Source organism: Lepus europaeus, chromosome X, assembly GCF_033115175.1.
Source record: "Lepus europaeus isolate LE1 chromosome X, mLepTim1.pri, whole genome shotgun sequence".
NCBI classification, from domain to species: domain Eukaryota; kingdom Metazoa; phylum Chordata; class Mammalia; order Lagomorpha; family Leporidae; genus Lepus; species Lepus europaeus.
The window spans coordinates 87,438,111-87,580,390 of record NC_084850.1 but is presented as its reverse complement, the minus strand read 5'-3'; the positions used below and the strand labels follow the sequence as shown (position 1 = coordinate 87,580,390).

The 142,280-nt window shown below is 50.1% G+C and overlaps 1 protein-coding gene and 1 pseudogene across 5 annotated transcripts; both read left to right on the top strand.

Moving 5' to 3' along the window:
• Window positions 1-23,886: 23,886 nt before the first annotated feature.
• Window positions 23,887-24,192, top strand: LOC133752734 (centrosomal protein 20-like; annotated as a pseudogene).
• Window positions 24,193-43,982: 19,790 nt separating this feature from the next.
• On the top strand, window positions 43,983-121,918 carry STARD8 (StAR related lipid transfer domain containing 8). Of its 5 annotated transcripts, XM_062183665.1 has the most exons (15): window positions 43,983-44,123; window positions 59,114-59,147; window positions 108,937-109,008; window positions 111,224-111,305; window positions 112,296-112,359; window positions 113,768-115,173; window positions 115,782-115,955; window positions 116,647-116,806; window positions 117,251-117,449; window positions 117,759-117,969; window positions 118,261-118,375; window positions 118,584-118,808; window positions 119,814-120,031; window positions 120,132-120,308; window positions 120,479-121,918. In XM_062183665.1, the coding sequence occupies exons 1-15, from the start codon at window positions 44,079-44,081 to the stop codon at window positions 120,594-120,596; spliced, it is 3,300 nt and encodes a 1,099-aa protein (XP_062039649.1). In that variant the 5' UTR covers window positions 43,983-44,078; the 3' UTR covers window positions 120,597-121,918. The 5 variants fall into 5 exon arrangements, with proteins under 5 accessions (XP_062039649.1, XP_062039651.1, XP_062039652.1 ...); XM_062183668.1 differs by lacking the exons at window positions 43,983-44,123; window positions 59,114-59,147 and adding an exon at window positions 81,644-81,676; XM_062183670.1 differs by lacking the exons at window positions 43,983-44,123; window positions 59,114-59,147 and adding an exon at window positions 88,220-88,236.
• The last annotated feature ends 20,362 nt before the right edge of the window (window positions 121,919-142,280 follow it).

The window sequence follows — 142,280 nt, the reverse complement described above, 5'->3', positions numbered from 1 at the left end:
TCTCATGTTCATTGCGGCACTATTCACAGTAGCCAAAATACTGAATCAACCTGGCTGCTCATAAGTGGATGAATGGATAGCAACAATGTAGCATACACACCCACCAAAGCGCTATTCAATCAGACAAAAGAAAGAAGTCCTGAAATTTGCAGCAAATGGTTGGAGCTGGAGATCTTTGTGTTAAGTGAAATAAGCCAGACTTAGAAATACCACAAGTCTCCATCCTATACGGGAGTTTTTTTTGTTTTGTTTTGTTTTCTTTTTTTTTCTTTTTTTAACTTTTATTTAATGAATATAAATTTCCAGTGTACAGCTTATGGATTACAATGGCTTCCCCCTCCCATAACTTCCCTCCAACCCACAACCCTCCCCTCTCCCGCTCCCTCTCCCCTTCCATTTGCATCAAGATTCATTTTCAATTCTCTTTATATACAGAAGATCAATTTAGTATAAAGATTTCAACAGTTTGCACCCATATAGAAACACAAAGTGAAACATACTGTTTGAGTACTAGTTATAGCATTAAATCAAAATGTACAGCACATTAAGGATAGAGATCCCACATGAGGAGCAAGTGCACAGTGGCTCCTGTTGTTGACCCAACAAATTGACACTCTAGTTTATGGCGCCAGTAACCACCCTAGGCTGTCGTCATGAGTTGCCAAGGCTATGGAAGCCTTCCAAGTTTGCCAACTCTGATCATATTTAGACAAGGTCATAAAAGACAGGGTGAGGATAGTAACCAATGATCCTAAGAGTGGCATTAACCAGGCTTGAACAATTATACAGCATTAAGTGGGGAAGAGGACCATCAGTACACACAGGTTGGGAGTAGAGCCATTGGTGGTAGAGTAGAGGTTATGATTACAAAGGAATGAGGCCCAAGTGCACTAGATAGGGCCTAGAACAAAGGACAGAGTCATTCTTAGAGGAGCTAAGAAAGGTGCTGTCTAAGCTACAATTAAGTTTTCTGATTGAGAGGCAAATAGAACCTGATAGAAGGGGCTTGATAATAATCTGGTGGGCTTTAGGCCTTGTAAGTTAAGAGGCCCAGACCTATCTATCTCTTCACATGGGGTACATCCTAAGGGAGGTGTGAACCTCCTAGGGGAAGGCACTCTGTTGACTTTCATTACTTGGCTGGCCTGGAAGGAGAGCTGGCCAGGTAAAGGCAGGTGGCATCTCTAACAAGAAATTTACAGTTCTGCCTGCAATGTTGCTGACCCTACTTGGCTGTCCCCTCAGCTGCAGTGGTCACTTTGGAAGTTGGGCTGAGTGAAGGGCTTTTCAGCTTAGAGCCACTAAGATCTGTGGCTCTGACCTGGGCATCCTTCGACTCCAGGGCAGGTCCATTTCCAGTGATCCGACTCTTGGCAGAGCTGCCAGGGCTCTTCATAAGCTGACTTCTGCTGAAGCCCAGGCTTACCACATTGAAAGCCACTGCAGTGGACTGGCCTGTTGGGTCTCCTTGAGGGCAGATCACTGTACAGATCAGCCATTAATAGGCCTGCCACCCATTGCTTCTGATGCCTAGCTTTCTTTTCCTCCTGGTTTGTGTTAAAGCAGACCAGAGGATGCAACTCAAGGGAGTGCCCAATTAAAAACTAGTCAGTCTGAACTTAAGAACAGTGATTGTTATAGCCTGTGGAGTGTAGGGGAGGGAGGATGGAGGGAGATTGGACAACAGGTACCCACCCAAACACAGGCAGATAGAAGTAACAAGTTCTGGGGCTGGCGCTGTAGTGTAGTGAGTAAAGCCACCGCCTGCAGTGCCGGCATCCCATATGGGTGCTGATTCAGGTCCCAGCTGCTCCACTTCTAATTCAGCTCTCTGCTATGGCCTGGGAAAGCAGTAGAAGATGGCTCAAGTCCTTGAGCCCCTGCACCTGCGTGGGAGACAGGAAAGAGGCTCCTGGCTCCTGGCTTCAGATGAGCGCAGCTCAGGCTGTTGCGGTCATTTGGGGAGTGAACCAGCAAACGGAAGACCTTTCTCTCTCTCTGTCTCTGTCTCTATCTCTCTGTAACTCTGCCATTCAAATAAATAAATATTTTTTTAAAAAGTAACAAGTTCTAGTATTTCACAGCACAGTTGGGTGACTATAGTTCACAGCAATCTATGATCTACTGCAAAAAGAACTGCAAAAGAGGAGCAGGTAGGCTTTGTACTAAAGAAAAAGTAGGAAATGGAAAAGCTAGTTGCCTGGTTTAATCCATTTACTATGTGTATATGTGTTGAAATATCACACCGTATCCCATAAAAATGTATAAGAATCACATGTTAATAAAAATTTTTACAAATGAAAAGGGGATCTACTTTTTTTAGATTTATTTATTTATTCAGAAGGCTGAGTTTCAGAGACGGGGAAGAGAGAGAGAGAGAGAGAGAGAGAGAGAGAGAGAGAAAATCGGTTTTCCATCCTGGTTCACTCCCCAGATGGCCACAACAGCCAGAGCTGTGCTGATCTGAAGCCAGGAGCCAGGAGCTTCTGAAGCCAGGTCTCCCACATGGGACCATCTTCTATTGCTTTCTGAGGCCACGGCAGAGAGCTGGGTGGGAAGTGGAGCAGCCGGACTCGAACCAGCGCCTGTATGGGATACAGGCACTGCGGGCAGCAGCCTTACCTGCTAAGCCACAGCGCCACCCCCAGGGGGATCTACTTTCTCATGTCTCATTTTTCCCTCAACCCTTTCTTCTCAAGGTGTTTTTTTTGTTTGTTTGTTTTGTTTTTTGTTTTTTTTTTTTAGATTTATATATTTATTTGAAAGGCAGACTTAAACAGAGAAAAGCAGAGGCAAAGAGAGAGAGTGAGAGAGAGAGAGAGTGAGAGAGAGAGAGAGGTCTTCCATCTGCTGGTTCACTCCCCAGTTGATCATAATGGCTGGAGCTGGGCTGATCTGAAGTCAGGAGCCAGGAGCTTCCTCCAGGTTTCCCACACAAGTGCAGGGGCCCAAGGACCTGGGCCATCTTCTAGTGCTTTCCCAGGCCATAGCAGAGAGTGGGATTGGAAGTGGAGCAGCCGGGACTAGAACCGGCGCCCTTATGGGATGCCAGCACTGCAGGTGGTGGCTGTACCCAATACACCACCGCGCCAGCCCCCAACATTTTGTTAAGATCCTCAAGACCACCATCTTGCTAAAGCCAACAGATTAATGAACATTTGACACACTTCATTTTATCCTGTCCCCATTGAACATTTTGCTCGCTTTTTGTTTTTGTTGTTGTTTTGGCTTGGCTTGGCTCCCCTCCCTCCCTACTTCCCATCTGTTCTCCATCTCCTTTTATTGCTCCAACTTCTCTTTGTGATCTCAAAACGTTCTAAGTGACCCGAGGTTAGTCCTGAGACCTCTGCTCTCTAGATTTATTTTCTCCCTGTGTAGTCCCCTCCGATCTCTAAACAACATCTGATCCTGATGACTCCACATTCATATTTGCACTCTTTATTTCCCCCCACTCAGTTTCAGACTTGCATATCTTTTTTTAAAAAAGATTTTATTTTATTTTATTTGAGAGGTAGAGTTACAGACAGTGAGAGGGAGAGACAGAGAGAGAGGTCTTCGATCCGCTGGTTCACTCCCCAATTGGCCACAACGGCAGGAGCTGCGCTGATCTGAAGCCAGGAGCTTCTTCCTGGTCTCCCATGTGGGTGCAGGGGCCCAAGCACTTGGGCCATCTTCTACTGCTTTCCCAGGCCACAGCAGAGAGCTGGATCGGAAGAGGAGCAGCCGGGACTAGAACTGGAGCCCATATGGAATGCTGGCACTTAAGGCCAGGGCTTTAACCCACTGCGCCACAGCGCCGGCCCCCAGACTTGCATAGATAAATGCAAACTTGGATATTTCTCTCTGGATATCTTGTAGGCACCTCAAACTATGTTAAAAGTAGCCCCTATTTCACCTTCCTCAAAACTACGCCCATGCCTACCCCAGTGATCAATGGTGCCACTATCCGTACAGTTCGTCATATCAGACAATCTGTGAATTGTCTTCTTCACAACTCCAAATCTGCTTCGCAGCACATCCAGAATCTGACCTCTTGTCACGGTCTCCACCGCTCTGCCCTGCCAAATGCTACCTTCATCTCTCAGCGAGATGGCTGCAGTTGCTTCTTCATTGGGATTTCTGATTTCACTCTTGGCCCTTGTAATAATTTTTCATGCAGCAGCCAGAATTGTCGTTAAATATTATGAGGCTTACTAATGCCACTCTTCTAGTTAAAACCCTTGGTATGGTGGCTTCTTCAAATTGCATTTAAAATAGAAGCCAAGTTCTCCCATGACACACGAGGCTCTATGTGATGAGGACTCTGCTTACTTCTTTAGCCCTTTCTCTGCTCTCTCACCTTCGATTATTTTTTTTTCCCCTGGCTTTCCTTGGAGACACCAAGCTTATTCCTGCCCCAGGGCCTTTGCACTTGCTGTTTCCTCTGACTGGAACGTTCCAAGATGTCCACATGGCTTCATTTAAATTAAGTCTCTGATCAAATACCACCTCGATAACCTTGCCATGTTTTATTTTTATTGAAAGAATGCAACATATATAACTTTTTATATTTGTCTATTTGTGTATTATCCCTGCTTTCTCAATACCATATAAGCTCCTGAGGGCAGAGACGCCACCTGTCTTGCTAAATCACTCTATCCCTAACACCTGGAATAGTGCTTGGCACACAGATGGTACTCGGTATTTGCTGAATGGCTTTATAAAGCCATCGGTTTCTGCCTTCAACACATCCATCTACACACACCCTTAGGAACTGAAAACCAAAGTATATGGTTATAGGGGACTCTGGACTGTCAGTCCCATATGGTAGACACCAGCAGGAGGTGTATGGGCCAGAGGGATGCTCATAACAGCCCGAGGCCCTCCTCTTAATTTGCTTTGCAAATTTCCAGGGGACCAAAGCAGCTCCAGCCCCAGCTCCAGCCCCAGCCTGCCCAGCAAAAGCCTGAGGGTGGAGCAATTGAGAGGATACAAGGCGGCCTCCGCTTTTCTCTAGACTCCATCTCATTCCGGAAGGGATTTGAGCTGGTGGGCTCACTTAAAGGCTCATTCATAGAACGTACTATACAGCATATCAAAGGAGGAGGTGGGGCGGCGCAGTGGCGCAGCGGATTAATGCCCTGGCCTAAAGTGCTGGCATCCTATATGGGAGCCTGTTCGAGACCCAGCTGCTCCACTTCCGATCCAGCTCTCTGCTATGGCTTGGGAAAGTAGAAGATGGCCCCCAAGTTCTTGGGCCCCTGCACCCACATGGGTGATCCGAAGGAAGCTCCTGGCTTCTGGCTTCTGATCGGCGCAGCTCCGGCCTTTGCGGCCAATCGGGGAGTGAACCAGCAGATGGAAGACCTCTCTCTCTCTCCCTCTCTCTGTAACTCTGACTTTCAAATAAATAAATCTTTTTTAAAAATCTGTAGCTATGTAGGGAAGAGTCTTTTTAAAAAATTTTATTTATTTGAAAGTCAGAGTTACTGGGAGAGAGGGAGAGACAGAGAGAGAGAGAGAGAGAGCTTCCATTCAACCCTGTTCTGGCAGTTATAAGTGAACACCACTCTGGTTCACTCCCATATGACCATGATAGCCAGGAGTGTGCCAGGATGAAGCCAGGAGCCAGGAGCTTCATCCGGGTCTCCTGTGTGGGTGGCAGGGACCCATGTACGTGAGCCATCTTCCGCTGCTTTCCCAGGCCACAAGCCAAGAGCTGGGTGGGAAGTGGAGCAGCCGGGATTCAAACTGGTGCCGCTGTGCCAAGCGCCGGCCCTGGAAAGAGAGTCCTGATGTATGTATGAAGCCATTCTATTTTTGGCTGCAGAAGAGGAGCAAAACAGATCACAGTCACTTGGGGGTGTTCACTTACAGCTGCCTGAATATGGTTGGATGGGAGCAGGCAGGAGAGTCGGCTCCGATTGCTAGATTAGGACTTTGAAGCCACAGGCTGTGAGAGTCCCAGCCAGAATGCTACTTCATGATGCGTGCTGGCACTCGGTGGCCCCCAAACTCTACTTGTCGGGAGCGTGGAATCCAATCTGATGATCCTCTTCTTCTCCCTCTGGGTCGTCTTTGCTTCAGTGGTGACTGCTCTCTGATTTTGCTATTTGCTCTTACATAGCTATGGGAAATTGCGAATTTGAGTTTGCCGCTTTGCAAGACCGGAATGCTGATCTCTGCTTCTGAGAGTCTGAGGAGTAAATGAGCTAATGCACACAAAGGACTGTGAAACGATAGCTCAGTAAATTATCTCCCATCTCTTCTTGTTGAACTTCGGGCACGCTTTCGATCTCTCTGTTTCAGTCTTTTTCCATGGCTGCCTGAGGCTTCCGGTAAAGCCCAACAGAAGCTTGGTAGTCTCACGTCCCTTGGCAATAAACAACAGGGACAGACGTTGATGACAGTGACTCATATTAGTTTTTGTCCCTTCTCATTGAAAAAAAAAAAAAGCAGCTCCTCAGCGTACACCGTCATGCTTTTGAGGTGCTGATGGCTTGTGAGTTATGTTCACAGGGGAGAGCCAAGGCAGGGGTGAGGGACAAAGGGAGAGAGATAGAGTGAGAGGTGAGGAATGGATCACCTGGGCCCGCTGATGGCACAGGGAACAGGCTAGACCAATCAGAACGCGGGAGCCCACTGACATCACACCTGGAAGAGAGGAGAGCACACACAGGTGCGGCAGAAGCGGCACGAGTAAGGGCATAAAAATATGCTTAAATACACAAGACCACATAATGACAAGAGTCATAGTTGGAACGTACCAATGAGGGCCGGCGCTGTGGCATAGTAGGTAAAGCTGCTGCCTGCAGTGCCGGCATCCCACATGTGGGCCGGTTTGAGTCCCGGCTGCTCCACTTCTGATCTAGCTCTCTGCTATGGCCTGGGAAAGCAGTAGAAGATGGCCCAAGTGCTTGGGCCCCTGCACCTGCGTGGGAGACCCGGAGGAGGCTCCTGGTTCCTGGCTTCGGATTGGCGCAGCTCCGGCCATTGCAGCCATCTGGGGAGTGAACTAGCAGATGGAAGACCTCTCTCTCTCTCTCTCTCTCTCTCTCTCTCTCTCTGCCTCTCTGTAACTCTGCCTTTCAAATAAATAAACAAATTTTTAAAAAATCATAACAATGAAACCAACTTATCCTTTTGAAACCTAGAAACTAGAGGGAAAATTTAGACATTTGTCCTGCTTTTCCCAATATGGAAAGGGTGACCAAAGAGTAAATGTGGGGAAGTTTGTTCTTATTCCATCTAAGAATTGGAAAAGCCATTAGAATATAACCACCCTAATATAAATGAGTGGATTTAGACATTGTCACAAATGGATAGAATCACAAAACAAGACAGTAGGCTTCCTGTGCTCTAGTTGAAGAGACCAACATTCCCAATGAGGTAGTTCCAACAACAACAAAAATCAAGCTAGAATCTAATGGAGCTTTTAGATCACCTACCAATTTCCAAGAAATTGCATCTGAGAAATCTTCCTAAAGTTATATTTATGAAATGCATGAAGTTTGTCTTCCTTAAATTAAAGGTTTCTGGAGAAAGAAAGAGAAATATCTTTACATTTTAATTTATTTTTCCCTTCTTTGAAAGGCGGAAAGAGAGACACACAGAGATGGAGAAAGAGAGAGAGAGAGAGGGACAGAGAGAGAGAGAGAGAGAGAGTCTGCTGCTTCACTCCCCAACAGGCTGAAATGGCTGGAACTGCGGCAATCTGAAGCCAGGAGCCAGGAGTTTCTTCTGGATCTCCCACATGGGTGCAGGGGCCAAAGGACCCAAGCCATCCTCCACTGCTTTCCTAGGCCATAGCAGAGAGAGCTGGATAGGAAGTGGAGCAGCCAGAACTCGAACCAGCGCCCATGTGGGATGTAGGCGCTGCAGGCGGCAGCTTTACCCGCTACACCACAGTGCTGGTCCCACCAGTATCCTTTCGATTTCTGAGTTCACCTGGTTTTCAGACCCCGCCTGTGAAGGAAATCATGGGATACTTCTCTTTTGGTGCTTGGCTTCTATCACTTAACATCAGGCCTTCTAGTTCACCCAGGTTGTTGTGAATGATATAATACCCTGTCCATCTTATGTCTGAGGGGTATTCCAGTGTGCATGCACATTTTCTGTCCCCATTCATCAATGGGTGAACCCTTAGGCTGCTTACGTTTCTCAGCTATTGTGAATGATGGGGCAATAAACAAAGGAGTGCGGATGTCTCTTCAACCCACTGACTTCGCTTCCCTTGGGTATATACCCAGGAGTGGGGTTGTTGGATCATATGGGAGTTCTAGTTTTAATTTTTTGAGGAACCTTCATTCTTTTCCACAGTGGGTACCCTAATTTACATTCCAACCAACAGTGTGCATGTCCTCACCAACATGTATTTTTTTTGTCTTTTTGATAATAACCAATCCAGCGTGACGTTTTAGTTTCTTTTTTGTTATTTATTTTTAATATTTTATTAGCAATAATTGTACATACTTATGGATTATAGTGTAGCATTTCAATACATGTGTACAATGTGTGCTGACCAAATCAGGACAATCAACGTTTCCCCTTCCTGGACATTACTTTATTATTATTTATTATTAAAGATTTAGTTTATTTATTTGAAAGGCAGAGTTACAAAGAGAGAGGGCGAGAGAGAGAGAAAGAAAGAGAGAGAGAGAGAGAGAGAGGCCTTCCACCCACTGGTTCACTTCCCAAATGGCTGCAACTGCTGGGGCAAGGCCAGGTTGAAGCCAGGAGCTTCTTCCAGGTCTCCCACATGGGTGCAGGGGCCCACGCCCCAACTCCGTTATTTTCAATGCTATTAATTTCAGTGGCCCTGCTTGCAACTCTTACCGTTATGCTAAGGAAAAGGTCGAAAATCATTTACTTTACCTCAACGACCACAGCAATACTCATATATAATCCCCTATCTCCCCTACTGTCTCTCTCTTCCCTTTGCACTCTCTACTCAAGGAATGCTGAAATTTTTTTCTTTTCTTTTTTAAAAATATTTTTATTATTTATTTTCAAGGCAGAGTGATAGAGAGTGAGGGCAAGAGTGTGCATGCGTGTGAGAGAGACAGACACACACACACACACACAGAGAGAGAGAGAGAGAGAGAGAGAGAGAGAGATTTCATTTTGCTGGTTCACTCTCCAAATGGTCGCAATGGCTGAGGCTGGGCCATGTCAAAGGCGGGATCCAGGAACTCCATCCTGGTCTCCCCTGCAGGTGCAGGGGCCAAGCACTTGGGCCATCTTCCACTGCTTTCCCAGGCACATTAGCAGGGAGCTGGATCAGAAGTGGAGCAGCTGGGATTTGAACTGGCACTCTGATATGAGATACCAGCAGCACAGGTAGCGGCTTAACCCACTGTGCCACAATGCTGGCTCCTGAAATTCTTTCAACTTCTTCAAAGTGTTATATTCTTTCTTACTTTTGTGCTTTTGTACACTGAATTCCTCCCAATGGGAATGCCCTCTTCTTACTCCCATTTTTCCCTGATTAACTCCAGATGGCTCAATATGTCCTTTCCCCCTAAACTAGGTTATGTCCTCCCCCTCTGCATTCCCTTAGCACTTAACATATGCTGTGAGTATTTTGAGCACTATTTGCTTTCCTATTAGACTGTCAGCTCTGTGAGGGTGTCCCTATTGTTCACGGTTCTAATTACTTAGTAGATGCTCAATAAATATTTGTGAATCAAATGAATACTATTCTAACTATGTAGTTGAAGACACAAAAGCCCAGGAAATAGAAGTAACTTGCCCAATGCCATTCATGTCATAAGTAGCAGAGGTACATTTTAAAAAACTCTTTGATTTATTTTTTTTATTTGAAAAATAAAGTTACCGGGGCATGGGGGTAGAGATCTTCCATCTGCAAACTCACTCCCCAAATGGCCTGGCTGGACGAGGACAAAGCCAGGAGCCAGGAGCTTCTTCCACATCTCCCATGTGAGTGCAGGGGCCCAAGGACTTGGGTCCTCTTCTACTGCTTTCCCAGGCCATAGCAGAGAGCTGGATGGGAACAGGAGCAGTAGGGACTCAAACCAGTTCCCATATGGGAAGCCGGCACTGCAGGCAGTGGCTTTACCCAATATGCCACAGGGTCGGTCCCCAGAGGGACATTTTGAATGTGTCATCGCATCTAATTTCAGAGCCAGAGATCTTTCCTTTCTGCCATACTACTGCTACAAAGCCTCTGGCAGGGGTGTGGGCCATTTGGGGAGTGAACCAGCTGATGAAAGATCTCTCTCTCTCTTTCTCCCGCTCACTGCCTTTCAAGTCAATGAATCTTAAAAGTAATAAAAATAAATAAAATTACTTCGGGGTTAAGCATTCAGCCTAGTGTTTAAGACCCTTGCATCCCACGTTGGAGGGTCTCAGTTTGATACCTGGCCCCAGCCCTGACTCCAGCTTCCTGTTCCCATTTCTCAACTGGACTGGTTGTTCTTTTGTTGTTGAGTTTTCTAAATTGCTGAAATATTTGGATATTAATCCTTTGTCAGATAGGTGGTTTGCAAATGTTTTTCCCATTCTTCACTCTGTTGATTGCTTTGTTTGCTGTGCAAAAGCTTCCGAGTTTGATATAGCCCCATTTGTTTAGTTTTGCTTTTGTTGCCTGTGCTTTGGGGGTCTTGTCCAAGAAGTCATCCCCTACTCCAGTGTCTTGGGTTGTTTTCCCTAAATATTCTTGTAGGAACTTCATAATCTCAGGTGTTAAATTTAGTTAGATCTTTGATCCGTCTTGAGTTGATTTTTGTATATGGTGAGAGGTATGGGTCTAGTTTCATTCTTCTACGTGTGTGTGTGTGTGTGTGTGTCCAGTATCCAGTTTTGCCAGCATCATTTGTTGAAGAGATTATCCTTACTCCACTGTACAGCCTGAGCACTTTTGTCAAAACCAGTTGGCTGTATGAATGTGGATTAATTTCTGCCCTCTCTCTTCTGTTCCGTTGATCCATGTATCAGTTTTTATGTCTGCACAGTGCTGTTTTCATGACTATAGTTTTGTATTGTTCTTTAAAGGCAGGTACTGTGATGCCTCCAGCTTGATTTTTCTTGTTCAGGGTTGATTTAGCTATTCTGGGTCTTTTGTGATTCCCCATGAATTTTAGGATTGCTTTTTCTAATTCTGTGAAGAATGTCATTGGTATTTTGATGGGGATTGCATTGAATCTGTAGATTGCTTTAGGTAGTACTGCTATTTTAATGATATTGATTCTTCTGACCAATGAGCAAGGGATATCTTCCCATTTTTGTTTCCTTGATGATTTCTTTCATCAGTGTTTGATAATTTTCATTGTAGAGATCTTTCACTTCTTTGGTTAGATCTATTCCTAAATATTTGATTTTTTTGTGGCTATTGTGAATGGGATTTCTTTCTTTCTTTCTTTGGCAGGCAGAGTGGACAGTGAGAGAGAGAGAGACAGAGAAAAAGGTCTTCCTTTTCCATTGGTTCACCCCCCAATGGCCACTGCGGCTGGCGTGCTGCGGCCGGAGCACCGCACTGATCTGAAGCCAGGAGCCAGGTGCTTCTCCTGGTCTCCCATGTGGGTGCAGGGCCCAAGGACTTGGGCCATCCTCCACTGCATTCCCGGGCCACAGCAGAGAGCTGGACAGGAAGAGGAGCAACCGGGACAGAATCTGGCACCCCGACCAGGACTAGAACCCAGTGTACTGGCGCTGCAGGCAGAGGATTAGCCTATTGAGCTGCAGCGCCAGCCGGGATTTCTTTCTTGATTTCTCTTTTTGTGACTTCATCATTAGCATACAGAGCAGCTACTTTTTTGTATGTTTATTTCGTAACCTGCAACTTTACTGAATTGGTTTATCAATTCTAACAGCTTTTTGGTGCAGTGTTTAGGTTTTTCCATGTACAACATCATGTCAGTTGCAAATGTGGATAATTTGACTTCCTCTTTTCCAATTTTGATGTCCTTTATTCCTTTTGCCTCCCTAATTGCTCTTGCTAAAACTTCCAGCACTATATTGAATAAGAGTGGTGAAAGTAGGCATCCTTGTCTTGTTCCAGATCTGAGAACAAATGCTTTCAGCTTTTCCCCATTCAGTATGATGCTGGCTGTTGGTTTGTGATACAGAGCCTTTATAATTCTGAGGAATGTTCCTTCTATTCCTAATTTGTGGAGGATTATCATGAAAGAGTGTTGAATCTTATCAAATGCTTGCTCTGTGTCTATTGCGATGACCACATGGTTTTTGTTCTTCATTCTACTGCTGTGATTTATGACGTTTATTGATTTGCGAATGTTGAACCACCCTGGCATCTCTGGGATAAATCTCACTTGATTGTATGTATGATCTTTTTGATGTGGTTTTGACGTGGTTGTTTAATGGTATCCCACATATTGTGTAGGCTTTCTTCTCTCTCTCTTTTTTTTATTCTTTTCTCTTGTTTTTGTCTGATTGGGTTATTTCAAAATTCTTGTCCTCAAGGTCAGAAATTATTTCTTCCACTTTGTCTATTCTGCTGATAAAGCTCTCAATCATAATTTTTATTTCACTGATTGACGATTTCATCTCCAAAATTTATATTTGGTTCTTCTTAATGAGTACTATCTTCTTAGTCATATTTTCATTCATGTCACTCGTTGATTTCCTCATTTCTTTAATCTATCTGTATTCCCTTGCCTCCTAATGAGTTTTGAATTCTATATCCGTCATTTCATAGATTTCCTTCAGTTCAGGATCTAACTTGGAGAAGTATTCTGTTCTTTTGGAGGTGTCATGCTACCTTGCTTCTTCAAATCTCCTGTGCCTCTAAGTTGACATCTGCCTGCCTGTCTGGTGTACTCGTCCCTTCTTATTTATGGGGTAGGTTTTATAGTAAAAGAGTTTATGATTTAGCTGGAATGCAGGGTATCTCTTGGCTTGTTGACTTGGCTTTGGTTCTAGGTGAGCCCAGGAGTGTAGTGATTTTCTTTTGTCTTAATCAATGTCAGCTATGTCTATGACACAGTGTTATCGTCCACTGCAGTTCTTAGGGACGGAAGTGTGGCTTTGAGATGAACAAGGGTTTACTTGGGTGTGTATCTTTGGTCCACAGAATTCAGTGTCAAGTCTCCCTGGGGAATGTGATAGCCAGGGCCTTGTTCTTGGTGCTGAGGGGGACAGGGGTGGCTACCCCTTGCCCTACTTTTTATCCTGAGTGACGTTGGGGCTTGTGGCACCAATTGCAGTGGCTCGAGAATTGGCTGCTCTGCTTCTGATCCACCAATGGAAGCAGATGAACACGGCCCAAGTGCTTGGGTCCCTGCTACCTATATGGGAACCCTGAATGGAGTTGCAGGCTTCTGGATTTGGCCTGGCCCAACCCCAGCCATTGTGGCCATTTGGAGAGTGAACCAGTGGATAGACCTCTTTCTTCCTCCTTCTTTTGCCTTCTCTCATTCTACCTTTCAAATAAATAAAAGTAATTCTTAAAAAAATTTACTTGGGGCCGGCGCCATGGCTCACTAGGTTAATCTTCTCCCTGTGGCTCCAGCACCCCGGGTTCTAGTCCCGGTTAGGGCACTGGTTCTGTCCCAGTTGCTCCTCTTCCAGTCCAGCTCTCTGCTGTGGCCCGGGAAGGCAGTGGAGGATGGCCCAAGTCCTTGGGCCCTGTACCCGCATGGGAGACCAGGAGGAAGGACCTGGCTCCTGGCTTTGGATCAGTGCAGCTCTGGCCGCAGAGGCCATGTGGGGGGTGAACCAACGGAAGGAAGACCTTTCCGTCTGTCTCTCTCTCTCTCACTGTCTAACTCTGCCTGTCAAAAAAAATTTACTTGGGCTAGTTCTTTATTTCCTTCTTCAACGAACTTGTATTATTCATTTGAAATATAGGTAGGTTTTTTTGTGTTTGTTTTTATTGAATTTTTGGTAGTTCCCCATCCCCGTTGGCTTTGGTTTTTTAAAATGGCTTTCTAGTGGCGCATAATGAAATATGAATAGCAGGGTGGGCATTTGGTGCAGTGGTTCCGATGTTGTCGTTGAGACATCCATCCACATGCCCTGTTGGAGTGCCCAAGTTTGAGTCCCAGCTCCACTGCAACCCAGTTTCTGCTAATATGAATCCTTGGAGGCAGCAGATGATGGCTCCAGTGCCTGGGTCTCAGCCCCCATAAGGGAAATCCTGATGGAGTTCTGGGCTCTCGGCTTCAGCCTGGCCCAGTCTCTGCTGCTTAGGCAATTGGGGCATGAAGTAGCAGATGAAAGACCTTTCTCTGACTGTCTGCCTTTCGAATAAATTTTAAAAAATTAAAATCCTGTTGGCATGTAGTAGCAGTAAACAACACATTGAATTTCCCCCCATATATTATTTATTTTTATTTTTTATTTTTTACAATGACACCCTTTTTTGCTTGCGCCTGGGGCAGGCCACTCTCACTGCTCTGCCCTTGGTAGGTAATGCTAGAAGCAGAGTCTCTGACAAGGAGTTGCATGCATGAGATTTTCTGGGAGCAGAGGAATGGAGGAAAGGGGAGAGGGCAGGTGAAGGAGAGTGAAAAAGCAGAAGTTTCAGCGCACACCTCTCAGCTGCTCCCATTCACCCGAGGGTGCTTCCCTAAAGAAAGGCAGCTGTGCTAGCGGCCAGCAGTCACAGCACCTGAGGCTAGGAAGGGCCTCAAAGGCTGAGGGGAAATTAGAGGCGGGGCAAGGAGCAGGCAAATGCAATCATCACCACTGGCAGCAGGAGTAAACCGATGCCATTTAAAATGGATAATAATATAAACAGCAATGGGTAGAAGAACCAGCTGAAAGACATGCAAAGTGTATACAATTGGGAAGCAAGACTAGGGGTTGGGAGAGGCAGGCCAGAACACTTTTTTTCATTATAAGCCTCTTTGAACTATTTGATTTCAAAATTGTGTACATGAACAGGGATAAATGAAGAAAACATGTTAAAGACAAATAAAAATAGAGGCCACCGTTTAGACAGACCCAATGCCAAGCTCTCATAGCCATGTAACCAAAACTAGCCATCCTAATTTCCCCCAAATGTTAGCTCAAATTATAATCAAAGTGAAAAGTTTAATATCCTTGTAAGCATGATTCAGTGAAATGAAACCAATAAGCCACAGACAAATTAGTTTAAAAAAAACTCTATTTACCCAAAAAGAATGTTAATGTAGAACAGTCAATTGGGAAAAAGGTAAAAATACTTCTTCCTTTATGCTTTATATATTGTGCTGGAACTGCTATGAGCAGGGCTTCTTGCCAATTTGGGTTCAAAGTCACCTGGTTCGCTTGTAAACTGTCCTTTTGTATGCACAATAAAGTACAATGTTTAAATCTAATCTTATTTTCAATAATCATAATGTGAAAAAGAAAGCTGTAGAAGTATATGTACAGGGTCTCACATTGTACGTGCAGCATGTGATGTCAGCCTGTGGTGCCAGCATCCTATAAGGGTGCCGGTTCGAATCCCAGCTTTTCCACTTCTGATCCAGCTCTCTGCTGTGGCCTGGGAAAGCAGTAGAAGATGGCCCAAGTCCTTGGGCCCCTGCACCCGTGTGGGAGACTCGGATGAAGCTCCTGGCTCCTGGCTTCGGATCAGCACAGCTCCAGCCATTGCAGCCATTTGGGGAGTGAACCAGCAGATGGAAGATCTCTCTCTCTCTCTCTCTCTAACTCTGCCTTTCAAATAAATAATTAAAAAAATTATATACACAGTCTGGTAACATTTATGCCAACATCTAGAACACAATAAAAAACACAACATTTTCTTGAGGGATACAGGTATTATGTAGCATATTTATAGTCAATCATTCAAGAAAGTGATATGTAGTACACCAACTTCAAGTTTGCCATCACCTTGGGGCAGGAGGAGAGAAAAAATGAAGGATGCCAAGGTAGCTTAAGTCAATACAACAAATCATTTTTTGATGTGTGTGGGGTACCTGGGTATTATATTAGTCTCTTTTTGTATGTTGAAAATATTTCCTCAACACAGCTTTTGCTCATATGGCTGTGAGTAAACGAGCACGCGTGTGGCTTCTGGATGCTGACAATCACTGAGCAACAGCACAGAGTTTGGCTTGCGCCTCCATTGGCAGGGAGGGAAACAGGCTTAGGAAGCAGTAGCTAGGTCGAAGGTCAACACATCATAGGGCGGAGGCTCCCCCAGGCTCTAGGCCTCTCAGGTGACCAGAATGGGGGAGGATCCAAGAGGTGTTATTTGCATTCCTTAGAGACAGGCCTTGGGAAGGAGGAGCGTTCACCAAGGACTGCCCATTATTGTCTTCCAGAAAACAACTAAGCACACATATGCATAGAGAAGGAGGGCAAAGGTTTGCTCGCTGGGGTCTTGGGGTCCCCTTCCCAACCTCAGGAGAGCGAGCTGTTAACCACACCACAGTTCATTAAAAACAAACAAAAAACAAAAACAAAAACAAAAAACAGATTCCCAAGTTGCCATGGCCATAGCAATGGGATTTGCACTAGGAGGCTGCAGGCCCAGCAGGGGGAGCTGTGGAGCTGTAGAGAGGGAGCTGCAAAGGGAGGGCCTGCACAGAAGAGGGGACACAGGCACCTCATTGTGCATTGGCAAGTGGGGGTGGGGGACAGGGCTCTATCCGGATAGGACACACAGATTGCCCCCAGCCCAGGCCAACAGCCCCCCGGGCAGCCCATGCCCGCCCAGAGAACACCTGAATGGGGGAAGCTGGAGCCCTGGCCCAGCTGGGTCCAGGCCAGGGGCTGTCAGGGTTCTCCTCACCTCCCGGGGCTGCCCTCCAGCCCTCTGCCAGCACTGGGCAGCTCCCGGCTCCTGCAGGCTCTGGGTCTGGGCTGCTGGAGGCAGACACCCCAGGCCTGGTTCGCTCCCACACCCAAGAGCCTACAGTCGGCCCCTCCAAACCCCAACAAACGGCAGGCAGGGGTGAGCCTGAGCAGAGAGCAGCCCCCCTACCCCCGACAGGTGTGCAGCAGAGCCCACGGCCACGACGCTGCGTGGGGCCCCGTGCCACACTCAGGAGGGGCCCCTGCCTGGCTCTCTGCGGGCACTCAAAGGGCCAGAGGCCCCCACCAGCGCCTCCAGGCCAATCCGTGGGGTCGCCCAGCACGGCCCCCAGAGCAGGATGTGCACCGCGCCGCCCCGCCCTGTCCTGTCCTTTACAGGAAGGTCACACTGTGTGGAGGGCAGATGAGCAAGGGCAAGCCCGCGGCTAACCCCGCCCCCAGCCTTGCCCTGCACCCCTCACCCCCAACTCCTAAAGCCGCGGAGGCCGGGCCCTCCCTGCAGCCCCCTGCCCTCCCCGCTGCCTGGTCCTGCCTCAGCCTTCCACCGCCCCTCCCTGGCAGGGCCACTTTCCTATGTGGGACAGCAAGGGCTGGCCCTGGGTCCAGGGGCCCCTTCTTTCCAGAACATTCTCTGCCTCTGAGGGCTTCTCCATGTCTGCCCCTGGGGCTGGGGCTCCCGACGCCCCCTATCCCTGGGGCTGGTGCAGAGGACTGGGCTGGAGGTGGCAGAAGGGTCCTCTTGGGGCCTGCGCGGGAAGAGCCGAGGACCAAGGGGGAAGGAAGGGTGAGCGGCTGCGGGGAGAGGCAGGCAGGAGGAAGGGGCTGAGGCCGAGCCGGCCCAGAGGCTGCAGTCCTGGTCTCTGTCCCCAGTGGTGCGCGGCCCCCGAGCCCCTATAAGGACCTCAGCAGCCTGCCCCCTTGCCTGAGGCCCTTCCCGGGTCCCAGCGGGACTGCGGCTCCGGGACAAAGCCCTGGAGCCCAGGAGGAGCCCGAGGAGGGCAGAGGACAGCTCTGTGTTCCCGCAGGCACGCAGGCTGCGCCTTCTGCCACCAGCGCGTCACCAGGGCCCAAACAGACCTGGTGCCCTCAGCGGGGACGCTGCTGGGGGAGGGGAGGAGCTGTCCGGGGCCCTCTCCCGGGCTGGTGCAGCCCTGCCCTGCGACCATGGGCGTCCACAGCTGAGCTGTCTCCAGTCAGGCCGCCCCGGCCTCATTCCTGGCCGACACCCTCCCTCCGCAGGCCCTGGACGGCAGCCCTCAGAGGACTCAGGAGGCCACCCCAGGGGTGCGCGGAGTGTGCTGGGGTCCGGGCCCCTCTGCACAGGGATCTGGGCTCCACTGCTCGGCCCTGAGACCCCTGCTCCTCCCAGCGGGTCCTCCCCCATGCAGTCTCCCTCCCGTGCCCTCCACACGTGTGCACATCGGACATTTGCCCCAAGTACCAGTCTGACGCCACCCTCGGCCAGGCCTGGGGCTTCCCTGCACACAGAGAACCTGGGCACACAGCCCTTGTCCGTGCCAGGCCCTGGCAAGGCGTAGGGGTGGAGGCTGGGGCACACTGGCCCAGCAGCTGCGGTCCCTGTCTTCCTGGGGCTCCCAGGCTGGGGGTGAGGAGGGATGGCAACCCCAGACTGAGAATGCCCATTCCCAGGCCGGCAGGCCGGCATGGCAGTTCCTGCGGGACAGGGACGAGGGCCAGCAAGGCTCCCAGGGTGGGCAGGACTTGATGCCCCCTTGCCCAAAGTGGCTCCTGGGGCAGAGGCTGGAGCACGGCTACTCTGACTTCTACCCTGAGGAGCTGTGTGACCTGGGGGAGAGTCTTGCCCTCTCTGGACTGCAGTGTTCCTACCGGAATCAGAGAGTCTGACCAGAGGGTCTTGGAGTCCCTTCTCATTCCAAGTCCCACGACAAATCTGTGCTGAGAAAACCAAGCCGGGCTGTTCTTTCCTTCCTGCCTCCCTTGGCGAAATGGCAGCAGTGGTTGGCAAGTCCTAGAATAAGAAACCTGCAGAGAGGACTGAACAAGTGCAGGCCCTGTCCACTTCTCTGCGCCTGTTTCCCTTCTTTCGGAGGGTCCCAGGATTCCTGCCCAAACTCTCCCTCCCCTCTTTCATCACTGCAAATACAAATGTACTCCCTGGAGAGCTGATTCGGAGGACTGGGAGAGGGCCCTTTGAGACAACAGCAGTGCCCACTAAGTTGGAGCTTCAGGGGATTGTTCACTTTTGTATGTTCAGCCAGGAACAGGGCTACAAGATTCACTGGGCTGTGCCCCAGTTTCCTCCTTCCCTCCCTGCCAGCAGGCACACATGTACACCAGGAGATGGAGCACATGTCACAGAGGTGGGACTTCATGCTCTTTTGCACATGCACTACTTCTCATCTACGAAGGTACTGCAAAAATGTCACAGGAAATGAAATGAAAAGGCAAATTTTTTAAAGGAGGTGTGTTGCCATTGTGACAGCAAGTTTCAAAATGCTGCTTGCGACACAGGTGTTCCATATCAGAGTACAGGTTCGAATCCCGGCTGTTATAATTCTAATCCAGCTCTCTGCTAAAGTGCCTGGGAAGGCAGTGATAACAGCCCAATTCCTTGGGCCCCTGTCACCCATGCGTGATACCCTGATGGAGATGTGGGCTTGTGGCTTCAGCCTGGCCCAGCTCCAGCTGTTGTAGCCATTTGGGGAGTAAACCAGCAGATGGAAGATGTTTCTCCCGCTCTCTTCCCCCCCCCCTCTTTGTGTCTCTGCCTTTCAAACAAATAAATAAACTCCTTTTTTAAAAATGTAAGCTCGGAAGTTTGGTGCAAAAAACATTGAGACCCATGAATATGGCAGATCTTGAAAAAGCTGACGGAAAATGTGCATTCTTAAAAAAAAATGCGTGAGGGGCTAGCGCTGTGGCATAGCAGGTAAAGCTGCAATCTGCAGTGCCAGCATCCCATATGGGCACCAGTTCGAGTCCCGGCTGCTCCACTTCTGATCCAGCTGTCTGCTATGGCCTGGGAAAGCAGTAGAAGATGGCCCAAGTCCTTGGGCCCCTGCACCTGCATGGGAGACCCAGAGGAAGTTCCTAGCTCCTGGCTTCGGATCAGTCCAGCTCCAGCCATTGTGGCCATTCAGGGAGCAAAGCAGCAGATAGAAGACCTCTCTCTCTCTCCCTGCCTCTGCCTCTCTTAAACTCTGCCTTTAAATAAATAAATCTTAAAAAAAAACCGCATGGATTTCAAATTGGTTTTTTGCATTGAAATAAACGTCCCTTTTAATCTAAGTTTTCTATGAACTATTTCCATGTCTCAACACGCCAGCTGCATGGGTATTTTTACCCTCGTAGCTCCAAGGCCTACATGGCAGTGGGAGCATGGGCAGAGGACTCCCAAGGCAGCAGCCTAGGTTCTGGGTCAGAGGAAGATGGGCACCGTGTGGTTTCTGGAGCTGCCCATGGACCCCTGTTGCTACCTCTGTATCAGATTCAATCATGTCCTGAGACAGACTGGAGGGAGGGCTTGGGTCTGTGGCGATGACTCCAGGCTGCGGCTGAGGGTCTGTCCTCCCCCTCCTCCATGCCTGTCTTGCTCCTTTGATCAGCCCTCGCTGTGCCTCGCGCAGTCCGGATGAGAGCAGGATAGAAAAGGTGGCATGGGAAACAAATCACGGCAGAAAGCTGCAAGCGGTCCAGAAGTCAGCATTCCTCCATGAGTAAGCAAAATGGAATGGTCTGATGGCTACTCAAGATGGCCCGTAGCGTAGAATAATTTACCACCATGCGAAATGCCCTTTTGAAAAATTCCAGATGAGGAATAAAAACGAGCCGGGCTCACATCGATGCAAAATTCCAAAGGGTTCAAAAGTGGGAGGCTCTGTGAACTGTTTCTCTCTTGCTTCCAGAACTTCCCCGCGAACCCTGTGCCAATTAACGGTGAACCATGCCAAAGAATAATTTGAAAGGTGCTTCTTATAGCGCATAGAGGGTCTTCTGTTTGTTTTGAAAAAGTAATATCTGGGAGATCAGAATGGAATAAAATGATGCCACAAGCCGTGTCTTAAATCCACAAAGAGGCGTGGATCTGAGCCATTAACCTGTTCAGTCAGCCAGGTCAGCTGCTGCTGTGCCACCCCTATCTTATCTATCAAATGGGAGTGATGGGGGGTATTAAATTAAACTATCATTAAAGTTCTTCCTGGTTCTGCAGGCAATGCTCAGCCTGTCTGTTCCCTCCAAAGAATAGTTTCCTAGTTACAAAATGGAATCATTGGGGCCGGTGCTGTGGCGTAGTGGGTAAAGCCACCGCCTGCAGTGCCAGCATCGCACATGGGCTCCGGTTTGAGTCCCGGCTGCTCCACTTCTGATCCAGCTCTCTGCTATGGTCTGGGATAGCAGTGGAAGATGGCCCAAGTGCTTGGGCCTCTGCACCTGCTTGGGAGACCTGGAGGAAGCTCCTTGCTCCTGGCTTCGGATCGGTGCAGCTCTGGCCATTGCAGCCAATTGGGGAGTGAACCAGCAGATGGAAGACCTCTCTCTCTCTCTCTCTCTCTCTCTCTCTGCCTCTCCTTCTCTCTCTGTGTAACTCTGACTTTCAAGTAAATAAATCTTTAAAAAATAACAACAACAACAACAGCAACAACAACAACAACAAAACCAAAATGGAATCATTGGGCTACCTTTCCTTGAAGGTCACTTCCAGTTCTTCCAGTTGGGATTTGAGATGAGGAGACATTCCTGGCCCCCTGTCTCCCCACGTTTGGCATCACTCAGGACACCCAGTCCTTGAGGCTCAGGGAATAGCCTAGAAGAGCAGATGTGGAAATGTCCCTGCCAGGAAGGGAGGAGCCATTATGGGATAGTGGAGGAACTGTAGAATAGAGAGGCAGATAGATGAGTTCAAATTCTAGCTCCTCCGCCTCCCAGCCGCTGTGATTTTAAGCAAGTCACATCACCTCTCTGACCCTTACTTTACTTGGAATCAAAACATGCCTTATGGGATGCTATAAAGATCAAGTGAGAGTGAAAAGGCTTAGGGAGCTGGTCACTGCTCTACAAGTAGCCGGCAGATACCCTACAAATATCAAGCAGGCACACACTGAGATGGAGCTCATTCTGATGGGCCACAGCTTGAGCCACAGAGTTGGGAAATGCGAGAAGACTTCAAAAAGTTCCTGAAAAATGAAATTACAGAAAAAGTTTATTTTGGTGCCAAAAAAATTGAAATCCATGCATGATTCGTTCATAATACATACCTTGTATGAGAATTTTGAAGACCCTCCGTGCATGAATTTCCATTTTTTGGCACCAAAATAAACTTTTGCTTTTAATTTCCTTTTTCACAAAGGTTTTGTTTTTTTAAGATTTTATTTATTTATTTGAGAGGTAGAGTTACAGACAGTGAGAGGGAGAGACAGAGACAAAGGTCTTCCTTCTGTTGGTTCACTCCCCAAAGGGCTGCAACAGCTGGAGCTGCGCCGATGTGAAGCCAGGAGCCAGGAGCTTCCTCCAGGTCTCCCACGTGGGTACAGGGGCCCAAGGACTTGGGCCATCTTCTAGTGCTTTCCCAGGCCATAGCAGAGAGCTGGATTGGAAGTGGGGCAGCCAGGACTCGAACAGGTGCCCATATGGGATGCCGGTGCTGCAGGCCGAGGATTAACCTACTACACGATGGTGCCGGCTCCTTTCACAAAGGTTTTGGAGTACCCTCGTATTTTGACTATCATTCCTGGGTGATTATTAGGATTGTCCTTACCCAGGGTTTCTAGAAGGCCAGTACTGTAAGACCCTCTCCCAAGTCTTGAGTGTCAAGCCTCAGTCACTCCTCCCTCCCTTCCAACGTGGTTTGTTTCAGAAACAAGGACAGAGCAATTGCTGAGTATGTGTGCTCTTTCAGGCTCCGTGGTGACCAGGAGTCCCTAACAGAGGCAGGCTCGCTCAGTCCGTTCAGTCATTTTCTCAGTCTTTTCCAATCCATTTAAACTGTCCATCCCTTCAGCCAGCATTTGCTGAGCCTCTATTCTGTTCCAAACCTTGTAATGAGTGCCTTCATTCAAGAATAAATGACATACGGGGGCCACTATTGTGGCGAAGCAGGTGAGGCTGCGGCCTGCAGTGCCGGCATCCCGTATGGGCGCCAGTTCAAGTCCTGGCTGCTCCTCTTCCAGTCCAGCTCTCTGCTCTGGCCTGGGAAAGCAGAAGATGGCCCAAGTGCTTGGGTCCCTGCATCTGTGTGGGAAACCCAGAAGAAGCTCCTGGCTCCTGGCTTTGGATCTGCGCAGCTCCAACCATTGCGGCCAACTAGGGAGTGAGCCAGCTGAAGGAAGACCTCTCTCTCTCTCTCTCTCTCTCTCTCTCTCTCTCTCTCTCTCTGCCTCTCTGTAACTTTGCCTTTCGAATAGATAAATAAATCTTTACAAAAAAAAAAAAAAGAACAAATGACATACAGTCTCATCCCTCAAGGGGCTCACAGTCTAATGAAAGAGATAACATCACTTTGCAATTCAGTTATTGTAAACTATGAACAAGATTAATTCATTCATGGAGCAGGGATAGTCACTACTGTGGGCATAGGAGGATGATTAGAAAGGCTTCTGGGGAAGAAAGTGATACTTGAGATGGGACGTGTCATGTGGATAAAGTGCAGAACTGCATTCCCAGCACAGGCAGCTGCACACAGAAAGACACGGACTAGTGCGCTAGGCAACAACAGACAGTGTAACACAGTGTGGATTAGTTAGGATGCTTTCCATTGCGAATAAGTAGATGTCCATCGAGAAGGATCAGGAGCCTGTGTGCTATCTCACGTGGCAAGAAGTCCAAAGGAAGGTGGTTTCCAGGCAGTGTCAGTGGCACAATGACATCCTCAAGAACCTGGAGACTTTTTGTCCCTATGCTCTTTTATTCTTGGTTTGTCAACAAGCCCCCTCTTCTTGATTGCGAGTGCCATCCGCAGGCACGATACACACAGGACAGAGCAACAGGCCCACTTGATTCCATGTGAGGCCTTGGAGTAGGTGGCAAAATCATCTTTTCCCACAGCTCTCCATCAGACGTCCCTTTGAATCTCCTTTCTTGTGCCCTAAATGCAGAGGAGCCTGGGGAGATGGGTTTATGACATTTTTAGCCTTTATAGTGGGAGGCTCTGCCACAAGGAAAGGGTGGCAGGAAAAAGGCCTGAAGCAGTTATGTCCTGCAAAAATGGTGACTGTCACTGAGCGGAAGGCTGCGTTAAAGGACATTTTGGGGGAAAATAACGGGAAGGGGGAGTATTGGGGCATTTAAATCAAAAATCTGAGCCAAAATGCTCAACGCCCTGGATGGCGGTGATCGTGAGCCCTGGCCACCACTGTCTCATGAAAACCTTCTCGTTATGAGCTAATTCAGGAGTATTTGGAACTCAACAAATGTCAGTACACAGCATCTGTCCTCATGGCAATTGATCGCCTAAGAAAGAAGAGAGGGAGAAGTACTGATGCGGAAAATCCTCATGTTTGCCAGCAGTGAAGAAATGATGCAGCCACTCGGGGTATCTTTTGTCTGAAAATTATTCTAGTCAATAACTTATTTACTAGTCCAGTGTTGCCAGTGGACACCACTACTATTTGTGTTTTGTAGAAATCCACGTTTCTGCAAAGCACTCTGCCCCTCACGTTTTCCTGGCTTTGTGGATAAAAGCTCACTCTGTCATCCAGCTTACTGGATTTGACTTGAAAGAAAATATGTTGCTTTTAGGGAGTGTTTTAAAGGCCTTTAGGTTGATGAGACATGAAAGAGCTTTTTATTTTTTAAAATTTTTTAAAGATTTTATTTATTGGAGAGGTAGAGTTACAGACAGTGAGAGGGAGAGACAGAGGCAAAGGTCTTCCTTCTGTTGGTTCACTCCCCAAATGGCTTCAACAGCTGGAGCTGAGCCGATTCGAAGCCAGGAGCCAGGTGCGTCTTCCTGGTCTCCCACGTGGGTACAGGGGCCCAAGGACTTGGGCCATCTTCTACTGCTTTCCCATGCCACAGCAGGGAGCTGGATTAGAAGAGGAGCAGCCTGGATTAGAACTGGCACCCATATGGGATAACGGCACCGCAAGCAGAGGATTGACCTATTGTGCCACAGCACCAGCCCCAAAAGAGCCTTTTAGTACCATGTATATTCTTCTTAAAAATATGCAGATCTGTTTAGCCATACGAGTAGGTTCTGCTGTTTGACATGGCACATTAATTAAATTTCTGTCGGCTGCAATTATGTGGATTTGTAAGAAAATTCATTCATAACATGAAAATCAGAAACAAAAAAACTCTGTAAACAAACAAACAAACAAAAAAGAAAAGGTCCTGAAGGCCTTTGCATTGCCTGGGTAAGAATTTCGCATTTTCTCCTGCAGGCTATTGGAGAGAAACTGGATCAGAGGAGTAATGCAATCGGATCCGCATCTTGGAAAGATCACACTGCTATGCACACACACACACACACGTATGAAAATATATAGCTGTCCACTGATAACTGATAATGATATCTCTGAGCAGGAGAGTGGGACTGGCAGAGCTCAGAGGGATGAATTTTTTTTTTTTTTTACACTTTAGCAGTGGTTCTCAATAAAGAGAGATTTTTTTTTGTCCTCCAGGGGACATTTGCCAATGTCTTCAAATGTTTTTTTGTTGTCACAACTTGGAGAATGCTACTGGTCCCTAGTGGATAGAGGTCATGAACGTTGTTTCACATCCTTACAAGATGCGGAACAGCTCTCACAACAAAGAATTTTCTTGTCCAAAATGTCAATAACGTTGAGGCCAAAAAACTGGTCTATAGGATTTCTGATGGCTTGAATTCTTTACTGCACAAGCCAATTATGTAGTCGTCATGTTTTTAAAAAGTATTTAAACCCACAATTGCATAACCCAAAATTCATAAGCAACATTGGAAAGCAGCTTAGAGGGGTGGAGACTGGGAATGGGAAGAACAGTTAGGAGGATGTTGCAATATTTAATTCAATGTTTTTCAGTGTTCTTTCTTTTCCTTCTTTCCCTGTCTACTTCTTGCCCTCCCTCCTTCCCTTTCTCCCTTCCTTCTTTCCATCCCTTCTTCTCTCTTTTCTTCCTTCTTATTCCTCCTCTTTGCCTTCCCCCTCCTCATTTTTCTCCTTCTCCTGTCTCCCTTTCTCTTGGCAGTAGAAACCTTTTTTTTCTACTACAGTTTTACATGGATCCCAGCATGTCAATCAATCAATCAATCCTTCTGTGGCCAAAGCAAAAGAAGAGAGTGGGAGCCCTAGGTTTTCACATTCTCCATCTCCATCGCAAGAACCTGATGTACTTCCAGAACAGTAACGTTCTTCAGGATGGCTTGAACGTCCCCAGGTAGAAGCTGAGGTCTGGCTCAGGGCAAGAATGGTAGGGATGGAGAGTCTGAGAAGATTCAGGAATTAAATGTGTGTCATATGTTTCCTAGGTCAGACATAGCAATAACTCAAATAGGTAATTACAAACCATTTTTCTCAACTCTGTCAGTAAGAAAGGGGCACTCTTTGAACATTTCTAATTTCCAATTTGCTACAAATATTTCCCTTACCATTAACACTGAGTAAATTTTAAAAAAATACACCAAGAGACATATTCAGCAGGTGGATCTGTTGGAAGTTGGGGGTTTGGATAGTGGAATAAGGGAGGATTCCTAGGTTTCTGGCTGAAGTTACTGAGTGCATGGGGGATGCTATTGATGAAGATGAAGAATACAGGCAAGGGCAAGTGGGTGAGTTCAATGTTGGATGTGTCACCTTTGAGACATTCATGCAGAGATGATGGGTAGACAACTGGATGTATGGGTCTGGGGCTCAAGGAGAGGTCTGAGCTGAAGTCTTGGAAATGCAGGAGGTCATCAAAGGCAGGGTGGATCAGCCTAGGCTAGAAGTTCAGAGAAAAGCAGTAGTTAAGGACTAGGTAGAGAAAGAGATCTCCTTGAAGGAGCTGGAGGAAGGATGAACCAGAGTCAGAAGAGGAGGATAAGGAGAGTGAGGAGTTATTAAAGTGAGAGAAGAGGGGCTGGCGCTGTGGCGCAGCGGGTTAAAGCCCTGGCCTGAAGCGCTGGCATCCAATATGGGTGCCAGTTCTAGTCCCGGCTGCTCCTCTTCTGATCCAGCTCTCTGCTATAGCCTGGGAAAGCAGTAGAAGATGGCCCAAGTCCTTGGACCCCTGCACCAGCGTGGGAGACCTGGAAGAAGCTCCTGGCTCCTGGCTTCAAATCAGCACAGCTCTGGCCATTGTAGCCATCTGGGGAGTGAACCAGCAGATAGAAGACCTCTCTCTCTGTCTCTACCTCTCTCTGTAACTCTATCTTTCAAATAAATAAATCTTTAAAGTGAGAGAAGTATTTCCAGGAAGAAAAAGTAATCCACAGTCAGATTCAACAGAGATGTCAAACAAGAAAATGAATAAGATGTGAGATGCAATGGGTTCTCTCCTAGGGCACTTTGACAGTTCTGATCATAAAGTATTTGAGGGGGGAAAGTCAAGGATAGAAAGTTTTAGGGACTCTTTTTTTTTTTTTGGTGGAAATGGACAAAAACAAAACTGGCTTGGGCAACGAAAGTTCCTTCAGGGTTGGACAGGCAAAGAACTCCAGGAGAGGCACAGCTACAAGTGGGCCTCAGGAACGACTCTGCATGCCAGCTTCACTAGCTCTCTGCACACTGCTCCTCTTCCCATGAGGACATAGTCTGTGTGCCTCATCCTTCCCCCAAGCTCCAGTTAGAAAGAGCAAAGCATAAAGACGCAACGATCCAGACTTAGGTCAGCCATCCAGTCCTAGACGGATGTAAACAGACAGTATATTCCAGGGAGGGGGGTGGGGTTAGTACTGGGTCTAAGAATATGACAGGCTCATTAAAAAAATGGAGCAAAGGGCATTTCTCAGAAAGTAGGGTGTGTGTGTGCTGTTATCTAAAGTGGAGGAAAGTTGCTGAGTAAAACATTGAATGTGATGATCCATGCTGAATCCTGTCTCCTACCACTTCTCCTCCATCCTTTTCCCACTGGAGTCAAATCTGCATACAGACCTAGGCACAGGGAGCCAACCGTGTCTTTAAGGTTCTGTCCTCAGCTCTGTTCACCTTTATCCCCATACTCCAAATACTGAGGAGCGGGAGGGGAGGAGGACTGAATGGCTTATTTTCTTTACGCTGCCAGACCAAGTCCGTCTGCTCCTGAAAGTCTCTTTGGGGAATGCAGGGAGTCTCTCTCCTCGCTAGTTGCTGAACCTAGTACAACTTGGCCTCCTCTGTGAACCACAGGTGCACCCAAGGAACCCATCCCAGACCAATGCTGTGGCAAGACAAGCTCACCTTTGATGCCAAATGACTTGACCCTCTAGACTCCTAGGCCCTGTTGGGTTCCATGTAACAGAGTCTACATTTGATGGTAATAACACATTTCCACAGTGGTTTGCAATTTTGCACAAAACCATTTCCTATGCATTATCTTGTATAATCCCCATGTCTAGAAGAGCAGCGAAGATGTACTTAAGTGTACGTAGGTGCCTAATTTTTATTTTTAAAACATGTGTGGGTTTGCATTTAATTTCAATGTTTAACCTAGGTGGAAGTCGAAAAGCACAATACTCTTCGCGTCTTAGCCTCTCCCACATCCGGCTTATCAGTTCAGACTGTGATAAATACCCACTTGCATCTGCGCGACTCTCTAGAGGGCGCTGCGTACCTTCACATCCTTCCTAACATGTAATCTTAGAAATAACCCTAGGTGTAGGCAGGGCCGAGACTTTCACCGCGATTTTTCAGAAGGGGAAACTGAGGCATGGAGTGATGTGGAGTTTTGCCCAGGATTCCCCGGCTTTAAGAGGCTGAGCTAGGACTAGAAAGCCCACCAGTTGCCTTTCAGCCTGGGGCTCCTTCCTTTCCAATACGAATGTTCTGTCTCGGAGACTAGATTGCAAGTTTCTTGAGGGCAGGACTGTGTTTTGCTCATCTCAGGCAAACTCGCATTGGCTGCTTACTCAACAAGTTCACTCACTGCCGAACTTTCTGAATGGGGCCCAATGCAGCTCACCCCCAGTGAGTTCCGGGAACTTGGAAAACCAGCCTGTGTGCCAATTTCTTGGCTTTGCCAGCAGATGTCAGCAAAAGAAGACAGATGACAACTTGAGGCTTGTGTGACTAACAGCTAGCCAGGGGACTCCCTCGACCTACGGTAGGACCCATCCCACCATCCCACCAGAAGCACTGAGCCCTGGGCTTGCTAGGATGTGCCAGAATGCAGCGTTTTTGGTGAACCTGTGCTAAAGCATGGGCTGCAAGGTGTGGAGACAGACTGGGACAGTGGCAGGAAGCCTGCACTGGTATGGGGAGACCTGGGCTCTGCGCCAGTCCTGGTGCTTGGATCTGCCTTGGACTTGGGATAGACACATTTTACTCTCTGGTCTCCACTTGGCCTGTGTGTCAGCGGTTCACAAGCAGAACAACTTATCAACATCCCATGAAGGGTGTCTTTCAAAGCACACTAGCCTAGCCCCAAGGGTTTCCCTCCCCTCCCAAACCTGCAGACAGAGAATCCCCCAGAAGGTAGTAGGATCTGCACTGTGTCTTTGCGGGCTGCTCCCTGGGTGATGCTGCTGCTTGCCCTTGGTTTAGGAGATGCTGGGCTGGGTTCTTGCCAGTGAACTTGCCCCTTGTCTTCCCAGCAGTACAGGTAAGAGGACACACTAGCACCTGGTGGCTGCCTCCCAGTTGCCCTCTGCTTCCCCTCCCAGGACTGGCACTGGATATCTACAGAGGCTCCTCCCTTTCCCCCTACCTGTCACTACTCTCTGGGCTTATCTCCCCCACCCCCAGATCTCCAGCCTTCCTGGGTGGAAGCAACAGGGCTCCGGAAGTGCCACTTCCCCTGCCCATGGGCAGCACACCCCAGGCCCCAGGCATCCGCCCCACCTTCTTCCTGGGGAAGTGTCCTTTGTATAAAAGAGGACTTCTGAGGCATCTGGGAAGGAACCGTCACAAGACTGGCAGGGACAGGAAAAGATCTGTGAGGTGGCAGCGGGGAGAAAGGGGTCTCTGTTGGGACACACAATGAAAGGCAGAGAGTGGAGCCTCTGGGGGCTAAGGATAATCATGGGACTCACTCCTCCAGTCTGGGCAGTTTTACAGTGTTCACAGTCACTCACCATGTCCTTCATGCCTTCAACCACAGCCTTGTGAGCTGGGGGCCATCCTGCCTAGGTCCCAGAGCTCTGCTTCCTGAGTACCCAAGTTCAAATAGTGCCCCTACCCAGCCCCATTGTTCTTCATTGGCTTCCCTGTGATATATATATATATATATATATATATATATATATATATTTAAAGATTTATTTATCTATTTGAAAGGCAGAGTTACACAGAGAGAAGGAGCGGCAGAGAGAGAGAGAGAGAGAGAGAGAGAGGTCTTCCATCTGCTGGTTCACTCCTCAGTTGGCCACAATGGCCAGAGCTGCACCGATCCAAAGCCAGGAGCCAGGAGCTTCTTCCCAGTCTTCCACGTGGGTACAGGGCCCAAGGACTTGGGCCATCTTCTACTGCTTTCCCAGGCCATAAGAGAGAGCTGGATCAGAAGTAGAGCAGCCAGGACTTGAACTGGGATACTGGCACTGCAGGCGGCAGCTTTACCTACTATGCCACAGCGCCGGCCCCTATATATACATACATATATATATATATATATATATATATATATATATGTATATATTGGCCCTTCTCATTACTGTTTTTTCTTCCCCACTAGAATGTGAGTTTTGAGAGGGTGGGGCCTGTGCTTGTCTTCCTCATCACTGATGAGAACAGTCACTAGCATCCCACAATAAATATTTGTTTAAGGAACAAATTAAAAGCACACACTGGGAAAGCTCCACAAAGAAGCTCTTGGTCCCTATGCCATGGCTCATCACTTGTCTTCAGACAAGACTGGACCCTGTGTCCCTCTTTCTGCCAACTCCCAGGCCAGTGCTCTGTCTGCTCCCATGAAGTCAAGGCTTAACTGGAAAACCACTCACTGTTGATTTGGGAGCCAGGTCATTAGAGGAGGGGTGCTATGGTTTGAATGTCCTCCCCCACCTGGAAACTGGTGGTGGGATTGAAACCCCATGGTGAGCAGGTAAGAAGTGGGAGCAGGTGGGGCCATTTACAGGTGATTAGGTCATGAGGGCTTTGCCCTCGTGAATGAGTGAATCCATTCATGGATTAATGAATGGGTTAGTGGGTTAGCTTGTTATTTTGAGAGTGGATCTGTTATAAAAGCCAGTTTGGCTGTGCCTCTTGTGTGTGCTTGTGGTCATTTGGGGAGTAAATCAGTGGATGGAAGACCTCTCCCCCTCTGTCTCTCTCTGTCTCTCTCTGTCTCTCTCTGTCTCTCTCTGGACTGTAAGAAATACACAAATTTTCTTATTTTGTTTATATTTAAAGAGGTATTTGTTCCATTTGATTTATACTTAAAGATTTATTTATTTTATTTGAAAGACAGAGAGAGGGAGAGACAGAGAGAGGCAGAGACTTTCCATCTGCTGGTTCACTTCCCAAATGACCACAATGCCCAGAGCCGGGCCAGTCTGAAGCCAGGAGCCATCATCCAGGTCTCCCACATGGGTGGCAGGGGCTCAAGCACTTGGGCCATCCTCAGTTGCTTTCCCAGGAGCATTAGCAGGGAGCTGGATCAAGAGGTTCTTATGGAAGGTGATGAGTAGATTGATTTGCTTAACTATAATAGTCACTTCACTATGTATATCAACGTAGCATGTGGTATACCTCAAATGTATGCAATAAAAAGAAATTTCCAGAAAAAAAAAGAGAAAATAAAAAAGAAGTGGAGTAGCAGGGACTTGAACTGGTGCCCATATGGGATGCTGTCATCGCAGGCAAGAGGCTTAACTCTGCACCACAATCCCAGCCTACATGCATTTTCATTGTTAATTAGTCGCAGGTACTATGCGATAATACCAGGAAACAGATGAAGACAAGGGGCATTGGGCTTGGTGATCAGGGCCTGGGACCAGCAAGTTGGTTGGGATTACTGCAGTCTTAAGAAGGCTGTGTCTTCTGCAGATGAAAGCTCTGGCTTTAGCCACCGGTGGAACCCCGAGGCCTGGTCAGCCAAGGCCACCCAGTGGTCTGGAGAATTCAGTGAGAGCGTTGTTGGCGAGCAACCCATCCTCACTTTGAAGATGCTCCTACGGACTGCTGATGGGTTAAACGAACTCGGGGATTGTCCTTTTATTGACCTTGCAGAAGACAGCTGAGCATGAGGGTTACCAGGATTAGAAAGCTGGCTCTCCCACTTAGCACCTCAGGTAAACAGCTCTGAATCTGCCCAGTTTCCCCGTATCTGCATACTCTCCAGGTTTGCTGAGAAGATTAAAGGAAGTGACCCATGAGAAGTGTTTAAAGCAGAGTCTGACATAGAGCAATGATTGTGGCGATTTTTGTTAGAACTCATCATTATATTTTTTACCTTCTCTGCCTCCCCTTCCCTTCCCCTGCCCTCCTCCTCCTCCTCCCCCTTTCCCCTGCCCTCCTCCTCCTTCCCTCTTCCCCTCCTCCCCCTCCTCCTCTCCCCCCGCCCTGAAGGCCTACCTGTTGGCCTCAGCATCAGGTCTTGTGCTGTAGCCTGTCCCTGTCCCTCTAGTCACTGGCCTCTGTCCAGTAACAGTGCAAGGCCTGTTCCCCAGTGGCTGCCCAGGTCCTGCCATCCCTTAGGGTACCAGGTTTGCTTGAGCAAACTGTGCTCACGATCACCCATAAATTGACTACCCATCAAGCCTGGCAAAGGGATTCCCAGCATTAGTTGTTAGACCAGGAGCCATGCCTGCAGCACATCCAGAGATGCTAGGAGGAAGCCTAGAGTCTTCACTGTGTCCTTGGTCCAGACTTCAAGCCAGTTTGATTCTCTCTCTCTCCTCCCTCACTGGAGAGCATTCCCTCCCTGTTCTAGCCCCGCCAGGTTCGAGTTGACCTGTTGGCACCATGACAGCAGCCTTGCTTCCAGGGCATTTGGAGTGCCCACTTCATTCAAGAAAATCACTCAGGGGCTGGACTGATAATGAACAAACTCTCCGGCTGAGAATCACATCTTCACGGGATTCAGCTCACTTCCGGCGAGGCTCAGTGGGACTGACCTGTTGCCGAGAGAGCTCTACTGAGGAGGCCCCACCAAGTCAGCTGTGGTCCTGAGCTGTCCTCACACTTAGGAATGGAGCCCAAGGCCTCCTGAAGAGGTGGAGTGGGGTGGGTCTGGGGTCTGGGCTGCTGGGCCCAGCTTGATCCTAGAGGATTTTATGTCCTTCAGCCTGCCTCCAACTCTCAGCATACCACAATGGCTGGGGTGGGAGCCATGCAAGCTAGGAGGTGCTGAGCTGACCTACGAATTGGCAGGAGCCACCGTGGCAATGGGCAGAGACCCCCGCATTCCTGAGTTGGCAGAGTCTCTGTTTCTCTGAGGGGCGGCTCGTGTCTTTTTTAGAGATTTTTGTTTTCAGGCCTGCTCACTCTCTAGTTCATTGTCCTGATGGTCCTGTGACACACAGAACACCAATCTTCAGCCTATCTCCCAAGCCATTCCTGGGCCCCACCCTTAGCAGGAAGACATTGCTGCCAAGGCAAAGGACACTTGGCAGCAAGGAAATGTTGAGTGTCTCTCACTTGCCAGGACTACACGTAGTGTGGGCATTCTACACCGTGGCTTTCTGTAAGCTGGGAGAGGAATGGGCAGGCACCTCTGAAGTCTTGTGGAAATGGCTGGACCTTACTGATGCTGAAATCCAGAGAGCAGAGAGACTCAGGGATTTAATGATATAAAAGTACAGCTTAGCTCTCTGCTAGAATCAGTTCTTGAATCAGTCACAACGAAGGTTGGAGGGACAAGGGCTGTTAGAGCCCTCTGGCCCATTGGTTTCCAAACCTGGCTTTTCATCAGACTCACCAAAACCAGGCTACCTCTTAGGATTCTGATCCAGGGTATATGAGGAGGGGCCTGGGAATCCATATTTAAAAATATATATATACATGTGCACCAGGTTTAGATACCACTGGTTTAGTCCAGTGCTCTCACAGTGTAAATGGGGGGAACCAAGATGCAGAGAGTCATGCTTTTAAGGTCACTTGGCAGCTACATAACCTGACATTGAAGGCCTTCCGTGATCTGGCTCTAATCTTGCCTTTCTAATTCTAGCATTCTAGTTATGTACCTTTGCGGTTTCAATATACAATACAGGTACCAGTTACATTAGAATTTCAGACATGCTAAAGATTTACTCATTGCTTAGCTGGAGTTCAAGTTTAACTGGGCATCTTGTACTTTTATTTGTTCAATATGGTGTTTCTGTGCACCTTCACTACAAACCACTAGAATGGGCTGGTGCCACGGCTCAATAGGCTAATCCTCCACCTGCGGTGCCGGCACACCGGGTTCTAGTCCCGGTCGGGGCGATGGATTCTGTCCCGGTTGCCCCTCTTCCAGGCCAGCTCTCTGCTGTGGCCCGGGAGTGCAGTGGAGGATGGCCCAAGTGCTTGGGCCCTGCACCCGCATGGGAGACCAGGAGAAGCACCTGGCTCCTGGCTTCCGATCAGCGCAGCACGCCAGCCGCAGTGGCCATTGGGGGATGAACAAACGGAAAAGGAAGACTGCTCTCTGTCTCTCTCTCTCTCACTGTCCACTCTGCCTGTCAAAAAAAAAAAAAAACTAGAATGGATATTCTCCTATGTAATTTCTGAGGGGGAGAGGGAAGGGGAGGGGGGCAGGGGGAGAGGAAGAGAGAGAGAGAGAGAGGGAGAGAGAGAGAGAGAGAGAGAGAGAGAGAGAGAATCTTCTGCAACAGCCAAGTCTGATCCAGGCTGAAACCTTGAGTCAGGAACTTCATTCTACTCTCCCACATGGGTGGCAGGAGAGCAAGTATATGAGCCACTTTGGATACCTTTCTAGGCACATTAGCAGGAAGGTGGATCAAAAGTGGAGCAGTAGGGGCTGGCACTGTGGTGTAGTGGGTAAAGCTGCTGCCTGCATTGCCAGCATCCCATATGGGCGCTGGTTCAAGTCCCGACTGCTCCACTTCCAATCCAGCTCTCTGCTATGGCCTGGGAAAGCAGTAGTGGACGGCCTAAGTCCTTGGGCCTCTGCACCCACGTGGGAGACCCGGAAGAAGCTCCTGGCTCCTGGCTTTGGATTGGTGCAGCTCTGGCCATTGTGGCCATCTGGGGACAACCAGCGGATAGAAGACTTACTCTCTCTCTCTCTCTCTCTCTCTCTCTCTGCCTCTCTTTCTCTGTGTAACTCTGACTTTCAAATACATAAAATAGATCTAACAAATCAGTACCAGGTGATGATGTGGGCACCTATTTAAAAACAAGGAAGTGGAGCAGTCAGGACTTGAACTCACACTCTGATATGGGATGCAGGTGACCCAAGTGGCAGGTTAACTTGCTGTGGTACAACACACCAGTCCCCTGAATTTCCATTTCTAGATCTTTGCTTATATGGTTCCTTCTGCGTGGACTTCTCACCCCATCATTTCCCCTGATCCTGCCCATCTTTCAACCCAAGTGCCACCTCTCCCTTAAAGTCTTCTTATCCCTTGAGCTAGCCCCTCTCTAGCCTCAAAGAGCATTTTCTGTGTCTCTCTACTTCCACTCCCTCATACTCTATTTTGGGTCAGAATTCTTTGTGTACTGACTTACTTATATCCAAGGAGAGGGTAAAATGTAAAGACATGGACTCTGGTCAGATGGCTTTTGCTTGAACCTCAGCTCTGTCATTTACCAATTGTGCAATCAAAATGAGATAGCGTAGAGGCTGGCACTGTGGTGCAGCAGTTTCAAGCCCCAGCCTGCAGCGCCGGCATCCCATAGGGGAGCTGGTTCAAGTCCCAGCTGCTCCACTTCCAATCCAGCTCCCTGCTAATGCACCTGGAAAAACAGTGGAGGATGGCCCAAGTCCTTGGGCCCCTTCACTCACATGGGAGACCCGGAAGAAGCTCCTGGCTCCTGGCTTCAGTCTGGCCCAGCCCTGGCCGTTGCAGCCATTTGGGGAGTGAACCAGTGGATGAAAGACCTCTCTCTCTCTGTCTCTATATCTCTCTGTAACTCTGTCTTTCAAATAAATGAAGAAAATCTTTAAAAAAAATGAGATAGCGCTGTGAGGCTGCTTAGAACAGGAAGGGTATGCATCATATGCTCAGCAAACATGAGCTATTTGCAACCTCTGCATCCTCGGGCCAAGCACGGAATAGTGGTCAGGGAAGTCTACGGCACCAATGAGTGAGCCCAGGAGTGCAAGCAGGTTTGCATAGAAGACCCTGCTGACCTATTGGCAGGAAGTACTAGATGCTAATGGACGTGGCATTGCCCTTGAGGAGCCGACTACAATACCGTGTTCCTCTCCAGGGGAGGAAATGGCCGATCGGAGGTTGTTATACAACTGTTTGTCTGGTAGGCTCAGCTCTAGGCTTCTACTGGAAGCAGAAAAACAGATTTATGCTTTTCACAAGTCCCTGCCTTCCTGTGGAATGCTAGGAAACTTTGTTTCCATTGGGCTTTGCTTTCTTTCTCTGTTATGATGGAATACATTAATGGAAAGACTGGTAAATACGCAAGATACTAAGAAAAAAGATGGAATACAAGTGCCAAGTTCAGTCTAGGTTTACTTTTAAAAAAAAGATTTATTTGTTTGAGAAGGAAATACAAAGAGAGATCGTCCATCCTCTGGTCCACTTCCCATATGGCTGCAATGGCTGGGGCTGGGCCGGGCTGAACCCAGGAGCCAGGAGTTTCTTCTGGGTCTCCCACATGCGTGCAGAGGACTGAGCACTTGGGCCATCTTCTGCTGCTTTCCCAGGCGCATTAGCAGGGAGCTGGATAGGAAGTGGAGTAGCCGGGACTCAGTGTCCACATGGGATGCCAGTGCTGCAGGCCACGGCTTTAACCCATTGAGGCACAGAGCTGAAACCGGGTTTAGTTTTCTTTAAAAACTTTATTACATTATTTTTATTTATCTGAATGATAGAGAGAGAGAGAGAGAGAGAGAGAAAGTGAGATCTTCTATCTGCTGGTTTACTTCCCAAATGTCGGAAAGTGCCAGCCTTGGGCCAGACTGAAGCCAGATCCTGGTGTTCCACATGGATGGCAGGGATCCAAGTACTCAACCCATCAGCTGCTGCCTCCCAAAGTGTTCATCAGCAGGAAGCTGGAATTCAGGAGCAGAGCCAGGACTCAAAGTTGGGTGCTTCGATATGAGATACAGGCACCCCGAGCAGCATCCTCTTCAGTATACCAAGCACTTTCTGATCCCTCACTGTGACCCACCCAAACATGCAGTAGTCGGGGATTCACTGGATCCATGAAGCTCACTTGGATGAATACAAAATGAGCAAATACAGACTAAAATACAATGAGGTGAGATAAGTCGTTTTCTCGTGCAACCAGGTGTGTTATTCTCATCGAAATCATTTATGACTTTTGTTGGAGCAAAGCATCTGGTACATACTAGATGTTAGGTAGTTAGCTGTTGAATGGTAGCTGGATGCTGTTGAACGAAGGGTAGAGTATAAACAGATAAATGCATAAATAGTTCTTTCATAAAATGAATGTGGAACAAGTCTACTATTTCTTTATGCTTACTATGTTTCTGGCTCAATCTAGAAAAGTGACTGATTCAACACAGCCATAGAAGCCCTGCCCAAACTATGGTACCAGTACCATTTATAGTTACCTCTCTTAGGTTCCTTAGGTTGAGAGGTTAGTTGGGCCAACCTTTTCCTTGTATACACCTAGTGACCGGGAGCTCACTACCTTAGGGGTCTGCCTGTGCCAACCATGAAAGACCTGGTGCTAATACCCAATTTCCTCCATCATGGCATCTGGAATGCTCTCTACCAAACCATGGCTTCCACTCTTAGAACTATAAAGCTGGGTGCCAGCATTGTAGCACACAGGGTTAAGCCGCTGCTTGCTACACCAGCAGCCCATATCGGAGTTCTGCTTCGAGTTCCAGCTGCTCCACTTCCAGTGTGGCTCCATGCTATTGAGCCTGGGAAAGCAGCAGAAGATGATACAATTTGATTACTTGGATCCCTGGCTTCAACCAGGCCCAGCCTTGGCTGTTGAGTCCATTTTGAGGAGTGAACCAGTAGATGGAAGATCTCTGACTTCCTGTGTCACTATGCCTTTCAAATAAATCTTTTTTTTTTTTGACAGGCAGAGTGGACAGTGAGAGAGAGACAGAGAGAAAGGTCTTCCTTTGCCGTTGGTTCACCCTCCAATGGCCGCTGCGGCCAGCGCACTGCAGCCGGCGCACCACGCTGATCCGATGGCAGGAGCCAGGTGCTTATCCTGGTCTCCCATGGGGTGCAGGGCCCAAGCACTTGGGCCATCCTCCACTGCACTCCCAGGCCACAGCAGAGAGCTGGCCTCGAAGAGGGGCAACCGGGACAGAATCCGGCGCCCTGACCGGGGCTAGAACCCGGTGTGCCGGCGCCGCAAGGCGGAGGATTAGCCTATTGAGCTGCGGTGCCGGCCCTCAAATAAATCTTTAAAAATGAATTAAATAAGAACTATAAAGCTGTATTTTATTCAAAAGTGGTGGAAAAAAATTTTCCTGAGAAGCAGCAGCCCTGGATCCAAGATTGAGCTCTCTCACTGAGTTGCTATGTGAACTTGGGCGATGATTTTCCTGATTTGGTCCTCAATTTTCCCTTTTGGCAGGGGTTTCAAATTGGATGCTGTGTGTGGCTTGTAGCTGAGATGTTCCAGGATTCTCTGATGAGGTCTACTTGGGGTATTCTAATGCAGTGATTCTTAAAGTGGGGTCCCCAAGCCCCTGACGATTCTTGTGAACTTTCCCAAGGGTGAATGAGGTCTCCCTTTTCAAGCTATCTACCTGAAGTGGGCAGGATATTCTTCTCACACTTCAACCTGAACTTCATCTCACAACAGACTGGAAGCAGCAGCAGCTAGGAGAATCCAGCTGTCTTTGGTTAAAGGTTTATTTATTTACTTGAAAGGCAGAATGACAGAGAAAGAGGGAGAAAGGTCTTTCATCTGTTGGTTCTTTTCCCCCAAATGCCTGCAACAGCTGTGCTGCATCAGGCTAAAGTCAGGGACCAGGAATTCCAGCCCAGTCTCCCAAGTGGATGGCAGAAACTCAAGTACTTGAGCCACCATCCTCTGTCTCCCAGGCACATTAGCAGGGAGCTGTGGAGTAGCTGGGACTCGAACCGGCCACTCTGATATGGGTAGTGGGCATGTAAGCACTGGTTTAATGCCCTGGGCCACAATACATCCCCCCAGCTGTCTTTGCTTAAGCCACATAGGAAAAAGGGTAGCAAAAAATGTGAAACAATGTTACTCTACTCAAATTTGTTTTTGTTTTGGAAAATATTGCTGTCCTTCATAAAACACTTTTAAGAAGCTACAAAAATAGGTTATTTATCTTTAACATGTTTCACTTAAGCATGTTTTTCAAATGAATGAATGAACCAATCAGTGTTGAAATGTCTGTCTTAACTTCTGATCTGGTAAACCCAACTTGCATAATAAAATGCTAATGTAATAATACATTATTAATAATTTATGTAATAATAAATTACAGCTTGCATAAATCAAAATTCTTTGGGTTCCTAAATGACTTTTTTAATAAAATATTTTTTTATTTGAAAGGCAGAGTTACAGAGAGGCAGAAGCAGAGAGAGAGAGAGAGAGAGCGAGAGCGAGAGCGAGAGAGAGAGAGAGAGAGGTCTTCCATCCGCTGGTTCACTCCCCAGTTGGCCGCAATGGCTAGAGCTGTGCTGATCTGAAGCCAGGAGCCAGGAGCTCCGGGTCTCCCACATGGGTGCAGGGGCCCAAGCACTTGGGCCATCCTCTACTGCTTTCCCAGACCACAGCAGAGAGCTGGATTGGAAGTGGAATAGCCAGGTCTTGAACCGGCGCCTATATGGGATACTGGCACTACAGGCGGCAGCTTTACCCGCTACACCAAAGTGCCGGCCCCCTTAATGACTTCTAATAGGGCAGTCCCTGTTCTAATACAGCTGTGGCCTCCTGTCACATTCTTTACAGCCCTCCTTCCCTCCCCGCCCCCACTCTATGGTCATGGATGTGATCTACTCGGTAGTTGGCACATGGCTGGATGCAATGGCCTTGGGAGGGAGGTCATTCTTCCTTCCTCCAGGGCCTTGGCCATTCCAGGCTTCCCTTCTTCACCTGTGCTCCTTGGCATACACTGGTGATCCCGACTTTAGACAAGACACCCACGGGTGGGCAGCGCCAGTTCCTGGGTGGAGACATTCAGCAGCCGTATATATACAGGCTAGGGTGATGTGAGAGCTTCCCTGTCCGCCTGCCCACAGGAACTCCGCTCCTCCTGGTCCCACCTTCCATAACTGCTACACCTTCCATACCTCCTCTCCAGAAAGCAGGATTAGTGCCTGTCATGCCAATCATGGCAGGTGTTGGGTGTGAGGCAAGGGAGGCCCTGTGTGGGACCCAGAGCCACCATAGCATGGGTGGGCAGGAGGGAGAAAGGGAGCAGGGAGGACTTGTGTGGTTGGAGAGAAGTCACTGCACTCAGGCTTCTCTCTCGATGACAGACCTGGAAGGTGAGCAGGGATCTCTGTTCTCATTTTCATCTTACAGTCAGGGAAACGGAGGATCCCAGAGGTAAGGTGATTTGCCCGAGGTGGCTACATAGCCACTTCAATGCTCTTGCTGCTTTTCCATAAGCTGGGGGAGTCAGGAGTATCCAGGACAGGAAGAGGGGGCAAGGCAGCTAATATTAATTGAGCACTTACTATGTACCCTGCATAGCAGGTATATACCAATGTTACCTAGTTACCTCCTAACAGCAGTCCCCTTGTGTAACTAACAAATCCACAGTCTACGGATGATGAAATAGCCTAGAGGAGGGAAGTTCCTTTTGTAAGAGCATACTGCTAGAAGGCAGGAAAACCAGAACTCAAATCTAATTCCGTCTGGCTCCAATGTCTCTGCTTCTTCTGTAACAAAAAGCACTGTTGATGGAGAACTTTCTGCCAGGCGCTGTGTTAAATGCCTTACCCCGTGCAATTCAGCCTGCCCAACGAGATAGGTACAATCATTATCACCTGTTTTACAGGCAGGGCAACCAAGGCAGTGACAAGCCCTAGGCCACTCCCAGAGTCACAGAGCCGGAATCTGAATCTGGGCAGTCTACTTTCAGAGTTCATGGGCTTAAGCAGCCCCAGGTGAGGTTGGCGTGAGAGACCCACAACTGCTATAGTTCCCTGGCTTCTGGGTCAGCATGGTATGCTGTGCGCAGTTGCTTCCTAAGTGAACCCCCAGAGCCACAGCAGGTGCATCTCTTCCCAGGGGCCTGAATGTTAAGGAGGTGAAACTCCTAGGTAGCCATTACCACCTCTCCTATTGCTGCTTCTCCCTGGCTCGCCATCCTTGGGGCTTCTGGCTGCAGGAAGAGAGGGTATATTCTTTTTAAAAAATGTTTTATTTGTATAATGTGTACAAATTTCATGTATTTCATATATATATAGATTTTTTTAAAATTATTTATTTATTTGAAAGAGTTACACAGAGAGAGGAGAGGCAGAGAGAGAGGTCTTCCATCTGATGGTTCACTCCCCAATTGGCCGCAATGGCCAGAGCTGTGCCAATCCAAAGCCAGGAACCAGGAGCTTCCTCTGGGTCTCCCATGTGGGTGCAGGGGCCCAAGGACTTGGGCCATCTTCCACTGCTTTCCCAGGCCATAGCAGAGAGCTGGATTGGAAGAGGAGCAGCCGGGACTTGAACCGGTGCCCATATGGGATGCTGGCGCTTTAGGCCAGGGCATTAACCCGCTGTGCTATAGCGCCGGCCCCCATATATACAGATTTAAGAGCATCGTGATACTGCGCAGCCTCCCCTCCCTCCTCCTCATGCTCCCACCCTCCCTCCTGCTTCCTTTCGTATTCCTTTGAATTTTCACAATGACAGACTTTTGGCCGGCACCGCTGCTCACTAGGCTAATCCTCCGCCTGTGGCACCGGCATCCTGGGTTCTAGTCCCGGTCGGGGCGCCGGATTCTGTCCTGGTTGCTCCTCTTCCAGTCCAGCTCTCTGCTGTGGCCCGGGAAGGTGGTGGAGGATGGCCCAAGTGCTTGGACCCTGCACCCGCATGGGAGACCAGGAGAAGCACCTGGCTCCTGGCTTCGGATCGGCACAGTGCACCGGCTGTGGCGGTCATTTGGGGGGGGTGAACCAATGGAAGGAAGACCTTTCTCTCTGTCTCTCTCTCTCACTGTCTAACTCTGCCTGTCCAAAAAAAAAAAAAAAAAAAAAAAGACAGACTTTCAGTTTCTTTGATAAAGGAGGAAACACCCTGGCTGCTCTGGCTCCTCATGTTACATGCCCCTCCCCCACACGGGGGCTCCCCCTTTATGAACGTGGCCTCAGCTGGAGGTGAGCGAGAAGGAGCCACTCGTCTGGACTCTTGTGGGTTACCTTGCTGACATGACCCAGCAGGACTCACATCTTGAGAGCCCTGAGGTCAGAGCTAAAGGAGATCAGTTATTGCCAACTTCAAGGTACCACTGGGGAACTTAGGGCCAAAGAGTATGCTCGAAGCAGAGTGGCAGGGACCCTGGCAGACTCGCTGGACAAACCTCGGAACAAACTAATGACACAAGTCCTCAAAGGCAGACAGAGTGCTGGTCTCCGAAAAGGAAGTGAGGTCGGGGGTGGGGGTAAGTTATTCTGGGCCTCGTGATGATACGTGCCCCCAGGGACCCACGTCTGGCCCTTCGCCATGGGGTCCCTGGGAGGCTTCTGGCCACCAGCCACAGCTTGCTGCCTTGTGAGGTCAGGGCAGGGCTGAGGGAGGGGCACAGCCACTGTTTCTTAACAGCTTCCTGCCCAGAAAGCCTCTAGAACCGCCTACAGCTAACTCCGCTCCCTCTGAAAGAACTGACTTGAGGGCATCCAGAAGGTTCAAGTGCAGATTTCACATTGAACTTCTGGACCTGAAGGGTTCTTTTTCTTTGTTTGTTTTTAACAATATTTGTTTATTTGAAAGATCGAGAGAGAGAGAGAGAGAGAGAGAGAGTCTTCCATGTGCTGATTCAGGTCCCAAATAGCAGTAACTGCCAGGGCTGGGCCAGGCCAAAGACAGAAACCCGGAACTCCATCTGGGTCTCCCATGTGGGTGGCAGAGGCCAAAGTACCTGGGCCATCTTCCGCTGCTTTCCCAAGCACATTAGCAGAGAGCTGGCTCGGAACCACGCTCTGATACGGGATGCTGATGTTGTAGGGGACAGCTTAATCCATGGGGCTATGACACCGGTCCCTGGACTTGAAGGGTTTTGAGAACAGGAGTGGATGAAGGAGGGGGCACCATCAGCTCTTCATAAGACATTTAGAAAAGGTCACACAGCGAATCCAGCTGAGCTGAAGAGATGTTAGACATTGAGGCAGGCGGATGGCTACCATGGCCTTTGAGGGCTCAGATTCTCCTTGGGGGGGGGGTGTTACCTGCCTTCCCATGGGGCAGCCCAGGGAGGTCTGAGAGGAGCTGCCATTGTTCTCCAGCCTTGCCAGGTCTCTAACCCCTAACAGACTTGAGACTTAGAGACCTCTGTTGCTGCCTGTCATGGCACAGCTGGGCCTCCCTGAGGTGCCAACGTGGGTCCCAATTCCTGCCTTAAGAACAAGGCTAAAGAGTGGTCCCTCTCCCCCCACGCAGGGCCCAGAGCTCCTGTCTATGAAAGGTCCCAAGGTCCCAAGGGGCCTTCACACCTCCCTGTGTCCCGCCCGGGCCACCGGCTCTCCTTCCTCAGCCCTTGTCCTTGGCCTTCTTCCCCCAGCTCCTGCGTGGTCCTGGCTGCAGAGGGAGGCCGCCTGGGGCGGGATGGGGGGGGGGCAGGGGGCGGGGTGGAGAACTGTTACTCCTCCAGGAAGCCAGCAGGCAGGCGTGCCAGCATGCAGGTGGCAGGGCAGGCGGGCTGGACACCCTGGGCTGGGGAACTGTAATATTCAGGGAATTTCAATTGGCACTGCTGTCCGGTCCCAGCCAACTGGTTAACGGTGCCGAGTTTGAATCAGTGACCCGCCTCCTGGTCCCTCCTCCTCAGGCAGCCTCTTTCCCTCCCTCCCTCCCTTCTTCCCTCCCGCGGCCCTCCGGGAGGGGCTTTAGTTGAGGCAGCTGAGCTCAGGCCAGCCGCCGCCCGCCCGCCCGCCTGCCTGCCTGCCTGCCCGCCTGCCTGCCTGCCTGCCTGCCTGCTGCTCTCTGCCTCTCCCCTCTCGGGGCCGGCTGATGGAGCGCAGGGCCAGCGCTGCCTCTTGCCGAGTGCTCGGTCCCCTCTAGCCTCGTCCCCAGAGAGGGAGAGGCCGGGGCCCTGCCAGCTGCCCGTGCCCCACCATGCCTCTGCTGGATGTTTTCTGGGCTTGCTTCAGGAAGGTGAAGGTAAGTGATCGCCCAATCCCAGCCCATCCCACCGCTCAGCAGGGAAGGGGGCGACTGGGGACCAGTGCATACAGTACAGCTGGGAAAGGCAAAGCAGACCTGGTTTCTGAGATGGCTCCGGGCTCTTGGAGCTGGGAAAGATAGAGTTCACATCTTGCCTTTGTCCATGAACTAGCTCTGTGACCTTCTGCGGCTTTCCTATGAAAACGAGTAAGCTTGTTAGTTCTTTTTTTTTTTCTTTTTTTGTAATACTTGGTTTGTTGCTTTCCTGGGCTTGCCACAAGGGCAAAGATATTCTGTGTTTCTTAGCCTCAGTTTCCTTGGCTTTAATATGAGGACTATAGTGACACCAACCTTCCAGAGTGATGAGACGGGTGTTATTGTTTAAATATCACATGTAGGCAAGTGCAAAAGATAAAGTGTGTAAAGGTGCTAGCATGATGCCTGGTGGGCAGCATCCTCGCAAACGATGCTATCTGTTATTACTTATTTCCATCACCGTGTATCCAGCACCCACTCTGGGCTAGGCACCATGGGAGTTACACAAAGATGAAAGAGGATATGGCCTCTGTTCTCAAAGAGGAGATAAGTGACAATTATTTATCCAGCACCTATGATATACCAGACATTGTGTTATATGGTTGCCAATCAGTAAATCATTGTTGAGTACCTGCTGTATCCTGGCGGGGGAAGTTACATGGGCACCACGGAACTCCCAAGGATGGATAAAGCATGATTCTGCCCTCAAGAACCAAGAACTAATATTGACTTAGTACCTGCTATGTGCCGGACACAGGCACTTTGGGTTCATTCCCTATGGTAGTGGTCTTCACCAGCATCCATTGTCGTTCTGTTTTTATATACGGAGAAAGGGCCCTGGGAGTGGTTAGGAACCTCTTCCAAGGTCACTCTACTGCACCTGGCAGAGCCTGGGGTCTGAACCCCTAGGCCGACGCCTTTCTTGACACTCTGTGACTGCCCACAGTGCAAGCCAGTGGGAAGACTTTCAACCAAGTACGCTGATGGCCAGATAGGATGAAAGGAATGCTGGGACCCTGGGGCAGGAGAGATCCATTCCACCAGGAGGGACTGGGAAAGGTTTTACAGGAGGTCATGTTTGGGGCGAAGGCAGTCCCGGCACGCCTGGCAGAGAGCAGTACATGAGCAAAGGGTTTGGAGGCAGGCAAGAGGTGGTGGGCTGGGGGAAGCGCTTGTTTCACGATGTGGCTCAAGTGCAGGTTTTGGTGGGAGAGGAACTAGGGTACAGGGTGGGGGAAACAGGATGCTACCTCCCAAATGGCTAGGAATTGATCTAAGAGCTCATGGCCCTCACCTAGTGGGGTGTCTGACAGATGTTTCACCCATCTGCAGTGCAACGAGAGAAAAGAGGGGATAATAAAGTGCGGTTCTTCATAAAGCCAAATTAATTCAACTCAAGGGACTGTTCTTTATGGAGATTATTGTGTATTTCTCATGGGGATTTGGGTGTATGTGAGCTTTCTTTTACAAAAGAAGAGTGAGAATTTTTTTCAATTGTCTGCACTGGGCACAATAAAAATATTTGTGACACACTGATGGTTCCCCTATTCATTTATTAAAAAACTGTTTTCCTTGGCCACAAGCTGTTACAGCGTGAGGACGGTGGCTGTCAGGGGATGGAGGGCTGGTTCCAGGACAACAGAGAGAGAATTACATGGAGGCCTTTAGGAAGAGCACACCAGCAGCAGTGGGCAGGGAGAGTGGGGAAGGGTCCGAGTGAAGGCTCGGAGGCCAGGAAGGTGGTGGCAGTGATGTCAGTGAGGGCAGGTGGGGACAAGGTGCTGAGAGCTGGATATGACGATAGACAGCGGAAAGGGAACTGAGATCTGACACCCAAGAGGTACCGCTGTCTGCTACCCTGGTTTACTATTCTGGGTTTTTGGCATGCATTTAAATCCCTTTGCACTCACTACCCCAAGTTCTCAGATGCCCACAAACATATTCAGCCCATGGCAGCTTCCTGGAAACTTTGGGGTAGGAGAGCCCCTGGAGAAGGTCGGGGAGCTCTGTCCCAGGTCAGGTCCCAGAGACTTCTATGCACACACACACATTCACTCATATATGTGTCCACGAATATAGGACACACACATGCATCTGTGTGCACTCAGCTGCACACATACGCACAAGCATGTCTACACATATAGCTATAGATGTAAATGCATGTGCACACCCAGTACACATACACAAACAGCTCAACTCGCACATATTTGCACGCATGATTCTACAGAGGCAGGCAAAGAGGCACAGATGCCTTTCCATGCACACACAAGGACACACAGACCCAGGTGCACACACAAAATAATGTAAGTGGTCCAAAGCATGATGACAGCACAATGACATGTGGGCATGTACACACACACACACACACACTGGGCTGTGTGGTTGTGTGTGACCTTGGCAGATGCAAATCAACACATGGCTAGATATCAGAGTGAAGAGGCAGTCAGGTAGATTCCCCCACGTTTGGGCCTGGTGCTCCATCTTCCAAGGCTGCTGCTTTGAGGGCTCCAGGTGTCAGGCAGCTTGTCAAAGGCAGGAGCTTCCCTGGGCTACTGCTCTATTTGAACCAGGCCCCTCTTTGAGCAATCTCACAACTGTGGAAGAACTGACTTGAGGAGCAGGGCCCGGCTGTGGCAGAGCCCACTATAGCTGGAAAGGGCTTCTCAGATTGGCTCACTCAGCCTCCTCAGAGTCCTGATGAGGAAACCGAGCACCCTGGCATCCTACACCTTATGGAGCTCTCCATGACTTGAAGCGATGGGCGGAGGGCAGAAGCAGACACCTAGTGCTTCCATGCCACCCCAACCCCACAGGCACATATGCTAGCTGTGGGCCTCTGAGCCTTGGTCTCCTTGTCCATAAAATGACACTAATAGGTGCCTGCCTCATGGAGATGCCCTGAGAGTTTGTACGGTTGCATCTTTAATGTACCTGGCACAAAGTAGGTGGTAAAGACATGTGACCCATTGGAAGGCGACTTCTAGTGACTTATTGGGGACTAAGGGGGAGACCTCATGAGTCAGGGATACTGGAAGGTGGAGAGGCCAGAGCATGCCTTAGGATTGCTTTGAGCTGCTCTGGGGTTAGGGGCAGCCAAGGGACAAGATGTTTGAATAAAAGATGAACCTGTATAACTCATTCCATATGTGCTTGTTGTGTCTACCCTGGAGCCCAGCAAGGGCTGGGAAGGCATCCTTGGCCCCTCAGTCCAACCAAGCCTGCATATGAGTCTCTCCCTCTCTCTCTCCCAGTCCCCTGCCCCAGGACCATTATTTGATGAATCCTTTGGCTTCCTTCTGGTGCCTAGCATGGTGTTATGATATGCATATGAGCACCCGGCACGTGAACCTTCTCTCCTGCCACTCTCTGAGCTGCAGGTGTACGAATCAGTTCTAGAAGGTACTGGCCTGGAAGATGAGGGGGAATCCAACTGGGGCACCACATCAGCCATGACCTCTGGGTGACTGTAAGAGCCAGTTCCCCCCACTGTCCCTCAGTTCCCTCCTGGCATAACATAGGTAAATGATCACACAACACGAGCGATGGAAAGATCCTTAGGAGTCTTGTATTCCTCCCATTCTGCTCCTCGTTCCAAACCACGGATGCAGGCCTCGAGAAGAAAGAGATGTGCCTAAGGTTACAGAGGGAGGCAGGACGCATGTAGATTCGAATGTGGTCTGTGGAATATGCGGTGATCTCCTTGCTTAGCCTGTGGCAAAGCCCCACACAACTTGGCTCCGGTCAAATCTGACAGCAATCCTGAGCAGGATGTCTCCACTTTTGTCACATACACACACATGCACATGCACACACACACACGCACCCATATGCTATGCGTGCGGTAACAACCCTGCCCTACCTATAGACAGGCTTCTCTGGGACTCAGAACAAATCATGGAGAGAAAAGTGCTTTGCAAACTGCAAAGGCTGACAGAGGCCAGCCAGCCACCTGGCAGCCTAACACTGGACACCATGCTTTTCCCATCACTGGTTATATGAGTGCACTTGTGTACAAAGGCCTTCCTGAGTTCACGTGCTCACCCACCCCGAGTGTGCCTGGGACTTACGTGTGGCTGCTCTTGCACTTGCCCGCCCAGGCACCTGCTCACCGAGTTGTGCACAGACTCACATTCACACACAGACACACACACCAATATGAGTCGAGCACACATCCTCTTGGCAGTGCTTGCTCACGCCCCGGGTGCCCTCTGTTCCCAGGCTAGATCAAGCTCGTAGCTTCCCAGTCTTTGCCGGGAATCTGCCTGGCAGGATACGGGGTGAAAGTGTGACAATGAGTGGGTGATTCAGCAGTTCCACTCTCAGCTTCCAGGATGTCTCTATTTTTCTGTCCCTTTGCCCCCGTCCTCCCAAGCAGGACCAGTTTCCCGCATGTACTGTGGACTTGGTGTGGGATGGGCACAGGAGGCAGGGGAGGTGTAGGAAATTCAGGGGTGCACCAAATGTATACAAACTTGAGGCTGGGAAGGGACTTCAGGGAATTCTAGCTGCTGTCTCCATATTGCATGTAGGAGTCTATGCTATCACATTTTACCAGAAGAATGCCAGACACTGTTCCATACCTCCAATGATGTGGAGCTCACCACCTCCTCTGATGGCCTGTTTCATCTCAGCATACTGCCCTAGGTCTCTTATCTTCATCTTTTTGATGTGAGCATGGTTGTGACTATGCATGAAAGTGAGTATATACATGTACACCCAAAATATGTACCTATGGCTATCTCTCAATTACTGGATTGTAAAAAAGATAATATGAAATAGGCTCTCAGTTCATAGGAAGACTGCTTGGGGAGTGGGGAGCATTGCAGGGCAGGGCCCTGTATTCCATGAAGGAGGTTTTAATTCTGGGGCCTGCTCTATAGAGTTCCCAAGCCCAGTCGAATAAAGTGTCAGCTGAGTGATGGGTATTGGCTCACAGCATGTGTGATCAATCCACACTCTATGGATTGTCCCTGCATGGCTAACTGTAAGTCCCCAACATGCTGACCCATATGGTGTACCTGTGAGGCACTGGCCTGGAGAGCGAGGTGAGTGAGTAAGACACTGGCATCACTCCAACAGAGTTAGAGTTGTGAATTGGATTCTGGGTGATTTGGGAAACTTCCCGAGAGGACTTTCCCACTTCCGAATAGAAGGCAGTTGAGTGTAGTCCAAAAAGCACTGGGCAAAGAGTCAGACTGACCTGGATATTGTGTCCACCTCCACTACATCTAGGCTGAGTGATCTTGGTCAAGTCACCTCTCCCCAGGGGCTAAGACTTAATGGAGGTTCCAGTGAAATGGTGCACAGGTAAGTCTGGAACATGGTGATGCTCCATTGAGTCAGAACGTAAGCGATGATCTATGGAAGAAAGAGCAGGGAGTCTCTTCAAGGAAGACTAAAGCTAGAGACAGGAGAGAGAACAGGCACATCTTCAAGGGACTTGCCATAGATGTAGAGGGCAGGTGTGAGTGGCAATGGACCAGGAGGCAGAATGAGAGACTTTGCAATTAGTGTGTTCAATGTCGGTGCTCTGATGCAGTGAAAAGACCAGCATATATCTACAGGAGGAAGTCATGGAGCCTAGCCCTTCACCTCTCTGAGACACAACTTGTAAGCTATGTGACCTTGAGAATGTGACTTCACCACTCTGAGCCTTAGTTTTTTTGCTCCATACAATGTGGATAATAATATGGGGCTGGCATAGTGATGCACTGTGTTAAGCTGCCACCTGAGATGCAAGCATCCCATATCAGAGTGTCAGTTCACGTTCTGGCTACTCTGCTTCTGATCCAGCTCCCTGCTAATGCACCTAGGGAAGCAGTGGGTAATGGTCCAAGTAGTTGGGCCCCTGCCACCCACGTGGGAGATCAGGATGGAGTTCTGGGTTTCTGGCCTTGTCATGGTCCTGCCCCTGCCGTGGTGGCCATTTGGGGAGTAAACCAGCAGATGGAAGATCTCTGTCTCCTTCCCATCCCCATCACTCTGCCTTTCAGATAAATTAGTTAATCAAATGTTTGAATAAAAAAATGTAGTGGCATTGTGGTGGAGCAGGTTAAGCCTCCACCTACGATGCCGGCATCCCATATGGGCGCAGGTTCAAGACTTGGCTCCTCCACTTCCAATCCAACTCCTTGCTAATATATGTGGGAAAAGCAGCAGAAGATGGTGCAAGTGCTTGGGCCCTTGCACCCATGTGGGAGACCTGCAAAAAGCTCCTGGCTTCGGACTGAAACAATGATGAAAAAGCATTAGTTATCGTGAGTGAAATACAGGATTTCCTTTGGTTGTGGCTAGCTTTAAGAAATTCATTCCTTCACTCACTCAACCAAGCAATATTTATTCAGGGCCTTCTTCCTATGTGCCAGGCACTGGGTTGGATCCAGTCTAGACAGATGATGTTGAGCAACACTGCTGTAGGTCCCTGCCCTTCCAGAGCTTACTCTCCAGGGGGTAGAAGATGAGGTTTTCATATGCACAACCCCCAAGTTCTCCGTTGGTGGATATGGGATTTGTTTAGTCCAGGAATGGAACAGACTCCATGCAGAATATGAAACTCTTCATTCAGTTCACAATGTTAGTCTACCTAGTGCCTGGCCTTGACAATCAAGGCAAAAGGATGGCCCTCCTGGTGGAATCTGGGTCATTTCCACAACAGTAAAGCCTGGAGCAGTCTTGGGTGTAGCCTGAGGGATGGGGGCGGGGCCTCTGCCATCATTTTCCCTGATCCTAACCCTAACCCTTGCTCCCTTCCCCCACCTGCCCCATCTCAGGCACAACTGGTGTGATTTACTCAACAGTTATCTGAGACTGGAAAATATTTGTTCTGGGCTGGGGTGGGGGTGGGGTGGGAGAGGTGGGATGGGCATTGGGAAGGGGAGATGAGGGGGTAGGAGGAATGGCTTCAGCTGCAGCTTCTTTGGTGCTAATAGGTGTACAGGTGGGAGTCCTTGGGAGGGGAGGACATACCTGAGACTATGGCTGGTGGAGAAAGAAGTGGAAGAGGCTGCACAGTGGCAATGCTAGGGCTGATGTTTTCCTCCCAAAGATAGAGAAGTTTAGAACTAATACTAAGTAATAGTTATAGAGCACAGCGTTTCAAACCCTTGATGCATGCTAACTCATATCACCCTCGCTATAACCCTGCAAGGCACGTGCTGCTATTCCCATCATTTTCATGTTCTTGATACCCAGAAAGGTTCAGACACTCATCCACCATCACACAGCTCTTCTTAGGTGGTGACCTTGCGATTTTTTAACTCAAGTAATCTGGTTCTAAAATCTACTATGTTTATGCCGGTGCCGTGGCTTAACAGGCTAATCCTCCACCTTGCGGCGCTGGCACACCGGGTTCTAGTCCCGGTTGGGGTGCCAGATTCTATCCCAGTTGCCCCTCTGCCAGGGCAGCTCTCTGCTATGGCCCGGAAAGGCAGTGGAGGATGGCCCAAGTCCTTGGGCCCTGCACCCGCATGGGATACCGGGAGAAGCGCCTGGCTCCTGGCTTCGGATCAGCACAATGCGCCGGCCGCAGTGGCCATTGGAGGGTGAACCAACAGCAAAAAGGAAGACCTTTCTCTCTGTCTCTCTCTCACTATCCACTCTGCCTGTCCAAAAAAAAAAAAAAAAAACTACTATGTTTATGCAGTCTGAGACTCTGTTTTTCCACCTGTAAAATGAAGAAGGTTGGTGGATTTATTGCTTACCATCCTTCCAAAGCTGATATTTCCATCATATTTCACATATACTTCTCTGAACTTCCAGGCCATATTTAAAAAAAATGTCACGGATCCCAAAATGTCAGTGATTTCCACTCAAGTTCCCTAGGGAAGAGGAAGGGGTTCCGAGGCTCAGGGAAAAGAGCCTGTACTGGACGCTGTTCCTCCCGGCAGCCCCTAGGGCCTGAGAACAGCTGGAGGCCTTGGGGAGCTCCGGGAGCCAGGGCCCGGCCTGATTTCCAAGTTACTGATGACAGTAACAAGGAGCAGTAGCTTAGGCAGCCCGTACTATGACTTGGGGTCAGAGGATTCTTGCTGGGGTTGGGGACTAGAGCTCCTTGGCCTCATTCTTTGGCCAACCCCTGAGTTGCCACTGCCACTGCCAAGGACCTTGGAGTCCAGTTCAATCAGCAGTTGCAAGGCTGGGGTCTGCCAAAAGGCAGAAGCAAGGGAATTGTGCACTATGGAGAGTGGGGTTAAGGCCCTGGAAATGGGTGTGGCCTGACTGTCCTTGGCCTTTCTTTCAGCCCGGGTTGGGTCATACTCTGGGCGCTGGAGAGAAGAATGTGGTGTGGTGGGGTAATGTAGTAACTGAAAACAGGACACTGACCTACCAGCCCAGGTTCTGCCCCTTCTCCTCTCTGAGCTTGAGTTTCCTTTTCTACATCCTACTTCATAACTCATTGCAAAGATGACATCTGTGTAAGGGCCCGGCACACCTTCTGTGCTCAGTAAGTATTAGGTAAACATGAAGATAGTAGATCTGGCTTTGTAAGTGCTAGGCACATGGCTTACACCAGAATGAGAACAAACTTTATCATGCTACTCTCTCTGTCTTCATCCCCCGGCTAAGAAAAGCCTAGGATTGGGGACACCCTGTGGAAATAGAAGCATGGTAGAAAAGACAGATGTTAGTACTCTGAAGTTCAGGAACTAGGTTATTCAGGCAGGTCCCCCCTTTGTCCTTTGCCCATGCCTAGGCCCATCCCCAGTCAGGCTCGTCCAGAGTCTGGAAAAACAGCTCAATCCCACACTGGAAGCACTGCATCTCTCCCCTCCAGCCTCTTCCTCAACTCACCCCTCGAAGGCCTCTCCTGGAAAGACTCCCAAGCTCCAGGCAGGAAGGAGGATCCCTGTTGGCCAGTGGGAAAGTCAAGTCTTTGGGATGTGAAATTCCTGAGCTTATCCAGAGAACCCCTGGGGACTGCAGCTGCTCGCTCCCTCTCCTCCCTGGCCCAGCTCTTGGCTGCTGTGGAGGTGGGGAGGGCAGTCAGGCCTGAGGCCGGGAGAAGGCTGGCAGAGGAAGACAAGGGTCCCAAGGCGAGGGCTTCGGTGCGCCAGCTGAGGAGTTGGGGTGTGCAAGGAGGAAAGGAGGCCCCGTTAGGACTGGCAGGAAGGAATTAAGGGGGAAAGAGCCCAAGGCAGCGGGTATTTTACTTACAGGGGTGACTTATAAAACCACCAGGCCAGGTGCCCTTTCAGGCACTAGATGAGTAGCTGGTAGAGCACAGTAATCCCGCTGGGTAGGAACAGAGTTAGGCATCCTGAGAGGCCCACACACTCCGAGCTCCTATGGGGCAGCTTACAGCCTCAGGGAGAAGAGGGACTGATAGGCCCTTTGGGGATTCCTCAAACCGTTCTCCCACACTCTGAGTTCTACAAAAGCCTCTAGAAGTTGTTTAAATCTGTTGCTGTTTCCCTGCTGGGACTATCCCCCACTCTCTTCCTTCTGATGGGAGGAGAGGAATGTTCAAGGACCTGCCTATTGTTAGGTAGTCTGAGGCCTAGCAAAGCATTGCTCAAAGATAAAGGGCCGAGCCCACAATGCCTGCATCAGTCAGTCCTTCTCGAAACCAGGTCTCCCCTCTGCCCTTCCTGGGGATGAAGTTGGTAGCCTCCAGGGCTGTGAAATCCCACCACAGGCCCTGAACATGAGCACACGCTTCAAGGTCATTGGCATGGGGTTTAAAAGTGATGCTGTGAAGTGGTGAATGGTTGGCCTAGTGGTTAAGACCCTACTTGGGATGCCTGCATCCCATATCACGGTGCCCAAGTGCACGTTCTGCCTCTGCTCCCTATTCCAGCTTCCTGCTAATGCAGACCCTGGGAGGCAGCAGGTGATGGCCCGAGTACTTGGGTGCCTGTGGCTCACATGAAAGACCCGGATTAAATTCCTGGCTCTCAGCTTTGGCCTGGTCCATCCCTGAGCATTTGGGTGTTGAATCAGAGGATGGGAGTTCTCCGTCTGTTTGTATCTTTCTGTCTGTCTGTCTCTTTCTATCTTTGTACCCCTTAAATAAAAAGGGACATCATGACACCAATGCTCCAACTAAAGGCCTGGTGGCAGCCTCAATCCAGCCCAGGTCCCACACCATCCTCCACACACTCAGCTGTTTCCGTGTTGGACTGGGAACTCGTGCAAGGACCCAGCCTGTGTCTTTATCCACGCCTGTGTTCGATGACAGCACGGCTCAACACAGCTCCTGTTCTAGACCTACATAGAATACACATACACATGCTCACGCACGTGCAAGCAGCCAGATCCACTGCACCCATCTCCCAGAGGAGAGACCCCAAGAAACAGAGGAGTCGGCTCCAGAGGAGCGGGGAAGGCTCTTTGCCACAGTGGCCACAGCCTGTGTTGGCAAAACCCAGGCCAGGCCTGGGGGCGGTGAGAGCCCACCCCACTCTGGAGGAAGGGAGGGCCAGGCTGTGAATAGAGCTCTGTGTGGTCCAGCTGAGAGGGCTGGGGGAGGCTGGAATGTGAGGAACGTGCTCTCATGGCTGTGGCCCTAGGCCTGAGTCTATGGCGTAAGTACGGCCAGGCCGGCCGGTGGCCATGGCGAAGCAGGGTGGGGGTGGGGTGGGGGGAGATGTAGAGGAGAGGCAAAGCAGAGAAAGCTAGCAAGGAAAGACCCGAAGACTCTGAGGCCTCCCCTCAATGGAGGGCAAGGACTAGTCCTAGAGCCTGCAGGCTGGGCAGAGAGGGCATTGGCTGGCGAGAGCGAGCTCCACGCGGGCTGTACCAAGTAGCTTGTTTCCAAACTGCCCCTTTCCCTTTCGCTCTCAACACCTCCTGACCTCTTTTCTTTCTGGCTGCTCTGTCCCCCATTAGACTGCACGCTCTTCCAGGGCTGGGACGCTGCACAGATCCTGTGAGTGCAGCAAGGCCAAGGGGAGAGTCGTGACGACAGGGATGAGGGTCTGCTCATGACAAGGTGCCCTCCGTCTCAGCAATGAGTTACACCCTCCGCTCAGTTCCACAAGGCTTTGTACTTTCCTTAGTGCTTACCTGGAATCGTGCTGATGAGTTGGGCCTGTGACTGACTTGCCGATGTGCCTGTGAATTCCTCGGGGAAGGGAACTGACCTGCTGTATCTGAAACCCTGAGTGCATAGCCCTGAGGAGATACTTCATGAATGAATGAATGAACACAATATGAATGAATGATTCACTGGGTAGACAGATGGTTACCACTAGTCTTGCAACTGCAGGACTTCAGGCTCCTGGGCTCAGAACTCCCAAGTGAGAGCCAGGGAAACCAAAAGAACCTTCTCTCCCATGCAAAAGTTCATACCTCATCTTCTCCAGCTACTCATCTTCTGGCTACCATGACAGCAGCCAGGTGAAGCTCAAACAGCAGAGCGAGACACTGTTCTGGCTCAATCCAGGTTATCCTGGAACCAGAGAGGAAAGGGTAGGCTACAATGCAACTGGGAACCTTACAGACCTCAAGTGGAGACTTGGTTCTGACATTTCCCAGCTTTGTGACCTTGGGTGAGTCATTTCCCTTCTCCTGGGCCTCATTTGCTTCATGGGTCACTTGAGGATAAGGAAAATGCAGCCTGCTTCTGACAGAGACAGTCACGCATTTGTAACCTGGAAATCCCTGTGTAGATTTAAGGCCCAGTTATCTCCCGAGTGATCTTCAATTCTGTCACACCTCTGATGGATTGGCATGGTAGAGTTGAAGAGGTGATTGAATGTGACTGGAGCAAGAGTATGAAATAGCAATCTGTCCCAGCGCTGTGGCACGGTAGATTAATCCTCCACCTGTAGTTCTAGCATCCCATATGGCATATGGGCCATATGGGCACCAGTTCAAATCCCAGCTACTCCACTTCCGATCCAGCTCTCTGCTATGGCCTGGGAAAGCAGTAGGAGATGGCCCAGGTGCTTGGGCCCCTGCACCCATGTGGGAGACCCAGAAGAAGCTCCTAGCTCCTGGCTTTGGATTAGTTTAGCTCCCAGAATTTGTTTCCTAATTCCGTGGGCTTGTCACATGTAGGAACTCACAGAGACCTACTTCCTCCTTCCTTCTCTTCCACTTCCTCATCCTTTCTCTTTTTTTCTCCCCTGTTGTCTATCACTGAAAATTGTATTGCCTTGCTTAATCACAGTTCCACTTTGTAGCTATGTAAGGGACTTCCAGGTCCCTCTTGATTGGTTATTCTCCTCTGGTTACACTCATCTCGTTAATAACTTCCTCTCTCTCTCTCACACTAACATCCCTGAAAGAACTTTCTTTTTAAAAGTAGAGATTTGCTTATTTTATTTGAAGGTCAGAGTGAGAGAGAGAGAGAGAAACAGACAGTCAGACAGAGGGAGATTGAGATTTTCCATCTACTGGTTCACTCCCTAAATGGCCACAAGAGCTTGGTCTGGACCAGGTTGAAGGCAGGATCCAGAAACTCCATCCGGGTCTCCCACGTGGGTGGCAAGGGTCCAAGCACTGGGGCCATCTTCCACTGCCTCCCAAGGCATGTTAGCAGGGAGCTGGACTGGAAATGGAGCAGCTGGGACTTGAACATGTTCTCCAATATGGGATGCCGGCATCACAAGCAATGGCTTAATCCACTGTGCCACAACCCCCTTCCTCCCTGCAGGGCCTTTGCATTGAACACTCGGTGGTAGGCACAGCTCTCCTCGCTCTTATCGCCTGTGGACAATTGTGATCTACAAAGGTGGAGCTGACCTTTAGTCATTTCGGGGTGACCTAAAGCTCAGCTAAATCTCCAAGGCTTGAGCGTTATTGTGGTCAAGTGTCTGTACCTACAGTGGCAGTTATTGTGCAAAGGCTACGAGATAGGACACATATTGTGACAACTCCTTTCCTGATAACCTTTCTGTTGGTTTTGAGGCTGACGGTGGAAAGGGAGGTGAAGAGGCAGGAAGATGTTTCTACCTCTAAGAAGCACTCTTTTTCCTTTCCTTCCTCTTTTCTTCCCTTCTTAACTATTGAATTAACATCTCAATGACTACCATGTTTGCCGAAGCCACTGACACTGCCTGCCTGAACCACCACAAAAGCCCCCCCCCCAAAAAAAATCACATGTCCTTGCTTCCATTGTATTACTTCAATCTACTCTGCCACAACAGCAGCCAGAGTGCACATCTCAGGGTGGAAATCAGATCTGTTCATTCTACTGCTCTACACCCACCAATGGCTGCCTACTGTCATCTGAAGCAACGTCAAAAATGTCACTCCTTGCCTTGAAACCCTTGAAACCCTTGCATGATTTGCCACTTGCCTCTCTATTCAACCTCTGGAATGTTCTGCACCCAGATCTTCACATTGCTGACTCTTGATCTTAGCCAAAAGGCTGAGAAGTGATCTTGATCACTTTTGTCTCTGCTCAAAGTTGAGTTCTTCAGAGGCTGGCACTGTGGCATGGTAGGTTAATCCTCCACCTGTGGTGCCAACATCCCATATGTGTAATTCAAGTCTTGGCTGCTCCACTTCTGATCCAGCTCTCTGTTATGGCCTGGGAAAGCAGTAGAAGATGGCCCAAGTCCTTGGGCTGCTGCACCTGCATGGGAGACCTGGAAGAAGCTCCTGGCTCCTGGCTTCGGATCAGCTTAGCTTCAGCCATTGTGGCCATTTGCAGAGGGAACTGATGGATGGAGGACCTTTCTCTCTGTCTCTCCCTCTCGCTGTCTGTAACTCTCTCTTGAATAAATAAATAAATAAATAAATAAGTAAATAAATTTCAAAGTTAAGCTCTTCAGAGACACCCCCTCTGGCTGCCTCCCTATCTGTACTACCAGACCACTCTTTGCCTCATCCTGGTTTTATTATTTTAAAGATTTCCTTCTTGCCATTTAGGGATAGTTGCAATTTCCTCATTTCTTTGTTTACTTATTTATTAATCATCCCTTCCCACTAGGATTTCAGCTCCATGAGGAGTTTGTCTAGATTACTGCTATATCCTAAGCAAGGGCATTGGTACTTTATAACTATTTGTCAAATGAATGAATTTATAAAGTGGTCTGCCATTTTTTAAAAGATTTATCTATTTATTTATTTGAAAGCCAGAGTTATGAAGAAAGAAGGAGAGAGAGAGAGACAGAGAGAGAGACAGAGACAGAGACAGAGATCTTCCATCCACTGGTTCACTCCCTACATGGCTGCAATGGCCAGAGCTGGACCAGGCCAAAGTCAGGATCCAGGAGCTTCATCTGGGTCTCCCACATGGGTGCAGGGGCCCAAGGATTTGGGCTGTCTTCAGCTGCCTTCCCAGACACATCAGCAGGGAGCTGGATAAGAAATGGAGCAGCTGGAATGGGAACCAGCGCCCATATGGGGTGCTAGCGTCGCAGGAGTCTTAACACTGTGCCACAATGCAGGCCCCTGCTCCACTGTTTTCAAACATACTTTCATACACAGTAATTTCTCACAAAACCTGTGAGGCTGGGATTATTATTCTCCTAATCTTAAGATTCAGAAACTGGAGTCCTAGGGTTATGAACAATGTCCAGTGTGACAAAATCAGTAAGTAGAAGAAGACGGCTCTAAACTTGGGGCTGTTCAATGTTCGATGTCCAGTACTGTTCTTCCCACCAACACATCTTCTGATGGGATGCTATACTCGAGATGGCATGTGCCAAACAAATGTTGACTGATCATTTGATAATCTTTATTATCATGCATTGAGACGGTTCTGGGAATTGTGCACATTGTCTCTAACCCCTTGACTTAGGGGCACGCTCCATTCCATGAGAGTGAAGTGAATAGGGCCAAACCAGCCAATGGGGTAGGAGAAAATCATGGAGCAGGCAATGAGGCATCTATAATTCTAGGCTCCACTTTGGTCCTTATTTCATTTTCCTAGTCGGTGGGCCTCAGTGCACCCTTCTGTAAAATGGGTCAATGGGACTTGCTGACTGTGAAGCTCTCTTTGGGTTTGACATGGCATTTCTGCCATGCTTTGACTTTTGTTGTTGTTGTTTCCTTTGCAGTGCTTCCCGTTGCTACAAGTGAGGAAGAATGCAGGTGAGTACACGGCATGGGGCTCACGAATGGCATAGATAGGCAGCCTCTCGGTCCCTCATGGGGCAGCTGAGCAAGTTCCTGGGCAGGGGAGCCAATGGCTGCCTCTCACCACTGGGCATTTTCGGGCCTCCTCGAGTCCCGCCTTTGAGCTCAGTGACAGAGTCTCTTGATTTCTCAGATGGGGTTTTGCTCTTGTCAGAGAGCCAGAGGAGTGTTTCTCTCCAAAGCTATCAGGAAGTGGCAGCTTATGCTCCCTTGTTCTCAAACGCCTTCTACCCCCCAGCAAACATGTTAGGGGTGGAAGATACGGCAGAAGAAGCAGCAGGTAAGTGGAGGATAAGAGAAGGAAGATTGGCATTTTGGGTTTGAGGTCTGTGATATTCCGAATACTTGCTTTATCTGGAAGGCTTCCAAGAAGAGGGAGGCCTCAGGGTTAGACTAAGGGGATATACACAGCCATGATGTGAGAAAGTTCTTTCCTTTTGCTCTCCAACAAGTTTCTTTGAGCCTGCCTGCCTCTGGCATCCTCATTGGTAGTGGACAAGTGGGTGGCATTCTGCAAGCAACTTCCTTTTGCTAGAGAGGACACTGTTGTTTAGAGAGGGATAATCCAATGCCTTTGGGGAAGAAGAAAGGACAGATACTGGCCAGGAAAGACTTTGCTGCCAGAGCCTGAATTCCTGCCATAGGCCAGGCTTTGTCAAACTCTGAGGCCATCCTATCGGCTCCAGTCCAACCGCAGTCATTCCCATTGGCCCCATTTTATTTCATCAGGATGAGTTCATTACGACTTGAAGGAGCATAGCTTCTGGGTGACCCTTAGGGTTGGGAATCCCTGAAACAGAAAAGCAGCGATTAACAAGTGGCATGCTAAGGGTCTGCGCAAGGCATCTTGGGAAGGTGTTGAAAGAGACAACTGGAACCTTTCTCATGAGGACCTCTTAAAATGTCTGGAGCCGGTTCGGGCTCTGTGTTACCAGGAGGTAGAGCAGGGATATGGTGATATCTCAAGGACCTTCCCACCTGAGGATCCTGAGTCCTGGAGTGGTGGCTGGCAAAAAAAAAAAAAAAGTGCCTGAGTGAGGGGTTTCTTTGCAGTGCCATGACACTGCTTTGATCAGCACAGAACACACATCTGCTTCTCCGCCACCCCCACCACCCCCACCCCTCCCCGCCCTGGCCTCCCCCAGTCCAGGGCTTCCTGCTGAGCGCAGTTCCTGCATCACACCAGAGGCCGCTGGGGGCACGAGATCTGCATGTGCTGCCTGTACTGGGGGGGGGGGGGGGGTGCGGACAAACTTCTCCATTTCAGATGCACCAGCTGCAAAGGCTAAAAAGAAAGCCCTTGAGGCTTGAAATAGTGGCACCTCCTCCCAGACGGCCACATTCACAGCTGCCGGGCTGCCTCCCGAGAACGTCTCTGCCAGGCTGAGGCGCCGGCCCTGAGAGCCCTGGGACAGTGGGCACCCGGCGGCTTGGCTGAGAGGTCTGCGGCTCTCAGTGCAGACAGGTGGGCCCAGCCAGAGAGGATGTATCTACAAAGCTGAGATCCGGCTGGCCTTCTTGCTCCTTCTTTGGGTTACAGGTTGAATGTGTCTATTTAAGGGCAACTGTGAACACACTGAGGCTGATCTCAAGTCACTCAGGCAAAAATTAAGAGTTTTTTTTTTGTGGCAACAGTAGGTGCAAGGCACTGGGAGTCAGAGCAAATTCATTACAAAATCACTAGTGTGAGCTCAGGCAAGTGACTTCATCTCTCCGGACTGGTGTCCACGTCTATAAAATGGAGCCAATTACATGGAGCTCTTGTTTGAATCAGAGAAATACAATTATTTTTTTAAAAAGATCAAAGTTAAATATCACTTATTTTATTGACACATAAACAGAATAGATTTAAATGTTTGTGTGGTCAAAACAATATGTCATTTAAAAGATAAACACATGTGTGTAGAATGCATGTTAATGGTACTTACTTTTAAGGTATAATTCAAATTTCCAGTATTACTTAACAGCTTTTTAAAATCAAATATAATAAATAAACAAGTCTAGAATACACCCACCCACCCACACACATCAAAGTGCTGAAAAATGTGATTATTTCTGATATTTAGCCCAGGCAATGAGCAAAACTCTTCACTATCTATTTGTACAACAGGTAATTCCTTCTTCATATATTTCACAGTTCAGAAGATACAAAAAACAAAAAAGAAATCTCTTCCCACCCCTGTCGCTCAACTTCCTAGCAATCCTCCATTTTACTAGCTTGCTGGGCCCCTGATGGGTTTACAAAGTCTGCAGAGTGTGAGCTATGCTAGCCAGGACTGTAGTGGGGGCTGTTGCCACCTGATTGGGGGTGGGGATAGGGCTGAGCAGAGTGTGCAGCAAGGGCAACAGCAGGAACTGTGGGAGCATGAAAGGGAGGGCAGTGGAATCAACATTCATTGGAGACCCAGTCTTTTATTTATTTATTTATTTATTTGAATGTCACAGTTACACAGATAGAAGGAGAGGCAGAGAGAGAGAGAGAGAGAGGTTTTCACATCTGCTGGTTCACTCCCCAATTGGCCTCAACAGCCAGAGCTGTGCCGATCTGAAGCCAGGAGCCAGGAGCTTCTTCCAGGTCTCCCACGTGGGTGCAGGGGTGCAAGGATGTGGGCCATCTTCCACTGCTTTCCCAGGCCATAGCAGAGAGCTGAATCAGGAGTAGAGCAGCCAGGTCTCGAACCAGTGCCCATATGGGATGCCAATGCTTCAGGCCAGGGCGTTAACCCGCTGGCGCTGGCCCCGGAGACCCAGTCTTGACTGGGCCACTCATGGTGGAATGCTCCTAAGAGCCACCCCCTCTCAGAACCTCGATGATTCCATCTCTGTGTTGAGCCTGTTGTGTTTACCAATGCTGTTGCCCCGAGTGGAATGGAAACAGTGCAGAAGACCAACCAGGGACTTTGGAGTGATGAAAAAGGTGAAACACTGTGCTGAAGCTGACAGGCGCATATCATTTATCTATGCAATCTTCATGCTCTTTGGACGAGTCAGTCAAAGATTTCTGGTCCCACTGACAGAGGAAACCTTCGGAGTGGTTATCCCAGGATCCCATGGCACTGACTTATGGGAGGGCATAGGGAATGCCTCACTGGCTTCAACACTTGTGGTGACCCGAATGACCTTTGAGGGACTTGCCATCCACATTGGCTCACGGGCCCACCAGCACCACATTTCCCAAACTTCATTGATTTTGTAAACCAACTTCACAATTTTTGCCATAATATACTCAATAGCTTTCCTTACATCAACTCAGTTGTAAACAACAGCTTCACCTTAAACCATAATATCTGTGAAAGTAGGTTTTTCCTAATATGTTTATGTTAAATATATGTGTGTGTATATATATATGTATATATATATATATATATATATATATATATATATATATATAAAATGATTCAAATTACCAACTTGCTTCTCCAAGCTATCCCATGCCAGTATACAGTAACTATTGGACAGTACAGAACTAGTGGTAATACCAAGGGCAAACTGGAAGGGGATTCCAGCCTTAGGGCCTCCCTCCAAACTCACTCTGTGCTCCCTGCATCACTTCCTGCTTCTCCCAAGTCCTCACACCTTGTTATTGAGCGTGAATTGCTCCCCAAATGGAAATAAGTTCTGGATCCTAAAAGGAATCTCCTTTCTCCAAACAAAACCCACACTTCAAAACTGCCTCTTAGAGACTATGCAGTGAGAGCAGTTGCCTGGGGGAGCCAGAAGCTCTGGGTTCCAGTTTTGGCTCTGCCCTCTGCCAGCTGTGTGACCTTAGGCCTGTCCCTTTGCTTCTCTCGGCCTTAGGGGCCCCAGATAGGGAATGAATAGTTTTCTCTAAAGGGCCTTTAGGGTAGCTTTCTGGTCCTTTCTGCATTGAAATTTAAAGACTCCTGGACTCACAGACTCCACAGTTGTGCTGAACCCATCAGCTCCTCTTCCCAGCAGCTTGCAGAGGTGAGGGGGCTTCTGACCTTCCTGCCCACCACCTGGCACACACTGCTCCCAGGGCACAGAGCTCCTGTCATTGGCCAGAGCCATCCCAGACTTCTCCGCAGTCTCCCACGAGAGTGACTGAGGCGACCTGGAGGGGAGTAGTAGTCTCCTTGTAACAGGAGCCCCTGCTCCCAACACAGCTGGCTCCAGTCTGGCTACAGGCTTGCTCTCCACCAGACTCCATCCATCAGCTGCCCCAGACCCCTCCCCTTCCTCCAACTCAGAGCGGGTGGGAAGGCTGATTTTAAAGGTGGAAAATAGAAGCAAACACATTTTCTTGGCTACATTAATTTAAGATGCTACTGGGTGCCACCTCCAAGGCTCAGGAGGGCAGTCAGCTAAAATACTAAGCATGTGAAAACTACCCAAAAGATGAACCAACGGAAAAGGAAGACCTTTCTTTGTCTCTCTCTCTCTCTCTCTCTCTCACTGTCCACTCTGCCTGTGAAAAAAAAATTAAAAAAATAATAAATAAAAAAAGAAAACTACCCAAAACATAACAATTCAGTCTGTTTCCTCTGTTTTGAAGGGACAAAATCATGCTTTTAAACTAACTCTTGTCAGATCTGGCCATTTAATGTTTATTATTTCACAAAAAGCATTTATTTCACAGGCCATGGCTTATCTAATATTTGACAGATATTTTACCTAGTAACTTGGAATAGCATAAAGATCTACTTACTTAGGGAGTATCTGGAATTGATTATCATTTGAGACAGGAAATCTTTCAGCTATGAGCTACAGTGATCTCAGCCAAGGCAAAACGCTGGGCTTTGAGTCCAGAGATCAAGCATCGAGTCCTATCTCTGCTGTTAACTCTTTCTGTGGCTTTTGGTCAGTCCCCTCCTCTCCCTGGGCCTCAGAGTCATTGTCCACATGTTGAGAAGGCTGAGCTAGGAGGTCCCGAGGTCCTCTGCACTTTGACTCGGGGTTGTCCCCTGGCCCCTGCTTCTGCCCAATGTCAGACCGAAAGGAGGGGGCGGTGCACATCAGGGAAAAGGGTCAGGGAAAAGGGCAATTTCAAGATGTTCTTTGGCATGGGGGAAGGGTTTCCAGGATCATGGAGGAGTAGAGCAGCTTCCTTTGGGGCCAGAAGGGCTGGAAAGCCCAAGTTCCCAGTTCCTGTTTTCAGGAATGCAAAAGAGAAAAAAAAGAGTTAGGCTCAGACTGATAGATGAGGGTCAGGCAAATATCCTGGGGCACAGTCTCAGTGGCCTTTTTCAAAGCCTGAACCATTCCAGAAGACCAGGGCTTGCGAGGGAATTGGAAGTCTGGGTGGAACAACAGGTCTGAAAAGGATCTGGTGAGTGCTCTTGGACACTTAACCCCAGAAGTGTCTGGCTGATCCTTCCAACTCAACCCTAAAGCTCCTAATTCTTTTTTTAATTTATTTTATTTCTTTGAAAGAGTTACAGAGAGAGGTAGAGCCAGAGAGAAAGAGAGAGAGAGAGAGGTCTTCCATTCTGCTGGTTCACTCCCCAAATGGCTGCCATGGCCAGAGCTGAGCTGATCTGAATCCAGGAGCCAGGAGCTTCTTCTGGGTCTCCCATGCGGGTGCAGGAGCCCAAGGACTTGGGCCATCCTCCACTGCTTTCCCAGGCCCTGGTAGAGAGCTGCATTGGAAGTGGAGCAGCTGGGATTCAAACCGGCACCCATATGGGATGCCGGCACTGCAGACGGCAGCTTTACCTGCTGCGCCACAGCGCTGGCCCCAGGATCCTAATTCTTGAATGAATCACCAGCTACCCAGCCACTCAAGCAAGAATGATGGGCGTCACGTGGACTCCGCCATCTTCTCATTTGTTGCCATTTGATCACTAAATTGTGCCCATGAGGCCTCTTTGTAATGTCTCCTAAATCCCTCCTTCTTTGCCCACACTACAGTACCTCCATCCAGGCCCATAGCAGCTCTGGTGTAGATGGTTGCCGGTGTCTCCTCACTGGTCTCCTTGCCATTGTGCCTTTCATTCCAGTTCACCTGCTATACAGAGTTCTCTGTTTAAAAGAATCTGGTTATGCTCCGAAAACTGTTGATTCTTCCCTACCTTTGGTCAAGGACAACTTTGTATTGGCAGTCAAGGTCCTTCACAACTTCAATCACCTGTCTTTGTTCATCTCCTAGCACATTCTCACATTTCTGAGCCCTACAGGGCAACTCACCATTTCCTGGACACACAGTGAGCCCTTGTCCAGGACATACTATTGGGTGTGTCTTTGCCAGGCCCCCTTCTGGACCTGCCAAGTCATCCTTTGTACGCCCTTCCCGTGTTGTCTGTTTCTCTGTTATACCACATCGCACTGTTCCTCACTGGCCTCTTTTCTTCCCTGAAACTTCTGTTTCATGAGCTCTTGGTGTAAGGTGGCAGCAGCTTGACTGTCCCCTGTATTCTCCCTGAATTAAGCCCAGGGCTTCACATAAACAATGAACCTGCCAAAGACCATCTTTGATTTTTGATAGCACAGCAAAAGAACTTCTGGTAACCAGACTGGTGACTTTGTCTTCTCAGTGTACCTTCTTTCCTATCATTGCAGCTCTAAACCAGCCACGACGGCTTGGTACAGAGCTCCAGTCTCCAGCTGACTAAACGTTTTGGGACAGAACTTTGAGGAGCCAGTATTTCCAACCGATGGTGTAGATCCATGTAAAACACGTATCCAACAAAGCCTTGAAACTCGGAGACTGCCCTCTATCTCTCAAGGCAGGAAGAGTACTTGAGGACAATATCAAGCATCCCTTGCATCCCCAGGGATACCCTGGGCGGGGGGAGGGGAGGACAGAGTTGATGAGCATTTCATTCCTGTTTCATTCATCCAGATCTATTTGACCTTCAGGAAGTTCCATGAAATGTTGTCTGTAGACTGGAGTCTGCCCCATAAAAGTCAACGTTGCTGATCCCAGCTTGAATCCAGTGTTCCATGGCTAACAGGCTCCCTTTTATACCATTCTTGCTACTGGCCCACTTGACCTCTGACTAAATTCTCCAGGTAGGGTGAGACTTCCTTTTTCATTCCCCACGTGGTTAAGAGTTCTTTGTACTGAGTCAAAAGTTGCCTTCTATCCAGGGGTCCTGCTTTCACTCTTTGGCATCTCCTTGGAATAGTGTGTTCCTTTTCCCTAGGTCCAATCTGCTGGCTTTTAGAATTTCTGAAGTCTGGGAGATGGATCTTTCAGCTCATACATGCTGATGCTGTCATGGCAGTTGGGAAAACTGAAGCCCCAAGGAGAGTAAGTGATCCACAGCACAGCACTGTAGCTAGTCAGTGGCAAAACTGAGACTGGAACCCAATACCCTACTCATCTATATTGTCTTCCTCAGCCTCTGTCCTTCCCCAGAGCAAACCTCTCTGGCTCCTAAAATCATCTCTCCCAGTCCTGATGACTTTTCTCCAAACTTACTCCCAGTTGACAGTACGCCCTGGCTAAACAGCAGCAGCTGACCTTGTGAAAGCTTCCTGGCTCCCATGTATTGCTCTGCCCCAGGGAAAAAGGCCAAGGCAAAGAGGGGCAAACCGGCATCAGAAACAGAGGCGACCCCTCACCACAGCCTGATAGCCATTCCTCACCTCTTCCTCATCTTTCCATGGGCCGACATTCCATTCCAACAGCCCTCCCCACGTGGCAGGGCAGTCAAAGGGCAGCTTTCAGTGGCCCCTTCTCACCTGTTTGCTTCGGGGGTCCTGCTGTGTGACCTTCCCCATCCCAAATCCAGGAACAGGAAGAGTTGGTTTGCTTTGCGTTTTGAGGAGAAAAATGAAAACATAGGAAGCCGGGCTTTGGAGACCAGAGGCCTCCGACTTCTGTGTCCATTTGCCCCTGGAGCAGGATATTTCAGGGAATACATTCCACAGGGGAAGGGAACGGCCTCCGTTATTAAAAACAAAACACAAAGCCCTTCAAGTTTATAAAGAGAAAAAGGCTAAAAGGAGGCTCTGAAGGAGGGGAAAGGCAGTCATTTTGGAATTTCTAGCCCTTCCCTGCCCCCATCCGCAGCTACTTGGGGCTGTCATACTTTGATCTTACTGCTGTTATCATCACATCTGGTCCCCGGAGATGTTCTGTTCCCTTTAACCTTTGACCTAAGAGAAAGTCCAAACCCTTTGTTTCCTCAAGGATCACCAAAGTAGGTTGGCATTCAGAATCTTCCTTTAAAACCAAGAAAAAAAAACAGACGTAAATTAATTACAGAACACACAAATAGTGGAACATGAAGCTTTTTATGCTTCTTGTTTTAAGAAAACCAGCAAAAGGGGCTGGTGCTGTGGCGCAGTAGGTTAATCCTCCGCCTGTGGCGCCGGCATCCCATATGGGCACCGGTTCTAGTCCCGGCTGCTCCACTTCCGATCCAGCTCTCTACTATGGCCTGGGAAAGCAGTAGAAGATGGCCCAAGTCCTTGGGCCCTTGCACCCACGTGGGAGACACGGAAGAAGCTCCTGGCTCCTGGCTTCAGATTGGCACAGCTTCGGCCATTGCAGCCATCTGGGGAGTGAACCAGCAGAAGGAAGACCTTTCTCTCTGTCTCTCCCTCTCATTGTCTGTAACTCTACCTCTCAAATAAATAAATATATAAACTCTTAAAAAACACAAGCAAAAGCAAGGAAGTGCTTTATCAGTCCCCAACTGTCTCCCAGGATAATGAGTTCATCATCTCTAATGAACTGCTTTGAGCTTGTCTCACTTTCTCCCCCTCTTAGCTCTCTCTCTCTACAAAGGTTAATTGCCATCTTGTTTCCCCTACCACTGTTACTAAAAAGGCCAATGCTAAAAGTCTTTCACTGGGGATGGGGGGAGCCTTCCAGAATGTTTTAGGGTCCTTTTCAGTTCTGTTTTCTGCACTGGGCAACATGGCTAATTCACAGCTGGTTGTCAGGAAGGAGTGTGGATCATTTTTGAGTGTCAGAGAAATGTGTAGCCTTGCAAGGAAACCAGCTGTGTCCATATCTACAGGTATGCATGACCATGTATCACATGTGTACCACACATTCACACACACACACACACACACACAACCTATCTTTGCCACAAATATTGCTTTTGCAGTATAACAAGACCTTCCCCACACAGAAACATACCACTGCCTCCTTAGGGTCAGAGGTAAGCAGAACCTCTTGCTTTTTGGAATGGCCTGTTTTTCCTAAAAGATATGGGGGGGGGCAAATAATCATTTTGGTACTTTAAAAAATATAGATCACGGTTGGAATAGACTGAAAAATTCACATGAATTTGTAAGATACAAGTGGAAACTTCAAAGAGATTTCTCACTTGTGACTAGTTGTGTGGGATTCTCCTCCAGCTCTTAGGCGGGAATGAATTCATTCTGTTCAGCCATTTGGGAGTACTTTGATGCCAGAGAGTGAGAAGCCCTATCTGAAATGGTGGATCCCTCAAGGGTAGAAATTTTTGCTTCATTTCTCTCTGTAAACCCACACTGAATACACAGCCAGAGAGGCGGGGTGGGGGTGCTTGGAAACTATTTGCTTGCTCCATCCATCCATCCACCCACCCACCTATCTATCCATTCATTCATCCATCATCCATCTATCTGTACATCCTTGCCAAGAAATAAGAAAAGTAATCTTAGGGTGGGAAAAAGAATTTAGTTTCTGGAGGATTCAGACGGCCCTGCGCTTGAATTCCAACTCTGCCATTTATTAGCTGTGTGCTTAACTATCCAAGCCTCAGTTTTCTCAGTGTTAAAAGGAGAAGCCAAATAGACAACCTCTGGGTTGCTGTGTGGCCTAAGTGTAATATTGAGAGTAAGAGTCCTCTGTAACAGGCGTGGGAAACCTTTTTATTTCTGCCAAGGGCCATTTGGATATTTATAACATCATTTGTGGGCCATACAAAATGATCAACTTAAAAATTTGCCTGCTACAGATTGATTGATTTTGAGTCCCACCTGTGGTTGCCTTGGCCGGGCCAGACCAAATGATTTCACAGGCCTTATGCAGCCCGCGGGCTGGACGTTCCCCACCTAGCTAAGCTCACAGGCAACACACACATTATAATTATGAAATGATTATAAAATGATCACCATGACTAGCCCAGGCAGCAGGGTGGGGAGGTGGGTTTTGTCCAGTCCAGAAATCTGACCTGAGACTAAGGAAGCAGAAGGTGAGACCTCAGGAATGAGCCCTGGGGCTCCAGGATGGGGAGGGCTCCAGGGCCCCACCCCCACTTCAGGAAGGCAGTGCACCCGGCCAGAGGGGGAACTACGGAGCAGAGTGATGGAAGGATCACATGAGCCTCGTACACCACAGATCTCCAACGACCAGACGTGCTTTCCTTCTCATATCTGCCAATGAGCCCCTTGGGGGCTAAAGTACAACCAGGCATGATGTGTTGACCTTGGACAAGTCTCTTCTCTGTGGGCCCTGACTGCCTCGTTATTTAAATGATAGAATTGAATTGGGTGGTCTCTAAGGCCCTCCAAGATGTTGCACGTTGTGTTTCTATGACCCTTAATTGGAAAGGAATTCGGCTTTCATTTTCCAAAATATGTGACCCATCTGATCATCTGAGAGTTTCGCACTAAATCCTGGACGCTGGTGACAAACAGTTAAAAGCAGCTGGGACAAGAGGTGCCTGGCTGGGTACGCCTTCTGTTTATAAGTCAGCTGATCCCTGTGGCTCCTTCTGCCCTTGTCTGGCTGAACAGGCCCAGCTGGACATCTCCAGAGCAAGCTGAGATCAGTACCTGTGAGGGGTGTGTGGAGAAAGCAGATGTTTCCCAAAGCCTGGGCTCTGGCCCAGGTACCTCACAATATAAAATGAGGAAAGGGAAGAAAACAGGAAATCCTACCCACTGCATGCACCCAATTGTTCAGGAAGAATGCCTTCTAGACAGGCCCGTTGTCTCGGAAGGCAGCAACAGCTGCTGACTTGGAATGGCTGACTTCTGCAGACTCTGGGATTCTCGGATTCCGCCCCCCCCCCCCTTCCCAGTCTGTTGAGACCTTTGCCATTCTTCGAAGCTCAGCTCAAATACTGACCCCTCCCTCTTGCAAATCCCCAGCATACTGAGTCTCTGTCTTAGAGCATGGATCATGTTCTGCCTTATGTTTGAGCTATTTCCTTTCACATGTGGATTGAAAATAAAGTACATGTTCTGAGTAAAGACTTTCAACCTGTATATTTGGATATAAGACCAAGAGCCAAAGTCCCATAACCCCTCACTCCCATTTTGCAGAGTTAACCACTACTCAGAGGTTATTTTGGTAACTTTCCAGAAACCTATGGTCTCCACGCTATTGAAATGCAAGGGCATGATGTGTCGGGCACAGCAGTGGCTGTGGCGTCTAGACATTTGGCTTTGAGTCTCAGCTCTCCATTTGCTGCGCAGATCAGCTTGGGTGAATTCTGTCTCCTCTTTGACCCTGAGTCCTCTGCTCTGTGAGTGAGATAAGTTCCCCTCCTGCTATTATTTCACAAGTTATTGCAAGGGCCAAGTGAGACAAGAGATGAACATGCCTGAAAGACGGCAGGGGGCACCCTATTTATCTCCAGGTTTGCCTGTGCATCTTGACTGTTAGTGGGTTGAAACGGGAACCTCAGTCCAACTGGAGCTATGTCCCTAACACTACTGGTTGTGATGACTTGTCTAGGACAGGCAGGTGGCGAGGCTGGGAGATAAGGAACTGACTCCCTGGGGTTGTACGACACCTAGAGGTGTTGTGTTCTGCTCCTGCCTGGTTTTGGGCACATAGCTCCCTGACCTTTCTTGGAAGCCAGACTCAGCTGAACAAACCATTTTTCTGAAGTTACTTGCCTTGCAAAAATGCTGTTCCTCTACCCAGTGGGCCTTGGCCCAGCCTCCTTGCCCCAGTGCACTTTTGTTACTTTGAAAATTCCTCAACTCTTGCTTCCACCCTCTAAATCCCTCAGCTCCTGATGCTTCCAATTCTGGCCCAATTAATGCTTTAAAATTGCCCTGCCTCCTCCTCCCCAACCCCACCTCCAAAGCTTACTTCTATATGAAATGGAAAGAAATGACCAAGACGATTCAATTTCTCTAAGTGGACCAGACAGAAGACGGTTGGGAATTAGAGCTGGAGCATTCTTCAGATATTATTTAGTACCCAACTCCATCACTCCCCTTTGACCTGAGACAGGGAAACCGAGACTCAAAAAAGGGAAGAGACATGCCCAGGAAATTAGTGGCTCTGGCAGTCAAGTGAAGGGGGAAGGGGCAAGCCTATGGGTCGAAGGGGTTAAAGTTGAGGGAACTAGCCTGGAGAAGGTGGGTGGGACTCCAGAAGAGATGGCCATGGCCAGAGAAGGGAAGGTCAATCAGGGAAGCAGTTGGGACCAGCTGCAAAGATTCCCCTAGAAAGTGGAAATGGAAGAACTGTGAAGAGTGTGATTTAGCAAGCTATTATGAGACTTGCTGAGCATGGAGAGGGAGGAGTGAGGAAGAAAAAGATACAGGGAAGGGAAGGCTAAACCAAGCCAATGTTGATTCAGAGTGATTGGACCAGTAGAGGTTAAAAGAACACAAATAAAAAGTGTTGGCCGGCGCCGTAGCTTAACAGGCTAATCCTCTGCCTTGCGGCACCGGCACATCGGGTTCTAGTCCCGGTCGGGGCGCCGGATTCTGTCCCGGTTGCCCCTCTTCCAGGCCAGCTCTCTGCTATGGCCCGGGAAGGCAGTGGAGGATGGCCCAAGTCCTTGGGCCCTGCACCCGCATGGGAGACCAGGAGAGGCGCTTGGCTCCTGGCTTCAGATCGGCGAGATGCGCCGACCGCAGCAGCCATTGGGGGGTGAACCAACGGCAAAAAAGAAGACCTTTCTCTCTGTCTCTCTCACTATCCACTCTGCCTGTCAAAAAAAAAAAAGTGTCATAACCTATTTGGGGCTTCCAGCACCTTATAAGTTCCTACCAGAGCTGCTGCCTGATTTCTGCTAGGCTCCGAGCATGCGAGACAGTGCTTAATTTATTTTAAGGTCAGAGTTACACAGAAAGAGGAGAGGCAGGGAGAGAGAGAGAGGTCTTCCATCCGCTGATTCACTCCCAATTGGCCACAACGGCCAGAGCTGAGCCGATCTGAAGCCAGGAGCCAGGAGCTTCTTCCGGGTCTCCCACATGCATGCAGGGGCCCAAGGACTTACGCCATCTCCTACTGCTTTCCCAGGCCACAGCAGAGAGCTGGATGGGAAGTGGAGCAGCCGGGTCTCGAATCGGCGTCCATATGGAATGCCAGTACTGCAGGTGGCTGCTTTACTTGCTAAGCCACAGCGCCGGCCCCAGTGCTTAATTTCTGAGCAAACTCAGCACTTTCCACTTTTCCCTCCCCAGGCTACCTCCTCCACAGTCATGATCAGATTTCGGTCACAGTCACATAACGAGGTGGACTCAGGTCATTTTCCAGATAACAGGAGATAAAATAATTTCCCAGGGAGAAACAACAGCAACCAGCATGTCTTGATGTTGAGAAGCAAGACAGGTACTGACAGAATGAAGAGCCTGGAGCTCAAATTCCAGTTGCAGCCCTTATTAGCTGTATGATCTTGGATAAGTTGCCAAACTTCCCTGTCCCTCCGTGTCTTTATCTATGCAACAAGGTTAATCATAGTGCCTTTCTGAGAAGGTGGCGAAGGATCAAACAAGTACAGCTTTTGAACAAGGCCTACCTAGCACATGGTGTTCAAAAACGGTAGCTATTATTGTTATCATGATTGTTGTGGGCTGAGTGCTATTGTACGCGCTTACTGTATGCACTTATTGTACGCACTTATTTTATCCTATGTGATGACCCTTCAGAAGGTAACTGAGTCTCAGGTGCAAGATGAACATATTTAGCCTGTAAGATTTATTTATTTGAAAGAGTTACAGAGAGGCGGGTGGGGGGGGGGGGGAGAAGGAGGTCTTCCATCTGCTGCTTCACTCCCCAATTGCCCAATTGTCTGCAATGGCTGGAGCTGCACTGACCCAAAGCCAGGAGCCAGGAGCCTCTCCCAGGTCTCCCATGCGAGTGCAGGGGCCCAAGGACTTCAGCCATCTTCTACTGCTTTCCTAGGCCACAGCAGAGAGCTGGATCGGAAGTGAGCAGCTGGGACTTGAACCAGCGCCCATATGGGATGCCAGCACTGCAGGCAATAGCTTTACCTGCTATGCCACAGCCCCAGCCCCATAGCCCATTGGCTTTTAAAATGTTCTTAGGTGCAAACTCCATCCTCCTCCTCTCCTAAAATGGAATCTTATATAAAACCCCAATGTATAAAACATAAAAGCAGCATGGCTCTGATGGAAGCAAAGTAGGATAGAAGTAGGGTCCTGGAGTCTCCTGACTCAGTTTTCCTTGTTTTTCACTCCCCCAGCATCCCCATGGTAGACCTTGAGGCTCCTTCCAGGCCACTGATCTAGTTCAGCCAAAACCTCTTTGCTCTGATGAAGACACTGTAACCCTGAGAGGGCACAACACATGTCCGAGGTTCCATAGCAAGTCAAAGGCAGAGTGGGATATGGGTTGGCACCGCCATGCATGGTGCACAGCAACTCAAAGAGAACACAGAACATCCAAGGCTTGGCCCCAGCTGAGCTAGGAAAGGACAGTGAGCAGGAGGGAAGGGAGCTCCCTGACTGGACATGCATCCTGCTAGGGCCACCCAGACTTCAAGACCATAGACGAGGCCTCATCTCCATGGGACCTCTCACTGCCCAGAGTTTGGGGTTCTGTTGTGGCAAAGGATATAGTCTCATCTCCCTTAGATCTCCAGGGTACCAGGATGCAGCTGACTTGGGCCTCCATGTCATCATCCAGGCCTTCTGAGTGTGCTCTTGGCCCAAGCTGGGATTTTCACAAGGATCCATCTTTCTCCTCCAGGGTTCCGGGACAGCAATGTGGGGAAGAAGGGGAGGCCTTGGCACTCTGCCCTTTTCACAGCTTATGTGTGGACGTGTCCCTCTCTGTTCAAGGGCTGCCCTCACTGTCAATGCTCTTTATCAAAGAACCTGTGCATTGCCAGCTTTTATTTCCAGGACTTCAGCATGGGTTGCCTGGGGAAGCCACATCGAGGAGAAATTGCAGGAGATAGTCCCCCAGAGAATTTTCACTGGCAACTTTGGGAATTTCTCTTGAATCCTCTTTTCTGACTTCATTTCTTGAGCCACTCAGGCTCCATGAAAGCCCTGAGGATGGTCTGCGCGGGGTCAGGCAGTGAGAGGGCAGAGCCTGGGTACAAGGGCCCTTTCTGGCCAAGCCTCAGGCTTCTCTGTCTAGGCCACTACAGGTAGACCAGATGTTTTCTGAGCACTCACGGCCTCCAGGGTGGGCTTGTGTGGAGGCCCTGACCACTCAGTGCTCTCTGTCACACACTGGCCTAGAATCCCAAGGGAGTTTTCCAGTGATGAACGCATACAAGGCCCCCCTGGCAAGAAGGGGATGCCGGGGGCACAGGACTGACCTCCAGGCTGCAAACTGCCACTCTGACACAAAAGGAGCTTTTGCTCTTGACAAGGCCAGTTGCTGGAGCAACTCTACTTCAAGAAAATTTAGGAAGAAAAAAAAAAGACAAATATATCTCAGTGCAAAAACACTGAAGTCTGTGCATAGCTTTTTCATAGCATTCTTTTTAAATAACAAAAAGATTTATTTATTTATTTATTTGAAAGGCAGAGTTATAGAGAGAGGGAGCAACAGGGAGTGGGAGGTCTTCCATCCGCTGGTTCATTCCCCAGATGGCTGCAATGGCAGGAGCTGGGCTGATCCGATGCCAGCAGCCAGAACTTCTTCTGGGTCTTCCACATGGGTGCAGGGGCCCAAGGACTTGGGCTATTTTCTGCTGCTTTCCCAGATGAATTAGCAGGCAGCTGGATCAGAAAAGGAGCAGCTGGGACTCGAACCGGTGCCCATATGGGATACCAATGCCGCAGGTGGCACCTTTACCTGCTACTCCACGGGGCCGGCCCCCATAGTATACATTTTTCATGAGCTTTTTGAACTACCCTCATATATGTGGCTACCCTTCTAACAATCCTTCAAAGACTTGGCTGCAAAGGCATAGGAATTGTCCTGCTCATTTTAAAGAAACCCAGAAAAGGCTAATGATTGGGCTCTAGTGAGAGACACAGCAAGAAAGAGACAGGCGAAGAGCTGTGACTTGGGGCCTTCCATTAGAAAGCTGCAGCTCACTGCTCACAGCAGCACTCCTGCCGCCATTCCAGCTGTGCCTGGGCCATTGTCCACTTACCAAGTCCCCTCAGATCCATTATCTTCATGCTTGCAGGGCATACAAAATATTTCCATTTTCCAGCTGAAGACACTGAGGCTCAGCAACTGGCCGAAGGTAAGCCAGCTGCTGAATAAGAGAGCCAGGAGCTGAGACCAGCGTTGTGGCCACATTCCCCTTTACTTTTCCATGCAGCGGGCGCAGGATAGAACGACTTCATTGAAGCCTGTTTCTTGAAGACGGAAGGCAACACACCCCAACCCCCAGCGGAACATCTAAGCCCTCCTCTCTTTCCCGCATGAGCCTCTGAATCAGGGTGCCTTTGAGGGGGAGACAGAGAAGCCAGTGAGCTTGGTTTCCCAGCACAGACCCAGAGCCGCTGGCTCCCGCGGCTCACTGGATGCCTTGTCAGCCTGAATGGCTTTGTGGTCAGGCTGCCAGGTTGGGTCCAGCCACACGGATGGCAGGATGGCAGGCCAGTTTCTCTCTCTTCCTCTCTGACCGCTGTGATCGCACTTTATGTGCCTTCACCTCAATGACATTGGGGAAGGGAACCCCCAAATCTCTCAACCGCCGTTGACTTAGGTCAAGGCTGCTTCTGGGTTCCTTGCTCCCCCACCCAACCACCCACTCACTATTCATCCAATCTTTTAACAAATATTCTCTGAATACCAACTCTGTGCTAAACCCCTTCCTGAGCAATGGAAAGGCTATGAATACTGAAACACAGTCCTGGCCCTCAAATAATTCTAAACTCAACATAGAGTGATTGTTGGGGTAGCTGAGCTGGAGAATCATCCAGAAAGGGACATGCTTTCTGCTATTGATGTGAGGTGCTAAAAGGATATGTAGGAGTTCGCAAAGCACAGCTGATAGGGCAAATAAAAGCTCTTGTGTCTCAGTTTCTCGTCTGTAAAATGGGATAATAATAGTACCTACAAGATTTCTGTAAGGTCTTTGTGAAAATATGCAAAGAACATAGAATGTTGCCAGTCATACTGAAGGCACCATATAAGTGTTTACAAAAAAAAAAAAAAAAAAAAGGAATTAGGGATGAGCATTCCTGGGAATGCCAGCTGCCTCAGCGGGGCGAACTTGTATAGCTCTCTGAACGCCAACCTTGGAAGTGTGGACTTTCCATCTAGGTGATGGACAGCTACTACTGAAGCTGGACCTTGGCCACAGAGAATGGCAGAGGACTCCAGGCGCAGAGAGTGGCTGTCTCCATTAGCCCAACGGGTGCTAGGCCCAAAAGACTGTCACCAGTCAGGAAAAAAAAAATCAGTTGCTAAATATGAATGAAGGACCTGCTCTGTGCATGTCCCAGTCCTGGGCTTAGCTTTGATCTGGGGTGGAGAGAGAAACCCCTGTCCTCAGGAATGGCTCATCTAGTTGGAATAAGGCCCATTTCTGCCGAGAGTCAAAGCAATGATCCTAGAGGGAAGAAGTGGAGGGAGGGAGGTAAGAGGAACTCTCACGTGGCCAGACAGTTAGCAGCTGAGGTTGACGGTGCCAACAGAGGCGACTGTGGCAAATCACTTATGTTCTCTGCAGTTTCCCATTGGAAAATGGAGGCAGTGATATAATTCGACCTTTCTGGAGCCAGTGTTGTGACACAGTAGATCAAGCCACCACTGGCAATGTCAACATCCGATATAGGTCCCAGTTTGAGTCCTGGCTGCTCCACTTCAATCCAGCTCCTTGCTCATGCACCTGGGAAGTCAGCAGAAGATGATCCAAGTACTTGGGCCCCTGCCACCCACCTGGGAGACCCAGATGGAGTTCCAGGCTCCTGACTTCATCTTGGCCCACTGTGGGTTGTCGCTGGCATTTGTAGAGTGAGGAGTGAGCCAGTGGATAGAAAACTGTCTTTCTCCTTCTCTCTGTCTCTCCCTGCCCTTCCCCCCTACCCCTGCTGGCTCCCTCTGTAACCCTGCTTTCAAATAAATAAAATAAATCCTAAAAAAAAAAGAAAAAAGAGACAAGGTAAGTAAATGCCTAATTCCAGAACAGGACAGCATGTAACAAGTGCCCTAAGAACACTGTCCCCAAAATAATAATAATTCAGCCTCCTTATAGAGTTGTTGTGATGATTATATGATATGGACAAAGTGCTGAGAATGTTGGTTTATGTGGCCAGGGCTCCGCGAACTTCAGTTATTGTCGGTGGCTAAGGGCTCTCCTTGTGCTGGGATCTGGAAGCCCTGAAGTACAAGGCAGTGGTCCCGAAGCATCTAAATGCACCGGACCCACGAGGCTCATCTTCCTGAAATGGCAGCTTTCCTCAAAGGCTTCAAGAAGAAACACAGCAATTTGTCTTGAAAGCATAGGGGACACACGCCGAAGTTAACTGGAAAATTTAAGTGGAATTTAAGATAAGACCAGAGACTTCAAAGACATTCCCTGCTAGGAGTGGAGGCTTCAGGTTACATCTTCAGCTTTCCTCACATTCTTGCCCCTCACATTCTTCAGCCCTGAGGCTATCTGAACACAAAAGTTATAGCAACACAGCCACTATTATACTGGAGGTTCAGGATTCAAATTCTACCACTGCCGTGTTTGAGATACTGTGAACTTAGCAAGTTATAGTCCCTTCCTCACTCCTCAGTTTCTCCACCTAGAAAAATAGAGGTGATAATGATGACCACAATAAGAGGGAACTTCAAAATGTTTGTGGAAATGAGAATTTAAAGTGAACTTTGCTTTGATGCCCCCAAAGTCTGGAAGCCACACACATGAGAGCTCTTGAAGAAGTCCACGAAAACGTGAATGATGGCAAATCTGTGAATAGATTTCAAAAATATTTTTGCACTGGAGTGCGTGCTGTGGTGCAACAGGTAAAGCTGCTGCTTGGTGTGCCCGCATCCCAGATGGGAGTGCGGGATTGAATCCTGGCTACTCTGTTTCTAATTCAGCTTCCTGCTAATGCATCCTGGGGGCAGCAGAGGATGGCTCAAGTGCTTGGGTCTTTGCCACACACATGAGAGACCTGGGTGGAGTTCCAGGCTCCTGGTTTCAGCCTGGCCCAGCCCTGGCTGTTGCAGGCATTTGTGGAGTGAACCAACAAATAGAAGATGGCAGGGTTCTCTCTTTCTCTCCTTCCTTCTCTCCCTTCCAAATACATGAAAATGAACTTAAAAAAATCCTTTTGCACCAAAACAAACTTATCTTTTTAAAAATCTGTACTTATTTTTTTTAAAAAAGATCTATTTATTTATTTGAAAGGCAGGGTGAGACACATGCACACACGCACGCACACACACATACACAGATTTTCCATTTGCTGGTTCACTCCTCAAATAGCTGTGACAGCCAGGGCTGGGCCAGGCTGAAGCTAGTGAAGTGGGAGAGGTGGGGTCTAATTTCATTCCAGGTTCTTGCTTTCTACTTAGAGAAGCATTCTAAGTACAGGCACATATATGGTGCACAAAGTAGCAAAGATTATTTAAAAGGTAAGGAAACACACACACACACAGGCATAGGGCATAGGTGAGGAGTGGCAGGAAGGGAAGGAGAAAGAGAGAAAGAGAGAGAGAGAGAGAGAGAGAGAACCTCAGCACCTCCTCTAGTCCTCTTTATTTGCAAAGAGAGCGAATCCTTCCCAGTTGTTGGTCTCTTTTATGGGGGTGGTTACATGGCACCTCCTTTCCCAGGTCTCAGGTGAAGGGAGATCCATCCTGGGAAGGGTAAAGCTTGACTGACACGTAGGTGGGTAGGATTACATAGGGTGGGAGTCGCAGGGGGAGGGAGGGAGGTGGTGGTGTGGCTGTAATCTAGCTACCTACGTCCCATATCACTAGGAGCCAGGAACTCCATCCAGGTCTCCGACATGGGTGGCAGGGACCCAAGTCCTTGGGCCATCTTTCAGAGATTTCCCAGGAGCTTTAGCAGGAAGCTGGAACAGAAGCAGAGCAGCCAGGACCCAAACCAGCAATCTGATATGAGATGCCAGTATTGTTGGGTGCAGCTTAATTCACTACACCACAACGCAGGCCAATCGTTACTTATTTGAGATGCAGAGAGATAGACAGACAAGCTTATCTTTTAGTTCCATTTTTCACCAACTTGTTAAAGAATCCTCCTTTGCCTGCTTTAGAGGACAGTGATAAATAAATTACTCCTTGAAAAGCAGTTAGAACCACACTAGACGTGATAGCTAGTGCTCAATACACCTTAGCTTTTACCGAATCCATTCTGGCAGTTCCCATAGCAACACTGTTAGCCAGGTGTCATCCTGTCCATTTTATGGGGCAGGTTCTTGAAGTTGTAAGAGGTTAGGTAAGAGCGCCCCCCTCCCCCGCCTTTGCTAACAGCAGGCCTTCTTTGCAGTGGGGGAGACCAAGAGACTTCTAAGGTCTCTTCCAGCTCTCAGGTTCCGTGATTCAAGTGTATCCTTGGAGCCTTTTCACATCACTCTTCTGGCTGGGGCTGAAGCAGCAGAACTCAGGAAATAGGGGAGGGACTGGCCAAGGAGGGAGAAGCCTTAGCTGGGTAGGAAATGGCCGCTGCCGCTGAGGGGCTGCGTCCTGCACTCCCGCCCCAGCAGAGAGCAAAGGAGCAACGCCTCTGCCTGCAGGAAGCTGACTGGGGCCTCCCTTCCCTAAAGGGGGAAGCCGTCCCTGTGGAAACTCGGAGGCCAAAGGGTCGGCAGCACCAAGCTGGGTACAGACAAGGGCATCCCAAGAGGTTGTTGCAAGCAGCTGGGCTAGTCCAGAACAGCGACTGCCGATTTATGATCTGTGGGAGGAGAGAACAGAAAGGATTCCATAAACTACAATGGCTCAGCGCAGGAGCAGCAGACTCACAGCTGTCTTGGTTCAGAAAGGACTCACTCTGTGACCTTGGCCCAATGCTCATCTCCATATGAAGGCTTCAGTCCATAACCGGGATGGTTCCCAAAAAGTTCATGGAAAATGCCTGTTATAAAAAATGTTGCAGGGATTTCAAAAATCGGGGGATCCCCAAAGAAGCTTATCTTTTAATTCTATTTTCCACAAAGTTTTTGTAGGGCTCCCTGCTGTCTCCCCCCCCCCCCCCCAGCATCTGCTATGGGCCAGCACTGCCCTGGGGACGGGGGGAGTGAATAGCATGGAGATGAAAATGTTAACTTCTAACTCCCTTCCAGCTGTGACACGGAGTGTATGGACCATGGGTGCAAATCGTATGCAAATCGGCACAGATCAACAGCAAAGGACTCTTCCTTTTCCTAGCTTATCCCTCCACAAACAGGATTGCTTAGCCCTGGATTAGAGGCACATCAAAAACAGGAGTGGAGCGGCAATGGCTGGGTCGGGGAGCTGGTAACTCTTGGCCTACCCTCTTCAGTAAATAAACTTAGTCAGGCCCTCCCACCATCCCCAGATCAGCTAATCTGAGTTTGCTTACTGCAGGTTGGGGGTGGGGGTGGGGGTAGAGGAAGGGTTATGTATGTTAGAGTCCGGCAGGTCCTTGGCATTCTTGGATCTCCGTTTTTTCACCTGTCGCATGAGGACTGCTGGCACTTCCGGAGATTCTTGGTACTAGAAGGCTTTCAAGGTATCCTTGTCAGAATCCAGTGGGTCCCACGGCTCTGCCCAGCTAGTCAGCCAAAGAGGGCTGAGGAGCACGTGAAGAACAAAATGGTGCAAGCAACTAAGCAGTGAGCCAGTCCGCCCAAGAGGGCAGCTGCCAGGACCCCCGCTCCATGTGGAAATGACACCAGCTCTTCCTCACGGTCAGATGTTGTAGGTGCATAAGCTGAACCCCACCCGCCCCCGGACTGCCTCACATTGTGGGGGTAACAGCGGGAAACAGGGAGATCAGTGGTGAGACGCCTCTCAAATAGAAGGCAAGGGCAGAAAACGCAAGAACGTGACCTCAATCCCCTGACCGGAGACCCAAAGGCGAGAGGGCGGCACAGTGGTGGAGCAGAGTGAGGCCAGTCAAGAGAGCCAGCCAGCCAGCCAGCCAGCCAAACTTGTCTTTTCATTCCATTTCCCACCAACTTTGTAAAGAGCCCTGCTATGCCAGAGTGCTGGTGGTGGTGGAATTTTCTAGTCACTACTGAGGGGGCGGGGCCCCCACAGCCGTCATTCACTAAGCTCCTCCCTCAGCCCCGGTCCTGGCTTTCCTGTCTGCGGCTCAGTCCCGGTGCAGCCACCCCGAGGCGCCAATTCCGCGACTGGCGCGCGCGCGCTTGCGGGTTCCGCAGCCGCCCGGCGCGGCGCGGCGCCCCCGGACGCATGGCTGAGGCGCGGGGCTGGGGGCCAGCCTTGCGGCTTTCAAAGCCTCGGACGTGGACGCCCTGGGGTGTGAAGGGCACCCGCTGGGAGCCACCGCGCTGGAGACCAGGTGACTAGCGCCCCGCAGAGCTGGCGGGGCGCTCAGAGCTGGGCTGCCTCTTTCGCTGAGAACCTCCCCCGTCCAGCGGCCCCGCGCCGGCTGCGCGAGGCTCCTGGCCCTGTCGCCTCTGCCTCTGGTTCCAGTTCCCTTTTCATCTAAAAGCCCGCTCTTGGCTGGAGTGCCCCCTTTTTGAGCTTTCTAATCCTGCATGTCTGCTTTCTTCTGACTCCCGTCCCATATGTCCCAGCTGTCCTGGGCTCTTCGCTGTCCGCCTCCGTGTCCAACTTCAGCTCAAAAAGAACACCACGGTACTCACTGACACCTAATAGGCAGTTGCTAAAAAGTAGGGGCTTTAACCCGCATTCTTCCGGCGGCTTTCTTTGTCTCTGCCTCTGGCGTCTGCCTGGCCATCCTCTTGCCTGTCTTCCTGTCCCGCTGTGTGTCTGACCCTCGGCTTATTTTTCCTTCATCACACGTTGTCTTTTTGTCCCTCTAGCACTTTGAGGATCTCCATATCCTTGAGTCTTACCACCTAGAAAGTAGTTCCCACCGACCACTGGTAGCGGGCTACTTCACCTGTCATTGTGCATGGCAGCCTTGAAGGCTGCCCGGTAACCCAGGAGGCATCTTCGTGGTCAGCCCCCATTGCCCCAACCTCCATGCCAAGAATGCCGTGGACTCCAAGGGAACTCTCAAAGTCTCTGGCATTGGAGCTCTTTAGCAATTGAGAAACTGTCCATCTCTTTGAGCACTTCACAAGATTTTCACGTACAGACCGCTACTTTTCACCCGCAATTCTCTCTTGCTCTCACTCAAATAGCAGGAAGGAAAGAACAGCCCGGCTTGGTTTTCTCAGCACAGATTTGTCGTGGGACTTGGAATGAGAAGGGACTCCAAGACCCTCTGGTCAGACTCTCTGATTCCGGTAGGAACACTGCAGTCCAGAGAGGGCAAGACTCTCCCCCAGGTCACACAGCTCCTCAGGGTAGAAGTCAGAGTAGCCGTGCTCCAGCCTCTGCCCCAGGAGCCACTTTGGGCAAGGGGGCATCAAGTCCTGCCCACCCTGGGAGCCTTGCTGGCCCTCGTCCCTGTCCCGCAGGAACTGCCATGCCGGCCTGCCGGCCTGGGAATGGGCATTCTCAGTCTGGGGTTGCCATCCCTCCTCACCCCCAGCCTGGGAGCCCCAGGAAGACAGGGACCGCAGCTGCTGGGCCAGTGTGCCCCAGCCTCCACCCCTACGCCTTGCCAGGGCCTGGCACGGACAAGGGCTGTGTGTCCAGGTTCTCTGTGTGCAGGGAAGCCCCAGGCCTGGCCGAGGGTGGCGTCAGACTGGTACTTGGGGCAAATGTCTGATGTGCACACGTGTGGAGGGCACGGGAGGGAGACTGCATGGGGGAGGACCCGCTGGGAGGAGCAGGGGTCGCAGGGCCGAGCAGTGGAGCCCAGATCCCTGTGCAGAGGGGCCCGGACCCCAGCACACTCCGCGCACCCCTGGGGTGGCCTCCTGAGTCCTCTGAGGGCTGCCGTCCAGGGCCTGCGGAGGGAGGGTGTCGGCCAGGAATGAGGCCGGGGCGGCCTGACTGGAGACAGCTCAGCCATGGACGCCCATGGTCGCAGGGCAGGGCTGCACCAGCCCGGGAGAGGGCCCCGGACAGCTCCTCCCCTCCCCCAGCAGCGTCCCCGCTGAGGGCACCAGGTCTGCTTGGGCCCTGGTGACGCGCTGGTGGCAGAAGGCGCAGCCTGCGTGCCTGCGGGAACACAGAGCCGTCCTCTGCCCTCCTCGGGCTCCTCCTGGGCTCCAGGGCTTTGTCCCCGGAGCCGCAGTCCCGCTGGGACCCGGGAAGGACCTCAGGCGAGGGGGCAGGCTGCTGAGGTCCTTATAGGGGCTCGGGGGCCGCGCACCACTGGGGACAGAGACCAGGACTGCAGCCTCTGGGCCGGCTCGGCCTCAGCCCCTTCCTCCTGCCTGCCTCTCCCCGCAGCCGCTCACCCTTCCTTTCCCCATGGTCCTCGGCTCTTCCCGCGCAGGCCCCAAGAGGACCCTTCTGCCACCTCCAGCCCAGTCCTCTGCACCAGCCCCAGGGATAGGGGGCGTCGGGAGTCCCAGCCCCAGGGGCAGACATGGAGAAGACCTCAGAGGCAGAGAATGTTCTGGAAAGAAGGGGCCCCTGGACCCAGGGCCAGCCCTTGCTGTCCCACATAGGAAAGTGGCCCTGCCAGGGAGGGGCAGTGGAAGGCTGAGGCAGGACCAGGCAGCGGGGAGGGCAGGGGGCTGCAGGGAGGGTCCTGCCTCCGCGGCTTTAGGAGTTGGGGGTGAGGGGTGCAGGGCAAGGCTGGGGGCGGGGTTAGCCTCGGGCTTGCCCTTGCTCATCTGCCCTCCACACAGTGTGACCTTCCTGTAAAGGACAGGACAGGGCGGGGCGGCGCGGTGCACATCCTGCTCTGGGGGCCCGTGCTGGGCGACCCCACGGATTGGCCTGGAGGCGCTGGTGGGGGCCTCTGGCCCTTTGAGTGCCCGCAGAGAGCCAGGCAGGGGCCCCTCCTGAGTGTGGCAGGGGGCCCCACGCAGCGTCGTGGCCGTGGGCTCTGCTGCACGCCTGTCGGGGGTAGGGGGGCTGCTCTCTGCTCAGGCTCACCCCTGCCTGCCGTTTGTTGGAGTTTGGAGGGGCCGACTGTAGGCTCTTGGGTGTGGGAGCGAACCGGGCCTGGGGTGTCTGCCTCCAGCAGCCCAGACCCAGAGCCTGCAGGAGCCGGGAGCTGCCCAGTGCTGGCAGAGGGCTGGAGGGCAGCCCCAGGAGGTGAGGAGAACCCTGACAGCCCCTGGCCTGGACCCAGCTGGGCCAGGGCTCCAGCTTCCCCAATTCAGGTGTTCTCTGGGCGGGCATGGGCTGCCCGGGGGGCTGTTGGCCTGGGCTGGGGGCAATCTGTGTGTCCTATCCGGATAGAGCCCTGTCCCCCACCCCCACTTGCCAATGCACAATGAGGTGCCTGTGTCCCCTCTTCTGTGCCGGCCCCTCCCTCCGCAGCCCCATCCCCAGAGCTCTGCCTGCTGGGTCTGCCTGCTCTTAGTGCAAATCCCACTGCCATGGCCATGGCAGCTCAGGAATCTGTGTTATGAATCGTGACTACTATCCCATGTTGCAGTAGCCTGTCAATAGCTCTCTTTCACTAGGCTGGGTGGGGGCCTGCAGCTCCCCGTCAGCCAGCCTTCCCCCTTCCTGGCCTGCCCTGGTGGGCTTTGATGAGGCGTGCAAGAATGTGTGTACCAGAGTGTCAGTGTGTGCGAGGGCCCTGGTGGTCATGTGCTGGGTGGGGCTGATCCGAGTGTAGTTCATTTTCCCCCTCAGAGCTCCTGCTCCCTGTCTACACTGCCTGACCCAGTCCCCCCTGAGATAATTTGCTGTTGCTCCTTCCTCTGCCTTGGAAAAGAGTAGGCTCTGTTTGGTTCCTTCCTGACCCTGAGGCTCAGCCCTTCCCGCACAGGGCGTGGCCTTGCCTGTGACAGCCTCAGGAGCTCTGGCTCGCAGGCAGGGAAGGAGGGCTGTGGGGACTATGGTGGGTGCACAGCTAGGCTCAGGGCAGTGGGACATGGAGTTGGGCTTTGCCACCGCCTAGAGGACAGGGGCGGATTGGCCCTGTGCAACCCCTGAGCTCTGCTGCTCCTTCTGTCTTCCCAGGGCTCTCTCCTGCTGCTTCTCTCCATTGCCCACTGGGCCTGAGGCTCCAGTCCCACTTCATGGGTGTAGAGACTAATGGTAGATCGGCACAATGTCGCCTTCTGAGTGACAACAGCCAGAAAGTGGTAGAGCTGCCGTGAGCACCCAGCTCCCTCACTTTCTAGTTCTGAGCTTTCTCCACCATTGCTCAGTGACTCTGTCACTTGGGAGCCGTGACTGTGCTGGCCACCACGCTAAGAGTTTATGTAGCCATGTAAGATCAGTGTCTTGATGATCATCAGCGATTTGCAGATGGGGAAACTGAGGCACCGAGTCACACAGCTGGAGCTGGGGTTTATACTCTAAGCCTTCTGGCTCCAGAGTCCATTACACTCCCTCCTGTGTGTGACCACTGGGCCTGAGGTGGTGAGCAAACGAGGGAAGCTGCATGCCGTAGGCATAGAAGCACACCTACGCACACACAGTCCTTTTTTTTGCGGGCCCTCAGCCTGCATCATGCACTGTACAGTTTGCTGCCCAATGACAGAGCTTGCATCCAGGGTTGCAGTGGCAGTGGTGAGAGTGGAGGCTTGTGGGAAAAGGGAAGCCAATGACTTAAAGCTTCCAGATGAGCCACTCAGGGTGCAGCTCACAGAAAAACCTGGGAAAAGATACAGTTTCCTCACTCCTTAAGGGTGCTATGTGTATTACTGAGTATCTGTTCTATAGAAGACTGGCTTAAGCTGAGGGCGGGGAACAGGGCCTTGGCATGAGCATAGGGGATGAGCTATCTTCGTCTTTCAGAAGCTCATGGGATAAACGAAGGAGATAAACAAAAGGCCCAAAGAAATAGTTCTGACATGGTTTGGACCACTTCAAAATGTCACAGTGTACATGGCAAATATTAGAGTTACAGCTTTCCCTGAATGTTGTTGTTTCCTCAGTCATTAAACAAATGTTTTTGTGGAGCACTTACTCCATCCCAGGCACTGGGAAGCTTTCATTGTAATTTTTTATAGTTAGTTGCCTTTTTTGTAGTCTTATGGTTTGATTTTTTAACAACTGGTATCTTGGAACCTATCATATCTGATTTAGTTGGATATAGCTACTAAAAGTAAGTTGTTGGGCTTTCTCATTATTCTTGTGATTGCAATCTCTTCATGGTTGTCGCTTAAACATCTTTCAGCATGCATTCATTATTTCGTAGTAATGTGTACACTTTACTAAGAAACCATTGTGGGCACTGTGCTTCATGTCATGGGGTGAATGGAATTGGCTCTGACATGGTTCTTGCCCTTTGGGAAATGGTAGGATCATTGTAGGACCCCCATTTTTTATAGCTTCTCTAGTGTTGTGTACAAGCAAGAACTAGGAAACTTAGGGATGCATACAATGGTCACAACCCAGCCTCCAGAGGGAGGTCTTATCCCTTCTCACCTGTCATAAGGATTTCCGAGTCTGGGTAGTATTTTGTTTCTGGGAGTGAGCCTATGCGTGTAGGCCTCATTCACACCCAAGACACACAGGGACATGGCTCACTTGAAACAAAGTGCCAGAGGATACCAGCTGGAGGCCTGCAGTTGAGAGGAAAGGAGAGGTTCCCACTGGCCAGAGCTTCACCTCATGGTTGCTCTTCTGATTCTCCTGGGGGCCAGCTGGGAAAGAAGCTGGAGGACTTTCCATTTGACCTCATAGACTGAGAGTTGGACAGGCAGGGGCCTCCTGGAGCCAGGCTAGGTCTGGTTTTGTCATTGCCTCGGGTGGCCCTTGGAGAGTTTTTGTCCTGAAGAGCAGGTATTTTTGCTCTTATGTGTGTTGGATACTCTAGCTTCTTAGATGAACAGTTTTTGCATTCTAGGAACTCCCACTTCATTTCTCCCATCTGTTCAGTATCGAGAAAAGAGCTGGGGTGTAGGTATTGGCCATGCCACAGATTTGTTGGGTAGCCTGGAGGGAGTCAGCTTTCCTTTTTTTCTGTATTCATTAATGTGGGCAGTTGTGGCTGGACTGCCTGAGGTGTTGGGACGTTGTGCTGGGAGCTGTGCAAAAAAAGACAACGTAGAGGCCAAATCATAGCACTGTTTCTTACTGAACTTGAATGGATTTTCTTGCAACACTTGCTGTGAGAGCAACTCTTGGAAGCCCTCTTCTGCTGTGATTAATGCTGCTTCCCCACGTTTTCCATGTATGAGGTAGACTCTGCAAGACGGGGACAGAGGGTTTGGGGTCCTGGGAAAGTTGCAGAATGCTAGGGCCTTGACAAGGGGGGGGGGGGGGAATGGCAACTTCCCTGTCAAATAACAAATGACCCGGTTCTCTCTTTATTGGAGAAGTCACCTAAGTTGTGTCTTCTGGACTGCCCATAAATCATCCTGAGTTAGTCGCTGAGCCCTCTCGCGCACATGGCAAATGTATTTAAAGTCCCCACACTGTGCCAGACAAATTCAGAACTCAATAAATATTAGTCCGTGTGCCTGGCCAACTCGCTCCTTCAGCCCCAGTCGTTGGCTCTGGGCTTGGGCTCCTCCCTTCCATCGGTGTGACCTGAGGGAAAAGGCAGCAGCTTGGAGATTGGAGGAGCCGGCAGGCAGAGCCCCGCCCGCTCCGAGTTGGGCGGCTTTCTGGGGAGGCCAGTGGGCCGGACTGGACCCTCATTGGTCGACGGTCCTGTAGGTGGGCGGGGCATCCTTACAGCCCTGTCCGCAGACGCTCCCTCCCCACCTGCGAGGCGAGCGGACTCGGGTTGACAAGGCTAAGCAGCAGCGGCAGCTGCTCCTCTGGCTGGCCCCGCTACCCTCGCCAGACCCCAGGCTCCGCGCGTGCCCCGGATGGAGTAGTACCGTCTGCGCTCGCCACACGCCCGCTTGCCGCTGTGTGGTGACCCGAACCCGAAAGGGTGGACGCGGCCTCCAGGTAAGAGTTGGGGCGACGACAGAAGGGAGACCCAGCCGGGCAGGGCTCCCGGGCTCTCTGGACCCGCTTCGCCTCTCTGGCGCGCTGGAGCCGGGTTCCTCTCCTAGCGATTCCGCTGGGCGACGGATAGAGGAGACCTTAAGGAAGCGATCAGAGCCACCTCCGCCCCCTGAGCGCGCTGGCTGCAATTCTTCGGGCCGTGTGGCCGGGTCACGCTACTTTTCCTACCCTCTCCTCCTTCCTGTGCTTTCGAGGGCATTTTCAGGAAGCCCGGGTCGGGTTGTGTGGGCTTTCCCGTCGGCTGCTGCCTCACTGCTTTCCTTTCTGAGAAATGTGTAGCACTTTCCTGGTGTTGAGGCACCTGCGAAAATCTCCGGCTAAGTGGGAGCTTTCAACGGCTCAGTTTCCATATGAAGTCGGTATGGTTTGCATTAGAGAACATCTGAAGAAGTAAAAAACGCCTTCTGGTGGAAATTTTTGGGATTTCCCAGTTAGATGGTTTGGGGTTCTATCGCTGTCTCTTCTTCCAACACTTGTTAAAGTCGAGAGCTGCATTACAATTTAGGAAACTGGGGTTCAGTCAGTTCATGTGTCCTTAGGCAGGTCATGCCACTGTGGGCCATGCTGTTTTCAACTGCACCTAGGCGGCAGCTGGATTTCCATATCTGAAGAGTCCAGTCTCCTGTGCCTTAACATCTGGTGCCTTAGTGCCCCGGGCCAGGCTCCTAACTGGCAGATAAAGGGTTGTCTCTGAACCGCTTGGCGCGACAGGAGCTATGCAGATGGAGAGTGTTGTGGTGATTATGCAGCTAAGCCAGCTGGAAAACCAGTGTGTATGTGGTGGTGGTGTGGGGCCGGGGGAGGAGCAAGACAGCGGCCAGACTGACGGTGGAGAGGGGTGGGAGTTTTCTTCCAGAGCCTGGGGCCCCAGAGACTGGGGACTGCAAACACTGAGCTGGCTTGGAACCTGTGCTCATCCCCAAGTCCTGGAGCCCTGGCTTGTCTGAGTCCCCCTCAGAGCACCCAATGCTGACAGAGAGGAGATGGAAGGTAATGAATCACACCCAGGGCTATTTTCAAACCCTGACTCTTCCTGTGCCACCAACTCCCGCCCCCACTTGAGAGGTTCCTGTGCCCCCCCCGCCCCACCCAGTCTGTATCCTTACTGTTTTCCACCTCACTTTCATCTTCCTGGAATGAAAGAAGGACAGCTCTTGTGTGGGGCCAGGAGCACAGGCAGCCTTCGTAGAGGAGAAGGCTACTACAGGTGGTTCCTCCATGGAAGAGTGGCGGGGAGGGGAGTGTTTGTGCGGGGGTGGGACATTCTCAGCTGGTCCTTGTTTCAGAGATTTTGCCATTTGTCCCCGTTCTGGGTTTTTGATTGGGGATTTCTGCTCAGGAGGCCTCCATAGTTAGGGCTAGGAAACACCACACTGGACAGAGTCTGGTCTCCCCTGTTCTCCTGCCTTCTTTCCACACCTTAAGCAACTCTAGGAGCAGTATGCTAAACCTCTCTGTGCAGCTGTGGCTCCCCTCCCCCATCTGGAGAGGGGAGGCTGCCAGGAGATGATACCTGGAAGTGTTTAGACCAAGAAGAGGGACCGAAGGGGTGAAAAGGGGCTGTGTACCCTGTGTGAGTCTTGGGGGTGAGAACAGTGACTCTTGCAAGGAGGATGGCAGAGTCTTCGTTCTTAAAACTCCTGAGTTGGAGCAGACGAGCAAAACAAAGTAGTGTACAACGAAGCAGCACCAAGACACCTGAACTTCGATCCTCTTTGTCTCGAAGTTTTAAAATTCAATTCCTGGCCCTATGGATTGGACAGGGGGAGCAACCTGGGGCTAGGTATAGGAACAGGGACACGGAAGCAAGAAGGTCACGAAGGGCAGAGGAGGATGGTGTCTAACCGGCAGGCTGTTCTGGCTGGTGCTTTTCTTCTAGGAGACTCCTAGTTCTCCTTCCCCCGGCCATGGAGAGTGCGGGTTCAACAGATGGCAGGTTTCCCAAAGGCAAGCTGTGCCTTCACCTCCTCGGGAAAGGTGGGGCAAGAGGACTCTGGCTGGAAGAAGGAGTTTCCTTTGGCTGGAATAGAAGACAGAGAACCTTCTCCTTGGGCTTCCAGTTTGCGTAGGTTCAAAAATCATATCCCTTGGCCCTGAGAAGGCTTTTCGGCAAATAAAATAGGGATCAGGGATGCCAGGTTTTTAGGATGGGATGGTTGAAGTCTGGGTATTCTTCTCCATGCCACAACTGTAAATGGGGTAGTTGAGTACTGGGCTGGGTACACAGTTAAAGTCTAAAGTATTGAATTTGTGACTCAGGGTCTTGTGTGTGTGTGTGTACATGCACACATGTTCATGTGTGTACACACGTGTGCCAGGGGAGAGTGCTAGTAGGTCTGAATCGTTGGATGGGAGGCTCTACAGCACTGTGTTTGTGGGTGGAACTTCCTTTTGTGCAGCCACGCATGCTGAGCAGTTGTTGTTCCTGTTTACCTCACGGACATGCAGCAATTATAGAACTGGATGTTAAGTTCCTTAGGAGCTCAGGGTGGCATGGAGCAAAGCACAGGGGATTGGGGAGAACACATGGAGCTTTAAATCCTGGCTCTCGCTGTCCTCAACCTCTGAGACCTTGTGTTCCTCCCGGCCTTTTCCACTTCACTGGATTCAACGAGGGAATCCATGACTAAGTATTTTGTCAACTACCAAGTATTGGTTGCTAGGTTCAGGCTTGGAGCTAGGTCTTGTGGAGGAGCCCTTGCCTTCAAGGACTCAACCATCTCGTTTGGAGGTTGGCAGTAGAAATGCCATAGAACACACTCCAGCTGTATGTCAGTGTGGGCTTTTAGAAAGACATGAACAGTTTTGGACATATATAAAAATAGAGACACTTACTGTAATAAGGACTTATGTACCCATCACCCAACCTCAGTAGCCACTAGTCCATGGTCAATCCTGCCCTGCCCATGCCCCCCAGTCCCTTTACCCCCTTTCTGATTGCTTTGAACCAATCCCAGACACCTGATCAGTTCATCTACAAATATTTCAATCTCTCTCTGTAGAAGATATTAATTAAAAAAAAGGCACACTACCATTAGCATACCTAAAAGGACCCCCTCGATGTCATAAAATATCTGGTCTCCATCCATATTTCCAGTTGTTGCCCTGGGATTCCAGACCAGGGGGTGATTGCTTTAGACTGAGGGGAAGGTGAGTGACAGGGGCAGTGCCACTTGAGCTGTACCTTGGAAGAGAGGCCCACGGAAGGTCCCAGCTAAAGGGATCATGGAGCCCTAGTGCTTCCTTTCACAGAGGTTGCCCGGCAAGCACCAGCCCCTCAGTAACCAATATTAGCACCTCTGGGCCTCCAGATGCCAAGGCTGACATGTGGTGTCTTCTTGCAGAGACGCTAAGCCTTCTTTCCTCACTCCCCAGTGCCAGGGCCACCCAGGAGCTTGAGGTCAGCAGGCCTGGTAGAATTCCTGGGAGGCCGCTCCCCACCCAGGCCCCTCCCCTGCCCCTGGCCCCTGAGGCCAGTTCGAAGCAAAACAGGATGCATTCAGGATGAGCGTCTTTCCCAGCTTGTCATCTAATCACCAAGGCCCAGCTTGGAGCTTCCTCTCTCATTCACGATAAAAACCCTCACTGTCTCTCTTTTCCCTGCTGCCCCAATAAGGGCGTGTTGACTTCCTCCATTTCCGGGCCAGCCATCCTCCACCCTGATGTGGGGCTGAGGGAGAGCTGCTCTCAGCACAGACCTCTGTCCGCACTCGCTCCACTACAGCCCAGTCCTTCGGAGAGGCGCGAGGGAGAGAAAGACCCCAGGAATGCTGTCCCTGGCTGCCGCCTCCTGCTCTCGGGAGGTCGTTGGGAAAGAGTGGCCCCTTTCCAACAAGCCTAGGGTCCTGCCACTGCTTGGTTAATGATTGAGTCACTTAATAACCACTTGGGAAAGTCACCTCTAGGGGATGGTCATTAACTAGCTCCCTGTCCACCCCAGGTCTTAAAGGGCCCCCATCCTGAACCCTCACCTTTCCCCCAGGGAACACTGACAAACATTCAGTCACGGGAACTTCTAGAGCCAATTAAAATTCTGCACCTCTGTCCTTTGCTTGGGCAAACAGAAGTAGTTATTCACCTTGTTTGAAGGACACACATTCACCCTGCATGGTATTGCGAAGGGCAGGGGAACTGAGTTGATAGGGGATTTGGATGAGCTTTGGGGGTGAAGTATTTTTTTTAAGGCATCAGAGTCAGAATGGGATAGGAATACTTGATCCCCTGCCAAGAGTATGACCCTCTGACCTGGACTGGAAAGTCGAAAAGAGTAACAAATGCCCACCCAAAGGGTCTGCTGCGGCTGGGGGTGGGAAGAGGTTGGGTGATTGTGTGTGTGTGTGTGTGTGTTTTCAATACAGCTGTGGGTTCCTTCCCACAGGAGAGAGGCATTTCCAGGCGCCCTGCTGCCTGTTGCCTTTCCTCAGAGAGCTCCTATTAGAAAAGCAGTGGTGGGGAGGGAGGGTCAGGCCAGGACCCAAACCCAGATCCAATTTAGAATGCTCTAGACCACAAGCCGTTTTCTGCAGTTTCAGTGGGAAGAGAAGGAACTGACATTTACGGAACCCTGTGGGCCTACTGTAGGGTCAAGGAAATGGCTTTTGGTTCCGCCTTCTGTGAGTAGCTTCAGGGAAGACGTTTGTCTTCTCCAGGCCTCGATTTCCACGGTTCTAAAGTGGGCCAGGCTCCCCTCCGGCTGTGCAAGTATGCAATCCCTCTGAAGACCTTTTCCTTATCCCTGAGGCAATGGCGAGCTGACTTCACATTCAGCCAGGCCCAGTTACTGAATAAGGCTCAGCTGGCTGGGTCCCTTTGGACTGGCTGAGCCCTGAGCTCCCCACAAGCTGGGTTCTTCTTGGGCATGGCATTTTGTTCATTTTGCTCTCTGGCCTCTCCTCATGCTTGCGTCTGGCTCCAGAGGCCACCCTCTGACCCATTCAGCCGCAAGTTAATGAGTGACCTGCTCCCCCTCGGGTTGTACCAACCTGAGGTGCTGCTGAGATCCCAGGCCTCTGTGGGAAGGAGCCAAGGGCCCAGCTGGCTCCAGTTGCCTTTCGGATTTCTCCCACAACTCCCCCCTCCCCCCAACCCCAGACCGCAGAGGTAGGTAGGTGGACAGCTCAGGGGCACGAGGTCCAAGTCTCCTCCTGAAACATGGTCCTTCTCGCCGGGTAGTCCGTGCAGTTCTTGCTCACTTGTTCTCAGTATCTGGGACCACATATTTCAAGCAGTTGCTTTCAGCTGTGGAATGTCTGAAGCCTTTAGCTCATGTTGAATTTACCTGTGTCTCGTCTAGGTCCCAGCTCTGTCCCCCCGCAGCCAGCTAGACCCCGCCTGCTCTCTCTGACCTTCGGAGGCCTCATCACAGAACCCAAATATCTCTGTGTCTTCTTCAGGCCTAACACTCTCGGCTCCTGCAAATGTCCCCCCTCAGACCTGGGACAGCCCCGTTCCCAGCCTCATCACCATCCTCTCTGTGTGCTCTTGTTTGTGGCCCCCTGAATGTAGGGAACAAGGAAATGGGGCACTGGGAGCCCCTTACCCTTCTGATTATTTCTTGCCTGAGCTTTTCCAAACTTTTTCCATAGTCCTTCTCCTGTAACCCTAACAGATAGACTTCAAACTCCCAGAATCTTGGGTGCAAACCCGTCGTACAGATCTCTGATTTGTTTTGGTCTAGCCAGCTCCCATGATTGCGGGGCGGCCCTTAGACGACAACTTCTCATGAATGTCTCCATGGCCGAGAACAAGCCTGGTGACGTTGCTGCTCGCCTGGGTGAGCTGTCACAACGTAATATGTGAGCACATCCGTCCAGTGTACCCTGCTTTTTCTGCCACTGGGTTTTTCATCTGTGGAGTTGCTGGGGGGTGGAGGGAAGGGGACATTTGAGGGAGTACTGAAGCCGGAAATGAGCATGAGCCATGCCCACAGAGAGGCCTAGAAGAGTGACTCAGGGGGAAACACCAGCTCAGCCAGTGCCCCTGGCAGTGGATGACGGAGGCAATGGGTCCATCCATTTTTTTAGTTTCCAGGGCACTTTCACATCTATGGTCCCATTCTGTTCTCAAAGCACCCCCATAAAGTCGATAGTGCGATGCCCCCCCTCCCACTGTGGTACTTGGTGATCTCCAGCTGAGGCCCAGAGAAGGGAAGAGAACAGGCTCCTGTGAGGGAGGATTTGGAACCCAGGTCTCCTGCTGCTCAGCAGTCCCCGTTTGCTCCCAACCACAGCCAAGGCAGCTGCGGTTGACATGGCAGCCCCACTCCCCGCCCCCTGCTGAGCGCGTGCCCCCAAAGAGGAACCTCTGCCCCTCTGCAGCTCCGTTCCCATGGTAGAGGGAGTGACTTCCAGGGGGTGGTGGTCTAGGATTTCCTGCCCTTTATCTGGGCTGACCAAAGGCTGGCCTGTCTGAGGTGTGAGATAGGCACCTGCAGTCAGCAGTTCTGGCAGGCTGGGGACAGGGAGCTTGTAGGAAGAGCTTGGCCCCCAAACATCTGGCCTGAGCAGCGACACCCCCTCTTCCCCACAAGGGGCTTCTGAATGGGAAAAGCAAGGAGGGGAGTGTGGGAGAGCAGCCAGAGTGGAGCAAGAAGTCTAGCACCTCCTGGGCTGCACCCAGCAGCTGAGGCAAGAGGGTATCACGGAGAAGGGTGTGAGGTCTAGTGTGCACAGACTGGGTGATTTGGGGCCAATTATTTAACCTCCCAGAGCCTTCGTTTTTTTTTTTTTTTTTTTTTTTTTTTTAGCTGTAAAATGGAATTATGGACAGACCTCATGGGGTTGTTGAGTATTAAATCCAACGATAAAAGTCAAATTCTCGCCATTGTTACTTAGTAGTATTTTTTGCAACCAGCTCAGCTTGCTGTTTTTCACTGACCGGGGGAGGGGCAGTTCTCAAATCTGCCACCTCCTGAGCATTCCCTTGGGCTATTTCTGTTGTTTCAGATTCCACCTCATCCAGAAAAGCTGTCCCTGGCCATGTCCACCTAGAGGCTCCCGTCTTCTAACCTTCAGTATCAGTTTTGACATTGCAACAGGTTGTAGTAATGATGATAGCGCCAGTAATAATGGCCAACTCTTCTGAATTCTTTTAAAGATTTATTTATGTATGTGAAAGGCAGTGTTAGGGAGAAGGAGATACACAAACACGTTTGGAGGGGGGAGGAGAGGGGGAGAGGGAGAGAGAGATTGAGAGTGCAAGTGCTTCAATCTGCTGTTCATTCCCCAAATGCCTGCAATAACCAGGGTGAAGCCAAGCCAAAGCCAGGAGCCTGGAACTCCACATCAGTCTCCCATGTGAGTGGCAGGGGCACATGCATTTGAACCACCTTCCATTGGTTTCCCAGGAACGTTGCAGGGAGCTGGATGGGAAGTGGAGCTGCTGGGACTTGAACCAGAGTTTAATGGGATGCCAGTAGTTTAACCTGCTGCACCATGATGCCAAGCCCCTAAATTCTTTATATATTTTAACTTACTAAGCCCCTGTGGCAATTCTGTAAGGTGCTTATTGCTGTCATTGCCCCCATTTTACATATGAAGACACTGAGAGGTTAAGTGAAGACTTGCCTAGGTTCCTGCAGCTGAGGAGTGACCAAGCTAGGATCAGGACCCAAGCAGTCTCCACTGCCTGCATCCTTTTTTCTTTCTTTCTTTCTTTCTTTCTTTCTTTCTTTCTTTCTTTCTTTCTTTCTTTCTTTCTTTCTTTCTTTCTTTCTTTCTTTTTAAGATTTGCTCATTTATTTGAAAAGCAGAGTTACAGAGAGAGAGAGAGAGGTCTTCCATCTGCTGGTTCACTCCCCAAATGGCCACAATGTCCAGAGCTGGGTAGATCAGGAGCCAGGAGCCTGGAGCTTCTTCTAAGGTCTCCCACATGGGTGCAGGAGCCCAAGGACTTGGGCCATCTTCCACTGATTTCCCAGGTCATAGCAGAGAGCTGGATCGGAAGTGGAGCAGCTGGGACTTGAACTGGTGCCCATATGGGATGCTGGCACTGCAGGCAGCAGCTTTAGCCACTATGCCACAGTGCCAGACCCACTGCTTACATCCTTAATGACCGGGCCATGACTCTTTGTCTCCAGATACCTGGCTGGGAGGTAAGAGGTGGGTTTGAGTCTCCCTTCTCCCTCTCTGCAGCCAGAGGGAGTGCTCATCACAGTCACCAGGGGTCAATCACTGCCGGTCCTTGCCTGCCCTCCGCTCTCTCCCCACCACCAACGTGGACACATGGATGGAGGAAAAGCACCACAGCATGGGTCTGGATGCTCTAAGGCAGAGCTCCTTAAGGGGTGGGAGGGCACTCAGGAGGAATTTGGGGGGCAGACATTCTGATGTCAGTACCAGGCCTGCCCAATGAGCACCTTCCAGCTGTGTGTGTGTGTGTGTGTGTGTGGGTGGGTGCGCGCGCGCGTGGGGGGGGGCAGGGGTGGCGATGAAGAGCAGCCTGCTGGGTGGCATCAGGGAAGAAGAGACATTTTAATGTGTTGTCTTGACAACCAGGTTGCCTTGTTTAGAAGGTGTGGGTGGTTCAGGGCAGGCAGTAGGCTGGCTGGAGTGACTCGTGATCCCTCCAACTCATGTGGCTCATGTGAGAATTGAGTGTGGGTGGGTGGGAGGCTGTCCAGAATATGTTCCCTTACCGCAGTGTTGCCATCTGAGGTTCCCTGGGATTGTCAGGCTTCTTTCCTTCCCTCGGGTGGGACCAGCGGCCAGCTCCATTCTTTGGAGATTATTTACTGTGACGTCACTTTCGGGCAATTTCTAGGGGATGCTTCGAAGGACAGTCCATCTTAGCCTCTGCCACCCTGAGAAGGATGGACCGGGCAGCAGCTCCAGCCCAAGTATCCTAGGACAGTTTAGCCTTTGTTCTGTTTTCAGGGCTTGGTGCCCAGCAGAGGTGCCCAGGTACTGTTAAGTTGAATAAATGCACAGCTGATGGGGAGTGGGTTCAGAGGGTGCAGTCGAGGGAGGCTGAGATGGGACCAACAGAATCGGGGTGCTGTGGGCATTTAGGCAGTTTCCAGGTGTCATCTGCAATTCAGTAGAAATCACTTGACATTTCATAGCCTGCAGTTCCACTTGGGCTGTAGGTATTGGCTTCTCTGGAAAAGGTTCTTATGGGGCAGCAGATGAGATGGGATATGAGCAGGTGTTTTCCCCACTGACAGGAAGCTGCTTCAGACTAGGGGCTCATACTGCCAAAGCCCTGACAGGTGTGTTTCGTGTCTGCCAGGTGATTTCTCTTAGTGACAATGATTCTATTGTGGTAATGCTGACTCTGGGGTAGAGTGCCTCGATTTACATCTTTGCACACCTCTTCGTAGCTACTGATCTTGAGCAAGTCACGCGGTTTACCTAGTAGCTCTGAGTCTCAGTTTCTTCATCTATCAAGTAGAGATATTATTGGAACACATACCTCGCAGCGTGGTCGTGAAGATCCTATGATACAATCCATATAAAACATGCCCAGAGCAATCCAGGCCTGGGATGGCTTCATACTCCTGGGCTATTATTATCGTCTCATTTTACCCTTGCAAAAACCTCCTGTGGTTGGTACCATGATTCTATACCTGCTTCCTAGATGACAACACTGAGGCATAGACAAGATCCCTATAAAATCCTTGACCCAGGGCCTGCTGCATGCCAAGTACTCCCTATTGGTGCCTATTATTAACTATTACTAATAATGGCATTCTATCTCTAGTTAGTGTTGTCATTAACGAGCATAGCCTCAAGTGAAGAAATTGTGAGCCAGGGCTGAAAGCCATGTCACCAGGTTTCCTGTCCGTCATTCTTCTGCTTGTACCCAAGGAGCTCTGTGTACGTAGGCCGTACACGGTTGTTGGGGCACCCATTTGAGCTTCTCCTTTCCTTGACCTTACTATGGCCAATGTTCTAGGTGCCTGCCCCTTGCTGTGTGCTTAGGGTCAGGGGTGGGGTTGCCGAGGAGGCCACTTCTCTCAGGGCCATTTCCTTTCTGTCAGAGACAGTTTTCTCTGGATCTCTGGGTGGGGCCAGGCTCCTCAAAGCATTTCCTGCCCAGGAGTTTATATTTGGCCTCAGCCAAAGGAAAGGGAAGTAGTCAAGGGGGTGGGACACGGAGGTGGTGGCACAGGGTCAAAACAGGCGAGTGCCAAGACTTGGCAGAACAAGAGAGGGGAGCGGGAGTTAGTTCATGCCCCTGGTCTCAGGTGCACTTTGGGACAAGCTTGTGTAGGCAAAGCTGCGTGCTCTTTGGGATCAGAACACCTCCGCCCTCCAGCAGAGTTCGTTTTCTGTCCTCCCACCTCTGAGCCTTGGTCTCTGGACCTGTGGTATCTGCCAGTGAGTGAATCAAGTTTGAGTTGAAGGGGTGTGTGTGTGTGTGTGTGTATACGCTCATGTCTGTGCTTTGTGCTGTGGTGATATCAGACAATGGGTTGGAGTCAGAGGCCTGCACATGGGGCTTCCTGTCTGAGTGATCCCAGAATATGCAGCTGGGGACACTGACACCAATAGGATGTAGCTCAGTGGCGTTCCTACTTGAAAGAAGGAGACAGACCCATGTGCTGCTGAGAAGGTAAGAGGAATGTATAGGAACTACTTACATTGAACTAAGCCATTGGGTGGCAGGGGGCTAGTGACAGGGCAAGGGAGGTGTTATTGGGAGGGGGTGTGTTTGACCCACCTCTTGCCCCATAGGTAGGAGTTTACAGCTTCAAGGCAGACTACGTTGTAGACTTGCGGGACTTGGAGTGCCAGGTACACAGCAGTCTGATGCCTGTCCCAGGCTGTGGGCAACGGGGAGCCTGCTTTGTTGCAGAGTAGGACAGTGGCCAGGTAAGAGCTTGGCTCTTGGGAGAAGAGATGGATAGGCTGGCTTCCTGGAAGGCGAGACTGGACGCTGGGAACTTGGAGGGTTGAAGGAATCCAGGCACAAGAACATAGAGCACAGTTGGGTGTGGGAAACCCTGACTGATGGAAAAGCTGACTTTTCCTGGTGACTCAGGACCTGTGGGGAGAGAGGAAGACAAGACTTAGGGTTGAAGCCTAAGTGTTTGGTGCCTTTGTGGTCAGGAACTTCAGGAGAGCTGGTTGGCAGGGGAAGATGAGTTTGGTCTTGACTCCCCTCTGAGGACCCTCCCTTGGGTCTCCTGGAGGAGAATGTGAAGGAAGAGGACCACTCCATCTACTGAGCCAACCACTGCCCATCACTTGTGCCCCTGCTCTGACAGGGAAACTGAGGCTCAGACAGAAGTAGTGATTTGCATAAGGTTACATAATGAGTTACTAGTGGAGCTAAGGCCAGAAGGTAGTTCCCCTGACCTTCAACACTTTCTACCCATACCACCCTGGAGAGCAGTTACTGCCTGTCTAACATTTGCCCCAGACCGGTTTGGCTGGCATCCCTTGCCTTCAGGCTGGGGACTGGAGGTGGTGGAGTAGCACGTGATTATTAAACACCTGTCTTTCCTTGTCACCATGACCTTGTCAGAGCACCTGGTACTGGGTTGGGGGCAGTATAGCCCCTGGGGCAGGAACACTAATGGAGCAACTATGGCAGAGCAGGTGGCAGCTTTGACCTTCACTGTCACAGGAAAGCCCTGGCCTGGACAAGAATGTCAGCTGTCTGCTCTGGCCCTGCTCTATTCAACACTAGCCGAGGAGACCACAGGCCAGGCTGTCTCTGGACTCAAATTCTCAAGCAGCTCCAATAAGGCTAAGGTCTGGTTTAGCCTCAAGACCCATGTGACCCATGTCTGTCTGTCTATCTCTCTCACACACACACACACACATGCACATACACACAAACACACAGTTATATACTGGAGCCCAGGCCACAGCTTCGTGGAGGGGGTTAGTAAGGAACCACAGTTGAGAGTTTCTTATATAACTTACAGTTTTACAAAATCTCCAAAGCAGAACCACGATGTCTGCCTGGCTGTCCCTGCAAAGTGTCCACAGCATGCGGAGGCAAGGGACCTCCATTGAGTGTTGCATTCATCCATCACCTCTGTCCCCAGGTCAACCCCAAGGTGGCGCAGGGCTTCTTGGAGGTGCCTGGGGCTCGCGGTAAGGCAGAGGCTGAGCCACAGAGTCTCACCCTTGAGATCAGTCTTTCTTCATTGTAGGAGCTGCCCCGTTGTATTGTAGGATGTTTGGCAGCATTACTGGCCTCTACCCGGTAGATGCCAGTAACATCCCTGACTCTCCAGTTGGAAGACCGAAAATATCTCCCAGACATTGCCAAATGTCCCCAGTGGGGGTGGGGGGATTGTCTCTGGTTCACGGTCTTCGTGAAGGACTAGAAACCTTGCTCTGTGCCTGGGGCATGGATGTGGTGTTTAAGAGAGAGGAATATTAGAGGGTAGAGCCACACATGCAAATCTGCCGCTGGTTGGCCAAAAGAATTCACTGGCTTGCTGCCACACAGTCTGAGGGATCTTCCTGGGATCTTTGCTATGGTGGTGCCTCATTTGTGATGCAGAGACTCCAAAAGTATTACTCTTGTTGGGCCCAGGAGCTTGGCATCCAGCTCTATAGCTCTGGCTAGGACTGAGGCTGGCATCTGAACAGGTGCAGCAGAGCCCCAAGTTCTGCCTGGTGACCTAATGAGCCGGAGGCCAGCCAGTGTCTAGCACTGCCAAGCCAGGCCAGTTGAAATACAGCGGCCCCTTGCTGTCGTGCCCCTCCGCTGAGGTTTGGAATGTGGGATGAGAGCTATTTTGGTCCTGTCTTCCTTTCTCCCTGCACCTCCCTCCCCTGCAGGAATGGAGCTAGAGCTGAAGTTCCAGCTAAAAGCAGCAGGAGCAGAAAGGCAATGAATGCAGGCAGGATATAGCAGATCACCCCCCACCACCCCCACACACCAAAATTCTCACTCCGACGTTGGCAGGGGAGTTCAGGGGCCATGAAATCCTCTACAAGTCTCAGGGTAGGCCCTTGTGGAGACCCCTGGTCCCCCTGTGTGCCAGATAAGAGGTGGCAGAGCCAGTCAGTCCCTTGCCTCAGCATCTCTGCAGGATCACAGCCCAATCTTGAGAGCATCTTCTCTCGGCCATGGCTTCTTAGTGTGTCCTTATGGGAGGACACAGCCTTGTTCAGCTGGTTGGAAGTAACTGGGGCCAAGTGTGGAGGATGCAAACTTCTAAGAGAGAGAAGTCCTCTTTCAGAAAGCTGGCATCCCATTGAACAGGGCCCCTCTCTGGAGGTGGGGAGTGAACAGTGGAAAGGGACCTTGTATCAACCAAGAGCAATGATGTGCGAGGGTTGTTTGCCAGGGCCTAGCACTGCAGTCCCTGAATCCCAGCCCTACCTCAGGGTACCAGCTCAGCCTCCCAGAGCCCAGCCTAGGGGGCTTGGGCTGCCACACAGACAGTGGCATCCCAGGTGTTTTTCCACTCCTTAGGACACTGGTTTTTTCTGCTGTGCCCAGGGAAGATGGGAGAGGACACTGCCAATCCCAGCCCTGCTTGGGGGTACCCCGTCATCGAGTGAGGGTCCTGGAAGAGCTAAAGGAGGCCCTTACGTTTGTTGAAAGTTGCCTTGTGGAGCAAGTGAGCTAATGGTTTGGATCAGTTACTTTCATAAACACCCAGAGACCTGCCCTCCGCCAGCCCCTCACACACATCCATGTTCAGGGCTTATTGCTCTCTGCTGCTCCCACCTTCAGGCCCATGGGGAACACAGACCCATGTTTAGAACAGGCTTGAGTCCACCTTCTGGCCTGCCTTTCCAGGGACCAGTGCCAGTGGCTTTTGAGCTGACCATGCCTGGTTAGGGCCGTTGTTCTCTATCTTAGCCGCACTTTAGAATCACCTGGCAAACTCTGAGAAAGCAAACCCCCAAATGACCCGTATCCCCAGAGATTCTAATTTAATGAGGGCCCAGACCACAGGCATTTTTAAAAGCTCCCCAAGAGGTTTTGCTGTGCAGCTAGAGTTGAGAGGTGAGGGAGAAATTGAATAGGACACCTATGAGCTCCAGCAGCGACAAAGGACATCCTGCCACTTCTTGTCTTTTTTTTTTAAATGTTATTTATTTGAAAGAGAGAGAGAGAGAGAGAGGCACAGAGAGATATCTCCCACCTGCTGGTTCACTCCCCAAATTATTGCAACAGCCAGGAGCCCGGAACTCATTTTGGAACACCCACATAAGTGCATAAGTGGCAGGAACCCAAATACTTGAGCCATCACCTGCTGCTTGAGCAAATGCACACCAGAGTTTACAGAATGAAGCGAGTTGCCTAAGATGGCTTAAGCTGCAAACAAGGAAGCCATCTTGCCTGGAAAAAGCAACCCCTGCCCCCCCCACCAGCTTAGTTATCTTTGGGTATGATTGCCTTTCCTCGCTGGGAAATGTTGCTGCCTTTTTTCCTGGGTACACAAAGCCTATCCTTGTTCATATAGCATTTCTCAAGGACAGAAGCCCCGTTTTTCTCCTCATTCCATCTCCTCCGAGTGGCTGAATGCTCTGTGCTGAGAGGCTGGGTAGATGTAGGCGTGGCACCCTCTGAAACCACGTGCTCCGGCTCGGTCATTGCTTCTGTGACACACCCTCTGGGAGACCTGTGGCTATGATCCGAGGCCTGATTTGACTCGGGAGCTTTCTAGAAAGTATGCTCTCCCTCCTGACTCTTTAGAGGTTAGGTCAGCTGGGCCCTTCCCCAGGGACAGAGAGTGTGGGCTTACATCTCAGCGGAATCCAGTTTGTAGCAGCTGAGTGTTGTTACTAGCCTGTCTTGGCACATCGTCCTGGCTTTGACCACAGCACGACCCGCACAGTTAGAGCAGTTGCAACTGCTGGCAGCCATGCCCTGGAATCTGCACATCTGGACACAGAGGTAGGGCCAGGAGCCACAGACATTCCTACCTCACTCGTCTCAGCCTGCCCAGTGTCACTCTCCCCGCCAGGCACATAAGCCAATCCTTAGTCTGGGCTGTAGCCCCAGGTGACTTGACTCCACTGGGGGTGGGGTGGGGTCACTTCTGGCCACAGCCTGGGCAGGCTGGGACGAGTGGGAGGGATGAAGGCAAAGCACCTTAGTTCAGTCCTTAATCACCAAGACATATGTCGCTGAGTGCTGATGTGGGAGGGAGCCTCAGGGCCTCGCAGTCCTGCATGAGGTGGTATATTGTCGGGAGCCAATGTCCCTGACATCCTGTTTGGTAATAACCCCATTACATTCCCTAGATTCCTGCTGAGGAGAGCTCCTGGCGACTTCAGCCTGTGGCCCGGCTTCAAACTCTTCTGCCCCTTTGTCTTTTGGAGCAGTTTGCAGCCTTTGAAGCTTCTGCCTCCCAACCCCACTCGCTTGAGCCATTTGGTTGTAATTCTGACAGTGGTGTGGGTGCAGCCACTGTCCAGACTCAGAAGGGAGCACCAGGGGGGCCTCCTTCCACAGTTTTCCCTTTTCCGTTGGGACACTTCCGAGTCAGAGTCGCGAGGGAACGCAGTGTTGAGTGCCAGGGGCTTTTATTTTCCCCAGCATTTTATTTAGTGCTCTCTAAAACTGCAAGAAGTGGCTGCTAAGACTCCTGTTTTACGGAGAAGGAAACTGAAATATAGAGAGGTTACACAACTTGCCCAAAGTTAAAGAACTAGTGACCGACAACAGAGGGTTTGAACTCAGTTTTGGAATTCCTTCCACTAGAGCAGAAGCGGAAGAACGTTTAGCGGGCCTAAAGTTCGTTCCTTTGATTCAAAACTCCTTGCTTGTCTGGCATTTGAGGGCAGCTGGCGTGAAGCAATGGAAAAGAGCACTGAATGTAGAATTAGATCAGGGTAGGGGTGGGCCTTGTGATGCAGTGGTTTAGGCCCCTGCTTCGGACGGCAGCATCCCATATCAGGGTGAGGGTTCAAGTCCCTGCTAACTCTGTACTTGGGATCCAGTTTTCTGCTAATGCACTTGGAAAACCAGAAGATGACCCAAGGCCTAGGGCCCCTGCCACCCACGTGGGAGACCCAGACGGAGTTCCAGCCTCCTGACTTCGGCCTGGCCCAGCCCTGGCTGTTGCAGCCATTTTGGGAGTAAACCAGTAGATGGAAGATCGATTCTCTCTCTCTCTCTCTCTCTCTCTCTCTCTCTCTCCCCCTCCCTCCCTCTCCCCCTCCCTCCATCACTCTTCCTTTCAAATAAATAAATCTTAACAAAAAAGAGATCAGATTTGTAGTCTCAGCTGTGACACTCTGTTACCTTAGGAAAGTCGCTCTAGCCTCAGTCTGTCTCATACTGTAGCTTTTAAAGAACACCAGTGGAGGCGGTCCTACTGAAGACCATTTAACTCAGCCTTCTGGGCATTGGGCCCTAGGCAGTTTGCATTTTAAACGTATGTCCTAGCTGGTTCGAACATGCACAGGGCTGAGACGCCCTGAGCTCTGGGATTTAGATCAGCACTTCTCAAATTGTGCGTGTGCAAATTTGCCTGAGGTTCTTGCCGGGTGTGGATTCTGCTCGAGTGGGCTGGGCCACGGCCTAGGAGTCTGCATTTCTAACAAGCTCCCAGATGATATTGATGCTGCTGGTTTGGGACCATGTTTGAGGTAGCAAGGGGCTAGAGGGCTCCAGGTGGGAATGAAAGACCTGGGCACCCACCCCTCCCAAGTGAGCTGGTCCCCATCCTGCCAGCCCCAGCTAAGGCATCAGGGCAGCAGGTGGCCTGTCACTCTCCCATGGGCTTTGTGGCTTGGCTGGATCGCACAGATATATAGGCCTCAGGGTTTCCTGGCAGAGCTGGCTGCCAGGAGGGACACTGAGGGCTGGGAAAGGTCTTCTACTAGGGGAAGTGGTTGTGGCAGTGGCTCAGCTTTTTTTTTTTTTCCTTTTTAAGCTTTTATTCAGTGAGAGAAATGCATAGGAGAGTAAGGTCCCTATCTAAAAGGAGAGAGGCAAGTCTGGATTCATACCAAGTACCAGGAGCCTGCCACGTGGAGGAGCATCTAGGCCAGGAAGCATGGGGTGGGTGGCCCAAAGGCCATGCACCCTGAAGGCGCAGGGCAGCAGCAAGCCCCACACTGGCAAAAGGCCAAAGAAAAGAAAGGGGGTGGGCACACTGTGTCCCAGACTTTTAATCCACTTCCAAAGGGGAGTGGTTAATTAACCTGATTGGCTGGTGGGTGCACAGGTGTGGCCAGGTAGGAGCCGGTGGTCTTCCAGCTCACAAACCTGATCAATTTTATTCTATATGCCTGCCTACAACATCGCCCCCCACCCTGAGACTCCATTCCCTTAATCCTAAGGGATGTTGGGGGACACAGAGTCGTCATCTCTGAGGCTGCTTCCTGCTTATGAGGGGCGTAGTGCAGGCCCTGCCTGTCCAGGGTCTGGAAGCCTCTGTCTATCCTATCTAACAAATTCGCTCTGTGAGCTGGAGCAGTCTCAGTCACTGCCAATTTCTGTGTCCCCTGTACGGTCAGTTACTCCCAGAAGTTGAGTTCTGAGACATACAAGTTTGTTAATTAGCAAAGGCAAAACTGGAACAAAACCAATTGTAAGTGGAGTGCCCCTTAAGATGAAAAGAATGTATCTTACAGACTCCCAGATAGTGGGTGGTGATTGGCTACCCTTATGTGGATTATAAACCCATTTAGCTTGAGTATAGAGAATTATAATAGGAGAACCCATAAGGAGTTTTATCATCAATAACAGTTTCCAGAGAGAATCAAGGGAGGCAGGTCCAGCATGTTTGCCTTAAGGTGCAGCAGTCTTGATGTGACAAAGGCAAAAGCTTTACTTATCCTTTTTGCTTTGAAGAGGTACTTAAGGTCTCTGATTGGCTTACAGGAATAGTCAGGCATGTTTTTTTTCGAGTTCACCTGTGAAGACTTAAGAGTTAGAAGTTCAGTCCTAATTTCACTGAGGTAGGTGTGCTCAATAGCGACTGGTCAGGTCCCTTTTATTTAAGCTGAAACTGATCTGAAGAGGATCTTCCTATGAATGGCTTGTTCAGGAATTCCTAATGTTGGAGTTGTTGTCAAAAACTCCTTAATTCCTTGAAACATCTGTAGCTTCCCTGTCCAGCACAGTGTGTCTGTGTCAGGGACTTTTTAAGCAAATATAGGGCTTAGAATCCAAATCCTGGAACCCATATTCCCTAGAATCCTGTCATCAGCAATTCCCAATGTCAGAGCTTTAGTTAGAAGCTCCTTAGTTCTCCTGAACAACTTTTGTAGCTACCCTTTTCAGTACGCTGTCTGCATCAGGGCATTTTAAAGCTATATACAAAAGCTTGGGATACAAATCTTGGAATCCAAATTCCACAGAATCTTGCCATTCCCTGAAATCTCCTCAGCTGCCTTTTAAATATCTGACCTTATGTTAAAACATATGAGATAGAAATTTCACAGAGAGACATGTATTCAAAAGCTCACATTTGAGGCATTTAAACAAACACCTAAGAATAGAAGCAATGGAGTTTGACACTTAGACATAACTAGAGCTTATGATGCGTAAGAATATCACACACTAGAACAAAGTAAATCTTTGGGACCAAGTTTTACCATTAATGCTTATACTGTGGCTCTTTGAGAACAGAGGTCCTGCATGGGAAGTTAGTGTTGTTAATTTAACAATTAATACTCTTATGTGTGATGTCAGTGATCACCTGAGGCTCTTGACATGAGCTGCCTAGGTTATGGAAGCCTTTTGAGTCCACAAACTCCGTCAGTATTTAGACAGGGCCATAAGCAAACTGGAAGTCCTCTCCTGCCTTCGGAGAAAAGTACATCCTTTGATGTCTGCTCCACTTTCCACTGGGGTCTCACCCAGGGAGGTTCTCCATGTAGGGACACTTTTCACACGAGTTTTTGTTTTAATTTTAAGATTTATTTGTTTATCTGAAGGGCAGAGTTACAGAGAGGCAGAGGCAGAGAGAGGGAGAGAGGTCTTCCATCCACTGGTTCACATCCCAAATGGCTGCAATGGCCAGAGCTGGGCTGATCCGGAGCCAGGAGCTTCCTCTGGGCCTCCCAGGCCATTGTAGAGAGCTGGACTGGAAATAGAGCAGCCAGGACTCAAGCTGGCACCCATATTGGATGCACGCACTGCAGGCGGTGGCTTTACCCCTTGTGCCAAAGCACTGGCCCCAAAACCGTGTCTTTGAGATGCTCCCAGGGCCGCCGCACTAGTCTCCGGGCAGCCAGATCAGTGCTGGCCCAGAGAGCTGGCAACTTTCTCAGGCCTGCATTGCCCCCTGCCAGACAAGCTGAGGTACTGCTAGTGGTAGTGCTTCCATTTTCTGGGGCCTCTCAGAGCGTCCTGCTGATTCCAAAATCTCTATCATAAATTGGGAAGTTACAGTAATATCACACACACACACACACACACACGTGCATGCACAGACTGAGGTGTCTGTGGGTCTATACAGGTACACAATCCCACATGGATCGTTATGGATTGGGGACATGAGCAAACTTGGCTACAGCTACGTGCAGGGACACATGCTGCGGTGGGCCCCGACCTCATGCACACGCTCACAGAAATGCATAGCTGTCCATCTGTGTCCTACCCCTGGTTGCCACCAAAGCCTTTGGGGGCTTCGGGGGCTGTGGAGCCTTCTCTTATTCCCCTCAAATCCTCAGGAGCCTAATCCTTCTGCCTGACTTCACGTCTTCTCCTCTTCTTTCCCTCATCTACTTCCTGCCACTCTCCTTGGAGTCCTCTGGGCAGCAGGGCCCAGGCACAACTGTAGCCGTAGGTGCAGAGGAAATGGAGGAAATGTTGAGGATGGGACTCCATGGCCAGAGCAGCTCAGGTGAAGCCAGCAGCTGTTCCCTGCCAACTCTGCAATGCCAAGGCCCATGGTCCCAGCTGCACTGGTCCTTGGTCCCATGTGGATGAGGAGCAAGTGGCTACCTGGCCAGTCCTAGGACTTTGCTACTGGTATTTAACCTACTCTGGCCAGGAGGGCTTTTTGTGTGGCTTCAGTCCAGCTGCACCTCTCCACTGAGGCTGCCGGCCATGCCCAGCTCCCGTGCTGGGCACCTCCAGAGCAGAAGCAGCACTGTGTCCACGTGATGTTCAGTACTGGATTATGCCACCCATAGGCTGATCCACCAAGGAGAACAGGGCCAGTCCTGGGAGGTGCCCTGGGGAGGGAGGACAGGATCTTGAGGAGTAGAAGGGGACAAAGAGCCCCAGAGAGGCCGTACCAGAAGGGGTAGGAAGCCCCAGCTGGAGTCAGGCTGAGTTGGGACTCCTATCTCAGTGCTGCTGCTTTGATCATTGCCAGACTGTGGACAAGCCATCTCCTTTCTGAACCTGTTTGTGTATCTGTAAAATGGGGAGAGTGTGGCCTTCTCCACAGACTACTGGGTGTGGTAAGGGGGAGTTGGCTATCCAAGTGCTGGGGAATATTCAGTGTGAAGGCGAGAAAGAGAATCATAATCTTTGTTAAATACCTCGGATGGTCTACCTAGGGCCTTCAAAGATGATAGGAAGCAGAAGGTATCCTAGCTGGCTCTGACCTTGGGGCAAATGTGCCAGCCCCTTGGTGCTGCTCTTTCCATTCCTGGATCCCTCGAAGTACACGTGGCCACCTGCTGCTGGGAAGCCTCGTGCTCCTAGGGGCCTTGCTGCCAGCAACCTGCTAACCCCACGTTTCTCTCTCTCTCTCTCTCATACTCTCACACTCTCACGCTCTCTCACTCTCTGTTTGTTCTATTTCAGAAGCCGAGGCCAAAAAAGCATGCGAATGGCTTCGCGCCACAGGATTTCCTCAGTATGCTCAGCTTTTTGAAGGTAAGGCCGCTCCATTGCCGGCCCTCACTGATTCTGAAACTTTCCCTGTCCTTCAGGTTTGCAGCTCTGAAGTGGGGAAAATTCGAGCCTGTCTCCAGGTTCACACAAGAAGCTGTCCATCCTGGCCCTGCTGGATATTTTTCTGGAAACTTAGCTCCCGTAGTTGTGGCCTTACGTCATCAGCTCTCCCACGTCATCTGGGGTCGTCTCTGGTTTACAGTGCTGTGACTAGACCAGGGCCACAGCTCTGACCTGCTCCCGAGGATGCTGTTTACACAGATACAGCGTGATAACCTCCTTGCTCTCTTGTCCTTTGTTTGTCTTCGATGTTCTTTTCGTTAGAGTTTCCCATGCCAGATGTTTCCATTTGGCCTCCTCTTCCCACATCCACACTGCACCTTGGCTTCACCCCCACCCCTCACCTTGTCAAGCCCACCCAGAGACCTCCATGTGGTCAAATTCCATGGTCACTTCCAAGCAAGTCCTCATCTTGCTCCACCTCTCAGCAGCATTAAGTTAGCCACCCTTTCCTTAGGTTCCTGGAACATGCTCCTCCCCTGGCGGCCTCTCTGGCCACTGTCTTAGCCTCCTTAGCTGACTCTGCATCTTCTAAGTGATAGCTAAATGTTAGGGTGTCCCACAGGTCAACCTGGCCCTCTTGTCTCTTAACATTTCTTTCCCATGAGATCCCTAAGTCCCATCTATATTCTGATGACTCCCAAATGTCTGACCAGACATCCTCCCCAAATTCTAGATTCATCTCTTCCATCCCCAATTCAGTATCGAGATTTCACAGGTCTAACACTGAACTACCGAGGGTGCCAGCATGCACCCCTTTGCCCCCAAACCCTGTATCCAGGAATCTTCCTTAGATCCATCTTTTCCCTTGCCCCCCATATCTAACCCTCAGCGAGTCCCTCCCCTACCCAGTATATCTTTAATAGATCCACTTCCTGTCGCCTCCGTGACCACATCTGGTGGGACCCATCATCCCTGTTTGCTTGGATTAATGCATCAGCTTCTTGACTTCCTTTCACTTTTGTGCTCCTGTGCTATTGTCTCCACGCTGCAGCTGGAGAGACCCTGTTGTCGTAGGTCTGACTATGTCCCTCCTTGGCTCCCAACCTTCTGATGACTCCCTGGCAGGCTCACAATGCACTACATCCAAAGGCTGTACTTTGGCCCCCCAGGGCCACACTACTCAACTTGCATCCATTACTCTCCCCTTTGCTCACCTCCTTCCAAGACTCCTGTCTACCACTTGCTCACACCAGGCTCCTTCCCCTCCTTAGAGCATTGCTGTTGCTGTTTCTTCTTCCTGGAACTCTCTTGTTTCTTTGCACAGCTGACTCTTCCCATCTTTTGGGACTCAGCTCAGAAATCACCACCTCAGAAGGGGCCTTCACTGACCAGCACTCGACAGGTAGCCCCCACCTCACCAGCCTCTGTTTGCACTGTCACCCTGGCTGATGTCTTTGATGACATGTATAACTGCATTAACTTTGTTCCATGTGTTCTTTGTTGTCTGTTTCCTATGAGAGCATAGATTCCATATAGGGAAGAACCATCCTCGACATGTTCTTTGTTGTATGATACCTTGCACAGTGCTTAGCACGAAGTAGGTGCTCAGTTAGTACTAATTGAGTGAACACATGAAGGAATGGGCTTGTTTTGCAGTCAGGCAGAGAGCTGTGACACTTCTTAGATTCTCCCCTTCTGCTGACTCCTTCCTTTCTCCTCTTCCCACCCTGAATCTCAGGGACTGGGCTTTGCTGGTCTGGGTAATGGGAGGAAATGAAACGTTACTTGGCTACACGCTGTCCTTTCTATTCCCGCTCACTCCCTCCTTACTGCCACCAGTTCACCTTAGGCTAGGAAGGAGGTGTCTGAGCATCTCAGGTTGCAAAGAGGCTGGAGGACTCCGGGTTGGTTTTGGTAGCCACCCAGGGTGCTGTAGCTCCTGTCCTTCATAGTTCTGCCTCACTGACTATTGAGGTCCTTCAGCCCAACTCAACCCTCTAGCCTCGCCCCAACCTTTCCTGCTACCCTGAGCTTCCTGGGTCTCTCTCCTTTCCTCCTGGATTTTTCCTTTCTGCATTGGATCTTGCCTTCCTGTATCCCCCCTTCTCTAGCCACACCCCTTCTGACTCAGGGCTGCTGGGGCTGAGTTTCTGACCTACCACTGGGCTCATCTTTGCTTCTCTCTGCCATACAGAAGGTTCGTTTCCTCTGGATATTGGCTCTGTGAAGAAGGACCACGGTTTTCTGGACGAGGACTCTTTGGGGGCCCTGTGCAGGTAGGGCGGCCAAGGGCCAGACCTAGGAAACCAAGAGCCCAGCTTGGGGCCTCCTTATGGAAAAAACAATCCCTGTACCCTCCAAGAGAGGAGGGGTCCATCTTATTCATGAGGCTCATTTTCTGAATCCACATTGCTCATTCTGTTTGTTTTTTTTTTTCCCATCTGTGACACTCTCACCTATTCACTCTAAAAGCCCAAACCTAGCCTTCTTTCTTTTCTCCTTAAGTGATACCCCCAAGCATTCCTCTGATCCTGCCTTTCTCAGCTTACACTGGCCTCGACCCTTGGTTGAGGCTTTTCCTTGGATCTGTTAAAGTAGCTTCCTAACTGGCTTTAGTCTCTGCATTCCACACCCTCCCTCCACACACCTCTGAATCCATCCTGTCCACAGCCCCCAGAGTCAGCTCGGTAAAGCTCCAAATGGATGCTCCTTTGCTTCAACTTTGTCACTTCCTATCAGCAAAAATGCAAAGCTTTCTTCGCATGACACCCAAGGCCCTGTGCAGTGTGGCTTTTGACATGCCTATCAGTCTTCGATGCACTCTGTTACACCCACACGTGTCTGTTTACTGTTTCCCTCTCTGTCTTGGCCTGTAGCAGCTGGGTCAGGAGTCCCTGTTTCTCTTACCCTCTGACTGCCATTTCTGTCCTCTGGGAAGCCTTCTCTGACTGGCTCCTCCTCCCTTCATTGAAGTTCTTTGCCTCATGCTCTGTGTGTCTGCCGTGCCTTCTGCCCACTCTGTTCTCAAACTGTCCCATTTCTGTAGTGGATGGTTCCCATATCTCTATAATCTCTTGAGGGACAAAGGCCAGGATCTTCCCAGCATCATATCTGGCACTTCAACCTTCATGAACACTGGGGCTTGAGAGAGCTTCTGATGGCTTGGGTGTTTGAAGTGGTGGATGACAACTTGGCAGTGTCTTCATAGGCTGTGCCAGATTTTGGGGGGTTCAGACCCTTGGGTGAACACTTTAATTTTGTTGCAGGAGGCTGATGACCTTGAATAATTGTGCTTCGATGAAACTGGAGGTTCACTTTCAATGCAAGCAGGTGAGAGTCATGGCAAGGGTTGGGGGCTGAGGCACCATGGGGGAAAATCCAGAAGTTGTGAAACAAGCTCCAATGTCCCAGGACTCTGGAGTATCCAGGGCAGTGCCTTGCACCAGCCTGCAGTTGAGGACATAGGGAATCCCCTACATAGAAGACTCATGGATTTTGGTGAGGCTGATCTAGAGGTTAGTGTGTTTGAGAGCAAGTGCCCTGGCCTGTGGCCTCATTGTTCTCCCCTCCACCTTGCAACTCATGCATGCACACACACACACTAGGGCCACCTTTTGGTTTACCAGTAATTTGACCCACTGAGGCCTGTTTTCAAAGAAATCCATCTGTCTCCACTACTTGACTTGTGACACCCAAAATTCCTTGAATGGGGAGCAGAGACAGAATGATGTGATGGTCTTAGAAGTCAGGATCCGCACCTCACCCCTAGGAGGTCTTAACTCCTGTGAGTCTCATCTCCCAATCTCTACAAGGAATGGGAAGAAGACTGGACTAAGGGCCTCCCAAAGTCCTTCTGACTCTGCTGTTCTGAGATTGTACAAACCACGAGGACTCTTGGTCTGTCTCCTGGGAATGAAGGCCTGGTGACCCCATCTTTTCCTGGGGAAGAACTCTGTTGCTTTCCTCTGGGGCGTTCTCCACTAGAGGCCTACAGTCAGGTAGGGCAGCCAAGTGGTCCAAGCCCTGGTCTATGAAACAGGAAACCTATGGGATCTGGTTCCACTGTGTCAGAGAGAGAGAGAGAGAGAGAGAGAGAGCGAGAGAGAGCTCTTCCATCTGCTGGTTCACTCCCCAAATGGTCATGACAGCTTGGACTGGTTCAGGCAGAAGCCAGGAGCCAGGAGCTTCTTCTTCCAGGTCTCCCACTTGGGTGCAGGGGCCCAAACACTTGGGCCATCTTCTGCTGCTTTCCCAGGCACATTAGCAGGGAGCTGGATCAGAAGTGGAGCAGCCAGGACTTGATCTGGCACCTATGTGGGATGCCAGTGGTGCTACAGATGTGCTTAACCCACTATACCACAGCACCAGCCCTGAATTAAAGAATCTTTACTCCTCTCCTGCTCTGCCATTCTGTGACTGCAATCTAAGATTTCAGCCTAGAGACCTGGCAGACTCCCACTGACTTTTTATTTGCCATTGTATGCCCCCTTGGGCAGGTGGCTTCTTATTCTCAATGGGTCTAAGTGTTCCTATTTGTGGAAAGGCCCTGGGGGTGGGAGAGTAGATTATTCCTTGGCCCTTACCTTATATCTGGGCTCTGTCTGTGACTGATGGTTTAGGCCAGCTCCTCCACAGGGCCCTTCACCTCAAAGCCTCCCAAGAGTTAGGGACAGAGTGGAACATAGGCAGGGACTTGTGGGTGGGACCTCTCTGATCAGCCCTGTGGTGCCCTCCCCAGAATGAAGACTCCGAAGAGGAGGAGCAGTGTACCATCAGCAACCACTGGGCCTTCCAGCGGGAGAGCAAGCGCTGGTCTCGCGTGGGCTCCTCGGACCTGCTGGCCCCACCCAGCCCTAGCCTGCCGGTGACCTCCAGCTGTGAGAGTGTCCTCACTGAGTGTAGTGCCACCTCCCTGCCGGTCATCACCGTGAGCCTGCCGCCGGAGCCAACTGACCTGCCCTCGCTGGGCCGTACCCCTAGCCCCAGTGAGCAGCCTCTCCTGAGCCTCAGCTGCAGCCAGGAGGGTTCCCAGGATAAAGTCAAGAAGCACCGTTCCCGGAGCTTCCTCAAGCACCTTGAGTCTCTGAGGCGGAAGGAAAAGGGCAGCAGCCGGCCAGCGGAGCCTGAGCACAGCCCAGCCGCCTCCGAGAAGGCCTCCAAAGCCTCCTCTTCCCGTAGCTGCCGTGGCTTTCTCTCAGCTGGATTTTACAGGGCCAAGAACCGAGCCGCTGCCTCAGCTGGTGGCAGTGGTTCCGAGACGTGCAGGGCCTGGGAGGCCTGGCCCGTGGCCACGTTGCGGCATCCTCAGCGGCGACACCAGGGGGACTGCCGGGTGCACGTACCTAGGGACCACAAACCAGGAACATTCCCTCGTTCCCTGTCCATTGAAAGCCTGTGTCCGGAGGATGGGCACCCCCTGGCAGATTGGCAGCCAGGCAGGTGCTGGGGTTATGAAGGGCGCCGGGGCTCTTGCGGCTCGACGGGTAGCCATGCCAGCATCTATGACAACTTGCCCGAGCTGTATCCGGCCGAGCCTGTGCCAGCTGCGGCTGCGGCTGAGGATGAAGAAGCTGAGGGCAGCTATGCCCACCTAGACGACATCCTTCAGCACGTGTGGGGACTGCAGCAACGGGTGGAGCTCTGGTCTCAGGCCATGTACCCAGACCTGGGGCGTGCAGATAAGGAAGAGGAAGACGATGAGGACGGCGAGGAGGAGGAAGCCGCTTCATCCGTGGAAATGGCCACTGCTGAGATGGAAGGCCAGGCCCAGGACGGGTCCTCAGCCTGGATCCAGGCCCAAGTTCAGCCGGTAGTGCCAGTTCAGAGCCAGGCCCCAGCTGAGGCTGAGCCATCGGCACAGGGAGAGGTCGAGGCGCCGGCCCCGGCCCCTGCCTCTGCCCTGGCCACAGCCCAGGACAATGAGCAAGAAGCAAATTCAGGTGGGGAAGCCATCTCTGCCTCCAGCCTCTCTGTGGAAGAAGGACATTCCACCTCTGACACTGTGGCCTCCTCCAGTGAACTGGACAGTAGCGGCAACTCCATGAATGAGGCTGAGGCTGCAGGGTCGCTGGCTGGGCTCCAGGCATCTGTGCCTCGGGAACGGCGTGATTCAGGCGTCGGGGCCTCGCTTACCAGACCCTGCAGGTGGGAATTTTGCCTAGGGGCGGGGACAGGATCCCCTCCTGTCTCTCTTTCTGAACCTGACGACTTCCTAGTCCTAAGGCCCAGGGAGGCAGCATCCTGGGGGTGTGATCCTCAACATCCAGGCAGCCAATCCCAGGGAAGAAATACAAAGAATCTAGGACTTGGGTGGCACCCAGAATGTTAAATTCACGGCTTGCCTCTGCTAGGACCTTGAGGAAACAATAGCTCTTCTTTGGGCCTTGCTTTCTGCATCAAATAAAGTGAGGGTAGGCCCGGAGATGGTCTCTGACCCTCAGCTTTGTGGCCCGGGCTTCCTGGAGCAGTAGCCTTGCAACAGGAAGGGAGTGAGTACTGCTCATTGGCATTGAATGGGCCTGAGCTTCCTGAGAGTTTCTTGGCCCTGGAGCAGACCTGGAGCCTGAGACTAAGCTTTATCTACCTTGGGGCCCAGCAGTGGCACTGAACGTAGTCTCCTCTGCCAGCCTTGATTTTCCTTTGGGAGAACAAAAGGAATCAGAATACAGCCTTTCCTAAGGTTTAACCAAACCTACTTCTCTGACCTTACCCACCCTCTCCATCTTCCCCCCACTCCCCATCCCCTGCTCCAGGAAGCTCCGATGGCACAGCTTCCAGAACTCCCACCGGCCCAGCCTCAACTCAGAGTCTCTGGAGATCAACCGGCAATTCGCAGGTCAGATCAACCTCCTGCACAAGGGCTCGCTGCTGCGGCTCACTGCCTTCATGGAGAAGTACACCGTGCCCCACAAACAGGGCTGGGTCTGGTGAGTGTCTCCTGGGCCCTCGTGGGTGTGGAGCTGCTCCCTCACGTCCCAGGCCTTGGTGAGGGTTGGCCCAGAAAGTGGGTGCAGGCAGGCAGAGCTGACAGGCCAGTGAACTGGTGTGATGTGCCAAGAAGCTGGAGCGAGTATGTCAAGAGGGGTGTGGAGTAGGGGACCCCCGTCCTCCAGCTGTGTCTTCTCCATCCCTGCCTCCCTCCTGTCACCAGTGAGATCGTCCTAGATGCAGCTTTGGTTGTCACTCTCCTGGTGGACACCTTCCTGTGACCCCCCGTCATCCCAAATCCCATCATGATCCTTTCAAATTCTGGGCTTGCTCCATCCTCTGGCTCTTGAGCCTGCCACTCCCAAGAAATGTCATTTACAGGCCAGAGGAACAATTCCCCTTCCTCATGGGCCTGGCCCTGTGTGCTTGGCCCACTGTGGTCCATATGAATGGTCAATGCCCATTGACAACAGTTAGCTCCTTGGTGCCAAACTAAGAGCTCCTTGTGTCCCACTATGACTCCTAGGGCGGGGCCCAAAGCAAGTGCTCAGTGAGTGTTAACTTTGAAGATAGGATGTGTTCTTCCCCACCCTACCCCTCTGCCTCCACCTGGTCCCAGTGAGACTGCAGATGGTCTCCAAATTGTGTCGCCCTCTCTCTGATGGCTTGTCACCACCACTGTCCAAACAGGTCAGTCCCAAAGTTCATGAAAAGGAACAAGACCCCGGACTACCGGGGACAGCATGTATTTGGGGTGCCACCCCTCATCCATGTGCAGCGCACAGGCCAGCCACTGCCACAGAGCATTCAGCAAGCCATGCGCTACCTGCGCAGCCAGTGCCTGGACCAGGTGAGTCCTCTAGGGGTGGGCTGGGGGAGCAGCTTGTGGAGAGGTGGTGTGGGCTGGGGAGCGGGATGGAGTGGTGGGGGCAGTTCAAGGCCAAGGAGCTGGGCAGGAGAACTGCCCTGGCCTCCCCACTGGGCTAGGCTGTTCCACCAGAGACCTTTCCTGTTCTTAGCAAGGACTGTGAGGATGGAGCCAACGCTTCCTTCTGGCCCAGGCTCTGCGGTTCCCAGCTCCTAGGGGCCTGCTTGAGCCTAGGGCTGTCTTTTTGTGCTCCTCTCCACAAAGGTCATCTTTCTCTTTGTTCCTGATACTATCAAAGCCCTTGTCTTTGACTTTGCCCAGCGGGCTTGGAAGTCTCCGGGGTGACCTAGACCCAATCTGGTGCTGGTCTCATGGTCTCCCTCCTATCCCACCTATCTCTCTCCCTCCCTCCCTTGTATGGGCCAGGTGGGCATCTTCCGCAAGTCTGGGGTCAAGTCCAGGATCCAGAACCTGCGCCAAATGAACGAGACTTCCCCTGACAATGTGTGTTATGAGGGCCAGTCAGCCTATGACGTGGCTGACCTGCTGAAGCAGTATTTCCGAGACCTGCCCGAGCCCATCTTCACCAGCAAGCTCACCACCACTTTCCTGCACATCTACCAGCGTGAGTCACCTGCAACTATCCCCAACACCCTGCCCCATTCTTGCCCTCCCTGAATGCTGGGGCTCGTGCAACTTAACCTGGTTTCCGGTGATTGCAGCTGGTCCCACGCCCTTACTGAAAGTTGAAAAGACCCTTGGAAAGAGACTACATTCTTCTCCCCTAGCCCATTCTATGGAAGGCTAGACTTTCCTAAGGTCACACTACATGATGACGGCAGAAGTCAGTCTAGGACCCAGAGGCTTCCCAGAACTGAGTTCTCTTTCCTTTCGCTGGTGCCCCTCAGGCCCATTGTGCTTTCCTTCCTCACAGTCCTACCCAAGGATCAGTGGCTGGCAGCAGCGCAAGCCGCCACCTTGCTGCTCCCCGATGAGAACCGAGAGGTGTTGCAGACCCTGCTGTACTTCCTAAGTGACATTGCCTCTGCCGAAGAAAACCAGATGACGGCTGGCAACCTGGCAGTGTGCCTGGCACCCTCCATCTTCCACCTCAATGTCTCCAAGAAGGATAGCCCCTCACCCAGGTGACATGGGAGCAGGGTGTGTCAGCAGCATGTCAGAACCAAGCCATGAGGGTTTGGGCCCAGTTGGACTTTTGGCCTCCAATAGCGGACACTGCTATTTCACTGTTGAAGGGGTTAAGTGTTCCCCAGGGGCTTGGGGCTGATTGGATGTTGGGGAACAAGACCTACTAAAAGGCAACAAGCTGCTGTATGGTCAATACTAGCAAAGGTGGCTTCCCCAGGAAGCCAGCTTGTCAGCCATCTTGTCTTGTTCTCTTGTGCCATCCTCTCTTAACTGTCTTCTGCCTTCAGGATCAAGAGCAAACGCAGCCTGGTTGGCCGGCCAGGCCCTAGGGACCTCAGTGACAACATGGCTGCCACCCAGGGCCTATCGCACATGATCAGTGACTGCAAGAAACTTTTCCAGGTGTGTTACCCCAGGCCATGGTGGCCACTTAACAGATCCATGACCTTTACACCCCAAGTCAGGGATAGGGCTCAACTTGACATGTACCCTTCAACCTCCTTATTTCTACCTTCTTCCCCATCTTGCCACACCCTTAATATACATTTCAGACTCCAGGGGGTCTCCTGCTCTCCCAGGTCCCTGGTTCAATGTGTGTATGCCCTTACAGGTGCCCCAAGACATGGTGCTACAACTGTGCAGCTCCTACAACGCAGCTGAGCTCAGCCCTCCCGGCCCAGCCCTGGCAGAGCTGCGGCGGGCCCGAGCTGCTGGAGTGAGCCTGAGCCTCTACATGGAGGAGAGCGTTCAGGAGCTGCTACGTGATGCTGCTGAGCGCTTCAAGGGCTGGATGAGTGTGCCAGGGCCCCAGCACACAGAGCTGGCCTGCAGGAAGGTAGGCACCAGCCTACTAAGGGATTTGCCATGGGACAGGCAGGGCCGGGAGTAGGCAACCCAAAGGAAGGAGCTGCCCCTCCAGTCTTGTCGGGCCTGAACTTGATACTTGGAGAAGGTCAGCCAGCTGAGCAAGTGCCTGAAGGAGTCAAGAACCATATGAGACCAAGGGATCTTTCTTAGGGACCCCTTGCCTGAATGACCTTCCGAAAGTCCATTCCACCTCTATCACTCCTTTCATCGCTTCAACTCCCATATTTCTTCTTGAACCACAGTCAAGCTAAACTTGCATTTCTCCCTTTGTGCTCGTGGTCAATGCTGTCTGTCTGCCTGGCCTGGCCTGCCCCCAGGCATGACGTTTCCCAAGGTCATAGGCCTTTGTTCAGAACCTTCGGTCGTGACCCAGGCTGGAGGTGACTCCTCTGGCCCCCCTGGGTCTGGCCATGCACTTTCTTGGATGCCAGTTGTGAGTAAGCTCCCTAGTCTGAAGCATCCCATGTATAAAAGGGTCATGAGCAAACCTCCCTATAGGCTCATCGGGGGTGAGGGTGGGGGATGGGGGTCTGCACAGTGCCTTGACACATAGAAAAGGCTCCATGAGTGGCAGCCTCTGTTGTGGTTCTGTTTCACTTCCTGTGCTGGTTGGCCCATTCCTTGAGGATACTCACCATCTTTTCCTTCGTGCTCACTTCCAGAATTTCCCAGCACTCTGCTGTGTCATGCTAAGGCCTAGTAGGCCCTGGAGAATGGGTAGCCCATCACCTCGTTTTACGCTCAAGCAGGCTGAGAGGCAGACATCCGGAAGGGAGAGAGAGGACAGTGAGCACAGCGGTGGCCCTGTCTGGGTCAGCGAGGGTTAGCAGAACAACCCTGCAGCCTTCCCTTGCCAGGGGCTGGAGTGAGGGGAGCCGCAGGGCCCTGCACTCTGTGTCCTGGACTTGGAGCATGGATCTGGAGTTTCTCCAGTGCCTGACTCTTTCCCTGTCCCCACCTCTGTGGCTCCCAGGCACCAGACGGGCACCCGCTGCGTATGTGGAAGGCATCCACGGAGGTGGCGGCTCCTCCAGCCGTGGTGCTACATCGTATTCTGCGGGAGCGAGCCCTTTGGGATGAGGACCTGCTGCGGGCCCAGGTGCTGGAAGCCCTGATGCCGGGGGTGGAGCTGTACCACTATGTCACTGACAGCATGGCACCGCATCCCTGCCGCGACTTCCTGGTGCTCCGGTGAGGGGCTGCTGTGTCAGCGGTGTGGGGAGCTGGGACGGGAACCACCACTGGGGAATCTGAATGTGGCTGTCTTCCCTCCCCACCCCCCTTCCCACAGGATGTGGCGCTCGGACCTGCCTCGTGGGGGTTGCCTGCTTGTCTCCCAGTCCCTGGATCCTGAACAACCCGTGCCGGAGTCAGGGGTGCGGGCCCTGATGCTCACTTCCCAGTATCTCATGGAGCCTTGCGGCCTGGGCCGCTCTCGCCTCACTCACATTTGCCGCGCTGACCTAAGGTACCAGGCCTGAGATTGGCCTTGCCCCATCCCTTTGCCCCTGACCCTCTCCTCTGCCCTGCCCCGTGTCATTGATCCCTGGGATTGGCAGTGAGTTCTTTCTTTTCCTCCCCTTTGTGGGGGTTCCAGGGGAAAAAACGCACTGCTCATGTCTGGCTTCTCCTCCCCAGGGGCCGTTCTCCTGACTGGTACAACAAAGTCTTTGGGCACTTATGTGCCATGGAAGTGGCAAAGATTCGGGACTCCTTCCCTGCCCTGCAGGCAGCTGGCCCTGAGACAAAGCTGTGAGCTTTGGGCTGGTACCGCCCAGGTGCCCTGGCTCCAAGAGAGTAAGAAGGAATAAGAGCAGGTGGCTCCCTCCTGCTCTCTGTCTCCCTTCCTTCCAACAGCTCCTCTGCATGCACTAGGAAGGAAAGGAAAATAGATATCCAGGCCCCAGCTACCTTTGTCCCAACGCCATACACTACTCTCCTGAGGGAGGAGAGTCATGTCAGCAGCAAGAAGACCACTGCTGCCTGCCACCTGCCCTGAGGCCACCTCAGCCTGAAGCCTCAGCAACTGCCCTCGCCCACCACCTGCAGGAGGAAGGAGAGAGAGAGAGAGCAGTGTCTGGCCGCTGCTCTCCCCCAGACTGATAGGCCAAGCCATCCTGTTTGGTGCTAGGGTCCTCTCGAAGTTGGACGGGAGGTTCTGGTCCTTGCTTTTGGGGCCAACATTGACGCCGAACTGCTTTTCCAAAGAAAATAGACTGGGGTAGATGGGCATAAGGCAAAGCACAGGGCAGCCCCGACCACCACGATCCGTTTTATTTGCGTAAATACGATGCCGATTTTTATGAGGCTGATGTAGAGAGGGCACTGACCAACCCCTTGATAGATCACATGACGATTTGGGACAGCTTGGGACATGAAGAATGGGAATCATCCTTTCTCAAGTCTCAAGAGACCAATGAACCAGTCTCCCCTGGCTTGAGCTCCACATTCTGTCTGCCACTCCCTAGAGTCCCGGGTAGCCTTTGGCCACGCACCGTCACGTCTGGAGAGCAAGCAGCCTCCTTCCCACCATACAGGACAGACGAAAGCTGATAGTGGCGAGGAGACGCGTGTTTGTGACCTCGTCCCTCTGGCCTCTGGTAGTAAGCTAACATAGCAGCCCCCTCCTTGATCCGAGACTCAGCTGTGGGCCAGCCAGCTGGGGCTTGATCCAAACCTGCTATGTCACACCCCCTGCCACCACCTTTGTTCCTGTCGAAATCCAACTGCTCTCCAAAGGACAACGGATGCTTTATTTTTCTTTTCTGTCAGATGAACTGCACTGGGATGGGTCCTAGCCCCCACTGTATTTTCAAGCCTATTTTATTTGTACCTATAAATATTGTACAGTGAGAATATGTGTATTTGCATGTGTATATATAGAGATATATACATATATACACACATACATACGGAGATGCAGTCTCGTGTGAGTGTATTACAATCTGTGGGTGTGAGCAATCTATGGGTCTGGAAGGCCCCAGGGAGCATTGCACCTGCAATGAGATGAGAGATGGTAGAGAGCAGGTTAGAGCAGGCTCCCCCGCAGAACAATAAAGCATTACTAGAGATGCACTATGACTGTGTGGCTGTCTTTTTGTTGAGACCATAAGCTAGTGACTAGGGCCAGCGATTGCGACTCAGTGTTACAGATCAGAGGTCATAAGCATTCTCTTCATGCTCTCTTGAGTTCCAGCTTACTGGTGTGAAAACATGAGAGAGAGTGGGAGGACCTCATCTCTTCTTTCTAGGAAGTGATAGTGAGGCGAGACAGAAGTCACAGAAATCAGGGCTTGTGCAGAAGCTGAAAAGACCCAGCCTATGCCCTGACCAGGGTCCTAGATCCAAGCTGCCCAAACATGTTGCCTCTCAGGCATCATTACAATGGCCCCAAGCTCCTTCCTTCCCATTCAAGTCTTGGCCCTTGGGAAGAATGAGTGGAGACCCAGTCTCAGGAGGCTGTTCCACCCAACATAAGCCAACTTCAGAGAGGTCTTCATGCCTGGAGACAACCTGAGGTCTGGCTCCAGTGACCAGCACAGCCCGGGGGACCACAGATGCCGCATCATCTTGGCATCCCCAAAGGACACTTCCTTTGCCATGTTGCTGTGGCCGTAACATCCTCAGGCTCCATGGACTGGAGAGAAAGGATAGACTTTGCAGTCAACCCTGCCTTTGTGTCTCTTGAGTGCTGCCAGTGGCCTGAGCAAGCAAGTCATGCTTTCAGAATCTCAGTCTGCTCATAGGAGTCTCATAGTCTGGCTCAGGAAGTGTTGAGGGTGGCCCGACCAAGTGTACGTGCCTCCCAGGCAAAACACACTGGGGATGCCTGTCAAAGTCTTTCTGTATCGCCTCCTTCCAGTCTCTCCTTGATTCGGTTGTCCCTGTTGTGCCTTTGGCCTTTCCTCACTGCAGCTGCCTAGAGGTCTTGGCTAGCCCTGGAAGGGAGCAAGATGGAGCAGGGAACCAGTCACTTCTTTGCCATTCAGCAAGCGGCACCTCACATGTGGCTACGGGCTAGGAAATTCTGCAAGCAGTGCTGAGCTTCAGGGACACCAATGTGAAGCCCTGGCCAGTAGTTTTCAAGGAAGGCAGAACGGGGCCGTCTGGTACAGGCCTCCTGGAAGGAGGCTGTGGTAATGTTATAGATGCTGGTGTTCAGCCTGCTGTTAATGGGCGGTAGGAAAATGACCACCCAAGAGGTGACAGTCAGTAGGAGACGGGTGAAAGTTAGGAAGGAGGCTCTTGAGAGGACTAATAAATCCCCCCACCCTTCGACCTCTGGATGTTGCTGCCCTGCACCAGTTGGCAGGAGTTGGGAAGTCCCCCGGGGTCTTAATCACTACTCCATGCTCCCCAGGGGCCACACGGCTAGTTCCCCGGGGGCCGCCTCGTGTCAAGTGCATGCTTATAACTCCTCCAGTGGAGTAAGCATCCATATCACCCACAGGGCCTGCTACAACGTGGGTTGCTGGGCTGCCCTCTTAGAGTTTCTGATTCTCTGGGTCTGGGGTACAGCCTGAGAATTTACATTTATCCCTAGTTCCCAAGTGATGCTGATGCCAGTCTGGGCACCACACCACAAAATCCACTGTTCTATCAAGTAAGGAGGCTAAAGATGATAGTGATATAAATTTCATTCAAATGAATTCAAATCAGACCATTTTGAACTCCCTCCTGCCTCAGTGCCATTCGCAGTCTCTGAAGACCAGGGACTCAAGGGATCAAAGACATTGCTTCTGTCCAGCTATGGGGCTTACTTGTCCTCTCCAAGCCTCAGTTTCTTCATCTTTAAAATGGAAATAATACTACCCAATGAGATGATGAGTAGTCCACTCTTGTTTCTGGCTTATGGTGAGTACTTACTAATCTGTAGGTCACCTGAATGCTATTTGTTTAGTTAATAAACCTACACGTCTTCCTTTGTGACACAGGACAGAGATCACTGCTATCTTAGGACAGAGATGAGCTCAGGAAGGAGGGGCTGTAAAAGAGACAGTAGGGGTGCCTGGCTAGGCTTTGACTTTAAGGAGCTCCCTCTCTGGAGACCCACCTTCCAAGGCCATCCTCTGCTCAAACCTTGATAGCTTGTGCTTCGTTTCAATATGGCTAACCTTTCCCTTCCTGGGATACTACAGGAGTCTCCCCCTGAAATTCTTACAGGAGTCAGACAATAGCACAGAAAAGCAAAGCATGCTGGGTACAGACCATGGCAATTGAGGAGTACATGCCCCATCTGAAAGGTGCAGCAGTTAGACCCATTGTGGGCAGGCAGGAATGAGTCCAGACCTAGAAAGCTACATTTCCTGATTTGTCTAGAGAATCTAGAAGCCCAGATTTTTTTTTTTTGACAGGCAGAGTGGATAGTGAGAGAGAGAGAGACAGAGAGAAAGGTCTTCCTTTTGCCGTTGGTTCACCCTCCAATGGCCGCCGCGGCTGGTGCTGCGACCTGCGCATCGCGCTGATCTGATGGCAGGAGCCAGGTGCTTCTCCTGGTCTCCCATGGGGTGCAGGGCCCAAGCACTTGGGCCATCCTCCACTGCACTCCCTGGCCACAGCAGAGAGCTGGCCTGGAAGAGGGGCAACCGGGACAAGATCGGTGCCCCGACCGGGACTAGAACCCGGTGTACTGGCGCCGCAAGGCAGAGGATTAGCCTAGTGAGCCCCGGCGCCGGCCTAGAAGCCCAGATTTTTATGGGAAAATCTGTTCATTTTTTTCAATGTTGGTGAGCCATTAGAAAAAAGTTTAACATACAACAGACCCAACATGCAAGCATGATATAGGTCCACGAGTTGGCACCCTCTACTCTAGAAACACTTGCAAAATGATGTGGCTCCCTGTCCAGGGTTGTGATCACGCATCTTGTCCCTCTTGGGCTCAGCCTCTGCCAGGGCCAGGGGCCACCCAGTGCTGCTCTGCACTAAAAGCATTTGATGGACACAGTACGTGGACTGGACTTGGACACAAAGCAAGACTGCACTCCCTTCGTTGAAAGTGTGCCTGGGTAGGAGGCACAGGCGATAACACAGGCACAGGTGTGCAGCAGCAGGTTCTCAAAGGAAGAGACGGTATCTGTGTTAGGCTTGTAGCTCTGAACAGTGTCAGAAGCTCTAGAAGTAACAGTTGGGATAAAGCAAGCCTGTATGACATGTGGGGCTGGTGGGTGGAGGGGGACTGTCAGCTCTAAGACAGCCAGGCCCTAACAGAATCCACAAGGGGGCACTGATGTTTTGTGTGGGCACATGGTGACAAGACAGGAAGCTGGCCGGGGCCACGGCTCAATAGGCTAATCCTCCGCCTGCGGCACCGGCACCCCAGGTTCCAGTCCCGGTTTGGGCGCCAGATTCTGTCCCGGTTGCTCCTCTTCCAGTCCAGCTCTCCACTATGGCCCGGGAAGGCAGTGGAGGATGGCCCAAGTCCTTGGGCCCTGCACCCGCATGGGAGACCAGGAGAAGCACCTGGCTCCTGGCTTCGGATCAGCGAGATGTGCCAGCCGCAGCGGCCATTGGAGGGTGAACCAACGGCAAAGGAAGACCTTTCTCTCTGTCTCTCTCTCTCTCTCACTGTCCACTCTGCCTGTCAAAAAAAAAAAAAAAAAAAAAGACAGGAAGCTGCTGGGACTCAACCCCTCAAGTCTTAGTGTCCGCAGGTGTCTGCCTCTTTTCACAGGGTCCCGCAGGCTTTGTCCGTTCTCCTGTCCCCTCAGGTCTCCCCTAGCCCTCACCCTGCCCCATCACTGAGCCCTTAAACCTTCTGCCCCCTTCCTACATCGCTCTGGTTCCTTTGGGTTGGAAAACTTCTCAGCAAGATGAGATTCACTGTCTGATTTTATCTCCTAATGGCACACATGAAGACACTTGAGAAATAGACAAGTAGAGAGACTTGTCCAAGGTCAGTAGGAAGGTGGGGTGGTGCTGGGTTGGAACCCGTGTCCATTAGATCCAAGGGTTAGTGATTGAGTCAATAAGTGTTGACTGAGTTTATGATGGGCCAGGCATTGCTGTAGGCACTGGGGCGCTATCAAAAATGAGCAAAGCAGGTAAGACTCCAACCCTCTAGAGGGGCCCAGGGACTTCGGCCATTTTCTAGTGCTTTCCCAGGCCATAGTAGAAAGCTGGATCGGAAGTGGAGCAACCGGGACTCGAACCGGCACCCATATGGGATGCTGACACTGCAGGAGGCGGCTTTACCCGCTATGCCACAGCGCTGGCCCCAGTACAGTATGCGTTGATGATGAGTGATGAGTGCTTTGGAAAGAAATTAAGCAAGGAAGGGGGATGAGGGGTGCTGGGGTGGAGGGAGGCTGCTCGCTGTAATTGGATGATGATGGAGAAGGTGACATTCAACAAAGGTGAAGTAGAGTGATTCTGTGAGTCACAGGAAGACAGAGTGGACCAGGCCTTGGCGGGGACAGATGGCAAAGTAGATCATCACAGCGGCCAGCAACTGCGAGGCAGTGCTTACCTGCCAGGAAGAAGTCAGTCTTGGTAAAGTTGCCACCATTTACACGGGTTCACAGCGTGGATGAAGTCTCTGTGCCGTCCCAAAAGAGCCTGTGTGAGCCCTGTGGACAGAATGCCTCACAATGGATTGGCTTCCCTGGCCCTGAGTTTGCTCTTTAACCCAGCTCTTGGTCTTTTGGCTCCAGCTCCCAGAAAGTGGGATCAGGTCCCTTGGATGGGGCGAGAGTAGGGAAGGCAGATTTGGGAGCAGAAGAGTGGGTGCCAGAACACAAGCCAGACTTTGGGGTGGAAGAGTATACTTATTGTTTTCTGTTTAGTATCTGCTATGGTTTGAGTGTGTCTCCCCCAAAAATTCATGTGTTGGAAACTGCATTCCCAAATGCAGGGAGCTCAGGGAGTGTTGCTGAGTGCAGTCAGACGTCTGTGGGTAGGAGCAGGGCGACACGAGAGGACATGGGGCATGGTCTAGGGGGATGCAAGAGGACACCAGAGCTCAAAGGAACCTGAGGAAGGGTGAGTGAAGACAGCATCAACCCTTCTGGGCACCCAGCAGGGAATGCTCCAATACTGAGTGACTACTGTATACCAGGCACCATGCCACATTCTGTTGTATACACAGGATGTCCTTCCAAGCTTCAAACTTCCCCTTTTGTGGGTGGAGATTGGAGAGCCCAAGAGGCATGGACCTGGGACTTCAGCCTAAGTGCTCTAGTCTGCTTTCCATTGCAGTCCCATGCAAAGGGAGAGGAGACTCACCTGCTGCTGGTAGCGTCAGGAGACGTGTGTGTGTGTGTGTGTGTGTGGTGGGGGTGGGGCTGAGGATGATGGAAGGAACAAAGAGTGGTAAGTGGGAGAGCTGTTGAACAAAGGGCAGAAATATGTTGGAAAGAGGATGTTGGAGGAAAACTGGGCAAGAGAAGTGAGACCAAGAGGCAGGAGAACGAGGCAGGACTGCTAGGATGCACAGTACAGCCTCCCTGCACTGCAGCCCCACGTCATGCCCACAGCCTACCGGGCTTGACCACCTTGTATTTTTAAGATTTATTTCTTTATTTGAAAGGCAAAGTTAGAGAGTGAGAGAGAGGGCGAGAGTGAGAGCGAGAGCGAGAGCAAGAGCGAGAGCACGCGAGAGAGGAGCCAAGTCCGGCACAGGGACTGGAAAGGAGTGAAAACACGGTTGCTGCACGGGGGAGATGCCCTGAAGCCTGGGCACTGGGAGCCAGTCTGTGTGCTTTGAGGACAGCTAGCCCGCGTGAGCCAGCAGCACTGCTTGCCTCCCTCGTTGTCGTGGAGACCCACTTTGTCACTTCCCGTCTTTACTGCAAGCCCTGCTTTCTACTACAGAGAACCAAGCATGGGTTTCCGTCAGGGACTCTGACTTCTATGACTGTGGACAAGCACCTTGCTGGCAAATGACACTTTATGGCATAGGGCTCCTGACGGAATAGGGATGGAGCAAGGCGCGGGAAAGCTCTAGAGAGATCTCCCCAGGGCTTCCATCTCCTTCTCTTCACAGAGCTGGGCCCAGCACGTGGCTGGTCTCCTTCCAACCAGTGCCCTGATGGGGTTGGGGTGCGGGGCGGGCAGCTGCATCAATGGCTCCAGCTTGTCCTTGGAGCAGGACACATTGTACAGGTCACAGAACAACAGCAGCATAAACAAGTACTGCTCATAGAGGCACAGGAAATAGGTGCGTCCTGACCTGTGACAGCTTTATGAAGAATGGAAGCAGAGGAGATGGAGGGGGAGTGATGTGGGATAAAAGGGAAGGGTGTTGGGGCTGATGTGGCGTAGTGGGTAAAGCCACCACCTGCAGTGCTGGCATCCCATATGGGCACCGGTTCGAGACCTGGCTGCTCCACTTCTGATCCAGCTCTCTGCTATAGCCTGGGAAAGCACTAGAAGATGGCCCAAGTCCTTGGGCCCCTGCACCCACATGGGAGACCAGGAAGAAGGTTCTGGCTCCTGGTTTCAGATTGGCTCAGCTCTGGCCATTGTGGCAAATTGGGGAGTGAGCCAGGGGATGGAAGACCTCTCTCTCTCTTTCTCTCTCTCTCTCTCTCTCCCTCTGCCTCTCTGTAACTCTGCCTTTCAAATGAATAAATAAATTTTTTTAAAAAGGGCAGGGTGCTAAGAAGGGAGGTAGGCCCCAAGGTCCAGGGAAAGAATGAAGAGCTCCAGAAATAAAAGAACAATCCCCTCCAGGGTGCCTGACCCAGATTGTCCACCTGTTTCCTCATTAGATACTCACAAAACCGGAGAGGGAGATATCCTCTTTTTTTAAGAGATTTATTTATTTATTTGAAATCAGAGCTTCAGAGAGTCAGAGGCAGAGAGAGAGAGAGAGAGAGAGAGAGAGAGAGAATCTTGCATCTGCTGGTTCACTCCCCAAATGGCTGCAAGGGCTGGAGGTGGGTTGATCTGAAGCCAGGAGCCAGGAGCCAGGAGCCAGGAGCTTCTTCTAGGTCTCCCATGTGGGTGCAGGGGCTCAAGGACTTGGGCCTACTTCTACTGTTTCCCAGGCCATAGCAGAGAGCTGGATAGGAAGAGGAGCAGCCAGGACTCAAACCGGTGCCCACATGGAATGCTGACACTGCAAGCGGCGGCTTTTCCTGCTATGCCACAGCACCAGTCCCCCAGGGAGTATCCTTTTTAATTCCCCATCTCACAGGTATAGAATGGGCTCAGAAAGGTGAAGGGACTTGCTCAATGTTCTACTCACCAATTTAACGGTGAAGCTAGATTGGAACGAATCAGATCAGTGAGACTTGAGTGCTTGTGTGGGTTAGAAAAGGCCAGCAGATGGTGGTAGTGAGGTGAGGGGTAAGTGACGCAGGAGCATCTTTTCTTGTGGTTTCACCCATATTGGGAGCATGGTCAGGGTGTGCACCGTTTCCAATAAAGTAGCCTTGATTTGTTTCCAAAAGACCTTGAGGTGGGACTACGCAGAGCAGCACCTACAATGTCGCAAGCACTGTGTGCACACTTCCCATGCCTTTCTTCTTCTAACATTTCTAATAGTACTTATGATGCCAGACACGCTCAGGAGTCTCTCGTATACACTGGCGCATGTACTTTCCACACCAATCAGACTCATATTGGCGACAGCCCCGTTTTATGCATGGAAGACCTTGAAGGCCAGAGAGGTGAAGAGACCCACCTGAGCTCAGGATATAGTAGATGAAGGATCCTGGATGAGGAGTTGGGGCTGGCAGACTCCAAAGGCCAAAGAACTGTTGAGATTGGGGCAGGCTGGTGGGCACTGAAAACAGTAGAATACGAGCAGAAGAGTTGGGGGGACTGAAAAGGGAGCATTATTACAGATGAAGCAACAGCATGGTCTTCACCCAGAGAGGGTGGTAAGGAGTGGCTCCCCATGCCTACGGAAGACAGACAGAATGTTGATTGAGGCAGCAGCACAAGTTGGAGTTGACCTTAGGAAGAGTCTCCCCATTCTGTGGATCACTTAAGTGTCCACTTACGTGGCTGCATCTCGCATGGAAGCAAGGGGCTGTCTATAACGAGTCCCATGAGACCTGGAAATAGAGTCAGAACTGGGGGAGGAGATGCAGACTTCCTGGTAAATAGCAGCCTGAACTCTTCCCCTGGGGATCAGCCCATGGGCGCAGGTGAAGAGAAGAAAAAAAAATGGGCCTGAGCCCCAAGCACTAGATTTCTTCTACCATCTGATTCCTCCCAGGCCCTTGGATGTGTACTTCCTGTTTATAGCTGAGTAGAAAAAATACTCCTCTCTCTGAGGCTTAGAGGCCCAGCTCCTAGGAAGGCTTTGTACTCCCTAGTCCCCCAACATACAATCTGGGGAGCCTGGGCGATCGCCACCCAGCATCACAGAATCCTGTAATTAAGTACCTCTCCAACTGAGGACTTGGGCTCCTGGGTGCAGCAAGATTAGGAAGGGCAATAGGAGGTCAATGTCAGACCCCTTCTTGCTACACTGGCTTCTTGGAGCTGAATCTCACAGAAATCCCATGTGCTGGGAGCTTAAGCTCTAGGGAAAGAGAGCCTCAGATTGTTAAAATCAAAGAGGAAGCATGGTGATGTGCCGAGTGGCAGAGAGGCTTAGAGCAGCACACGATTTCTTTCTTTCTTTCTTTCTTTCTTTCTTTCTTTCTTTCTTTCTTTCTTTCTTTCTTTCTTTCTTTCTTTCTTTCTTTTTTTAAAGATCTATTTTTTATTTTACTTAAAAGTCAGGGTTACACAGAGAGATAAGGAGAGGCAGAGAGAGAGAGAGAGTCTTCCATCCAATGGTTCGCTCCCCAGATGGCCTCAATGGCTGGAGCTGCGCTGATCTGAAGCCAGGAGCCAGGTGCTTCCTCCTGGTCTCCCATGCGGGAGCAGGGGCCCAAGCACTTGGGCCACCCTCCAATGCTTTCCCAGGCCACAGCAGAGAGCTGGATCGGAAGTGGAGCAGCCGGGACTCGAACCGACACCCATATAGGATTCCGGCACTGCAGGCTGTGGCTTTACCAGTTATGCCACAGCACCGGTTCCACGATTTATTTCTATTGGGCTGAGACTGATGAAGAAGCATGCCTTCAAGTTCTGAGGAAAGAACTTGAAGAGCAAGCACAACTGCAAGGGGCAGGGGCAGTATGGGAAATGAGGATGATGCCATGAGAAAGAGAAGAGCGTGAGCTAGGGTTGGGCGTTGGGAGAGCACAGGTTCTACCTGGTGGACTTGAGAACCCGGGTTAGCAGAACACCCCAGTGGGGGCAGGGAGAGAAGGACAATGATTCTGGGGCAGAGGTTTGAACCTACATGCCCAAAGACACACTTTGACTTTAATTCTTCAGGCCCTAGGCCCTAGGGATACATTGAAGGTTTTATGGAAGGAAGTATAAAATTATGACTCTAATAAAGGAACAAAATATACAGCCAATAGTTGACCTTGAAGAAATAGAGATCTGTGAATTTCCTGACACCCCCAAATCAAAATAATGAGCTGAAAGAAGCTCAGTGAGTGCCATAAGAATGTAGTAGGCAACTAAATTACACTGAAAAAATGAACAGGAAGAGAATGAGCGCCTGAACAAAGAGATAAAAATCATGAAAAATATGCCAACATAAATTCTCGAGCCAAAGAACCCAATAACTGATTTGGAAGATTTCTATATAGAGTTTCCCTAGCAGCCTTGGCCAAGTTGAAAAAGTACTCAGTGAATTTGAAGACAGGTCATTTGAAATTATCCAGGGAAGTTAAAATAAAAAAGAATGATAAAGAATAAAAAGGCAACAGTACTTATGGGACACTATCAAGTGAACCAATAACACACATCGTGGAGATTCAAGAAACAGAGGGGAAGAAGAAAGGGACAGAAAGCTTATATAAAGAAATAGTGCCCCCCAATTCCCCAAATATCAGGAGGCAAGTAGGCATCAAGATTCATGAAACCTAAATGATCCCAAATAGGATGAACTCAAAGAAGTCTACACTGAGACACGTTATAATAAAAATGCCACAACCCACCAACAAGGAGAATTTGGAAAACAGCAGGAGAAAAGTGGCTCATCACACACAAGGCAACATCCAGCAGATTGTCAAAGGATTTCGTCAACAGAAAGAGGCTGGGAAGGAGTGGGACTATACACAGGGTTAAAAGGAAAAAAAGAAAAAAAAGAAAAAGAAATGCCAACCCCAAATACCATACCCAACCCAAACTGCCCACTATAAATGAGGAAATACTAAAGACTTTCTCAAACAAAAGGTAAAGAAAAGTTCTTGGAGTTGAAGTAAAATGCCACTAAGGAGCAATATCAAAAGCATATGAATGGGCCGGCGCTGTGGCACAGCAGGTTAATGAACTGGCCTGAAGCACCGGCATCCCATATGGGTGCTGGTTAGAGATCAGGCTGATCCAGCTCTCTGCTGTGGCCTGGGAAAGCACTAGAAGATGGCCCAAGTCCTTGGGTCCCTGCACCCACGTGGGAGACCAGGAAGAAGCTCCTGGCTCCTGGTTCCTGGCTTCAGATCGGCACAGCTCTGGCCATTGTGGCCAACTGGGGAGTGAACCATCAGATGGAAGACCCCCCTTCCTCCCCTCCCCCAGCCTCTCCTCTCTCTGTGTAACTATAACTTTCAAATAAATAAATAAATGTTTAAAAAAAGCATATAAAAGTATACAACTCAGTACATAAAGGCAAATAGAGAGACAAGGACAGAATATTGTGATGTTGTAATAGTAGGCTGTAAATTGTCCTTAATTTTAGTTATATATGTTAAAAATGAGAAGTGTTAAGAAAAACTATAAAATTTATTGATGAATACAACATACAAAAGGAGATACATTCTGGCAGCCATAACATAAAGTGTATCTGGGTGTCTGTGGGGGTAGTATAGATGCAATTAAAATCAAAGTTGTTACCAGCTTAAAACAGGTTGTTATACAAGAAGATATTTTATATGAGCCACATGGTAACCACAAAGAGCTCCATCAAAGATGCACAAGAAGAAGAAAGGAATCAAAGAATATCACAAAACATCATCAATAACAACAGAAAAAAAGGAAGACTGTAAGAGAGTAGAAGTAGTAAAACACAACTTCAAGGCAGACAGAAAACAATTAAATTGGTAAACTAAGTACTTTACTGTCAATAATTGTGTTAAATGCAAATAGATCAAACTCCCCTAAGGACATAGAGTGGCTTTAATGATTAAAAAAAAAAAGACCTAATCATATTCTGTCTACAAGAAACTCACTTTATAGTTAAGGTTATATACACAAGCAGTAAGTAAAGGATGCAAAAAGTTATTCCACACACATGATAAACAAGACACACAGGACAAAATTGAATTTAAGTAAAAAGTGGCCACAAGAATCATAGAAGAACATTATATAATGATAAAACTGTCATTTCCCCACCCCACCCCCCAGAGGTCAGGAAATAATTACATAGGCACCCAACACCATAGCACCCCAATGTATGAAACACACATTAACAGAACCAAAGGGGAAATAGCAACACATAACAGTAATAGATTTCAATAACCCACTTTCTAGATAGAATATCAAGACAAAAACACTAAACAACACTATAGAACAACTGGGCCAAACAGATATATGCAGAATATTCCATTCAACAGAAACAGAATATTTTCCACCATATATGGAGCATTCACCAGGATAGATCATATGGTAGGTCACAAAGCAGTCTTAACAAGCTTAAGAAGATTGAAGACATACCAAATATCTTTTTGACCACAAGGAAATAAAACTAGAAATCAGTGGCTGAAGGGAAACTGGAAAATCCACAACTATGTGGAAATTAAACAACACGACCTCAAACAACCAATGAATCAAAGGAAAATTAGATAATATCAGAAGACAAATGAAAACAAAAGCATAACTTGACAAACATATGGGACGCAGCAACAACAAAGCAGTACAAAGTTGATAGCAGAAAAATGCCTACAATAAAAAAGATGAAAGATATAAAATCCACAAAAGAATTTGACACCTCAAGGAATTATAAAAACAAGAACAAGCTTGGCCCAAAGTTAGTAGAAGAAATAAAATAATAAAGATTAGAATGTAAGCAGACAACAGAAAAAAAGAAGTTAGAAAAATAAACAAAACAGTTTTTTTTTTACAAAAGGAGAGTTAACAAATTTTTAGCTAGACTAAGGAAAAGAGGAAAACTCAAATATATACAATTATAAATGAAAGAGAAGACGTTAGAACTGATACTACAGGAGGGAAATGAAATAATAAGAGACTACTATGAACACATCTTACCCAAAACTGTAGAACCTAGAAGAAATGATAAATTCCCAAAAACATAAAACCTCTCAAAACTAAACCATGGGCCGGCACCATGGCTCAATAGGCTAATCCTCCGCCTTGCGGCACCAGCACACTGGGTTCTAGTCCCGGTCGGGGCACCGGATTCTGTCCCGGTTGCCCCTCTTCCAGGCCAGCTCTCTGCTGTGGCCCGGGAATGCAGTGGAGGATGGCCCAAGTGCTTGGGCCCTGCACCCCATGGGAGACCAGGAGAAGCACCTGGCTCCTGCCTTCGGATCAGCGTGGTGCGCTGGCCGCAGCACGCCGGCTGTGGCGGCCATTGGAGGGTGAACCAATGGCAAAAGGAAGATCTGTCTCTCTCTCTCACTATCCACTCTGCCTGTCAAAAAAAAAAAATTAAAACAAAAAACTAAACCATGAAGAAAAACAAAAGTTGAACTGATCAATAACAAGTAAGGAGATTGAATCAGTAACCAAAAGCATCCCAAGAAAGAAAGGCCAAGTCTAGATATTTCATTGGAGAACTCTAGCAAAACATTTACAAAATGAACACCGTCCCTTCTGAAACGCTTCCAAAACATTGAAGAGAAAGGGAAGCCTCCAAACTCATTTTAGCAGGTCAACATTACCTGGACACCAAAACCAGACAGAGATAGTACGGGAAAAAGAAAATTACAGCCCAATCAATGATGAACATAAATATTACATGCCTCAACAAAACACCGGGAAGCCAAATTCAACATCACATTAAAAGGATCATACACTATGATCAAGTGGTTAAATCCCAGGGATGAAAAGATGTTTTAACATATGCAAATTTAAAAAAAGATATGCCCGTTTAACAAAATGAAGGCTGAAAATCAAGTGATTATCTCAATAGATGATAAAAATGATTTGACAAGACTCAACACCTTTCCACGATCAAAACACTCAAGTTGACAGGGAGGTGTAGAAAGAATGTACCTCAACATAGGCTGTATATCACACTCATCAGTAAAATGAGTATGTATCATCATACTCAACAGTAAGAAACAAAATGCTGGGGCCAGCGTTGTGGCACAGAAGGTTAAACTGCCCTTGCAGTGCCAGCATCCCATATCAGAGTGCTGGTTTGAGTCCCATTTGCTCTGTTTCCTATCCAGCTTCCTGCTAATGTGCCTGGGAAGGCAGAGGAAGATGGTCCAAGTACTGGGCCCTGCCCCAGACCTGGCTGCTTTGGTCATTTGGGGAGTAAACCAGAAGCCGGAAGATCTCTCTCAAAGCATTTCCTCTAAGATCATGAACAAAGCAAAGATGTCCACCTCATCACTTCTATTCAACAAAGGTACTGGAAAAAGAGATAAAATGCATTCAACTAATAAAGGAAATAGTAAAATTATCTCTGCACATGAATATAGAAAATCCTAAATATGCCACTGAAAAACAGTTAGGAATAATAAAGAAACTCAAAAAAGTTGCAGGATATAAAATCAATGTACAAAAATCAATTGTGTTTCTATACAGCAACAATAACCTATCCTAACAAGAAATCAAGAAAATACTGCAATTGACAATGCTGTCAAGAAGGATAGAATATTTTGGAATAAACTTAAACCAGGAGGCAAGGTTTGTCCACTGAAAACAACACAATATTGAAAGAATTTAAAGAACAAATAAATGGAAAGACTTCCTGTCTTCAAGAGTTATAATATATGTCATTGTTAAAATATACATGTGACTCGGGGCTGGCGCCGTGGCTCACTTGGTTAATCCTCCGCCTGCGGCGCCAGCGTCCCATATGGGCATTGGGTTCTGGTCCCGGTTGCTCCTCTTCCAGTCCAGCTCTCTGCTGTGGCCCGGGAGGGCAGTGGAGGATGGCCCAGGTGCTTGGGCCCCTGCACCCATGTAGGAGATCGGGGAGGGGGCACCTGGCTCCTGGCTTCAGATCGGTGTAGTGCTGGTCATGGCGGCCATTTGGGTAGTGAATCGACGGAGGGAGGACCTTCTTCTCTGTCTCTCTCTCACTGTCTATAACTCTACCTGTCAAAAAAAAAATCCATGCTACTCAAAAAAATCTGCAGATTCAACGCTATCCCCATAAAAATCTCAACAACATTTCTTAAACGTACAGAAAAAAAATCCTAAAATTCATATGGAATCACAAAAGATCCAGGATAGTCAAAGTTATCTTGAAAAGAACCAAAGCTAGAGATATCACACATCCTGATTTTGAAATACATTACAGGGACTGGCACTGTGACACATTAGGTAAAGCCGCTACCTGCAGTGCTGGCATCCCAAATGGGCACTGGTTGAAGTCCCGGCTGCTCCACTTCCCATCCAGCTCTCTGCTGTGGCCTGGGAAAGCAGGAGGAGATGGCCCAAGTCCTTAGGCCCTGCACCCATGTGGGAGACCCGGAAGACGCTCCTGGCTCCTGGCTTTGGATTGGCACAGCTCCAGCTGTTGTGGCCAACTGGGGAGTAAACCAGCGGTTGGAAGACCTCTCTCTCTCTCTCTCTCTCTCTCTCTCTCTCTCTCTCTCTCTCTCTGCCTCCCCTTCCCTCTGTGTGTAACTTTCAAATAAATAAATAAGTAAGATACATTACAATGCTACAGCAATTAAAACAATAGGGCATTGGCATAATGGCAGCCATACAGACCAAGGGAACAGAATAGAGAACCTGGAAATAAATCCATGCATATATGGGTAACTGATCTTCAACCAGGGTGCCAAGACCATGCAATGGGGAAAAGACAGTCTCTTCATTTACTGGTGTTGGGAAAACTGGATATCCATATGCAAAAGAATGAAATTGGCTTCCTAACTAATAGCATAATACCAAGGTAAAATTTGGATTAAAGACATAAACATAAGACCCAAAACCAGAAGAAAACAGGGAAAGAGCTTCTTGACATTGGTGTTGGCAGCAATTTTTTTAACTGCCTGAAGCACTTGCTTTAATTTTTGTTTTTAAAATTTATTTCTTTTTCTTTGTCAGAGAGAGAGACAGAGACAGAAAGAGACAGAGACAGAGAGATCTTCCTTCAACAGCCATTCCTGGGCTAGGCTGAAGCTGGGAAGTGGGAACTCCATCTGGGCCTCCTACGTGGGTATCAGAAAACCAACTGCTTGAGCCATCGCCTGCTGCCTCCCAGGATGCACATTAGCAGGGAGATGGAATTGGGAGTGGAGCTGGGACTGGAACCAAGGATCTCTAATATGGGATGTGGGAATCCCAAGTGAGGTCTTAATCAGTGCACTGAAGGCCCACCCCATGGCAACGATGTCTTCAATATGACAACAAAAGCACAGGCAACAAAGCAAAAATAGACAAATAGGACTACATCAAACTAAAAAGCCTCTGAACAGCAAAGGAAATAATCAGAAGAATGATAATGAGATGGAGAGAAAATGTATTTGCTTATCACTTATCTGATAATGAGTTAATATCCAAAATGTTGAAACTCATACAACTCAAGAGCAAAAAACAAAAAATAAACAAAAAACAAATGATCTGATTTAAAAAATGGGCAAAGGACTTAACCAGACATTTCCCCAAAGAAGACATACAAATGGCCACCACATATATGAAAAGGTGCTCAGGTTCACAAATCACCAGTGAGCTGTAATTCAAAACCATAGCAAGCTATCATGTCACACCTGTTAGAATGGTTATTACTTTAAAAAGAAAGGATAAATGTGGGGATGAGGTGTAATTGGAACTATTTACATTGTTGGCAGAATGTAAAACACTGCAGATACTTTGGAAACCAATATAGAGTATTTACAAGAAACTGAATGTGTAACTACCACATGATACAGCAAATCTCAATTCTGGGTATATATACAAAAGAATAGCAATCAGGATTGTGCAGAGATATTTGTACTCCCCTGTCCACTGCAGCCTTATTCACAATAACCAAGATACAGAAATAACACCAATGTCTATCAATGATGAATGGATAAAGAAAAAGCACTATACATGATAATTACTTAAAAAGTTTATGGAAAAATGCATGGATTTCAATTTTTTTTGCACCAAAAGAATCCTTGTATATTATTTCCATTTCCACAAAATCTTACAAATTTTGACAGCGTGGGTGAACCTGGGGAACATTATGCTAAGTGAAGCAAGCCAGTTTTAGAAAGACAAACGCATCATGATTCCACTGACGAGGTACCTGAGACAGTCCAAATCATAGCAGGAGAGACTAAAATGGTGGTTGCCAGGGGCTAGGGGGTAGGAAGTGAGGAGTTGCTACTCAGTGGGTGTGAAGTTAGAGCTATGTATCCTGGATAAGTGCTAGAGATCTGTTCTACAACATGGTACCTACAGTTAGCAATAAGGAATCATGTTCTTAAGAATGTGTTGAGAGGGAGCTCTCATGGTAAACGCTCTTACCACACAGAAGAGGGGGGGTGCAGAAGGAACTTTTGGAGATAGTGGATATGTGGTCATCACTCAGCTTGCGATGGGAGAAACTTCTCTGGTTATGGTAACAAGAAACTGGCAGCAGCTCCTAAAGCATGGGTCATGGGATTGATCAGGCAAATCTTTCAGAAAGGTACTATATTGGCTTTTTTGTCACTATAATGAAACATCTGAGGCAGGCTACTTATGAAGAAAAGAGGTTTCTTTCACTCACAGTCTTGTAGGCTCAAGGGCACAGCACTGGCTTTGGCCAGTCTTCTGGTGAAGACTTCATGGCTACACAACATCAAAGCAGGAGTATATGTAGGAATGAGATATTACTCCTTGACATGGGAGGTGAGAGAGAGTTGCGTGGGACCAGGCCCTGGATTTTAATAACAACCACCAGGAGAGAATTTCCATGGGCTTGCACAAGAACTGCCTTAATCTCTTCCAAGGGGAGGATCCTCAATGACAACCCATTCAAATTCCACTTCTTAAGTTCCTACCATCTCAAGATGGCCACACTGAGGACCAAGTGCCCAACATACGGACCCCTTGGAGACAAATGATCTCCAAAAATAGCATTCTGTTCCTGGCTCCCACAGGATTCACGTCTGTCTCTTGATGTAAAATATATATATATATATATATATATATATATATATATATATATATATAATTTCATTCCCAGTAGTCCCAAAGTCTTAACTGTTCCAGCATGGCTCAAATGTCAAAGATCAGGGTCAGAGTGTCTGAGTTCAAGTCCTATTTCCACTTCCAGTCCTGGCTTCCTGCTAATGTACATCCTGGAAGACAGCAGACCATGGCTTAGCTACTTGGGTCTCTGCTACTCGTGTGGGAGACCTAGGCTGAGTTCCAGGCTCCTAGCTGCAGCCTGGTCCAGATTTAGCTATTGGAGACATTTGGGGAGTGAACCAAAAGATGGAAGATTTCTCTCTCCTTCTTTCCCTTTCAAATAAAATGAAAATAAATAAATAATTTAAAAAAACCCACTGAAGTCTGAAGTCTCAGCTCTTATCTGAGACTTAAGGCAAACTCTTCCAGCTGTGACCCTCTATTAAAAAAAAAAACAGTTACATACTTCTGAGCTACAATGGCAGGACAAGCACAGAGTAAATGTTCCTATTCCCAAAGGGAGGAATCAAAAATGCAAAAGGACTATTCGGCCCAAAGCAAGACTGAAACCCAGCAAGGCAGACCTTAAATTCCAAAGCTCTAAGTTCACTATCTTGATCATACCGTAGCAAGGGGGTGGGCCTTAGGCAGTCCTATCCCTATGGCTCTGCTGGTCATAGCCCCCATGGCTACTCTCTGAGGCTGCACACTGATGTCAATGGCTTTCCACAGTGGGAGGTCCTTATTGCTGGCACCTCTACCCTATCTGGTGTTTCCACTTTCAGCACCACTCCCACAGCTCCACCAGGGCATCTCCCCATTACGGGCATCCTGCAAGGCTGCAACCCTACAGCACATTTCTTTTTCTTCCAGGCCTCCTAGGCCTTGCTTTGAAATTGCTGCAGAGGCTGCCATCACCCCATAACGCTCACATTCGGACTGCCTGCAACATCATCATGTCAATACGGCATCAAGGGCTGCTTCTGGTACAGGCTGTACCTGAGCCTGCTGGAGTCATAGCTGCAGCCGCAGAACACTTTGCTGGAAAGACTGCCTTGGGTTTCCATGAAACAGTTCTGCTTTGCTAGGCCCCTGGGTCTGTGATGGGAGGTGCAGCCTCAAAGATGTCTGAGATGTGCTTGAGCCTTTCTTCCCATTGTCCTGATGCAATGCACTTGGCGCTTTTTTCTCTATCTGTGCTAACCTCTTTAGCAAGCATTCTCAACTAGCGTCTTGCTGTCCCAAACACACGTTTTTATTCTCTACCAGCTAGCTAGGCTTTGAATTTTCCAGATCTTTCCATTCTGATTTCTACTTTTTTAAAGATCTATTTTATTTATTTGAAAGGTAGAGTTGCAGAGTAGGAGAGAGAGGGAAAGAGAGAGAGAGAGAGAGAGAGAATGTCTTCAGTCTTCTGGTTCATTTCCCAAATGGCTGCAATGGCAGGGCCCGGGCCAGACCAAAGTGAGGAGCCTGAAACACCCTCCGGGTTTCTCACGTGGGTAGCAGGGGCCCAAATACTTGGTTCATCTTTTGCAGGGAAGTAGGATTGGAAGTGGAAAGCTGAGACTCAAACCTGTGCTCATATTGGATGCCAGTGCTACAGGTGATAGCTTAACCCATTGTGCCACAATGCCAGTCCCAATTCTGATGTCTTTTTTTTAAGATTTATTTTTTTTGAAGGGCAGAGTTAAAGAGAGAGAGAGAGAGAGAGGGAGAGGGAGAGAGAGAGAGAGAGAGAGAGAGAGAGAGAGAGTCTTCCCATCTGCTGGTTTACTCCCCAAATGGGCACAACAATCAGGGGGCTGGGCCAGGCCAAAGCCAGGAGCCAGGAGCTTCTTCAGGGTCTCCCATGTGAGTGCAGGGACCCAAGCACTTGGACCATCTTCCCCTGCTTTCCCAGGCCATTGACAGGGAGCTGGATCAGAAGTAGAGCAGCCAGGTCTCGATCCAGTGTCCATATGGGATGATGCAGGCACTGCAGACGGCTGCTTAACCCACTAAACCACAGCACCAGCCCCGATGCCAAGTTCTTTGGCATAGTGTAATAAGGATGGCCTTTGGTCAGATTTCCAATAGAATCCTCATTTCCATCTGAGATGAGTTTCTTAGCATCCTCGTCTTTAGCACACACACCCCCAGAATAATTCATAGTGCTTTGCTTTCCTCATTGTAGGCTTTTGCTAGCCTGCTCTTGCAAACTCTTCCAACTTCTGCCCATTAACTATTTCTAAAGCTGCTTAAACATTTTCAGGCAGAGCTGTAGCAATGAGCACACTCAGTATCAATTTTCTGTATTGCTCATTTTTTTTTGTAACTATAATGGAATACCCGAGGCAGACTACTTAGGAAGATAAGAGATTTATTTAACTCATAGTTGTGTAGGTTCAAGGGCATGGCAATGGCATTGGCTCAGTTCTTGTAAGGAGCTCCTGGCTGCATCACATCATGGCAGGACCATGTGTGGGAATAAGAAATTACATCTCAATATAGAAAGTGAGAGAGAACTAGGTGAGTTTGGGCTCAGGCTTTTAAAACAACCTTGTTATGAGAACTACCAATGGGTAATGCAAGAACTACCTTAGTCCCTTCCGAGGGCACGGTCTCCAGTGGCCTCCCACAAGGTCCCTTCTCTCACTCTCTCAACATCACCACACTAGGAACCAAGCTACTGATACATGGACCCTTGGACAAAACCATATGCAACCTACAGCAGGTGGGACAGCAGGTGGCAGCACTTTTGTGCTGTAGTGGAAAGAGCTCTCTCCGTCTCCCCCACGGGTTCTGAAGTGTAGAAAGGTGTGGACATGCCTGATGGACGGGCTTAAGCAGAACAAAGGAGTATATATCAGACCCAAAAGAGGGCAAGATACTCCGTCACAAAGCAACAGGCCCTCGACAGGCTTCAGGTCTCTTTACCTTTTGGTAAGAAAACGTTTCAGACCTGAGACCCATTCTTAATTTTTCTTTTTTTTTTTTTAATTTTTGACAGGCAGAGTGGACAGTGAGAGAGAGAGACAGAGAGAAAGGTCTTCCTTTGCCGTTGGTTCACCCTCCAAAGGCTGCCACGGCTGGCGCACTGTGGCCGGCGCACCGCGCTGATCCGAAGCCAGGAGCCAGGTACTTACCCTGGTCTCCCATGGGGTGCAGGGCCCAAGCACTTGGGCCATCCTCCACTGCACTC

Bases quoted from the DNA above. Each gene is read 5' to 3' on its own strand.
- STARD8 (XM_062183665.1), top strand. From the start codon at position 44,079: ATGCCTCTGCTGGATGTTTTCTGGGCTTGCTTCAGGAAGGTGAAG. The intron at 118,376-118,583 runs GTGTGTTACCCC...ATGCCCTTACAG, and splicing joins ACTGCAAGAAACTTTTCCAG to GTGCCCCAAGACATGGTGCT. The intron at 120,032-120,131 runs GTGAGGGGCTGC...CCCTTCCCACAG, and splicing joins CGCGACTTCCTGGTGCTCCG to GATGTGGCGCTCGGACCTGC.